This window comes from Sus scrofa, chromosome X (assembly GCF_054392235.1).
Source record: "Sus scrofa isolate SSC_HxYL_T2T_F1_AM1 chromosome X, Sscrofa_HxYL_maternal_Yorkshire_Landrace_v2.0, whole genome shotgun sequence".
NCBI classification, from domain to species: Eukaryota; Metazoa; Chordata; class Mammalia; order Artiodactyla; family Suidae; genus Sus; species Sus scrofa.
Genome location: NC_139401.1, coordinates 134479972 through 134614928, shown reverse-complemented (window position 1 = coordinate 134614928; position 134957 = coordinate 134479972). Strand labels below are relative to the sequence as shown.

Here is a 134957-nt window from a genome sequence, read left to right as displayed (position 1 = left end):
AAAGACAAAAACAAAACAAAACAAAACAAAAAACCCTTGGTCCTAATAAGGCCACATTCACAGCTTCCAGGAGGTGGGCCTATCGGGCGCCACCATTCACCCCACCACAACCACGGTGTGTCACCCCAGTTCTGAGAACATCAGCTTGTGGGGGGTTCTGGCTGGTCCCAGCCAGGCGGGAGGCCAGGGCCTGCACCGTGGCTGTGTTCTGAGCTATGGGGGCTGTCACCTAGCCACTGTCCAGCACGTGGCCGGACGTGAGTTGCCTCCCCAGAGGGGCCTGGTGTGTCTGCAGCTGGGCACGTGCACAGGTTGCTGTCTGCGCGGTCTCTGTGTGTGACCGAGAGACAGGGCCAGCGGAGGGGGCCCGGCGCCCCTGCGGAGGGGGCTGGCCTCAGATGGGAGCAAGGCCAGGCCGCGGGGAGGGCCAGCGGGAAAGGAAGGGACCGAGATGGCCGGGGTCGGGGGAGGAAAGGGCAGAGTGAGGGGCCAGCCCTCTGAACCCTTGAGCATTTTGGAAGAGGGCTCAGCTGTATCTCGAGAAACTTCTCATAGGTGTCCCTCCGTCCTGCCCCCAAACCTTTGCACCACTGGGCGCCCCTTCGCCCTTACAGCCCCCGCCGCTGGCTTCGGGGTGTCTTTGCAAGCCCAGGGTTCTACTCCCCTCCCCCACCAGCCCCCCCATCCTTGAAAATTCTGCAGCCACGTAAATGCCATTCACAGTCAAGCCGAGCAAAGCCGTGGTTACCTTTGTTTTCCCAGGAGTTAATAATTGTCCTTTGGCTTTTACTGTTTGCTCAGCTTCCCATGCACTTAGCACTAATTCAACCCTAGACTCGTCCTGGTGTGTAAATGTTCTCTCAAGACCTTCAAACACACCAGGTATTCAAGTGATTTCATCTTGAAGAAAATCTCTCGTGGCAGAGCCCTCCCTCCGAGTGGCCACGGGCTGTCTGGCTGCCCACGCCCGGGTCCCTGTGCCACGGGCACCCTGGGGCTCCCTTTGCCATCTCCTGGGAAACCCCCAGGGGGCAGCCCTCCGTCCGCGGTCAATTTCCCCCCTCCTCCCCTCGCCTTTTTTTTTTTTTTTTTCTTAAAAAAAACAACCAGCTTGTGTTTATGTACTGCTTGGGTAAAGTTTAAAAAAATACATTTTAAAAGTGGGCGAGCCTGGAGATCATAAGCCCTGGCCTTGAGGTGGCCTGACCCCTGCGCTTCGGCGTGGCCTCGGGCAGACCTCTGCCTCCCTAAGTCTTGCTTCCATGATCTATAGAACAACAGGTTTCGACTGGGGTTATTCATTAATCCTTCATGTATTCATTCAACAGACACTGGTTTAGCAGTGACTCTTAAGAAAACTGTTTATTGCGGAAAATGTTAGCTGGAAGCAAAGGGAGAGAGAATGGTTAATGAGGCCCGTGTTTTTCATTTATATGCTTCCTTTCCTCCTAGATTATTTCTGGAAATGTATTACTTTGAAATAATTCAATTCGCAGGAAGATGCAAAGAAACGCACAGGAGGCTGGCACCCCCTCGTGCCGCAACTTCATGGATCCACGTGGCCCCGGTTTCGCCTCGTCTTTGCAGGTGTTTGCCATCGGCACTGTTTTTTCCCCCTTTTTTGGCTGCCCCACCGCATATGGAGTTCCCAGGCCAGGGATCAGATCCGAGCTGCAGTTGCGACCTAGGTGGCAGCTGCGGCAACACTGGATCCTTAACCCACCTCACCAGGCCAGGGATGGAACTTGCGTTCCAGTGCTTCGGAGACGCTGCAGATTCCATGAACCACAGCGGGAACTCCCCATTGTCACTATCTTTGATATCGGTGGCTCTGACAGACGCAAGGGCATCTCAGTGCGGCGGTGACTGGCATGTTGTTGGCAGCTTCTAATGCGCCTGTTTGCCACCTGTGTGGTCTTTTTGGTAAAATGTCTTTTGTCCATATTCTAAGCGGATCGTTTGCCTTTTTACTGGTGAATGTTGCCTGTCCTTTCATTTATACTGCCCCCTTTCCCCCAGACAATTTCTTAAAAAGTGACCTTTTGACGGTGGTATCATTTTAGTTCGATGCAAAAGTTGCAAAGGCAGAACAGAAGCCCTCACCCAGCTTCTCCTAAGGTTCACACTTGGCCTTCTCAAGGTACCTTTGTCAAAACTAAGACGCATATATTGATACGATACCGCCAAGCCCCAGACCTCATTCAGATGTCACCCCATTTTTCTACTAATGTCCTTTTCTGTTCCAGGACCCACCCAGGGTCCCCCATGGCTTTTAGTCTGGAGCATTTGAAAATAAATGCTAGACATCAGGTCGTTTCACCCCTAAAGACATGCCCGTGGATTTCTAACAGATAAAGGCTTCTGGAAACAACCCTACAAGTCATCATCACACCGAACGCCCACCATTCTCTTCTGTGCCGTCTCTTTGTTGACAAGGCCAAGTCCCTCCTCTTGAAGCGTTCTTCACTGCCTGGATGTGGCTGGCGGTGTCCTTGTGGCGTCTACCGTCTTCCTTTGTGCCCTGAATTTCCTCTAACCTGGTAGTTAGAGCAAGAGGTGTGATCAGATTCAGTTAAATTCTGCTGCTAAGATGACCCCTACGCCGGGAGACACACCTGGTCCAGTCGCCCACTTTCAAAGCCCAGGTGGTAGGTGTCGGCGGGGTCCGCCTGACCCAGCAAGTGTACACTCAACAGCTTTAGTGGCCGCCGAGGGCCTCCACGGAGGGCCATTGTTCGGGATCACGAAGGGTGGTTTTCCGATTCCACGATTCTTCCTGCGTTTTCCGGGTCCCTTCGCAACTTCCGCAATGAGCAGTCATCACACTCTTGCGCTCCAGCCATTGCCCTTCCTTCCGATGCTCAGATGGCCCCATCTCTGGCCTCGGAGGCTCCTGTGAGGTGGCCCCAGGGCCTTCCCGTCCGAAGGACGCGCGATTCAGAGAGACCGGAGGGACGAGGCAGCGGGGGACCCTTCCCTGCAGCGCTTTTCAGCGTGAAGCTATATATCCCCTTAGGTGTGTGCAGGCGAAACACCATGTTTTCAAGACACTGCAAATACTTCTTCGTGCAGGTAGGACACCAACTTTAAAATGCTTACATCCATTCGTTTCTGTTTGGGTTCGATTCTTAGGGATTGCTTTGGTTTTCTTTTTGATTTTTTGAGTCACAGAAAACATTTTCACAGAACAATATCTGCGTGTTTAGAGCCCCTATTCATGCTACCAGAGGCAGCACGATGTACTGTGCCTTGCGTTTGCAGGCATCATTATGTCCTGGAGACTCCCTGGCAGGTACACGGTGAGCTTCCTCGCCCTTTATCCAGCTGCATTGGGCTCCAAGATGCGCACTCAATTAGGCCCAAGTGACAGGCGGTGGCTTCGTTCCCAGGGCTTTGCTGGTCCTGAGAAGTACCTCTCTTGACCGGCCTAAAAGCCTTCCTTATCTCAACCCAGGCAGAGTGCTGCTTTTCTTCTCTGGTTTCCCCCCGCTGCTTGGCTGGAGCTCTAGCTGCCATCCTGGAACAAGGCAGCGAAGGCCACAGTCTGGGGATTCGGGAGCAGGGAGCTGGGCAGATCTGGAGGGACCCTTGACCCCTCATGGGTTTGCGGACTATCAATCCTCGTCCTGAATGTTCTACCTCTGGGCTTAATGGAGGCCTGAGACCAATAAATGAAATAAACATCTCCCTGGGTTAAGCAACTATTATGGGGAGCTTAACGTTTCTCGTCTGTGTAACTGAACCTGATCCTGAGTTTTCAGGGCCTCATGGATTGTGACTCCACACATTGGATTATTGAAATGATCAAATATAAACTTCAAAATATCTAATAACATTGTTCTAAGTGACAATCTATCTAAGTGACAATATTGATAATTACGGCAGAGAACTGGGTCTATGAAAAAGAGCTACTTAAAAATTCTGGAACTAGGAGTTCTCGTGGTGGCTCAGCGGTAACGAACCTGACTAGGAACCATGAGGACGCAGGTTCGATCCCTGGCCTCGATCAGTGGGTCAGGATCTGGCGTTGCCGTGAGCTGTGGTGTGGGTCGCAGACGCGGCTCGGATCCCGTGTTGCTGTGGCTCTGGCGGAGGCCGGTGGCTACAGCTCCGATTGGACCCCTCGCCTGGGAACCTCCATATGCCGGAAGGTGTGGCCCTAAAAAACAAAAATAAATAAATGAACAAATAAAATAAAAATTCTGGAACTAAAAGTGACAGTAACCAAAAATAAGAAACAAATGGATGAGTATAATAGCAGAATGTGTGCAGCTGAAAAAAGGGAGAAAGAGACAGAGAGGATACAGTGAGATCTAAACACATGTGAAACGAGAAGAGGAGAGAAGGAAGGGGTATAAGAAGTCTTAAAAGACATCATGGCTAAGAGGAGCTCCCCTTGTGGTGCAGCGGAAACAAAGCTGACTAGCATCCATGAGGACACAGGTTCGATCCCTGGCCTCAGTCAGTGGCTTAAGGATCTGGCATTGCCACGAGCTGTGGTGTAGGTCGCAGGCGTGGGTCAGATCCTGCGGTACTGTGGCTGTGGCATGGGCTGGCAGCTGTAGCTCCGATTCGACCCCTAGCCTGGGAACCTCCATATGCTGGAGGTGCGGCCCTAAAAAGCAAAAAAATAAAAGAAAAAGAAAAAGAAAGAAAAAGGACATAATGGCTAAGAACTTTCCAAAAATTGGGCGGGGGAGGGGGAGCGGGCCATAAAGCACATAGACTGAGTACTTAGAAACTACCTGCAGGATAAATGAGGAGACATGGGTAAAACATCTACAAACCTAATTACTTAATCGGGAAATGGCTAATTCTATTCGGCATTGTATTTGAGGTCCCGGCCAGACCATTATGCATAATTATTTGAAAAACACTGAAGGAAAGAGAAAAAGGAACGGAAAGATATGCTATGTTCATGGATTGGAACGTGATTTTTTTCCTTTTAATTTTTTTAAAGCATAATTTCAAATTTGTAGGAAGGTTACAAGGATAAGAGAAATAAGTAGAAGGGGAAACATCCTCAACCTGATAAAGGACGAGCAGGAAACCCCACAGCCGACATTATACTTTATGGCGAAAGGCTGGAAACTTTGCCCCAAAGATCAGCAACAACACACACTAACTGCTGGAGGTTCTAGCTGGGGAAATTATGCAGGAAAAAAAGACATACAAGGCATCCAGATTGGAAAGGAAGAAGTTTAAAATACCTCTATTCACAGCTGACATGATCTCGTATCCTAAAGAATCCACTTGCATTTTTCCATACGAATTTTAGGATCAGCTTGTCAATTTCTGCAAAAATGCCAGCTGGAGTTTTGATAAGCGCTGTATTGAATCTGTGGATCCACTTAGAGAGTGTGGCCTCTTTTGTTAAATTTATTCCTAAGTGTCCTCTTTTGTTAAATTTATTCCTAAGTGTTTTCTTCTTCTTCTTCTTTTGTCTTTTGTCTTTTTAGGGCCGCTCCCGCGGCATAGGGAGGTTCCCAGGCTAGGGGTCGAATCGGAGCTACAGCTGCCAGCCTACACCCCAAGCACAGCCACGCCAGATCCGAGCCGCATCTGTGACCTACACCACAGCTCACAGCGGCGCTGGATCCTGAACCCACTGAGTGAGGCCAGGGATCGAACCGGCAACCTCCCGTCTCCTAGTCGGATTGTTTCTGCTGCACCACAATGGGAACTCTGAGTGTTTTATTCTTTTTTGGTGCATTGCTATTATTTCCCACATGCGGGGGGACATTTTGAGGCTATTTAAACATCTTGCTCCTTGTCAAGCTTTCACCCACTAGTTTTATTCATTTTTGCTTGAATCAATCATTACTACGATGGCTGCCAAATGGGGTTTTGCAGTTCCGTCATTCCTTGCACATTTATTCTTTGGCTTTTAGTGCGAGGAGAGCTTCCCTTCTCCCATTTGCTTATCTACGTCAGCATGGCCTCATGGATTCCTGTCTTCTGGAGGAACAAGATGCTCTAAGCTCCTCGACACCTTCCCTGCCCCCCAGTCCTAGAATCAGCCATTTACCCTTGGATCCCTAGTTCTTTTTTTTTTTTTTTTTTTGGTCTTTTTAGGGCCACACTCATGGCATATGGAGGTTCCCAGGCTGGGATCAAATTGGAGCCACAGCCGCTGGCCTACACCACAGCCACAGCAACGCGGGATCCTTAACCCACTGAGCAAGGGCAGGGATCAAACCTGCGTCCTCATGGATGCTAGTCGGGTTCATTAACCACTGTGCCACGATGGAAACTCCCATCCCTCGTTCATTTTGAGGGAATAATTATTGCACTGAAAAACCTGCTTGACAATTACTTCCGCTCACACGCACACACAGGCACACACACACTACATGCATACATGGAGATGTACTTTTATGGATGTGAATGTACACTTGCACGCATTTGCATTTATTATCTATCTATCATCTGTCATTATTTAATGTCTCTCTGTCTCTCTATCAATTCTCTCTTTGTCCACCTCCAGCTCCAGGTTCATTCTGCCTTCTTGTCACTTGCTTACTTGTGACTTCTTTGTATCCATTATCCACCTTACAGTTATATCTTTGCTCAATCCGAGAAAACTCAGGAAATAGTTTAAGAATTGTCCACTCATGTCTCTGGAAGCAAGAAGACTACTCTTTAGAATTCAATATTTGTTTCCAGTTCTTTGTCTTTAGCTTGAGGGCAGAGAGTTCAAGGACCGCATTCAAAGGTTAGTTGGCTTTAGGTTTTTTCTTTCCCTTCCGGTGGCAGGGGCCGGGGAGCGGGGGTTAAGGCTTTGTTTGATGTATGGTTTGGTCCGTTTGTTTTATCATTTTAGGAGATTTCCCCCCATCCGTGTGATTTTATGTATTTTCGGTAATTTGAAGTTTGGATGCTCTCTGTCTTCTAGTTATGCTGAGGGCATGGGTTTTGTGTAGTTTTACTTGTTCTTGCTTTTTTTTTTTCCAATTGATTTTTGTTTGGAAGCTATGTGGAGAGTTCCAGATTTACAGAGCTGCCATTATCTTGGCTACCCAGAGTTCTCAAAAAAAAATCAATGTTTTGAAAGTGCCAATTCTTTCTCATTTGATTTATAGATTGAAAACAGTTATAATCTAAAGGCCTTTTCAAAACTGGAGCTTGACAACGTCATTCTTAAATGCATGTGGATGAGCCAGGGGCCAGGAGGTGGAGGGAGCAGATTCTGAGCCTTATTCTCAACGTGCTGCATTTAAGACAGCACGCTACTAGCCAAAGGAGGGGGCACACAGACCAGTGGGGCAGAAGAGGGAATATGTGCAAACAGATGAGCCATGTGGAGAAATTCAATGCATGGCAAAGCTGACAATGGAGAGAGGAGGTTGTTTGCAGTGTGTCATCCCGGGATGATTGGTTATCCGAGTGGGAAGTGAAGCCTGAGGACACCAGGCGCTGGCAAGCACACCCAGAAACCGCAGCTTGGCCCGGGAATCGGTGCCAGCCTTGGGAAAGCGATTTGTCCCCCTGCATGTGATCACCCTGTTTGTAACAGCACGAAAAGTGGAAGCCACCCAACGGTCCACCGAGCCGCCAGTGGGATGGAGGTTAGTCCCGCGAGAGAACGGAACTCTCGGAGGATGGATCTCCAGATTCCCACGGTCGATGAGAAAGCAGGTTGCAGAATACAAGCCGCACGATTCCATTTATATGCAGTTTGAATCAGGCGAAAGGGAACAATATGTTGTTTGGGAATGCATACAAAGATGGGGAAAGTATAAAGAAAAGCCTGGGAGTGATAAATGAAAAATTCAAGAAAGAGGTCACCTCTGAAGCGGAGGGGGCAGCGGGGGCGGGCTGGACGAGAAGGGACACCCGAGGTCCTTATGGGCAATGTCACTTTTCTTTCGCCTCAGCTGAGCGGTGGTGCGCAGGGGCTGGTGGTACTGGCCTTCCTGCTCCCATATGTTTTGTCAATATTCTCTTGTGTCTTCTCATTATCTAATGGAGACACTTGTCGCGGCTGGAAACCTGGAAGCCACCCTCGGGCCCTGGCGCCTCCCCAGGGAGCAGGGCCTGGTGCTCTGACCCTGTGGTCCTGCTCACAGCTGCTGGAACCCGGGGTAGGGTGGTGAATTGCAGCTCAAGTGCTTCCTGCCTGCGTCTCCCCTGCCCCCATCGTGATCCTGTACCTCGTGCTTGGTGGCCTGCGGCGCAGCAGGGGCCCCCTGAGACCCTGCTCTAGCCCCTGAGTGGCCTCCACGCCTGGGCCCCCAGGGTCACCGGAGCCGCCTCCTGGGCCCCCCACCCCCCACTGCTCCAGGTTACCTCCACCCACCGGATCTGATCGCTACCCCGTCCACAGCCAGTTTGCCTAACGACCAGTTCACCACTTCGCCTAATTACCAGGTCACCTCCAAGCCTGGATTTGGAATTCAAATGAGGGAGTTTATTTTCACCTTTTATTCCAACAGCGGCTCCAGCTTAATCAGTTCTCTAATGATCAATTTGCCTAATTAAAAAAATTAAGTATTTTGAAACCAATTCACTGACGGCCCTTCTGTCTCTGTGGTGTGTTTCCAGCGATCGCTTTGCGCCGGGTTAGGGGTTACTGGCTCTCTTGGGGGCTCTTTTTCTTCGTCGTTCAAAAGTAGACGTGTCTAGCTATAAAAGCTGCCACATCGGAGTGTTTTCTAGAGCTGCACATTTGCCTTTGGACTTGGCGTTGCAGCCCTCTGGCTGGGCTCTGGAGCGGCCGGGCACGTGCCCAAGGTGGCACTCACGGTGGCCCGTTCTGCCCAGTGACGGGGCAAATGGGGCAGTGAGGTACCGCCCTCGGCTGCATGTCACCTTTCACTCTATCCAATCCACGAAGGAAAACAGGATCCAGAGACACGAAGTGATGTACAAAATACCTTCATAAAATACACCTAGTAGTTCGCGTTGTGGCTCAGCAGAAAACGAATCTGACTAGCATCTGTGAGGATGCAGGTTCGATCCCTGGCCTCACTCCGTGGGTGAAGGATCCGGCGTCGCCGTGAGCTGTGGTGTAGGTGGCAGACATGGCTCGGATCCTGGGTTGCTGTGGCTGTGTTGTAGGCTGGCAGCTGTAGGTCTGATTCGACCCCTAGCCTGGGAACCGCCATGTGCCGAGGGTGCGGCCCCGAAAGGACCAAAATAAATAGATACATAAATAAATAAAACAAAGTACACTTATTCTCAGAACAAAACAACTTTATGAAAAGACCTTTATGTCAAGAGGCCAAAAAGTCCTTAAAGAAAAAAAGAGAAAAGCAGCATTCTGGGCTCACGGGCTCCGCTGTCACTGCCCCTTGACCCCGGGCGGGTCACCCCAGCCCCCTCCCCCCGCCCCCAGTACAAAGGGGCAAGAATGGTGTGTCCTTCACACAGGAGTAAGCGGGTTAATCCAGTCACTGTTTACTGTGGACCTGACCTGGAGATCCACTTTAAATGCTATAGAAACACAGACGAAAGCAACCTGCCCTTAGTGGAATGCCTGGTTTTCTTTCTTTTCTAAAATGCTTAAAGTTCTAAAATGTTGGGAGAAAAATCGGGCCCGATAGACAGAGACTCAGCCTCCCCGTGACCAGTTCCTGCCCTTCTCTCAGCCTAGGCCTCTAGATCCTTCTCTTCGTCAGCACCCACCCCACCACATCTTTTGGAGGGCAGGGCCTGTGCCCCTCTTTCTGCCTCCCCGCCTCACAAAGAAGCTGTTAGTGGTTCAATGGGGAGAGGGGTCCCCCTTAGCCCAATGAGGGGAGGCTCAAAGAATGCCACTTTGTGGGGAGCGAGCTCTGGGGAGAGCTGGGATTGGGGATACACACTGGACTTACGGGGGACACCTGCGACCGCCCGCCAGGGTTTCTGGAGGCAGGCGCTTGCTGGGCCAGGTAGGACCCAGGCCGTGTGCTGACAAGGAAAGCCGGCACGCCTACACCCCAGCTCTCCTCTGCCTCGGGAGCAGGAAGCTGGGGGGCCCGAGGGCCCAGGTCAGGAGGGGGCGCCCACCTGGAGAGAAGGCTGAGAGCGAGGCGGGGCTGAGCCCACCCTGGGAAAGGGCTGACCCCTCAGAAGGAGCCACAGGCAGGGAGGGAGCACCCTCCCCCCTCGACCTTGGGCCAGAGGCACAAGACAAGGCTGGCTGGCCCCGGCCCCAGGAGGGGGACTGGCGGGGGAGTCAGAGCACCCTGTCTCCGTTCCGGTCCATTCCAGTCCCGGGGATGGGGATGGGGAGCTTCAAACGGGATGTGAGTCTGGGCTGAATTTTAATTGCCCCGAAGGACCAGCAAAGTTAATGGTTGGGGGTGAGGGGGGTGGGGTGGGGGAAGGGGCCCGAACACACCGTGACTGGCATAAACAAACCCTATTGAGACTTACACCAACCCGGAAAGTTCTGGAATGGCCAGTGGAGCCCCAGGAAGCTACGGAGAGCCTACAGGCCCCCGTGCGATTCCTGTTCCAGGCTCTGGGGGCCCAGTCCCCGGCTTGGCCTTGGGGTGGCCTCCTGACCGCCCCCCGCCCCCCAGATGGAGCCAGCACGTGAGCCACGGCTGGGGCTGGCAGAGGGCAGAGCAGAGAGCAGCAGGCGGCACAGGGGCGAGGGGGCTCCCCAGACGGCAGCCAGGACAGGGGACCCAGAGGCAGGAGGGCAGTGCCTCGGCAGGCCCTCTAATTTCGGAGACCTTTCCCAGACCCGAGGCTATTGGGTCAGGTGCGCCCTGCGTGGCCTCAGAGACCTGAGTACAGAGAACGTCCCTGAGCCGCCACAGCGGCTGCCTACAGATCTGGGGACTAGAGTGGCTCAGATTCTTACTCTCCCGGGGCGGGAGAGGGGGGCAGGTGGCAGCTGCCAGGGGCAGGTAGGCATACAGGGCATCCTTAGGCCCATGGAGAACAGACTGGGGTCCCCAGCTCGGAGCCATGAACAATTTCCTTGGTTCCAAAGAGCAGGGCGCGGAAGAGCGGGACCCCAGAGCCTGCCGTGCTGTGTACAACGCCCGTCGGTCCGCGGAGGGCATGGCCGAGGGCCTCTCCCGGGTTCTTCTGGCCAAAAGAGAAATGCGCCCAGATGCCAGGGCGCCAACCAGCGGCTCCTTCTGCCTAAGCATGTATTGGCTTTAGCATTTTGATTTTTTTCTGCACAGTCTTTTTTCAAGCCCTCTTGACTGGGCTGTCAAGGAGCATAGGACGCCCTGATGGTTACTCTCCGGGCTGGGGGTGTGGGGTGTGGAGGGGCGGGACCCCCCGGGGAGAGGGCTTTTTCCAGCGTCCCGCTCTTTTGGCGGCCACAGCTGCACGCCCAGGCAGCACCAGCATCCCGTTGCGGGAAATGGCTTCCACCGAGCCGGCTGCCTAGTAGCGGAGTGGAAACCATGGCAACAGGAAGCAGGGAAGATCTTCCCGTCACCCCGTAGAAAGGGCAGCCTATTTCTGGGACCTGAGCCCAGTTATTCACTAGTTCTGCATTTTGATGTGAATTTCAATTCCGGAGAGCTGGCTTTGAGGGTGCTGGGCCTGGGGGGGGGGGGCTGGGTAAGCGATCTGCTCCCCCTTCTTTCTCCAACGGAGACTCAACTCTTGGCCTCAAACTGGGCCATTTGTGCTGTCACAAGACTCAATCTGTGGCGCCCGATTGAATCCCTTCCTCTGCATGAACAGAGGGAGGTGGGTGCTTTGGGCGTGACTGGGGTGTAACTGGGACCACTGAGTCCCCTCACTGCATGACCTCTTCCTGTTCTGAGCACCTGCTTCCCTGTTTCCAGCAGAAAGGGACTTTTGAGGCCCGCACCCCCCCCCCGCCCCCCGCTCCCCAGAGGGGGCGGAGGGGGGGGTCTGTGACATGGTTGGGGAAGAGCGTTGAATTTCTTCAGCCCAGGGATGAGCATGCCCCCCAACACGCCTGCACACACACGCCTGCACACGCACACATCCGCGAGCGCGCGCACACACACTCGCACACACGCACACACCCCCCCTTCAGCTGTGTGGCCTTTGGTATAGACAACTCTGCCCCCTAGTGGTAGGATGTCACCAGCACACTGGGCTCAGGAGGACAGACTGCCACCAGGCAACTCACTGGGATTCCTTCCAGTCTTGACTTAGAAGGGGGTCTTTGGAGATGAAGGAGACAGACAGGGACAGGTCCTCTGATGCTGGGTCCAAGGAGAAAAACCACAGGCTGAGGCTGGGGCGAGAGGACGTCTGGAGAGCAGCCCGGGAGGGGATGGCACCTGGCCCCAGGCCAGGCCAGTCTTTCCACCGGCCACCTGCCACCTGCCACCCTCTCCTTGGGTGACCACAGCCCCTCTCTCGGCTGCCTAGGCCAGGGATGGAACCTGAGTCCTCATGGATACTAGTTGGGTTTGTTACTGCTGAGCCACACCAGGAAGTCCCCAAAATAAATTTTAAATAATACAATTGTGGGGTTCCCATCGTGGCCAGCGGAAATGCTTCTGACTAGTATCCATGAGGACGTGGGTTCGATTCTTGGCCTCATTCAGGGGGTTCAGGATCCAGCATTGCTGTGAGCTGTGGTGTAGGTTGCAGATGTGGCTTGGATCCCTAGTTGCTGTGGCTGTGGTGTAGGCCGGCGGCTACAGCTCCCATGCGACCCCTAGCCTGGGAACCTCCCTATGCCGCAGGTGTGGCCCTAAGAAGCCAAAAAAAAAAAAAAAAAATCCACTTGTGATAGGAAGAAGTTTCACTCCCATGGCCTTTGCCCTTTGATGTCGTGTCCACGAATATATTACACTGCATGGCTGAGGGGACTTTGCAGTTGTAATTAATGCTACCAGCTAATGGACTTGAACCTAGGGAGATTAGCCTGAATTGTTGGCTGGGTCCAGTGTCTTCACAGGAGCCCTTAACAAGCAGAGCTTCACCAGCTGAGGCCAGAGGGTGTCGGAAAGATTCAAGGATAAGGAGAAGTTTGAAGATGAAGGGGCCACTCGTCAAAGAAACAGTGAACTCAGCCCTTCAGCCTCAAGGGAATGAACTTGGAAATAGGAGGTTCCAGAGCCTCTGGATAAGAGCCCAGGAATTTTGATAGGGATGCATCGAATTCGTAGATCAATTCAGGGAATATTGTCATTTTAACGCCATGAAATCTTTTGCTATATGAACACAAGTTGTCTTTCTTTTTTTTTTTTTTTTTTGGCTTTGGATTTGTGTTTTGTTTTGTTTTTTTTGTCTTTTTAGGGCTGCACCTGCAGCATATGGAGGTTCCCAGACTAGGGGTGGAATCAGAGCTACAGCTGCCGGCCTACCCCACAGCCACAGCCACAGCCACAGCCACGCCAGATCTGAGCCGCATCTGCGAACTACACCACAGCTCACGGCAACGCCGATCCTTAATCCATTGAGTAAGGCCAGGGATGGAACCTGCGTCCTCATGGACACCAGTCGGGTTCTTAACCAGATGAGCCACAGTGAACGTCTTGCCCTTCTTTTCTTCAATTTATTCCTAGGTATTTTAGTCATTTGTTTCTGTTATAAATAGAACTGTTTTCTTGGTTTCCTTTTGGCTTGTTCACAGGTAGTGTAAATTGAGCTTGTGTTCTACAAGTTTGCTGGACCTGTTTGTAAGTTCTAATAGTTGTGTGTGTGTGTGTGTGTGTGTGTGTGTGTGTGTCTTCTTTAGGATTTTCTCTTTATAAGATTGTGTCGTCTGGGCATAGAGTAGTGTTATTTCTCCCTTTCCAGCCTGCATGCACTTCGTCATTATTTCATTTGCTTGCCTTCAGTCTTGTACTGTAACGCTTTGGAGAGTTGCTCCCGCATCACCAAACAACTGGTTTTCCCAGCTCCTCTGGCATCTAGCAGTTTAGACCATCTCAGGTCTGCCTGCCAAAGAGTCGAGGGCTTGATTTCCTTGCCTAGTGAACAGATACCATCTCTGGCTGGCCTCGCCCATCCTTCTCCCGGAGTCCCGTTCTGGTGTATGGGAGTGGTGCCCAAAGTGGGACACCTGAGGCCACGGGCTCAGGTGCTCTTAGAATGACTCTGCCGAACGGGTGTCCCTGGGTTCTTGGCCTGGTGTGGCCAGGCCCTGCCTCCCCCGCACACTCCTTCCATTGGAACCGGTACCTACATTGAACCCCCCCCCCCCACCCGAAGGTGGCTTCCTGTTTCAGAGGGGCGTGTTCATAGTGGAGCCTCATCCAATCAGATTCTCCCTCTGGACTTAGCCCCTTAGGGACAGAGTTGGTCGAATGACGGTGGGCACGTGAGTAAAATCTGGGCTGTGCTGTCGCCAGGCCGAGGGCAGGGCCGGCAGTGGCTCTGGCCCTGACCTTGACAATCCCAAGCACAGGAAGGGCTCTGCCGGCCGTCATCCCGAGAGGCTCTGATGGCAACACCGAGAGTGCTGGAGCTAGAAGGGTCCAATCCCACTGTGGACAGGAGACCTGGGCGAGGATGACAAAACTGGCGAGGACTTGACTTGTTAACTTCAATGGGGGTCGCTGGGGGTGATGGGAACAGCACCCACGTGCTGGGCGGCCTGGAGAAGCCACCTGACCTTCTGGGATCTGACTTCTTCATCTGCCTTCTTCTCCTCGGTTTTATTCCCCAGCGCCCCAGGGCGAGGATTAGCCCTCCTATGCCTTGTCGGGCGTCTTCCTTCGGGCAGCGGAGCTTGTGGGGGGCCCAGGCAACTGCTGGAAGCCGCAATCGTGTCCTCTGTCTCCCTCAGCAGACGGCAAGCAAGGCTGAACCGCCCCCACACACCCCTTGTGCAAGCTTCCTGGGGCCCCCAAAGGACGGCCCAGTGGGTGCTCACACAGCAGCAATGCCTTCCCTCCCAGCTCTGGAGGCTCCAGGCGTCTTTGCTCAGGGTCTATGGGTTAAGGAGGCCACCCAGGAGTTGAACTCGAGTCAAGATGTCCCCGCCAGCCCCCTGCTCTGGCTGGTGGACCCCAGAACTCTAGAGCAGAGCTCTGCGCCTGCACCCCCAGGCCTGGGTGTTCCCCACGGCCTGCCATCCACTCAGGCTCCGCGCCCCAAGGGCCTGGCACAGCGCAGTGCCCTGTTTCAGAACTGACGTCATTGGCCCCATTGGGGGACTTTGAGGGCACATCCTAGTCCCATGGGTCCCTCTGCACTGCCTAGCTTCTTGCCATCCAAGGTCCCTGGGCGTTTCTGGCTCTTCTTTGAAACCACTGCTCCCGCCGGAGGGTTTTGTCCCTGATAGCACAATGTCCATGGTAATTTGTATTTATTCATGTATTTCCTTTTCTTTTTCCACCACACCTGCAGCATATGGAAGTTCCCAGGCCAGGGATCGAATCCGGCCACCGCTGCAGCAACGCTGGATCCTTAACCCACTGGGCCACAGCAGGAACTCTGGTAATCTTGAACATAACTCTTTTCTTGAGATACAATTCACATGCCATAGCATTCACTTATTTAAGCTGTGCGGTTCAATGGTTTTTAATATATTCACCGGGTTGTGCCACCATCACCACCATCAGCCTCCAAAGAAACCCCAGACCCCGCAGCCGTCGCCCGCACTGCTCCCCAGTCCTGGCCCCCAGCGGGCCACTCTCCGTCTCTGTTCGTGAACATCCCTCGCTGGGCTGGGTTTTCCAACCCTCACGCCAACTCTCAGCCCTTCTAAGGTCCAACTTGGCACGTGAGATGGGTGCTGAGAGCTCAGTCCATTTTTCTCTCTGTGGAGTCCGTCTCTCCTCGAAACTCTTTGAGTCAGAAGGAAAGAGTCCCGGGCTCTAGATTAACCGAGAACCGTCATCCCACCGGTGTCCACGCTTGTGAGCAAACTCCCACCTTCTTCAGGAAAGCCAAGCCCTGACTTGCCAGGTCGATAGCGCTGCGTTCTGCCAGCGGGTATGGCTCTTGCAGGCTGGAGAGGGAGGGGCACGGACCAGAGCTCGGTTTTACAAAGGTGGCTCTGTCTGGGGCTCCAGGGGCGGGGGAGGGGGGCGAGGCTCCTGAAGGAAGACCCTGTCAGCTTCGTCCCAGCACCAGTCCAGGCAGCAGGGAGGAGGAGAGCCAGGCGAGTGGGGGTCCGGAACCCAGGAATCCACATGGGAGGGTGTTGTGGTCACTCTGCGGAAACAGGGTGGACCCCCACCCAAAATTTGGTTTGGATGTGGAGGCTGATGGCTCCTTACTCCTAGACTGAGGCTTTCTGCAGAGAGGAGGGCAGGCTCCCAAGACGGTCGGAAAATGGCTTAAGAGTGTGGAAAGGAGGCTGATGGGGATTTTGTCATCGTTCCCCCCCGCCTTTTTTTGGGGGGGGGTCTTTTTAGGGCTGCGTCTGCGGCATATGGAAGTTCCCAGTCTAGGGGTCAAATCAGAGCTGCAGCCGCAGCAACACGGCTTGGTCCCCTGCTACAAGAGGCTGTCCCCACCCCGTCCCCCTCGTAGTCCATCTGCGCCGCTATAACTAAACGCCCATCGAGGGAGGCCAGGTATTGAACCTGCGTCCTCATGGATACTAGTCGGGTTCGCTACCCCTGAGCCACAACAGGAATTCCACTGGTGGGGTCTTTGTCACGGTTGGGGCTGGGATAAGGGCTCCTATTCGGGGTGTGAGCTCCCCTCTGGTGCCAAAGGATGGACAACCCAGGTTTTCTGATCAGCTTGCCCCAGATATGGGGCAGAAGGCGACTGGAAGGCTGAGGCTTCGAAGCCACCAACAGCCAGACATCAAAGTCCCGAGCCAGAGACCCTTTCTTACCAAGCGGTCAGCTGCAACAAGCGCCGCGGGTGGGAGGCTGCTCAGAGGTGGCATAGGACCTTGGCGTGTGCTATGGTCTGAATGCCGCGCCGCCACAAACTCATATGGTAAAGTCCTGAGGCCCAAGGAGGTGCTATCGAGACGTGGGGTCTTTGGCCAGTGACCAGGCAGAGCCCTCATGGAACGAGCGCCCCGACAGAAGAGGCTCCAGCGAGATCCCCTCCCCACCCACCGCAAGAGGACCCGGCCGGCCGGCAGCTGGCTGTCTGCGGCCCGGAGGGCGGCCGTGCGGGCACTCTGATCTTGGGCCACCAGCCTGCAGAAGCCCGAGAAAGCAATGTCCCTGGTGTTCAGTCATAGCGGCCCAGGGGACCAAGGGCAGAGCGCGGAATCCAGGGCCACAAGCGGCGTTGTGGATGAGGACTTGAGAGGGGTGGGTGGGCAGAAGGCAGTGGGGGCAGGGAGGGGGCCCAGAGGCAGGCCTGAGCAGCTGCCCTCAATGCCCAGAAGGTGCCATGGAGAGGGGCGAGGGGGAAGAAGGGGTGGCAGTGGAGCGGGAAGTTTCCAAGGACAAGCAGCCAGACCGGACGAGGCTGGGCTTCATTTGGGGAGGAGGCGGCCGGGCGAACACTCTGGAAGGCACCTCTGCCTTTGAAGAGCACCCAGGCTTTCCCGCGCTCCTGCCTCATCCTCTCCTCTGCCTCATCCGCTGGGCTTCCTCCGACGCACTCGCTCACTCCTGAGTGGACTCCACTGTGAGAAGGAGGCCGCGCTTTGCTCAGTGTGGAGGTGCACAGTGAGGGTTAGACGAGGAGGCAGCGGTCTGGCAGACAATCCTCAAATCCTCTTCTGAGAGGATACCCCGCCTTTATGGATCATCGTTGCTGTACCGGCCTGGAGAGGAGTCCCAGGTGAGGTTGGGAGGGAGATGGGAGGGGTGGCAGGTGGCAGGGAAGGGAGGGCCCCCTCAGGGGAGAGAGAGGCCTTGCCTAGAGGTTTGCTGGCTCCGATTGGTGGTGGCTCGTGAATTATTCATTTATCCACCACTGCGCCCAGGCTGTGTGCCAGGAGGGTGCCGGTGCCCTGGCGCTTTCAAAATGAATGTGTTCATTGACTCGTTCCCTCGAGTTGCAGCCACAGGCACCTATTACTTGCCGAGCCCAGACTCCTTACACCACAAAAGGCCCAGGGGAGGAGGAGTCCAGCAGCGCTGTTTAACCAGCAAACACAGCGGGTGAGGAGGGGACAGGCAGGCCGCTGGGCCAAGGGGCCAGGGGAAGGGTGATACCGGATGCGTGTGTGCATGTGTGCACAGGTGTGCACCCCAGGATACCTGAGGGGAGTGTCTGACGTGCGTGTGCATCTGTTTGCGTGTGTGTACATGGGGGCGGGGTGCATTATGCACGGATGTTGGCAGCTGGACGCAGTGGCCCCATCTCCCAAGACCCAGAGTCCATTTGGGTGGGGAGAGGGTGGCACTGCCAGTGCAGCAACAGCGTGGAAGGCATGACAGGCGTCAGCAGCACAGGAGGTTGGGGGCCCTGAGCCCCTTCACACACGAGCACATGCAAGACCCTCGGAGGGAGCTGGGGAGGAGGGTGTGGGGCAGGAATTCCTTCACGGGTCGAGCATGTGCAAAGGCCCCCCCTGGGAGACCATAACCTTTGGGGAGCTACCCAAGGCCTTGGCCCTGAGGGGCCAGTCACCAGGGTGATTCCGCAAGGAGGGTGTTAGGCAGGGCAGGGGCTCCCCCGCCTTGAGTTTTAGGAAGCTCACTCTGGTGGCTGGTGTCACGGGCTATGGTAGTCCCCCCAAACAGGGGTCCCCACTCTAACTCCCGGATCCTTGTGAATGTGCTCTTATTTGCCAGCCTCCTGGATTACTTCGGTGGCCCTAAATGCAATGACAAGTGAGACAGAAAACGAGAGCCGCAGACACGGAGGAGACGGCATGTGAGGATGGGCGCAGCAGAGACGGGAGGGGTGCAGCCGCAAGCCAAGGGACAGATGTCTGGGGCCACCAGAAGCTGGAAGAGGCAGGAAGTATCCTCCTGCAGAGACTTGGTGACACCTTGGTTTCAGAGGTCTGGCCTCTAGAATTGCGGCCAGTTCTACAGTTGTAAGCCACCCAGTTTGCCTGTCATTTGTTACGGAAGCACCAGGAAAGTGACCCAGCTGGTGTGGAGAGAGGACCACGGGGGGAGCTAAGTAAGGCGGGGGCTGGAGAAGGACCTCAAGGTTGGCCGGGTAGGTGGGTGGGCGGGGGGGGGGGAGGCTTTTTCCTCTTAATGTTCCCAGCTCTTTCAAGTCACAGCAACCGTCTGAATGTATCAGAATGACCAGAGTGACTGTCTGTCACTAGCTTGGGAGGCCCTTTGGGTGCTGCACCCCTAATGCCTGGAAGCCACCAACGAAATGCAGGATGGCACTGGGAGTTGGATATTCAACACCATTCATTCGGCAAACGTTACTGAGCTCCCACAGTGCCAGGCTGGAAAAGTGAGTGGCAACCAGATCCCCAAGGGATGCGGGACCCTCACGCAAACAGCCCTAACGGCCTCATTCTGGGCACAGCATTCCCTTCCGGGCTCATCTGTGGGTCTGGGGAACTGGCAAACCTGGATTCGGGTTTTGACACTGACATTGAACCTCAGGCTTTCTTTTTTTTCTTTTCTTTTCTTTTCTTCCTTCCTTCCTTTCTTTCTTTTTTTTTTTTTTTTTTTTTTTTGTCTTTTTAGGGCCGCACCTGCGGCATATGGAAATTCCCAGGCTAGGGTTCTAATCGGAGCTGTAGCCGGCCTACGCCAGAGCCACAGCCACCCCAGATCTGAGATGTGCCTGTGACCTACACCGACAGTTCACAGCAACGCCAGATCCTTAACCCACTGAGCGAGGCCAGGGATCCAACTCGCATCCTCAAGGATACTAGTCGGGTTCCTTACCGCTGAGCCACAATGGGAACTCCCCCACGCCCTCCGTTAGGAGCCACTGACACCTCCGGTAAGCGCCCCCCCTCCGCGGCTTGGCAGACACAGCCAGCTGCTCCCGTCCTAAACCACGCTGGGCCACCAGCCCGGGAGCGACACCTTAGTTGGACCATAGGGACTTGTAGCTCACGCGCCTGGCGGGGCCGGGGTGGGGGGGGGGGTGCTTCCGTACCTCCTAGGCCCTAGGAGCGCACCCCCGCTCCGCCCCCGAGGCGCACTTGCGCCGCTCCGGCAATCACTCAGCCGGGAGACAGACTTACCGCTACTGGGGGCGGAGCGTGCGCTTCCCGGAGGCGGGGCATGAGCTTCCCAGGGGCGGGGCGTCGGCTCCTGGGGCGCGGTGTACGGCTTCCGGGGGCGGGGCAGGCGCTCGCCAGCCTCCAGGCAGCCGCGGTCTCTACGCCTGCGCCTGCGCTTAAGTTTGCGCCTGCGCACTCGGCAGGCCCCGCCTCCGGCGCGCAACTGCGCGCGCTCAGCCGGGGGCGGGGCGGGGCAGCTGCTCCCTCCCGAGGACCCCCGGGAACCGGCCGCCGCCGGTCGGGAACGCTTCTCCTTCCGGTGCGGGGAGGGGGGGGGGTCTCGGCCCGTGGGGCGGGGCCTCATGGAGGCCGTCGGCCTGGGGACCTGCGGAGGAGGGGACGCGGCGCGAGGCGCAGAGGGGCGGCCAGCACCGGAGGCGAGGGTGCACTTCCGAGTGACGCGGTTCATCATGGAGGCAGGTAACCGCGTCTGGGAAGAGGGCGGGCCCCATGCGGACCAGACGTAGAGGCCGGGCCGCAGTGCTGCGCTCTCACCTGGCGGGCCCCAGCCCGCCTTGGGAGCGCCGAGCGGGCGGGGAGGGGCTGGCCTCGCGAGGACTCGCTTCCCGGAAGAGGGGTCCCTCCAGACGCGGAGCTGGCGCTGCTGTGCAGAGGGAAGAACGCGGGCCTGCCCTGCCTTAGCGAACACTGGGAGGCCCGGCTTAGGGGTATCGGCCTCTGCCTTTCCGTCACGCCCTGTGTGTTAGGCTTCGAGCTGCGAGGCCAAGAGGGTCATTGTCATTTCCCGGACGGGCGCGTAGTCCCAAAGAGAGGATGTGGAAAGGGACTGGCTCCAGCTAAAAGGTGGCGGAGTCGGGGCGCCCGCATCTCGGTTGAGTGTACGGTGCCTTCTGCCACACCTGTCTCCCAGCCTCGGGGGCACTGGCACTTGGTCAAATGGAGTCTTTTGGATCATGCCGCTGGCGAGGCTCGTGACAAGCTTTGTTGAGGAGGTCTCATCACACCGAGAACCTAGGGCGAGGGTTTGCCAAGTAAAAAAAAAGAAAAAGACTTGTAGGGGCACGTGCAGCCATACTGCCTAATCTGACATTGAGATTGAGGGGGTCCCATGTAGGAATTAACTGTGAAACTGAAGTTTAAACCTTGAAATGCTCAAAGTTCTTGAGGTGTCTCTTTCCAAGGATTTCTTTCATTTCTTTCTTTCTATTTTTTTTTTTTTTTTGTCTTTTTGCTTTTTCTAGGGTCGCTCCTGCGGCATATGGAGGTTCCCAGGCTAGGGGTTGAATCGGAGCTGTAGCCGCTGCGTACACCAGAGCCACAGCAACGCAGGATCTGAGCCACGCCTGCGACCTACACCACAGCTCGTGGCAACGCCGAATCCTTAACCCACTGAGCAAGGCCAGGGATGGAACCCACAACCTCATGGTTCCTAGTCGGATTCATTAACCACTGCGCCACGACGGGAACTTCTCCAAGGATTTCTTGATAAAATGTATTGTTTACGCCCTTGTCCTCTGTGTGAGGCCAAATGTGGGTCCTCCAAAGATTCCCCCATGCTCGTCCCCAGAACCCGTGACTGTTACCTCATGCGGCAAAAGATTTTGCAGATGGGATTAAGCCATCCTTAAAGAGAGGCAGCAGGAGTAGACAGGCAGAGGAGAAGGCCATGTGAGGAGGGAAGCGTGGTTAGAAGCTGCTGGCTTTGAAGCTGGAGGAGGGGGCCGCCAGCCAAGAAATGCAGGCACCTCTAGAAGCTGGAAAGGGCAGGGAGATGGATTCTCACGTGGAACCTCCAGAAGGAACCAGCCCTGCTGACACCTTGAGCTTAGCCCCCTAAGACTCATTTCAGGCTTCTGACAGCCAGGATTGTGAGAGGAGAAAAATATGTGTTGTTTCAAGCCACTTAGTTTGGGGTAATTTGTTATAGCAGCTCTGGGGAGCTAGTACGCCTTTGAAGGTAGAGGGTGCGGGACATAATTTTACCGACTGTTGGCTGTCCACCTTCCTTCAGTCCGTCGCGTGCCCTTTACTCTTCTCTTGACCCTGGTCGTTGTGAATTCGTTTTGGTTCTGTGACCCGGTGCGGTGATTTCCTTAGGAGCTGCCTGGGGGATGGGCGTTGACCCCTAAATCAAGCCACCACGCTCTGGTTTTGGAGTTCGGTCCCCTTTTCAGTATGTTGCTCTTCTTCCTGTGCTGCCTGCAGGTGCCTTCGGCAGTTACCCTGCTTGCTTTTCTTGCTTTTTCTAGCCTCTGCAAACCAGTGCCGCGTATAATCTTTAGCTATAACGTTGGGACTTGTGTCGTCTGTTTGGTGCTCAAAGGCCTTTTTTCCTCCTGTCACCTCGGCAGGGTTTGGGGTAGGTGAGCCGCAGGACGACGGCGTGCATCTGTTTCCACTTCAGCTGTTCAGGATGGGCAGAAACTGATGTGCCAGGCGCTATAGTTTGAAGCCCGGCTTCTCCTGGGGTGGTCTGCTGACCTGTAGCTTGGGTGTGGCCTGGGGTCTTAGCCGTGGGAGTCGGAGGACCCAGTGGAAGACCGTAGCCGCCGCCAGCTGGGTGCTGAGCTCGGTCGCCTGCCCCCGCCCCGGGGCGAGCGCCGGATGGCAGCGCTCCCCTGCCGGCTTTCTCTCGGTAGGTGTCAAGCTAGGGATGCAGTCCATTCCTGTCGCCACGGCCTGCGCCATTTACCACAAGTTCTTCTGCGAGATCGCCCTGGACGCCTATGACCCCTACTTGGTTGCCATGTCCTCCCTGTACTTGGCCGGCAAAGTGGAGGAGCAGCACCTGCGCACTCGTGACATCATCAACGTTTCCAACAGGTATCGGCTTCCGGGCCGGGCGTGGGGACTGCCCAGCGGCCACCCCGACGGGAGGCCACAGAAAGGTCCCTCTAGGCCTTGCCCTGCAGGTGCCAGGAGTCAAGCTCAGAAGGAGGCACCTGGGTGGCCTGCAGCGAGCCGAGAGCACTCGCCTCGAAAGCCTTGGGTGGGCGGGGCACAGTTGGGTTCTGTGGGCCCCAGAGGTGGGCCTGCCGTGCACGGGAGGGTGTGGGCGTGAGAAGCAGGGTCAGAGTTTTAAGGAGCCCCTCTCGCAGCCCAGGGCGCGAGCAGCCACGTTCCTGTCAGGGAGGCCTGCGGGGGTCCAGCTGGCTGGGCAGGCTGTGCGCAGGCCAGGGGGCCAGGAGAAGGCAGCTGATGGAAAGGTACCGACTGGCGGTGCCTCACAGCCTTTCCAGGTTCTCCAGTCGTTAGGAAAGAAACCGATTTTGTGCTCCTTGTCTTTTAATGAACAGCTAACGGAAAAGCACCCCCCCTGCCCCCCGCTGCCGTCCATATGATAGGTTCACGGTGTCCCGCAAAAAATTAAGAGAAAAACAGGAGAGGGAACCGAAGGAGGGCAGCAGGAGTCCACCTGTAATTGCCGGGGCCCGGCGGGGAGGGCCGGCAGCGGGGAAATTGGGTGGCTCGCTAATGAGACCTGGGCGGCGGGTGGCTTCTGTGGGGAGCTCGGCAAACGAGCGAGGAGCTGGGAGGGTGAGTCACGCAGAGAGTTGTGGTCACTCGAGTGTAAATCCTGTTCCCGTACATCTCAGGGACCCTGCGTAGGTGGACGAAGAAGGTGTAAATAGGAATAGAAAGATCTGGAGCGAAGCAAAGATAGTCCAGAGCTGGAAGGCTACACTTACATACATCAGGCTGTCTTGAAATACCTGCCGTGGGCCCCGGTGTGGAGACCGGGCCTCCTGCCGAGTGATGGGGGGGGGCAGCCCGGGGGCCTCCTTTCCCTTCCCTCTCTTTTTACTGTTTTTGTTTTCGTTGTCTTTTTTTGTTTGTTTGTTTCTTTTTTTTTGTCCTTTTGCCTTTTCTAGGGCTGCACTGGCGGCATATGGCGGTTCCCAGGCTAGGGGTCCAACCAGAGCTGTAGCCGCCGGCCTACGACACAGCAACGCGGAATCTGAGCTGTGTCTGTGACGTACACCACGACTCATGGCAACGCCAGATCCTTCACCCACTGAGCGAGGCCAGGGATCAAACCCGCAACCTCATGGTTTCTAGTTGGATTCGTTAACCACTGTGCCATGACGGGAACTCCCTGTTTTTGTTGTCTTTTTTGGCTGTACCTGTGGCGTATGGAAGTTCCCAGGCCAGGGATCGAATGCAAGCCGCAGCTGCCACTTGCACTATAGCTGTCCAATGATCTGGACCCACTGTGCACAGCTGGGGATCGAACCTGAGCCTCTGGACATCCTGTGACGTAGGGGCTCCTGGAAGGGCCTTCCCTGGCTGCTGTCAGCCCCACCGTATCTCTGCACAGGTACTTTCACCCGGGCAGCGAGCCTCTGGAGCTGGATTCCCGCTTCTGGGAGCTGCGGGATAGCATCGTGCAGTGCGAGCTGCTGGTGCTCCGAGTTCTGCGTTTCCAGGTCTCCTTCCAGCACCCACACAAGGTACACGCTGGGCAAAGGTGGCACCTCTTCGCTCCCTGTCCCTCAGTTCAGGTGCCTCGGGCAGCGCTGGTTCCAGCTTCTGCCTTCTGCCCGCTCGGCTATGGCCACAAGCCGGGACTCGGGCTGCCCTCTGCCGCCCGTGCCCATGTCCCGACCCCCAGGAGTCGTGTGTTCAGCGAGGGGGAAGCAGGGCTGACATCCGGCTCCGCTGTGCTTGGGGGGCCCGCGGGCAGAGCCCCCCCATGCCTTTTCGCTGCTGGGAATGCAAATGACCTCCAGCAACACTGCTTCAAAAGCAGAGGGGAGCCGAGAAGCCCAGCCCCGTCTGGGCTCCCGGGCTCGTTGCTTGTGCTCGTAGCGCTGTAGTTTAATGCTGCACCATTTCACGGGGTGTAGCCTTCACCCAGCCACCAGCACAGTTAAGATACAAAACAGCTCCGTCCTGTTGCCTGCCTGCCTGCCTGCCTTTATTTTTTTTTTGTCTTTTTTTTTTTTGCTTTTTAGGGCCGCATCCGCGGCATATGGAGGTTCCCAGGGTAGGGGTCGAGTCGGAGCTGCAGCTGCCAGCCTACACCACAGCCACGCGTCTTCAAGGCTTCAAGTCGGGTTCGTTTCTGCTACACCATGACGGGAACTCCCCCATTGCCCCTCTTACTGTCTCACCCCGACCCTTCCCAGCCGCCTCCCGTCCCGGAGAGCCCTGGTGCAGCCAGCCATGCCCTCCCATTTCTGTCACGCACAGGCCGGTGTAGCAGGGCGCCCTGCCACGGGACTGGGGCAGGTGTGCAGGGCTGGAGGCCCGGGAGGACCTGGTGCTCAGGCAGGGGACCTGTCACTCGCTGGCCCCTAGCCTTGGGCTGGGCGCATGGGTGCCGTGCTCAGCTCTGCAGATATGGCCGCTGTTTCAGGCACTTCGCTTTGAGCTGGGCCATGGGGCTGAGTCAAGGGTTTCTGACGTGGCTGGAGCAGGGCTACGTCGAAGGAGAAGACTGTGCTGGGGGTGGCCGTCGGGAGTGGCCCAGGCGGGTTCTAGGAACCGGGCCTTGAGGATGAGAGTGGGTGGGCCCGTGGGTGGTGCGGTGCGGGTGGAGGTAGTTTCTGAGCCGGCAGGAGGGTGGGCGAGGGCTGGGAGGCCCGGGGGCAGGCTGAGTGGCACGGGGGCTCTGCATCCCCTCTGTGGTCTGTCCACGTCGTGACGGCTTAGGGGAGAGCGGCCGGCTGGTTCAGGGGCCACGGAGTCTCACGGGCGGGGTGGCTCACGGATGTGTCTTTGCAGTACCTGCTCCACTACCTGCTGTCGCTCAAGAACTGGCTGAACCGTCACAGCTGGCAGCGGACCCCCGTCTCCGTCACTGCCTGGGCTCTGCTGCGGGACAGCTACCACGGCGGCCTGTGCCTGCGCTTCCGGGCTCAGCACATCGCCGCAGCAGTGCTGTACCTGGCCCTGCAGGCCTACGGGGTCGAGGTGCCTGCCGAGGCCGAGGCCGAGAAGCCGTGGTGGCAGGTGAGGTGACTGCGTTGGCGCCGTCCCCCTTGTCTTTGCCTGAGGCCTTTGAGAAGTCCCCGTTCTGGGCGTGCCCATTTTTTTGGTAGTAATTAGCCCCAGAGAAAGATCTGAGCCAGTCGGCCGTCCCGAAGCTTGCAAGTGCCCTGTCGGAGCAGCGTGAGGCAGACCCCCGCCTCAGACGCCGGGGCTGCAGGTGGCCGCCCCGGGCCCTGCAGGGTGGGCGGTGAGCAGCATCGCCGGCCTGGGCCTGACCGCTGGCTGCCCGCGGCGGCCTCCCCGCAGCCAGGACAAGCGCGCGTCCGGACGTGGCCAAGGGTTCGGGCTGGGGTCCCTCAGTGCCGAGAACTGCTGCGAGAACCGAGCACTTGTATTGAACTGCGTGGGGGCTTGTCGCGGCGCGGAGGCTGGGTGGGTACACGGGTGGAGGGGCCGCCGCGTCCGGGGAGCAGGCACGCGTCCGGCCAAAGGCTGCGGCCCTGGCCGGCTTTCCCTGGGCGGCCCCACGCCTCTCAGAACGGGACGTGGTGCTCATTCCGGTTTTCCAGTCCCGTCCTGGGACCTGCTGTTCTTCTTTTCCTGATGCCTCATTGTCTGCCCTTGTCGGAGAATGAATGAGCTGCTCGAGGGATGGGAGGCTCCCTCTTGTGGTCCCCCACCCCCACCCCCAGCCCACAGGGGCCAGAAATCTGTCCCGATTCCTGAACAGAGGGCGCCCCCAGGTGCCTAGCTGGGCCCCGCTCTTGGCGCCCACCCCCCGCCCCCAGTCTGCACTTCCTGGTCCTTCCTGGCCCGTCTGACACCGCCTCCAACGCCCGGCAGCTGGCAGCCCCTGCCCGGTGCCTGGGCCTGGCGGCTAGTAGGAGTACAGGTGCATCCGTACTCCAGATGCAGCCGTAGCCCCGGCCTCGGGCTGGATGCATCTTTTTGGCAGCGTGGGGGTCAGAGGGCAACTGGACGGAAAGCATCGCTCCGTGCTGGGCTTCTCGGGACTTGCAGATCAGGTGGCCCGCTCTGTTGAATCAGGTGGTGGCAGAGAGGCTCTCTGAGGACGTCCTGGGCTGCCTGTGTCCTCTGTGTCCTCCTTTCTGGGGCCACCGTAGCACCTTGGCTTCCCGCCGTCGCCCTTAGGTCCTGAACACTGGGCAGCAGCTCCGCCGCGGGCCTCTCTTCTGGCCAGTGATTGTTGAGCCGGGACAGGTGGCCCCTTGCTCTTCAGTCTTTCTGGAGAGCTCTGCCCCGTGCACAGGAGCCATCCAGGCATCCTTTGGGTGCACAACAGCCCCTTGCTCAGTGTTGAGCAGCAGCCGTGGGCGGCCGCCTGCCCGGCCCCAGGGTGCTTCCGTCTGAATCGCGAGTGGCTTCTCTTCCTCGCGTGCTCCCAGCCCCCACTTAGCTGTTGCCACTCATCTGCCATGCGCAGGTGCCAGCATTTTCAGGCTCCTCCCTGGTAGAGCTGGCCCACGTGGTGCTTGTCCGTGGCTCCGCGCGGGTGGACGCCGGGGTTGCTGCCGGCCTTTGGCCCTGGGCTGCTTTGTAACGGTCATTTCTCAGCTCGGGTCTCCAGGAGCACGCAGGTAGTGCCCCGGACGCGCGGGTCCACGGGGCGATGGCTGAGCTCCCAGAGCCAGCGGTCGGGTGGCAGGGGCGGGCTGCCCCCTCAGGGAGCCTGTGGAGGGTTTGAGCTCTCTTGGGGCACCTTGTTTTACGTTTAACTTCCCGTGTCCTCAGAGGTCCCCGAGAGCACCCTCGGCTGGGCGTGCGGTGTTGGGAGAAGCCGGGGTCCTCGGGGTAGTGAGTGTTAGGGTGGGCCCTGGGGACGGAGGGTGGGGCCGGGAAAGATGGGGTCCCTGGCGGGGGACCGTCACTCACCCACGGAAACCGCCACCAGGGAAGCGCCCCTGAGCCGTCTGTCCCAGGACCTTCGTGGGGGTCGGTCCCGGAGGCCTGGGGCGCTCGCGTGGCTGACCTGAGTGACTGGGTCCCCGCACCCCAGAGGTGAAGCTGATCCCTGCGGCCCAAGGCCGCGCCACAAATCCCGCCGTCAGCATAGACCGCCTGGCGGGCCCTGGGCCCCGGGGCAAACCAAGACCCTCTCATGAGGCGGGACGTGCCAGGGGCCCAGAGGTCCCCTCCCAGGACCTGGGCCAGGGCCAGACCTTCCTTGCCAATGTTCAGGATCAGCCCATCTTCATTTGGGCCCCTGGGGACTCAGTTTACAGTCGTCTAAGCTCCCTGACACACTCCCAAGGATGTCTGCTCTGGGCTGGGGAGCAGTCCCTTGTCCCCCAGGGCTGGCCTAGGGTGGGGTCCAGGAGAACTAGCCTGCCCTTTCCATTTCTGGAAATGGACTCGCGCCCCTCCTCGCCCACCCCCAGGGACCGTGGATCTGAGGGCCCAGGGTGGGGGCGGGGAGGGGGCAGGAGCCTGTGTTCTGGGCCCAGCTGTCCCCAACTTCCTATGTAACCTAGGACGAGTCCCCTCTCCGGGAGGAGTTGGATGGTCCCCAAGGCCCCTTCCATCTGGAAGGTTCTCTACTTTGTGACCCGCCTTGGCAGGCTGGAACTGAGCGGGCTTGGTGGTGGTGCCGTGTTGACGCAGAGGGAGTCTAATCGGAATCTCTTTTCCTTCTCCTTTCTAGGTGTTTAGTGAAGACCTTACCAAGCCAGTCATTGATAATATTGTGTCTGATCTCATTCAGATTTATACCATGGACACAGAGATCCCCTAAGGCCTGGCCCAGGCCTGCCCAAAGAAGCCCGGGACGCTCGGCTGCCTGGGGACGGCACCGCCACGGGGCCGCGAAGGCCGGCCCCAGAGGACCCGCGGGGAGGGCTGGTTTGGTGCTGCTGGAGACGGGCTGGTGAAGGCGATGATGCGCGCGCTCTGACTGTCCCCGGCTGGACGGTGACGGGAGCCGCGCCTGCAGCGGGCAGGCTGACACCACAGCCTGTGGGGCAGGGCATCGTGTCCGCTTTTGTCCTTCGAGAGGACGCCGAGTGCCGGCAAGGCGGGATGTCGTTGCAGAGAGATCAGAGGATGGGACTGCACCCCTGGGCAGCTTTTAAAAGCCACATTTCTAGAAAGTATGAATGTGCTACATAGATGGAATTTTATTTTGTGTAATAAAAGATGATTCAAATCAACCAAGGCGCCCTGTGTTGGCTCTGCTGCCCCGGGGGGCTCGGGGTGCCGTCCAGGCTCGGTTTCCCCTAAACTGCTCTCTGCCGTTTCTGGGGCAGACCCTCTATCCCTTCCAGAAGGCAGGAGGGCACAGCGTGTCACGGTGACATGGCCTCCCTCCTCCTCCTCCATGGGACACTTGCAGGGCTTGGTGTCTTTTTTTTTTTTTTGGTCTTTTTGCTTTTTCTAGGGCTGCTCCTGCGGCATATGGAGGTTCCCAGGCTAGGGGTCTAATCAGAGTTGCAGCCGCCGGCCTACACCACAGCCACAGCCATGCCAGATCCCAGCCGCGTCTGTGACCTACGTACACCACAGCTCACGGCAACGCCGGATCCTTAACCCACAGCAAGACCAGGGGTCGAACCCGCAACCTCGTGGTTCCTAGTCGGATTCATTAACCCCTGAGCCACGGCGGAACTCCTTGGTGTCATTTTTTTAAAATGCCAAGACGGTCTAGATGGGGAGCCTAGGGACTCAGAGCCACGCCCCCTGACTCCCACTCAGGAGGCAGGCACATCTTAAGCACATGATGGTGGGGGCTGGGGGACTGTCCCAGGCACTTCACGCTTGGGAGGTTGTCACCAGGGAAGCACAGGCTCTGGACACTGGCCACCATGCTTCCCCGCGCCCATAGGAGTGGGGGCTGGTTGGAGCGCCTGGGGTCCACTGGGTGAGGGGCACAGGGAGGGGTCACACATGGGCGACTGTGTTATTTGTCTTCAGGGTGAAGGGTATGAGTAAATGCAGTTCCCAGGCCAGGGATCAGATCCGAGCCCCAGTTGTGTGACTTTTGCCGCAGTTGCAGCCTTTAACCCACTGTGCTGGGCTGGGGATCGAACCTGCGTCCCAGCGCTGCAGAGACGCCGCTGATCCTGTTGCAGCACAAGTGGGAACTCCACCTGATTGCTACTTTAAATCCCATGTGTGTGCCTGTCGCACTGCCCTGGGGACTTGCTGGCTCTGTGTGCTGGCTTCTGGGCCTGTCACCTCTGTGCTTGTCACTCAGGGGGCATCGACTGCATGTTGTCACAGGACTGTGAACTTCACCATCGGTATGTGTGGTCATTGGAACACAGATGAAGGGAAGGTATGGGGACACAGGTGCTGCTTTGGGGAGCGTGCGATACGCCCAGCCCTGCTTGGTAAGGATCGTTCGGCCATAGAATATGAACGAAAATCTGCTACAGGGGGGTTTTCTTTCGTTTGCTTTGGCTTCTTGGTACCGAGGCTTCCAGCTTTACTTTAGGTTCAGCAAGGTTGTGGGAATTCCTTGGTGTCTCAGGGCTTTAAGGATCCAGCGTTGTCATTTCATTGCTGTGGTGCAGGTTTGATCCCTGGCTCGGGAACTTCCCCATGCCTTTGGCTCGAACAAAAAAAAAAAAAAAAAAAAAAAAAAGGAAAAGTCAATAATGAGAGATTGAGACAGGATTTTCTAGAACTTGAATCTTTCCAGGAGCTTTTTAGTTCTGAGCTGGAAGGAACAAGAATCCTTCCCCAGAGGCTGCAGAGGGCATGCGACCCTGCCCCCGCCTTGAACTTGGACAGACCGGGGAGCGAGGAAGCGTCTGTTGCTTTACGTTCCCCCACCCCATTTGTGGTGGGAGCCCAGGAAACTCACACAGGCCTTAGGCCGGCTGGCTGTGTGGACGGAAGGGTGTTGTACCACTTTCCTTGCCCCAAGCCGTGTGGCTAAGTGCTCATTTGTTCCCATGGGAACCTGGATCCTATCTGATGGTGGAAGTCAGCAGGAAGGAGCCAGGCAGAAGGGAACAGTTTTTGAGGGGCGAGCCCAGGCTCTCTCCAGAAGGTGCGGCTGTTGGGCTCAGCCTGGACTTGGCACGGTGCTTCGCGATGGACTCACGTGTCCGTGAAGCAAGAGCTCCTTGCCGCTGGTCTGCTGTTCTCTGCTTTTTGGCTGTTGCCTTTTTTAGAAGTGTGGACGCTGGTGGCTGGGAGGGAACTTAGAAGCCATGGTTCTTGTTTTTTGGCAGCTTCCCTGGAAAGTGCTTCCTCTGGCACGGCTGAGGAACAGGGTGACGGGCGGAGTGGAGGAATAGAAACAAGAGGAGACAAGATGCATGGACTCTTGGCACCGTTGCCACGGTCGTCCTTTGCAAACCTTGGGCCGGAGCTGCCTTTGGCTCTGCTGGCGGAGCAGAGGGTCTGGGCCATGGAGCACGGCTGTCCCCACGCACAGGTGTTCAAAGGTGCCTAGTGAGCCAAGCAACGGAGGTGGGTATGGCCCATGGAGCAAGGGAGCGAACCATGGCGTCTTTCCATGGCTTTGGTTTCAAGAGGAAATCTGTGACGGGAAGCCTCGGCTGCTGCCAGGGGGCGGCGGACATGGTGCCGGTGCTGTGCCACAGTCCCACCTCCCGGGTCCACCCCAAAGCACTGAACACAGAGGAGCAAAGAGGCGTTTGTACACCGTGTTGGCAGCCACGCAATTCCCAACAGCCGAGAGGCGGAAGCCACCCTAGCGCTCGCCGGTGGGTGAATGGAGAAGCACCGTGTGGTCCGTCCATACAGCGCGGTGTCATTTAGCCAGGACAGCCCAGTTCCCTGCTGGCCTAGTGGTTAGGATCCAGGGGTGCTCTTACTGCTGCAGCCTGGGTTCAGTTCTCACACCAAGCCATCATCAAGCCATCGCATGCCATGGCCAAGACAAGGACTACATCAAAGAAAAGGAATCAAATTTAAAAAGGAAGGACGTTCTGACACCTGCTACAACACGGACGGAGCTCGAGGACGGCATGTTGGGTGACATCAGCCTGTCCCAGACAGATCCTGTGTGATTCCGCTGGGACGAGTCCCTAGAGGAGCCGGATTGCCAGGGACAGAAAGTAGGATGGGGGGCTGGGGGCGGGGGCCGGGGCTGGTGTCGAATGGGGACGGTTTCCGTTGGGGTGGAGGAGCAGGTCTGAGGTTGGGTGCTGGGGGCCGCACGGCGGCGTCGATGTGCTCCACGCCCCCAACTGCGCACCGAGCAACGGTTGAGATGGTCCGTTTGACGTTATGTGTCCTTTACCGCAATGACAAAAGAGGGAGTCTGCCCGTGTGGCAGGGTTCTGGCCTTTGGGTGGTGTCGTACCCCCCCCCGCCCCACCCGCTTCCTCCGAGGCGTCCTGGCCATTCGGGCCAGGCCCTCCCGGGTTGGCCCACGGAACCAACGTGACCCCACCGGACAGGCCAGCCCTCCCCATAGGATGGGCACGGGCGCCGCATCCCAAGGGGACCCCACGTCTCTTTAGTTCCTGACGAGAAATCACCAGACGGGACATGACACACATCACCACCCAGACGCCGGGGTGCAGGAGCCTTTCGTTTTTTTTTTTTTTTTTTTTTTTTAATACACAGAAATTTTGGTCTATTCTTTAAATTAGGAAATTCAACTACAGACTTTAAATTAGCATATGCATCTGTGGTCTTCCTCATTAAGATACTCTTGTTCATCTTTATAACAGGCAGATAAAAATGTAAAACAGATTTAATAACTGAACACAGTTGACCAAGCCATTCCGTAGAAGAGAGTGCTTTAGAGAGAGGGGGGCTTCCTGAGGAGCCAGGACCCCCCCCCCACCGGCCTGAAGACGGCACACAAACGACCACAGCCCGTGGAAAGGCAACCTAGGGACTAGACAGCCGCCGTGTACAGGAGCGACTTGGTACAGCAGCAGTGAGGCTTTGTAATATATGTCGACCCCTTGTTCTACCAATGTGTCTACAACAGAAGATGGAAAGAAGCCCGTGAGCGCAGCGTTATGCGGCTTATCTTCTTCGATTCCAACATCTCCGATCTGAGGTCTTGCTTAAGACCTCACAGACCCTCGACGAATTGAGTTGCCCTGTTTGTTGTTGTTTAAACAAGGACATTAGGGAACAATTTACAAATGGGTAACATTCTCGACGTGCCCTTTGGAAAAAAGGGATGGCTTTAAGTTATCTGTAGCTGGCATTTGAAGTGGGATTTGCTGTTCTAACTGAAAGGCCTTTGCCCGAGGTTGGACGACTCCTGCTCAGGGGCGACACATGGCGTGATTGCTAACAGTGGGGACCGAGTGTTCGCTCTGGATGCCGCCTGGACTCGTGGAGGCTCCGGTGGAGGGGAGGCAAGCCCGCCACCCGTGGCTGCAGGTCGGGGACGGGAGGGGCGAACCAGCCTGGCCACCAGTGCAGCTGCTGCGCAGCTGCTGAGCATGCGCCTCAGCACCTGTGCTTTCCCTCGGCTCCCAGCTGTTCCCCAGCAGCTCAGCCCTGGACCCCAGCACCCCAGCGACAGGCGACAGGCATGGTGGACCCCAACCTCCTCCTTGCAAAACGTGGGACAGGAGTATTCAGAAGGCAAAAGGACTTCTGCTTTTTCTGCATTTCCCTCCCTGGCTACCATGCATTCGAGGACGGCTGAGGCTTGGCACGCTGGATGCCCACTCTGTAAGGAGAGGCTCCCGAAGGAGGCATCTGGGGAGCCCAGGCCCAGCTCTCCCCACCTGCAGACCAGGTGCTCAGCTCACGTGGCAGAGCTGACCTCCTCAGCCTTCCGCCCCTGCCGCTAGAGCAACGGAGACGAGGTACCGTCGCTCCCAGGGGCTTTGCTTTCTGCATCTGCTTCCCCAAGGTCTCTGTCGGTGGCGGCAGACACAAATCCATGGCCACCAAGGAAGCCCACTGGCCAGAACATAAGACTTGGAATTAGAGCCGGAACCAAAGGAAACTGAAAGCAAAACTCCGCCTTCCACCTGCTGGAGGGGATCATTCTCATCAAGACTTTGGTATTTTCCTTTTAAATAAAAATTCCATCAAGGGTTGTTTTTTTTTTTCCTCTATAGGCAGAGGTCTCAACGTGCAAATGTTCCAATGTTCCGACTGTAACTGCTCCAGCCTCGCACGTCCCTCCCCCGCGTTCCCCTCCACCAGAAACTCTGCTAGGAGGATGGAGGGGAGTGGGGGAGAGGGAGCAGCGGCGGGGGGCGGGGGGTCCCGAGCAACCAGAAGGCTATTCTCTCAGTCTAGTTCCGTGAAAAAATCAACAAAACACCCTGCCACAATAAATAATGAAATTTCAAAATGAAAACACCCGATAGGAGGAATGGAAATATCATGCCGAGAAGTAGTTCCTTATTCTTGAGATATGCATCTGGTCCTATACGCACGGCCACGTCTCTGGGTGCACACATGTGGCTGCGCACGCGCGCACACAGACCGACTGCAGGTGTTCTGCGGGGGGGACGGGGGGGGGCGGTGCAGTCCCGCTCGCCGGCGGGCTCTTGGGTGCTGCTGAGAGGTGCTGGCCTTTTGTCTCTTCGTGTGAATCCCTTGATCCCGCTGCTCTGCAGCAGGTGCCACGAAACCCCCACTAAACTGAAAGCAGCCCCCAGCCCCACTGCGCAGCCCCACGGTGAACATCTGGCGGGATTACAGTGTCCATTAGAAAAGGCTTCGATAGAAAAAGGGGGGAACGCAACTCTGGTCTCTCCCTCCTCCTCCTCCTCCTGCTGCTGGCTAAGAAGCCTCCAATGCAGTGGCTTCCTGCAAGTGCCCACGAGCCTCTCCAGCCGCCTGGCGGCCCTCCTCGCGGGCCGGCGCGTCCGCCCGGGTGCGCGTGTGTGCGGGGTGCGCGTGCCGAGAGCAGTTCTGCTTAGAGGGACGTCTCCACGCTGTGGAGCGGGCTCCCGGGTCTGGAGGAGAACACCGACGAGGTAGCTGACTTGGTGCCGTGCATGGTCAGGTAGATGCCGCTGTCGATGGCGTTGTTGTTCTGGTTGGGGGAGGGGGGCGGGGGGGCCCGCAGGCGCTCCTCGTTCTCGTCCACGTCCGTGTCGTCGATGAGCGGGATGTTGTGGGTATAGTCGTTGATCAGAAACTCGGGCGTTGCCATGAAGTTATGGATGGAGGTCTTGGATTCCGGTTTCTCCAGGCCTTCGTAGAGGGAGCTACGGAAGGCTTTCACCACCCGGATCTGGAGGGGGAGGGGGGGAGGGGGCGGGGGGCGCGGGGAGGGGGGCGCAGGGGGAGGGAGGAAGAAGGAAGGACACCATTAGCGGCTGGCTGGTGCCCGCGAGTTCCACCCACATCCACGGCAGGGGTCACTGGCATGACAAAATGTTCGTCCCTTGGCACCCAGCGGTTAGGGCCCTCTGCCTGGCGATGGTCAGGGTTTTCAGGCTTGGGTCTCACTCTCGTCCCCTGATGCACATGCAGGACAAACGGGCTGACCTGAGCCACGGACACACTGGGCCCCCGGCTGCTCCCCCTGCCCCCCTCCCGGCACTGGCCTGGATGGCTCCCGGGCTGTCTGCCGCGCACAGGAAGGTGACTAGAAAGGGTGGCTCTCTGCTCCCGGCTTCTCAGGGTCCCCTCCTCTGTCCCCCAGCTTCCGTGGCTGTAGCCAGCGCCCAGACCCATTTGCCCATCAGGGTTCCTGCTGGGAAGACCAGCAGCCCTTCTGCGTCTCTGTCTCGTTTGATCCCTCAGGGGCCGACTGCCCCTCTTTCTGGAAACTTCTCCTGGCTTCCCTGACATTGCCTGTGTCTGGCCCTCCTCCTACTCCACCGGTTTCTCCGTCTCCTCCACTGCTCCTTCCTCTGGCCCAAGGTGCCCAGAGCCCTGGCCTGGCCCTGGCCCTCCCCCTCCCCGCAGGCCACCTCCTGGCTACAGCCAGGGACTGGCTCCTCAGAGCTCCAGGCACCCAGGACAGAAAACGGCGTTTCTTTTGATTCGCCCCCACCAAGCCTGCCCCGCGGGGGTGCACCGATCGGTGCCTCTGTACAGCCCTGCCCGCGGCTGGGTGCATTTGCTGGGGGGGTGGTCATTCCCCTGCGTGGAGCTGCCCGCCAGCCCTTCTCACGCCAGCCTCCTCCTCGTCACTCTCCAAGCCAGACAACCTCTTTTGGTCCCTGGGCTCTGCCGTATCCCCCCCCACTCAGGCTTTCTGCCCCTTGTTCTTGGCCGCCCTGCCGGCGTCTGCAAACCTCACATGGGCACAGCGCCTTGCTCGCTGGCCCTGGCCGCCTCGGCACCCCTGAGCCCAGCGCTGCACCCCCCACGACCCTGAAGGCAGAGTTGATGGGAAGCCCACTCCCAGGCCCCGGACTAGCCCGCTGGCCTTGTGCTGAGGAGGCGGGGTTGGGGGGGGAGCAGAGCCTCCCTCAGTGAGTGAGGGAGTGGACACAGCACGAGTTTTGAAGTCATTTCCAGGTCCAAGGCTCTAGGATTTGGTTTTCTTGGTTCAGGCCCAGGATCCAGCTCTGGCCCTCAACCTGCTTTTGTCAGTCAGTCTCGTGGGGCCCACAGCCACGCCCATGGCTTTGCGCATTGTGCCCGGCTGGCTCGGAGGTCCAGGGGCAGACTCGGGTAGATCCAACAGTCTTGGCCCACAAAGCTAAAAAGAGTTACTCTGGCCCTTCAAAGAAGTTCGCTGTCCCTGCTTGAGACCACGAATCGCATCGTTGACAATGAGTCCCTTTCAACCCTGCACTGTCTGGACCCCAGGATCAGCATTTGCTCAGCCAAGTGCAGGGCTCCTCGGTCAGTTGAAACCAGGGGACCCTCACAGTCAAGTGCAGAAAAGTGAGCCCAAGAGCTGCACACGACTGGAAATTTCTAATGACACATAGCAAACCCAGTTTGGATTTTCTCTGGATCTGGCGAAGCCGCATCTTCCAGATGGCAGGCTAGCTTCTCAGATACAGGGGGAACGCAAAATGAAAATCATCGGAGGTTTTTAATGAAAAGAAACAATTCACTTTTTGTAGCCATGGCAGATGTGGCCTCATTATCTGGGCCTTTTCTGGTGCCAGCATTGGGTGTGGGGAGGGTGGCCGCTGGGACACCGGCTGTGGGGCGCAGTGGTGGCGGAGTATTTACTCCGGCTGCCAGGACCCCTCAAGTCCCAGCAATGCCAGCAAGCTGCACGCTGCTGCCCTTGACCCCGGCGGCCTCTGTGCTAAGTCTGCCGGCCAGGATCCTGTGCCCCGGCTACATCCGTTCCTCTACTGTGGACCTGGGTCACGTGATCGGCCAGGCCCCTGTGCAGAGTCACCCTCTGCTCTCCCTGTGGGCACCTGGCTGACCGCCAGTCTTCGCTCCCCAAAGGTGGCTGGCTCTCCCCTCCCCAGCTTCTGCTGCTCTGGCCTGGAAGTGAGTCCGACTACACCAGGAAGGAGGGCCCTTGGCAACGGCTTGACACCTGGCAAAAGTTTCTGAGACAGGGCTGCCCTGGGGGCCTGGGCTCACACACAGGGGGACCCGACGATGTCCCCATGGCGGAGTTTAGTGCGTCCCGGCCAAAGCCTGGTCACAGCCGCATGGATCCAGCGCCCGGCCCTTACTGCCTCGCCTGGCCTGAGACGGTCCCAGGGGCCAGGGCACGGTGCTCAGGCCACCTCTCCATCGCCAGCACCCCCAAAGGGGTCCCACTGCCCTCCCACTGTCCGTGCCTACAGCCCATGGCACCCCTTGACACCATAAACGTCCCCTGCGCCACCTCCACTTGTGTCTGCAGCCAGGGCCCACGGCTCAGCACCTGCTGCTCCTTCACCCCCCTCCCCGATGGCTAAGGGGCCTCTCAAGTTGAAGGAGATTGAGGAGGTACCCAGACCCCTGACCCCAGGGCCACACCTCAGTGTGGCTTTGTGGTCCCTAGGTCCCAAACCTCCCCGTCCCTGCTGCTGCTGTGGCTGCCAGGGACCCACAGATCCCTGGCCCCTCAGTCCTTCCCCGGCTCCGGCCTGCCTACCTGCAGCCCTTGGGTCTCTGCCCCATCCCTGCTCTCCGGCCACTGCCAGGCCCCGCCCTCCGCCATCTGCAAAGGCCGAGCAGGAGCAGATCTGGCTCGGGCCAGGCCCCCTCAGCTTCTCGTCACTTCCCCCGGCATCTGAGGTGCGACCCTGCTCCCTTGTCTGGGTTACCCTGTCCCTCCAGCTGCTGGTGATGGTGGGACAGAGTTGCTGGTCCTCCGGGGCCCGCCGTCCCGGGACCCCTTGCCGCTGCCCACCCCCTCATGGCCTCGTCTCCCGCTTGCCAGCCTTGATGGCTAGTCTGTTCTCAGGATGGCAGCCTAAGCCGTCTTTTGAAACAAAAGCCAGAATGCGTCGTGCCCTCCACTGGTCCAAACCCCGCGGTAGCTGTGCCTCCATCAAAGGGAAACCCTAAGTCCTGCCAGGGCTGCCTCGGCCCACTCCCTTCCTCTTTCTCCTTTGCTGTCTGCACTCTCAGCTCTGCCTCAGGGCCTTTGCACATGCTGTTCCCTCTGTCAGGAAGCTTCTTTCCCACTGAGCCTCACGCTGCCCCCTCCTTCCATTTACAGCCGCAAGCCACCCAGCTCCCCCAGCTCCCTGCACCTCTTCTGCCTCCCTCTCTCCCTAGCATCACTCACCTTCAGCCGCCCCCCACATCTCACTGTCCTCTCCTGTCGCCTTTCACTGGAACATAAGGACCCTGAGGGCAGGGCACTGTCCGTCTGGCTCACTGACGCCCCCAGCACCCAGCGTGGCATCTCTCGGCCAGCGGTCCGCCCACTCCGCTCTGAACAGCTAGCTCGAGTCTCCCCCAGGGCCGTTACACCGGAGCGCAGCTCACACAGCCGGCCCGGGTCTGCTTCCTTCTCCTCTGAGCCTTGGGACCGGCCCAGCCCCCGCTGTGAGCCGTGGCCTGCCTTCCCCTCGACCGGGAGCTCCACCAGTGGGGGTGGGGCAGGTGGCGCTCCAGACCCACGGGACCACCCCCGGCCCACGGAAAAGGGGCTGGTGCCAGACTCTGCCACGGGGCGAAGAGGTGGGGCGCGAGCGGAGCGGGCACAGGTCGCGGCTGAAAGTGAAGGTGCCTCGCTTTTATCTTGAATTTGAATGGCTTGAGCTGGCAATGGAGGTGGAGGCGGGGAGGAAGAGACGAGAAAAACAAAAGCAAAGGCTCCCGAACAACAGCGACAAGGGCCACGACAGAAACCAGGCTCAGAGAACTCAGAACTCCTCTGTCGGCTCCCGCCCCGTCCCTGCGCTGCTCCCCAAAGCCCCCGCGCGCTTGACGGCCACCTGACCCTGTACGAACCGCCACCTCCGTCCTGCAGGAGGAGGGAACCTGGCAGCTGCCCTGGCGTCTGGGCTTTGGGCTTCGAGCAAATTCTGAACATAGGCATGAGGGTGACTCGTGACCTGAAAGCCACATGAAGAGGCGTGGGGCGATGTGCCCGCACCTGAAGGGGTGGCAAGGGATGGCTCCCTTTCCCCTCCATGCAAACTCCCGAGCTGGGCCCTTCCCTGAGGGATCGAACCCCAAACCAAACTGAAGACACAGCTCCGCGTGTGGGGGCACAGCCGAGAGCGCTAGTGGCTGGTGAGTTTTGTGAAGAGTCCCTCCCACGCCGTGGGCATGCACGCGTGCCCAGGACCAGACAGACCAGACTTGGTGGCCGGTGTCCACCGGACGTCACGCTGAGGCGACCCAGGCCTGGAGGCTCCTGGGCTTTTCTGGGGCTCAGCCTTGCCTCTCATTCTGGCCACGTCCAGTGGCAGGGCCTCGAATAAGTCTCCTGAGCGGCCTGGGCCCTGGCTCCCAGCCCCAGGAGTTGGCCTGGAAGTGCCTACTGGGGAGGCCACCAGAGGGGGTCTTCCGGGGTCTGCCTGGGGCTGCAAGCGGCTGTGTGCTTTAGCAATTGCCTGGAAGGTCCAGAAATGCCAACACACTATCCCCAGAAACCCACGTGGGCAGACTTGGCTCCAAAGCAATGAATTTCCCGAAAAGCAAACTCCAGCCAACAGGGCTCCTTCCTCAGTTACAGGGGTGTGAGGGGCGCGCCTCCCCAGGCGGTGGAAGGGCGTGTCCAAGGAATCCTGGGGCCTCCCCTGGCCGGGCTTTGCCGAGTTGGACAGAAGGCTTCCGTGTTGCAAAAGTCAATGAAAGAATATGCAACTGCTGGGATCTGCTTCCGGCTCGGTTAATCAGAGCCTAACGGCCCCGAGGGAGCCCTTCTGGCCACATCTGACCACACTCGCCACCTGCCCCCGCGACAGTCAACGTCTGAACAGAGTCGCAGCGTTGGTGCAGGAGCGGGGGGCTGGGGTGTGTCTGCGTGTCCCTGCTGGCACCTGGGAGCAGACGCCTGGTGTCCTGGGCTTGCTGCTCGTTGGTAAACCTGAGTGAGCAGAGCCCCCCCGCCCCCGTCCGGCTAGCCCTTGGGGATGCTGACAGCCAGCAGGGGACTGGTGCTGAGCTTCTTGCAGCGTTAGGGTGTGAGAGTGAGCCTGGGGCAGGCATGGCGGTGGCTGCCACACCAACAGGGGATAGGACTTCACCTTCATTTCCAAAAGACTGAAGGTGCTTAGCAAAGAATGCTCTTTCCAAAGTCACTTGGGCGGGTGGCCTCAAGGCCATGCACCGCTGAGGTCCCAGGAAGTGAGCTGGTGGGCCAAGGATGAAATGGCTGGGACGGGGGCAGGGGTTGGGGGGTGGGCGCCCAGGCCAGGCGGGAGAAGAAATGGCTGGGTGAGCAGGGAGGAGGCAGCTGAAGCCATTCTGGAGCCGGGACGTCATCGCGTGCGACCAGGGGTGCGTCGGGACCCCCACATCCAGAGGCAGCAAGGTCCCGAGTGCGCATGCAGCCTGGGAAGCTGGTGGGGGTGGGGGTGGATGCGGGCGTGCGGAGCCCCAGGGGTGACTGCATCTCTAGCCGCCCCCCCCATCACCACTCTGAGGCTTCTCCCTTCCTCAGGCTCTAGGACAATCTCTGGCTACTTCTCGCCCCAGTGTTCCGGGCCGGGCCTGCGTTGGGTGAGCAATGTCACCTATGACTCTGGCGTTCAGGCTCCTTGTCCACACCCCCAACCGGGACTTCCACCTAGAGAGCCTGAGGTTCTCAGTAGAAGTGCTTTTGGGCCTTCCTGAAAGAGCCCTGCACCCTGCCTTCCTTCTGGTAGGTTCCAAGAGAGTGAGGGCCCTTCCCGTGGTTCGTCCGAGGCGGGTGCCGGGCCCGGTGATTTCTCAGGGTCTTCGGAGCACAGCCCAGGGGCTGGCTCGGAATTCCAAACCCATCTGCCGCACGGTCCTCCATCCAGCCTCTTCCTCCAGAGCGGCGTCCTTTCTGAGGTGCTGCGGCTTTTAGGCCACCCCTGGGGCGTCAGGACATCGGGACCCTCCTCAGGCAGAAGGCTCTCGGCTCTCCCAGTGGCACGAGGTGAGGAAGGGACAGCGGCTCTTCTGCTGGCCAGGAGCTGCTTAGGTCCCCAGGCGTGGCTCGCGACCGGACGGAGGGGTGGCTCCTGGTCCACTCTGCTGGGCTCCTGGCAGTGGGAAGAGGGCAGGACACGTAGCCGCAGAAGGAAGGAAGGTGCTAGAATCCGAGGAGGAGAGAAGAGAGAGAGACTGCCCCTGGGGGAAGCCTGAGGCGTCAGAGGGAGCCAAGAGGGGGGCCTCAGCAGGAGGGTGGGGGCGGCCTAGGGGTATGCAGGGGGGAGGGGCTGCCTCGCCCCCAAGTCACAGACAGGCAGATGGACAGACAGACAGAGAGGAAGCACAGAGAGAGCTGGCAAAGGAACACGTGGAGGAGGAGGAGGCCGAGGCTCGCCCGGGAGGCTGAGGGCCATTTCTGTCCTTTGCTGTGGCCGAGCCTCCTGCTGACCTCTCTGGGTGAGGAGTGGTGGCAAGGCCCCTTTGGGACAAGGCTGGAACATTCCAGCTCACCTGTGACAGCTGTCAGCCAATATGTGTGAGCTTTCAAGGGAGCTGGAGCCATGTGCGGACTGTGGTGTGGACAAGGCACGCATGCGCGCGTGTGGGTCTGAGTGTGCGTGTTCGGGTGCGCGCTCTTTCCAAAGGGGACATCAGGTGGCCCCGGCAGGGACCCGTGCAGCCCACAGCCCTTCCTTGAAGGGCAGCGTGGCCCGAAACGACAGCTTAAGCAAGAGAAGGGACGCCTCCCACTGGGGACCTCTCACCAGTTCCTAAAAAAAGAAAAGAAAAAAAAAAAAAGAAAAAGAAAAGGAAAATACGAAAGGAGAAAGGAAAAGAGGAGAACTCAAGCCAAAAGAAAGTCCCAGAGGCTGGCGCGGGAAAAAGCAGCGTTAACGAGCGGTTGTGGGAGTGATGGGTTCACGGAGGTGAGAGTTGCCGGGTCCCACTGGAAGGAAAGGAAAGAGGTCGATTGAACCAGCCTGTCCGGGGCTCTGGGCTCATCCTGGAAGGGTTACTGTTTGGCTTTCGAGAGCTCGACTTGGTTCCACGAAGTGGGAACCCTGGGCGGGGGCGCGGGGCTCACACGGTTCCTTGCATGGCCTTTCGCTGGGGGACCATGGGGTGGTGGGCTCAGCGGTCTAGTGGCTTTGCCTCTTTGTCTTTGTAAAGAGATGTGAGCAGGTGTGCAAGTTTCGACCTCTGGAGAAAACAGTCCCTGGGTTCCCTTCGAAATGTGACTGACATGGCGGGAACCGTTCGCTGGAACGGCCAGAAGGGGCTCAGTTTCTTCCAGCTTCTCTGGGGAAGGAGGACAGAGAGCAGGGACCAGATCAGGCTAAGACCTTCCAATGCCGAGGCCTGCTTGGAAAGAGCGAAGATGCTTTGGGATGCCTCTGAGGCCCGGGGCTCGGGCAAGGGCCTGCGGGGAGGTGGCCTCTGAGCAGGAGCAGCTGGCCACCCGCGAGCACACGTGGGGACACGTGACAGCCCCCTCCTGCAGCCGCGTCAGGTCTACTGCCTGCGGAAACCACCTCCAGGAGAGTTCTGGAAGCTGCCAAGGAAGGATGATGCACAGACAGACACTGGCCTCTCGTTCCAGTCCCCTTTCTGCCGCCCCCGGCATGGTGCCCGAGGCGGCCCCCCGCCCGCGCCCCCCGCCCCCGACCCCAGACAGCACCGGAAGCGGCCCAAGTTCATGAAGAACCATCGGCAAAGGCAGACAAGGTCAAGAAAGGAAAACCAATGACAGAAGGAGCGCTAAAGGCAAACCAAAAAAACCCAACAAAGAGCAGAACAGAAGGTCCAGCAGGGCCATGGATTCGGTACATTTCGAAAGAGGACATGGCTTTGCCGAGGGACCCCGCCGTCTGGGCGGGGGGGGGGGGGAACAGGGCGATAGAGAGGGCACGGCCAAGCCACGCTGAGCGGAGGATGCAAGACTGGAAAAAAGAGAAGGAAGACTCGGGAGGCCTTGTCCTCCCCCAGAGATGCCATTTATGAGAGAAAAGGGGACTCAAGACTCACTCCCAGCGGCACTGGTGGGATTGGCGGCAGAGAGAATTACGTGAGTAGGGCTAGAAAGATTGGTTACGTCATGGAGCTGGCTGAGGACCGAGGACCGCCGGCGCACAGCACCCTGAAATGAACCGCTTCTCTTGAAGGTACTCACTACCTCCATCTGTGGGAGAGAAAACGAGATAAAGTTTGGCTTGCAGTGTGGTCCCGGCGACCACGCGGGGGTGGGGCTGGGCGAGGCCAGGGGCCGGTCTGGGCACATATCGTGACAGCAAAGCCTCAGCGAGGTCGCCGCGCTCCCTGGGAGCTGACGGTGCTGCTGCTGGGGCCGGGGCCGTGACCGTGGCCCGGGCCGGCAGCCGCCGCGCGAGAGGGGGTGTGCGGAGCAATTGCGTGGCGCCCAGGAGGCCGGGCGCGCGGGGGTTAATGTCGGGCACACTGCAAACATTTTAGAAAGAGCCATTTGCACTCACGATATGTTCATTGCAAGCCACTCGTCAGTAAGTACCTGCGTCTGGCAATACTTTGTTATCCTAGGTCAGTACTTCTCAACCCTTCTTTCCGCCCCAACACACCTGAGGGATGTGATATGCTCCCATCAGAAACGAGGCTCCTGGCTCATCCGAGTGACTGGGGGCCACCACGTGGGAAGTCTCAGTGCAAGAACCGACTTTCCCCAAAGCAACTGCTGTGTCTTCAGAACCCTCCCCGCAGGGCCGCGGGCAGGACGGCCGGGAGCGCAGGGAGCCTGGGTCCAAGGACCAGTGGTGGCTGTTGCTTTGTCCCCCACCCTGATTCGGGCTTCCTAGGAGGCGACGGGGACACGGGCTCTTGGGAACCGGAGACGCAGTGTCTTTGGACTTCCCGATCCCTCTGGCTGGCACAGGGGCCTGGGGGCGATCAGATCCAGGCCTTGGGGCCCGAGGTGAATGTCCCCTCATCAGAAGGCCACCCTGCTGTGGCACCCTCTGGGCCACTTCTTAGGGGATACCCTCAGCTGCCGGTTGGGGGGGTGGGTGGGAATGCTTGGTTTAGAAGGTGTATCTGATTTCTAGAAAGCTCCATCATTGGATGATGTGCACAGCCAAACAAGGGTGCATTTCTGGAGCCCAGAGCGCATGGGCTGCCTGCTCTGGGCCCAAGGCCAAGGCCGTAACTCCCAAGCCCCCGAGTGGCTACATGGTAGCCGCCAGGTTCAGTGGTGTGTCTGACACGGGACCAGGCTCTTGCAAGAAGGCAGCGTGAGCGCTCAGACTCCCCCCATCCCAACCCTCGGACGCGCTGCAAGACAGACGTACGGGTGTGTACCCGGCCAGCACATCCCGTTCAAGAGCAGGGGACCCTTGAGCCAGGACTGAGACCCATGAGTGAGGCGGACTGGGTGCCCATGGGGGACGGGCACAGTGCCGAGCGCCCCAACACTTTGAAGCAACATGCCCCGTGCCGTGATGTTGCCGTTTCTTTGGGGCAGGCCTAGGTTGAGATGTTTCTAAGGCTATACGACAAAGGCGACAAGGGCAGGGAAAAACGCCGTTTCCTGCCCCTGATGTGGCCTCTCCTTGTGTCCAGATGGGAGGACGTATCGATCAAAACACCACAAAATTGTCCCTGCAACCCCCCCCTCCACCCTGGAGGCCCACACGCTGGGCCAGGGACAAGGCCCCGTCACTGCTGGAGCTTCTCTGCCATTTCGAACGGAATGTGAGCTAGACCTCGTGGGAAAGCTCCCTGTCTCCTGGTCTGGGAGGACCCGCTCCCAGGGGGTGTGTGAACACACACGATGGTGAAAGTTGCTCTGGCCTCCAAAATCTGGGGAGTAATTTCGTGTTTTGCAAAATTCGGGAATCTAGGGCCGGCTGTCTGGAGAACGTTTGCTTCTCTTGGCTTGGGGTCTACGTAAGCCGAAGGGCTTTATTTCTGTTTTCAAGCAGGTATTTTATAGAATCAAAGAGATGGTTCTAAAAACATGAGCTCAAGGAACCCATTGGCATTCTCGAGAGACGTGGTGGATTCGATGCAACAAGGTCAAGAGCACATGGCAGGAGGAGGAGGACAAGGCTGAGGGACAGGGGAGGGACACTCGGGTGACCTTGGGCAAGTCCCTTCTCTCTGGGCCCCGTTTCCTCGTGTGGAAAGCAGGGACCCGACCGGCCCGCTACGCCAAGACTCACGGAGGGGACCCACTCGAGCCACCAGGCGGCAGTGTCAGGCCCAAGAGCCCACGGATACACGGGTGCCTGGGGCACCACGGACCTTCCCACAGACTGGGGCAGGGCTGCGGTCTCGGCTGCTAGAAAAGCCAACAAGAGCTGGCTGGGGCCAGGACAGGGGTGGCTGGGCCTTCACAGGTGAGACTCCAGTTCTACGGGGTGCTCCGTGTTCCGATGGGCCTGAGACTGCCTCCCTGGCCGCGCTGGCCTAGGGCCTTGGGGCGCCGGGAGGGATGAGTCAGAAGCCCGGGCTCTGGGTGGTCTGCACTCTGCAGCTTTGCAAAGTGCCCTGGGGCCGTCTGCTCCTCACAGACCCCAGCCAGGGGCACAGACCGCTCGCGGCCAACCAGCTCCTGAGTGCGTGTGCCGCGGAGGCGGGAGGGGTGGACTCTGAGAAGGCCCCACAGCGCTGCCGCCGCAGGATGAGGAGGGGCCCTGGGGACATGGCGGGAGCTGGGGATGCTGGCCCCGGACTGCGGCCAGCATGGAGGCGGCCATGCGGGCGAGCAGAACAGGCGGCCGGAAAGGCAGCAGAAGGTACAGGGGGGCAGGCGTGGGGGCGACGCCAAGGAGCAGGCAGGAGGCTGAGAGCTTCAGGCCGGGGAGCTGAGGCTGGAGCCAGGGCAGGGGAGGAGGGGTGCCCAGAGGCGGGGCCCCTGGCACACGTGCAGAAGCAGCTGGCCGCCTGGCACGGACGATTCTCTTGGATGGGCCCGCGGTGATGTGACAGGCTGGTGGCCGGCGCCGGGGAGAGGCGCGGTCTCAGGAAGTTGCCTGAAACCGACCCTGCAGAAGGGCGTGCGGTGGGCTGGGTGCACAGTGGGACCCCGTGGACAAGAAGCAATGGGACTTGGTCCCGGCGGTGGGGCCGGGGGTCTAGAAGGAGCAGGGAGCTATGGGTGTCACGGCCGAAAAGCGTGCCGGGCTCCATGGTGGACCCAGGGAGCCTCCATCCGGGCAGAGGTGCGGCTGGCTGGGCCAGGAGGACGTTAGGGGTGCAGGGGGTGACTGCACGGCGGATGTGCTTTTGGGGGGCAGAGCTGTGCGGGGAGACAGGAAGGGGGTCTGGCTCGGGCAGAAGTGACGGAGCCATGGGTCAGGAGCTGGGGGGCTGGGAGGGGTGGCAAGGCCTGTGGTTTGGGTAGAGCCGAGCCCAGGTCGGCTGCTGTGGGGCATCTGGCCGGGCAGAGGCGGAGGTGGCGCGCGGGGCACGTGATCGCCTTCTGGAGGCTGTGCGGGGAGGGCCCGGTGGCGAGGGATTGGCGGGAAGAGACCCAGGCGCCCGGGACTGTGGGAATTTCAGCAAGCAAGGGCCACAGCGGGGCAGCAGGGCACACCAAGGTCTCAGCGGGAGGTGTGACAGGCAAGCAGGACAGAGAGGGCTCCGCAAGCTGCCAGGCAAGGCGCTGGGTATAGCAGCCTCTGGGCCGGCAGGACGGCCGGCCGGCCCAAGGCGGGAGCCGGGAGGGTGTCTCGCAGAGAGACAGCGGGTGTGGCACATTCTAGCAAGGAGGCCGGCCAGGAAGGGTTGGGGCAGGAAGTGACTCTCGTGAAGCCTTCGGAGGTGCCTGACATTTGGAAATTACAATGAAAGGACCGACACAGTGGCCAGTGTTCGCTTCCGAAGTGAAGTCTTGCCATAACTTCACCATATAAGCCAGTGAATGGGGAGCTCGCTCCCCCGTGACCTCAAGCACTTCCAGCCAATGAAACGAGTCCCAGCAGCCATTCAACAGCGAGTGGCCCATGCCCCCGCCTCCCCGAGACACAGCTCTGGGTCCCAGCACATGCCCCTAGTTAACAGCCGCACCCCCCCAGGGCGGTGTCCGGGAGAGGCCATCTCAGTGCCACACTGTCCTCGAGCACATCGCGCCCATTTTCTGCCCGTCGTGGGCTCGCCACCCTCTCGAGACGGGAAACCAGAGTGGCCGAGCGGCCTGGCGGCTCACCTGCGTCTGGATCCGGTTGAGGCCCCGGAACCAGAGGATCTGGCCTCTGCGGAGTTCCCGCTCAGCGTGGTCGATCTCCTCCTCGCCCTCAGCCAGCTCCTCGTCGGTCATCTCGTCCTTCCCGGGCCCGTGTCCTGCTTCCTTCAGGCACTTGAGCTGGCTGGTGGGGATGGTGGCGATGACCTGGGCCGCCGGAGGCAAGGGACAGCAGGCAAGGGTGGCTGTCAGAGGTGCGGCTGAGAAGGGACCCAGGCTGCGCACCTCCCGCGGACACAGCTCAAGGCTGGCATCTATGCCCAGCGCCCCCCGGCACTGTGCACTACCATGTTCTAAACACGCCTTCCCTGTGGGCAGACCCAGGGGCCCACGGCCGCAGGCCTGGGCCGCCTTTCCCTGGTGCCAAATCCTGCCCTTCTCTTTCCTCTGGAGGCTGCAGTTTGCGTGTTTAAGCCCAGAGAGGAGGCTGAAGGCAGTCCTCGGGGGCTGAGACTGCAGGTCTCTGGGGGCCGAGGACCATTGCCCAGTGAGGGGGCAAGGGTGACGCTGGAGCCCAGGGCCCTGCGCGTGTGCCAGTGGCTCCCATTAATGCCCAGACGAGCAGCCCATGCAACCTCCCTGCATATGAGGTAAGGGACTCGCCTTACCAGACATCTGGCCCTGGCCCAGGTCCTGGGAGGGGACCTCTGGGCCCCTGGCACGTCCCGCCTCATGAGAGGGTCTTGGTTTGCCCCAGGGCCCAGGGCCCGCCAGGCGGTCTATGCTGATGGCGGGATTTGTGGCGCGGCCTTGGGCCGCAGGGGTCAGCTTCACCTCTGGGGCACGGGGACCCAGTCACTCAGGTCAGCCACAAGAGCGCCCCAGGCCTCCGGGACCGACCCCCACGAAGGTCCCGGGACAGATGGCTCAGGGGCGCTTCCCTGGTGGCGGTATTCCATTCGTGTCGTCTCGTGCCGCTGCTGGTGGGGTACCTGGCAGCTCATGCCTGGTCTCTCCTGGACCTGCCCTAGGCAACCGTGATCTTGGACTTGCAGCCTCCAGAGAACAACATCAGACTGGGTGCCTTCTGTGTTATTCTGCTGCAGTGGCCTGAGACACAGGGCCAGTGGATCCTGGGCTCAGCTTCTAGAACTCTGGTGCCCTGAACTGGCTGTGGCGGCAGCCTCGGAGTCGGAGGGGGGACTTGCCATCCAGAAGCTCAAGGCATTTCTTCACTTCCCTTGAGACGTGCGCTTTGCCCCTCGCAGGGCTTGGCCATGTACTGCGCGGTGGCAAAGATGCGAGTGTTTCCGAGCCACCCGATTCGATTCTAAGGCACGCTTTTCACCTCCTACCGTGGAAACGGAAGTGGAGGGTGGTTTTCTCTTGCCGGGGCCTGTGACAACGCAGCCATGGCCTTTGCGTGCTCTCTGCTGATGCTGTCACCTGTGGCCTCACATCTTGGCCCTGGCCTGTCCCTGGCTCGGGCCCCACCGGGTGTTGCCACGTGCTGTCCTAGGGGCCCGGTAGGGGCCCTGGGCTGCCCACCGACCCCCAGGGCTGTCACAAAGCGGACCAACGGGGAGGGTGAGGGGCTGGCGAAGCTGCCCAGCCAGACGCCTACCTGTCCCCACACCAGCTCCCCAACGCCAACAAACAGGCACCAGAGCCACTGCTCCGTCGAAAGGGGGGAGCAGCTGAAGGGCTTTCCGCCGAACTGGACGATGACGATCTGCAGGAGAGGGTGGGCGGGAGGTGGGTCCTGCAGGCCTGCGGCTCTGCTCAGGGCGGCAGAGGGGCCGTCGGTTCACCCAGGGAGACAGGCCCCCTCGGCCAGTGACTGAGAAGCCCCCCAGACCGGCCAATCGCAGGTCATGGGTGCTGTGTGGGACAGGCGTGCGGGCTTGCTTGGCGTTAGGCGCCCCCGGCCCCGGGCGCCCCGGACCGTCCCCTTTCCATTCTTTTCCGCCCCCCAGGGTGCGGCTCAGCTCGGCCTCCAGCTCCTGTAAGCGCGATGACTGAACACGCAGGTGCCCCCCGCAGCCTCTCCCTGGAGGTGTCTTTGCCCGGGGGCGGGCTTTTCAGCTACAGACCAATCAGGCCAAAGCCCGCACCCCAACTCCCTCTGGTCCTGGGCTCTTGCGCCCCAAGCCCCGTCTCCCTACCCCCCGAGCCCTGAAATGCTCCACACTGTCCCGTTGTCAGCCTGCCTCCCGACCAACCCGGCTGCTTCCGCTGGCAGGGCAGGCCCCTCGTCCGAAAGCCACGAGAAACAAACTCTCCCGGCCTGGCAGCCTCGCTACGCCTCGTATTTTCTATTAATACACCTCCCTGCCTCCTTTTGTTTTCTTTTCTTTTTTTTTGCACCTACGGCACATGCAAGTTCCCAGGCCAGGGACTGCATCCACAGCTGCGGCAACGCTGGATCCTTAACCCAGTTCGTTGGGCTGGGGATCAAACTCGGGCCTCTGCATCGACCTGAGCTGCTGCAGTCAGATTCTTAATCCATTGTGCCACAGCGGGAGCTCCAATACCCCCTACTTCGAATGCTCAGCGCCTCCTGGCGAGCTGACTGCCCAGCCTGGCCACAGTGCCGTGGGGGCGGAGGCCGGCTGTCAGCCCCCCGGCCGGAGAGACGCTCCAGAGACCTTCTGGAGGTGTGGCGGCCTCTCGCCCAGGAAGCAAGTGTTAGAAGTGAGAGGGGCCGCCCGCAGGAGTCGTGAGGAGGTCCGTTCCGAGGCGAGCCCGGGGCGAGGCCAGGAGTCGGAAAGACGACGGTGCGGGGCAGGCAGGCACCAGGGGCGCTGCGGAGGCTGGTGCGCGGGAGGCCCCGGGGCAGGGGGCTCCCCCTCCCCCCCCTTTCCCCGGCGGGGAGCCGCCACCCCTCTTACCTGGATGGCGAAGGTGCCCAGCACGATGGTGCAGAAGATGGGGTTGCTGAAGATGCCGTGGAAGACGTTGCGCTCGCCGTGGATCTTGCGCGCGTTGATCTCGTTGAAGAGCTGCATCATGACGAAGGTGTTGAAGATGATGGTGTAGTGCTCGGACGGCGGCGCGTGCAGGGGCGCGTTCCTCCCGCTGTCGATGTCGAAGAAAAGGTCCCCTGCAAGCCAGGGCCGGTGAGGGGCACCCCCCGCACGGCGGCAGCCCTGCCCGCCGCCAGGTGACGTCTGGGGACGGGGACGAGCCCCTCAGCCCACAGGCTACCAAACGCGAGCTCGCGGCCGAGGCCGGGGGCCCGGGGGCGCAGGCGCCTCGAGCTGGGGAGCCGCGAGAGCCCCGAGGACGGCCCCCAGGTGAGCCCCGATGGGCTTCTCCCACGTTGGAAGAGAAAGACCGCACACGAGGACCCCCGGGGGCTGAGGTCTGGGACCCCCACCCCGCGCTGCTCGCACGGAGTCTGCTCCCAGGAGCATGCGCTGAAAGCCAGGCCACCACGTGGTCCAGTGTCACCAGAAATCAGGTGCCCCGGGTGCCGGTCTGTCCCCTCCATCGCCAGCTGGGGCCAGGGTCTGAGGGCCCGGCCGCAGCGCAGGGTGCCCTGGGCCAACCTACCGACAAAGAGCAGGGTGAAGATGATGGTGAGCTGGTAGACGGCGTGGCCCAGGATGTTCTTCATCATGGTGCGTGAGATCAGGGGCTTGTCCCGGCCGTACGGCTTCCGCAGCAGCAGCGACTCGGTGGGTGGCTCCGTAGCCAGGGCCAGGGAGGCGAAGGTGTCCATGATCAAGTTCACCCACAACATCTGCACGGCCTTGAGAGGAGAGTCCTGTGGAGAGGAGGCAGTCACGCCACCGAGCCCCACTCCTGGGACGGGACACAGCCTGGGGTCCGTGTAACGGGAACTTAACTCAAGTGACAAGGCCACAAAGTCAGCCTTCCCGGGTTTTCGCAAAGCTTAGCAGAGGGTTTCTGCTGGGCTTTCGGATTCCCGCTCTTAAAACGCTGTCACTGTCCAGTCTCCTCTCGCCTGGTGGCAGGGGTCTAGGAGGCGGGGTTCGAGGTGGTAACAGGAGGTGGACAGACCCTGTCAGTTGCCCCAGATCCTAAAAGAGCCCACCGGACGGCGGCTGTCCTGCTTCCCCACACCCAAGGGGCAGGACCTTCCTTCTCATTGGCTCTGACGCGTTGGTTTAACACGAGCCCCACAGAAGCCAGACACCAAGGACCACAGTACATGCTGTAGGACTCAATGCTGTGACGCTTCCGGGCCAACAGATCCACAGAGACAGAAAGTGGGCCCCAGGGGCTGGGCCAGGGGAGAGCAGGGCGTGGCTGCTCAGCGGGTACAGGGCTTCTGGAAAAGTTCTACAATGAGATCTCTGACGGTTGCCCACCATGGGCAATGCGCCCCGAAGCACCAGATTGGACACTGAAATGGCTGCCGTGAGAATTGCCTTGTGGCTCAGCGAGTTAAGGGTCTGGCATTGTGCCCTGTCACTGCGGCAGCTTCGGTTGCTGCGGTGCCTCGGGTTCCCTCCCGGGCCCCAGCAAGAACTTGCGTATGTCACGGGTACACCAAAAAAAAAAAAAAAAAAAAAAAAAAAAAAGGTTAAAATGGCTATTTTGGTACAGTTTAGGTTATGTGAATTTTGCCTCGATTAAAAAATACCTTCGAAAGGGAGAGAGAAATTCCGGATGCTCACTGGTGGGGGCGAACTGGGCTCTTGCAAGAGGGGAAGAGGCTCCGGCAAGGGTTAACCTTGGAGTTCCCAGCAGACCCAGGACTTGGCACAAGCATGATCACAGCAGCCAAAGGTGGAAACGACCCAGATGCCCATTGATGGGGGGATGGATAAACAGTACGCGCTCCATCCACACAATGGAACATCGTGCCCTCATCGACAGCGAGAAAGTACCTGCCTCAACACGGCTGGACCTTGAAAACACTGTGCTAAGTGAAAGGAGCCAGACACAGACAAGCACCTCTGACCTGGTTCCGTGTACCTAAAAGGTCCAGAACAGGTAGGTCTGTAGACACAGAAGGCGCGCGGGGGGGGGGGGGGGGTGGCGCCCCGCGGGAGGGGGACGGGGGAGCCCCTGCTGATGAAGATGGGGTTTCCTTTGCTGGTGATGAGAACATTCTGAATTGTATCCTCGCAAACGGTGAATTGCCTGGTATGTGAGTGCCACCTCGACCAAAAAGGTGCTGGGGGCGGGGGTCCCCCGGCCTTGCTCTGCACCCTGGGCTCCCGGCGCACGGGGCCCCGGTGCCCACCTGAGTAATGCAGGCGCCCGTGAAGGCCACGATCACGGCCACCACGTTGACCGTCAGCTGGAACTGCAGGAACTTGGAGATGCTGTCGTAGACGTTGCGGCCCCACATGACGGCCTTGACGATGCTGGTGAAGTTGTCGTCCGTCAGAATGATGTCCGAGGCCTCCTTGGCCACGTCGGTTCCCGCGATGCCCTGGCGGGGGGCACGACGTGTCTGCGGACCCCTTCGCAGCACCCCCTCCAACTCCGCCTTCCCTCCAAACGAGGCCCTCGGTCCTTTCAACGGGTCCTCTACTGGGACGGTTTTGGTTTTGCTGCAGCGCCCGCCAGCGGGGCCTTGTATCCCGCCACGGAGAAGGGACGGAAGACCCGTAGCTGGGAGTCCCAGCCGGGACGCCTTTGGCAGGGGCAGCGTGGCCTCCCACCCTCCATGCGGTGTCTGGACTGAGGGTGGCCCAGGCGGGTGGGAAAGGGGCCTCAGCTCCCCCTGGCGCCAGGGCCGCCCTGCTCAGCGGATTTGACAGACAGAACTGCTTCCGTACAAGCGGCAGGAGAGACGCGCTCAGCTGACAAGCCTCTCAGCCCTCGGGCAGCGCAGCCTGGCCCCGTCGGCTCAGGCGTCAACACACCAAATCCACCGAAACAAATCACACGTGTATTCCCCCCCCACCCCCACCCCCCCACCGCCCCCGACGGGCAGAGCTTGCAGAGGTCCGGGGGGCCAGGATGTGAGAGAGAGAAACTTCCAGCACTCTGCAACGTGCCTCAACGCCAGCTGCCACGTTCTTGCATGAAATGTATGTCCTGGGTCACAAGCACCCCCCTCTCCCACCCTGGTGAGCGAGCCAGGCTGATGGCAAGTGGCTTACCATGGCGAAGCCCACATCCGCCTTCTTGAGGGCTGGCCCGTCGTTGGTGCCGTCGCCAGTCACGGCCACCACCTGCCGCTGCTCGCCACTTGTGCTGTCGATGATTCCTGGAACACGGAGTGGGGTCCTGGGTGACCAGGCGGGGGCCGTGTGTGTGCGCGCACGTGTGTGCGTGTGTGTATGTGTGTACGGGGGAGGCGCCAGCCTCTGGAAACCTGTTGGGACGGCCACCGAGCCCTGTCTGCAGTCCTCCGGTGGACGCCGTCAGAGGAGTGGAGACGTGCGCTCTGGCCGGCCAGCTCTGGGAGGGGGGGGCTTCGTTTTATTCCCATTTTCCCGAGGGGAAAACTGAGGTACAGGAGGGCCAGTGACTTGCTCTGAGACACCGAGTGGCTGGCAGCAATAGGTCTAGGGCTGCGTGCAGGGGAGGGCACTACCTTTCACCAGAGTGTGTTTGTCGGTCGGAGACGAGCGGGCGAGGACCCTCAGCTTGGGCCACACCTTGTCCAGACGCTCCTGCTCTATCTGGGGGGTGGGGGGGGAGAAGCACAAGACACTGCAGAGCCCGGGTGGGCGCACAGGCAGGGCTGAACAGAAGGGGGGTGGGTGGCTGGAGAAAGGTCCAGAAGCGGGACCTGTGGAAGGGCGGAGGGGCCGGGAACTACCTCGCCTTTCTCGTTGCGGATCCGCCGGTTGAACTCCTTGCCTTCCAGGCAGAGGAAGTCCTCTCCGGGCTGGATGATGCCGCACTTGGCCGCGATGGCCCGGGCTGTGTTGATGTTGTCGCCGGTCACCATGCGGACCGTAATGCCAGCACGCTGGCACTTGCGGATAGCTTCGGGGACCTGGAAGAGATGCCACAGGTGGGTGGGGCCATCAGGGTCAGGCACAGACTCTGCTTCCTTCCCTCCATCCGTGGCCTGGAGGAGGCGGGAGAAACGGCACCCCCCCCCCAGTCCCTCAGCTCCCCCCTCCCAGCTGCCTCCTTCACTGTGCCGCGCTGGGGGTCAGCGGCGCCTCAGACCCCGGCTCCGACAGGGGCGCTATGGGGCCCTGCCTGGGTTACTTAGCCAACATCTCCGTTTTCCAAATTTAACATTAGAGTCTAGAAGAGAGAGAAGAAAAAGAGCTCCCTCTGGGGCTGAGTGGAAAATGGGCTGAAGGGAGTTGAGACCAAGCGGGAGGTGGTGGCATTGTCCCAATGAGGAGGTGACTCGTGAGCCCGGAGAGGGCAGTGCAGAGGGGAGCCAGGCAGCTGGTGCCTGACGGGCCAGGAGGGGACAGGAGCAGGAAGAGGAGTGGGCTTGGAGCTTGGGGACCTGGATTAGAAGTTCTGTGAGATGCCCAGGTTAGGCCCTGGCGAAGGGCGCAGGCTGGAGAGGCCCGGCTCCCTGCTCTGTCCGCTGGGCCCAGCCACCACCCCTGTGGGCTCCCAGTGGGCACTGCTGGGCCAATCCGGGAGCCCGGGTGACAGCGTGACCACGAGGACAGAGTGCAAGGGCACGCGGTGTTCCGGGCAGTGGCTGTGATCTCACTAGGGAGAGAGTGCGAGGACGATGGGGACCCTATTTCAGGGCTGTGACAGAGTGACCTTATGATCCCTGCAGCAAGGACTGCCACGTGGCCTGGAAGGCCCAGGCCCAGGCCGCGACACAGCCTGCACCCCCAGGGACGTGCCTCCTGGCTCGCAGTGTCAGGGACATTTTGCACTCTCTGGGGATCGTGGGGTGCTGGAGAATGAGCCGCCGGGAGACACCCGCTTCCAGCCAGCTCCCTCCTGGCTCCGAAGCCTCTGGAAGCCGTCCTTTGCTGCCCCCAAGTGGCCATGATGAGCCTGAGCCCTGGGGGGTCTGGACCCAGCCTTTGCATGGGTCCTGCGTGTGGGTTCCGTCCAGGCTGCCTCCCTCTCTGGTCTGAAAGGCCCTCGGCCTCCCTGCCAGGCAGTAGGAAGCACCCTTCCGTCTGCAGGCGCCCTGTCCCCCATCGCGCCACTGTCCTTCCTCACCTGCCTCCCTGCGGTGCCACTGGGCCCAGCCCTGGTCCCTGCCTGCTCTCCAAGGCCGACAGCACGACAGCACGGCAGGCACCCGGGTGTCTGCAGGAGCCCCTGACCCCTGGCGTAAATACAGGGTCCCTGCGGCCCCAGGGCAGAGAGCCAGCCCCTCGGGCTGTAGCCGCTGCAGGCCTCCAGGCAGCCCGGCAAGTGTACCGGAGCCCCATGGGCCTTCCCACCTGCGTCAGCACCCAGACTGCGCTGGGCCCGCGGGGCTCCCTCATTGGCCACTCCCTGGCTGGCTGGTCTCCGTGGGGCTCTGCCTGGCTTCCCTGGCCTGGCCTTGGCGGTGCCATCTGCTGCCCAGACTCCCACTCAGCCACTCTCAAGCCAGACAGGAGCTGCCCCGTTCCGTGGGCCCTTTGCCCAAGGCCGTTTCTGGAGCTTAAATGAGCAGCCTGTCTCACCCTGTGCCTCTAGCTGCGAGGGCGGCCACCAGGGCTTAGCTTTCATGGTGACCTTCTCGGGCCTTCTATCTGTGTTCCAGTCATCTCAGACGAAAACTTACCCATGTGCAGCCATTCTGGATCGTTCCATGCAGCCCCCTGCCCCCCAGTCTAGCCTCCCTGGTGCTTCTGTAAAGGAACCAATGACTCAAGCTTCAGTTTTGCAACAAATGTTTATGCCAGAAACTAGGGGAGCTGCAGGGCTCCTTGGGCGAGGGCGTCAGGCGAGCAGGCTCCCTGTGCCGCCTGGCTGCCAGCTGCCCCACGCATCACACCCCTTCATCCGGCCAAGGGGCTGAGGCGGGAGGGCCGGGTGTGCTGGTTGTGACAGTTGGGAAATCGCCTTCCCGGGTCTGTGAGACATTCCAACAGCTTCACTCAGCCCCAGTAAGCTGAGTGGAAAGATCTAGAACTGCTACTGCCTACACCTTCAAGGAGTAAGGAGCGAAGAGCCATCCCTCTGGAGCAGAGCATCTGGGGGCTCCGCTCAGAGGGAGCAGCCATCAGGGCTCTAGGACTCGGCTTGCTGTGTGGACACATCCATCCACCCTCTCCCTCGCCGCCTGCTCCGGTCCTGCCTGCTCTGCCGCCCCCTCTTACTGGCCTGGAGGCCAAGCAGGAGGGGTCCTCCAGCGGGCAGGCCACAGCCTCCAGGACAGTGCAAGGGCCAGAGGACAAGGGGCCCCGTGGGGCTAGGAGGGTCTGATCTGGGGCCTGCTGGCCACACCCCAAGGCCCCTGGGGCTCCACCATCGCCTGCCTCGCCCAACCCCAGATGCCTGACTCCGTAGGCAGTGGGTTTGCTCTGCCTATGAAGTCCGGCAGAGGGTGGTGTGAGCGCCGGGAGGCCAGGCCGGCCAGGGTCGGTTCCTTCCCTTCGTTTGGGTCCCAAGGCCGCGCCGCCCCTCCCCTGATCCCGCCAGCGGGCTGCCGAGAGAGGGGCCCCGGCTACCTCGGGCCGCACAGGGTCCTCGATGCCCACGACAGCTATGCAGGTGAGGTCGCCCACGACCTCGTTCTCGTTGTCCCAGTCAGGCTCCTGCATGGCGGCGAAGTCCCGGAAGGCGATGCAGATGGTGCGGAGGCCGTCGCAGGCCATCGGCTCAATGACCTTCTTCACCATGTCGTCCCGGTCTCGGGGCCGAAAGCCGCGCAGTTCCCCGTTGCTGTTTAAGATGTGGGTGCACCTGCGGAGGCGGGACCGGGGCGGCCGGCGCCGTGAGGCGGGGAGCCGGGCCCTGCGGGGCTGTGCCCTCCAGCGGCCGTGGTCTGCTTGCGCGGGGCCCACGGGCCCCCCCCCCCCGCCCCCCGTGCCTGGAGGAGGGCGGGCCCGATGTCTGGTGTCCTCATAAAAAGAGGAGAGGAGGAGGTCCCGTCGTGGCTCAGTGGTTAAGGAATCCGACTAGGAACCATGAGGTTGTGGGGTCGATCCCTGGCCTCGCTCAGTGGGTTAAGGATCTGGCGTTGCCGTGAGCTGTGGTGTGGGTCACAGATGCGGCTTGCATCTGGCATTGCGGTGGCTCTGGCGTAGGCCGGCAGCTGCAGCTCTGATTGGACCCCTAGCCTGGGAACCTCCAGATGCCGAAGGTGTGGCCCTAGAAAAAGGTAAAAAGACAAAAAAAGAAGCAAAGGACCCGCGGGCCCCCAAGCAGACTGTGGAGGCCAGGGGACGGGCCCAGAGGTCCTGCTCAGGACTCTGTCGCCAAGGCCCCAGAAGGCCGGCGATGATCGGGCAAACACCTTCAGGTCAGGTCTTAGACGGTGGCTCTGGAGTGAGTGAGGGGCCAGGTGGGTGGGGGAGGGCCGTGGGGGCTGCTGTGATCGTAGGGAAGAGAGAGGCCGAGGCCAAGGCGAGGTGTGCAGGCTGAGCGGGCCTGGGGGGTGGGGCGCGCGGAGGAGCCACACAGCACGCGATGCACACCCGTTTCAAAGGCACACCGTGATGGCTTTTAGTGTATTCGCAGTTGTGCCACCGTCAGCACGGGCAACTTTAGACCATTTTCATCACCTGTGACAGGAGCTCCGCCCAAGCAACAAAAGAGAAAAGGAGACAAGCAGGACTTAGAGTCGAAAGACAGTTGTACATCCAAGGACAAATCAAGAAAGTAAACCAAAAAAATCTATCGAGAAGCAGCCCACAGAATGGGAGAAAGTCCTTCTACATCAGACGTGTGTTCAGAATCTAATATTCAGAACAGACGGAGAACTCTTACAGAAAAACAACCAAGAACTCCCGTCAGAGGCTGGACCAGATAGTCCTCCAAAGAAGACAAACAAACGGCCAATCAGCTCATGAAACAGTGCCAGTATCCCTAGTCATCAGCGCAGTGCAGATCCAAAGCACCTCGAGAGCCCAGCTGACATCCACTAAGATGGCTATAACAATAACGATAAACAATAATAATAACAGTTAGGTCATAACGCATGGCGGGGAGGGTGAGAAGCTGGCGGGAATGCAGAGCGGGCCAGCCCCTGCGGGAAACACTTTGCTTCTCCTCAAAAAGTGAAACACGGAGTCACTGTATACCACCTGGCAATTCCACTCCCAGGCATAGACCCGAGAGAACTGAAAACACGTGTGCAAGCAAAATCGTGTACACGAATGATCACGGTGGCATGCGTCACAGTAGCCAACAGGTGGAAACAACCCATGCGTCTGACTGGATAACAGAACATGGTCCCTCCGCACAGTGGAATCTAATTCAGCCAGAAAAAGGAATAAGCGAAAAGGGAGCCCTCTCACACGGTTGGTGGGAATGCAACCACTGTGGAAAACAGTACGGAGATGCCTCGGAAGACTAAACACAGAACTCCCATTGGATCCAGCAATCCCACTCCTGGGCATCTATCCAGAGAAAACCCTGACTCGCAAAGACGCGTGCACTCCGGTGTTCACTGCGGCACTCTAGACGATAGCCGAGACATGGCAGCAACCTAAATGCCCACTGACAGAGGAGTGGATGAAGAAGATGTGGTCCATATACACAATGGAATATTACTCAGCCATTAAAAGGAACGAAGTACTGGCATTTGCAGCAACATGGGTGCACCTAGAAATGATCATGCGAAGCGAATTAGTCAGACAGTGAGACACCACCATCCAATGCTTTCACTGACATGTGGAATCTAAAAAAAGGACACAGCGAACTTCTTTGCAGAACAGATGCTGACTCACACACAGGCTTTGACAAACTTGTGGTTTCTAAAGGAGGCAGGGTGGGGGGATGGGCTGGGGGTCTGGGATGGAAATGCTATAAAATCGGGTTGTGAGGATCCGTGTACAACTGTAAATGTAATAAAATTCATTAAAAAAAAGGGGGGGATAAAGCACTGATGCTACAGCTTGGATGAACCTTGAAAACGTTCCGCTCAGTGCAAGAAGCCGGTTGCAAAAGGCCACAGACTGTCTGATTCCATTTCTTTGCAATGTCCAGAACAGGTAAATCCACAGAGACAGCAAGCAGGTTCGTGGCTGCCAGGGTCTGGGAAGTGGGGATGCGAGTGTCTGCTCCATAAGTCCCCCCTGGGCTGATGAACGGGTTCAGGGACCGAACCATGCACTCAATGCCACTCACCCGGGCACTTTAAAGTGATTCAAGTGGCCAGCATTATGCTGCACCTGTTCTACCGCAGCGAGAGCACCGGAAACACCGTGGCCCCGCGTGGGCCCGGGCCCCGCGCCCAGCCCCCGGCTGGGGGCTGCCACTCACTCACTTTTTCAGCAGGATCTCCGAGGCGCCCTTGCTGAAGAGGCGGAAGCCGCCGTCAGGCGTGCGGATGACCGTGCTCATGGACTTGCGCACCGAGTTGAAGGTGTACACCTTGTGAAGCTTGTCCTCGGGGATCTGCTCCCGCACAGGCTGGAAGTCCTGCTTCAGGTCCAGGATGAAGCCCAGCAGAGCGCACTCCGTCTTGTTGCCCACCTGGCGCGGGAGGGCGCCTTCCTTCTCTGGAGGCTGCGAGGTGAGAAGCAGCGTGGCCCCGGGGCCCAAGGCCACCCTCCTGGCTGCACCCAGGCCCCAGCCCAGCCTTGGCCACCACGTTTTTCGGGGGAGGTGGCGCGGGGGCGGGGGGAGTCAAGGAGGGCCTCCCGCGCAGACCAGACGGGGAGCTGTCCCCCCATTCACCTGGCGGGGAAGGGTTTCCAGAACCTGCAGCCCCCGTCCAGCGTCCAGGGACGAGGAGGGCGACCTGCATTCCGGCACCGATTGTAGCTCTGGAGCCGAGCGAGCCCCTGGTGACAATCGACGCTGCACCCAGGCCAGGCCCCCTTCCCTCACCCGCCCACCCTGGCCCGCCTCCCGCCCGCTCCCGGCTCACTAGTATTTTGGTGGTGTAGGCACTGTTGATGGAGATGGCATGGACCAGGAGGTCGAGGATCTTGGGGGTCAGGGCGCTGGGGGCCGGAATCTCTTTGTAGTGGGTGTCCCCGAGGTAGGACTGGACCACGGTCATCCGGTTGGTGGTGAGCGTGCCCGTCTTGTCCGAGCAGATGGCCGTGGCATTGCCCATGGTCTCGCAGGCGTCCAGGTGGCGGACCAGGTTGTTGTCCTTCATCATTTTCTGGAAAGGGCACAGATGGAGGCTTTCCTCCCGGCACGGAGAGCCGCGGGGCCTGGCTCCGCAGGCACACACCCTCTCCCCCGGCCCCCAGCAGCGCCCCAGAGACCCAGCTCAGATGGCGCTCTCCCTGGGACGCGGCCGGTGCCTCCCTGCCCCTGGGCCGCCGCCCCTGCCCAGAGGCCCCCCCTCGGGTCCCCTGCGGGCCCCGTGGCTCTCCGCGCCCACCCCGATCTCTACCCTGCCCTGCCCGCCACCTCCCTGGGGTCACCCTTCCTCCCCAGCGTTTCCCTGGGGCTGTAGCCCGGGGTCCAGGGCGTCTTAGGATTCCGCGCGTGTGGCTTTTCTCACCTTGACAGAGTACGCTAAGGAGATGGTGACGGCAAGAGGCAGGCCCTCTGGGACAGCCACGACCAGCACCGTGACACCGATGATGAAGAACTTGACGAAGTACTGCACGTAGACGGGCGTGCACTCGGCCAGCCACGCCCGGCCGTCTACCACGAAGGTCTCGATGACAAAGTACACGACCAGGATGATGACAGTGACGGCGGACATCAGCAGCCCTGGCCGGCGGACGGAAGGGTCAGGGCCCCGAAGGCCCGCCCCTGCCCTGGCAGCCTGCCGCCCCCTCGGCCCCCATCACGGCTCTCGCCCCCTCGGCTGCCCGCACCTGCTTTCCCGATCTGCACGGCCAGTTTGGTGAGCTTGCCCTGGAGGACCGACTTCTCCTTCTTGGGCACGTTGGCTTTCTTCTTCTCCCGCTCCTCCATCTCCCCGCCCTCCGCACTCTTCAGGGGCTGCATTTCCATGGCGACCGCCCCATCCTGCTTCTTAGCTGCGCACAGAGGAACCCCACAGCCAAGGTCAGGGCCTGGCGGCTGGGCTGACGGCTACCAGGGGCTTTCGCAGGGAGAGACCTGCCACGCCATCCGAGAGGACACGGGGCTCTGTCTCTCCCTCCTCTCGCATCAAGCCCAGGTGAGCGGTGGCTCCAGCGCTGTCCCGGGCGGGACAGAGATGCTTCTCTCGGGGCCTCGCAGGGGAAGGGAGGACAGACACAAGCACCAGTAACTTGGGCACACAGACAGCGTGGCCGGTCCTATAACGCCCCAAACCTCAATACCTGAAAGCAGAGGCCTGGGGCCCACGGAATGTTCCAGAACCCTGGGTCCAAGCCACCGCCCCGTGCCCGTCAGGGAGGCCCAGGACTCCCGGCACGCTCATCCCCCGCTCCCTGTCTCCCCACGCGCCTTTGCTGTTCTTCCCTGGGTGCCTCTGCACCCCGCTCTGCAACAAGCAGCCCCCGCCACCGCGCCCAGCTCCCCTGCTGGGCCCTAACTTGCTGGTGGTGCTGTGTCCCCGAGCCTGCGCCCGGCCCCCGCTCCGTTGCCTCACACGCCCCACGGCTACACTGCCCCACACGGAGGGACACCCACCCCTCCCCCTCGTCCTTGTCTCCCCACCCATCCCCTCGTCTGGGTTGCCCAAGGCCACTCACCGATGGCCTCTCCTTTCCAGGGTCTCAGGGACACCCAAGTGACTGCCGCTCCGTGTGCGACTGGACTGTCCTCCTGCCTCAAATGCCCTCTCAACTCCAGCGGTTCACTTGTGTGACCCCGCCCGTCCCTGGGTCCATCTCTCGGCACTGTGACCTTCCCGACGGCCAGGACCACACCTTATCCACCTCTGCATTCCCGGCGCCGATGGTGCATGCTGACACCCCTTGGCCCTGGCCATGGAGCGCTGGCGGCCACCAGGCGTTCTGGCCGGGGGTGGGGGTAGGGGGGCAGGCCTCAGGACCCAGCGGAAAGGCAGCTGCACCGGGAAACTCACGGGCCCGACTAGGTCTTGGGCGAGACACCTTCCTGAGCCATCTTTGCACACTTCCGGCGGACTCTGCAGACCGGCCGCCCCGCCCCACTCACCTGGCCTCCAGGTGCTGCTCCTCCGGCAACCGAGGATCACGGGCCCCCCCCAAAGCCGCACCCTCTGCCCCCCGCCCTGAGCACAGGGCGCGCATTACCTTTGGTCTGGCTACTCTCCATGGCCCCATCCTGCTGCTTGCCTACAACGGAAGAGGAACGACAGACACGGGGGCTTGAGAACATCCACGTGGCCCTGGCACACGCACACGCACACAGGACAGCGGGGCACAGATAGTGCAGCCAGCGAGCACAGGGAAGGGGGTGGGTGGGGGAAGAGGGCCTCATCCGCAGCCCACCAGTGAACCCCCAAAGCCAACCCTGGACAGACCCTGGGTCATGGCTGGTTGGCAGTGGGAGGATTCTGGAAGGGCCGCCACCATGGGTAAGGGGCGCTGCCAGGTGTCCGGTCCCAGCTCTGCTGCCTCGGGCAGGGTCCCCCAGTCAGGATATGCATCCCCTCGAGAACTGGCACAAAGGGTTTGCCTAGATGGTTCCTAACCCCTGGTGGCCTAGAGATCAGCCTTCTGCCATCAGCATGGCAGCGGTTGGCTCTGTACAGGCTTTAGAGGACTGAGCCTGGGAATCCGCCAGGCTGAGGGCAGCGGGCTGGGCGCTGGGAACCTAGCAGCTCTGGAGAGAGCGGCCAGGCCACCAGCAGTCCGGGCCCCGGTGGACCTGGTTGGGGGCTCCTCATGAAGGTGCCACCACAGAGCCTGCAGCTGGGTGCTAGGGGTGCTGGCAGTGACTGGCTTCCCAAGGCCAAGGTAAATGGTGCTGGCCGTGCCTCTGGTCTCTGTGGCTAGGAAGGCCCGCAATTTTGGGAGGGCGCAGGAGACCCCAGCTCCTCCTGCCTCCCCTGCCCCAGGGCAGCCGCTGGGGAGCTCTCCCGCAGACCACACACGCTGCCCCGGGGCCAGCGATGACCCGCCACGAAGGGCTCGTGGGCTGGCTTGTCAGCCACCCCGCACCAGCTCGTGTCCCTGGGGGTCCAGGAACACAGACGGGGGACCAGGTGGCTCCGAGGCAGTGGGGTCTGGTCTGGGGGGTCCCAGGGGAGGGAGAGGCCCCCTCCCAGTCACAGTGGGATGTGGGTTGGGCTCCGTGGGAGTGTTCGGAGGCGAAGGAAACTTCAGGGGGCGGGGGGGAAGACACCTGTAGACACATGGTGACAATACAGCACAAGGAGGGGGTGTCGCAGAAGTCCTGGGGCCGCGGGAGCCATCTGCAGGAGGAGGGAGGCTTGAGAGGCGCACTGGGGGAAGAGGAGGGCTGGGCCTGGCCTGAAAAGGGGCAAGAGCCGGCCCGAGGGGAGGGATGACGGGGAGTCGAGGCCAGAAGGAAAGCACCTGGTGTGGGGGACAGGGGGCGTGAGGCGGGATCAGGAAGCAGTGGGGGCGGGGGGTGCTGCGCGGCGCGCGGGCACAGCTGCCTGCCCGGCCTTTCTGTGTCAGTGGTGGCCTCGGGCTTTGGGCGGAGACCTGAGGGAGGGGTCGTGGTGCCCCTCCTGAGCAGCAGAGCAAGTGGGGGAGAGAAGCCAGGGTCAGAGAGGAGGGGCCCAGGACCAAGTCCTGAAGGACGCTGACATTGAAGGGACCTAGCAGATGGGGAGGGCGCCCAGCCAACCAGCCATCAGGGTGTCACAGGAGGGCCCCTAGGGACCCCAGTCCAGCCCAGACGAGGCTCAGGGCCTGCCCACCCACCCCCTTGCATTCTCATGGCGAGGCCCTGGGCCGAGGGCCAACCGGTGCTGATTGGCTGTGAGGGGCGGGCCAGGAGCAGCGAGGACCTCATGCAGGAAAGCCAGGCCCAGGCCGCCAGGAGATGGGGCCTGTGGAAGCTTCTAGGCAACAGCGGCTCATCCATCTCCTCCCTCGGGCCTCCAGGAGCAGGGAGGCCCAGGGCCGGGGACACTAGTGCGTCTTTCCTGGCTTGGACCTGTCCCCATGGGCCCACCCCGCCTCCCCCTGCCCTCTCAGCAGCCCCACGTGTCACTGTCCCCCGGGCCCTGGCTGAGGCTTCCGGCACACGCTCTCCCTGGACGTGTGTGCGTGTGCCTCTGTGCTTCCAGGCACACCTAGAAGACGCCATTCCTCACCTGGTTGGATCGCAGGAGTGGCCGGAGGGGACACCTAGGTCAGAGCAGGTGAGCCATGGAAGGGAACGGGGTCCTGACGGGGATGGGGGCAACTCCAGGGCTTTGAAAGCCCTGTACTGCGGACTGCGGGGTGGGGGGGGGGTTCCTGCTGGCCATGCGCGGGGCTCAGGACAGTGGAAGGAGGAGGTGGCCGCGTAGCATGGGCCAGGCAGGCCAGGGTGGACACCGAAGACACGTGTCCCTCGACCCTGCTTTCCTTTGGCAGGAGGGCTGCTGCCCCCTCCCGGCTTCCTCTGGCCCTGGATGTCCTTTGGGGCACCTGGTCCCTTCTGCTTGCATTTCTCCGGCTGCCATGTTGGCCTGGGGCCCTCAGCGTCTCACCATGGGGGGCTGAACACCCCCAAGGGTGGGCACGCAGCCCCGGCAGCGCTCTTCCCAGCCACAGTAGCTGGTCCCTGTCCCCGCAACTGCATTCCTACCCAGGCAGGGCACCCCCCTCACCTCTGGCACATACCCCCTGCAGCCTTCAGGGGAGAGCCATCGAGGGGAGCTGCCCTCACACAAAACTGGGGGCCCCACGCCCTGAGGGCTGATTCTTCGCAGAGTCAGAGCCAGGGACCGGGCCCGCGAGGGAGCGCCCGCAGTGAGCCTTGCCTTTCTTATCTTTCTTCTCTTCCTCCTCTCCGCCAGCTCCGAGCAAGGTAAAGATGATGCCCGTCTGGGAGTTCACACCAACAGCTGTCACCACCATTCTTCCAGAACCTTCCATGACATGGGTGCCTGGCACAGCAACACGGAGAGACTTGAGAGAGGGATCCGCAGTGGCGCGCGGGAAGCATGCTCGGCACCGATGGGGTTTGTCCTGGGAATCCCAGATGCAGGAACTCAGGTCCCCGGGGCGCACCTGACAGCAGCATGGGGTCTTTGTCCGCCGACTTGCGCACGTGATCCGACTCGCCCGTCAGGGAGCTCTCGTCGATCTTGAGGTCGTTGCCCTGGATAAGCACGCCGTCGGCAGGCAGCAGGTCTCCTAAGGCCGGCCAGGCAGCCAGAACCACAGGGGAGAGCCTGTTGGGTGTGGGGCTTGCTTCCTTCCGTCTCTTCCTGTCTGGAGGGACCCACCCGCTCCTCGCTCTGTCCTCCAGCAGGAATGGAGACCGCAGAAGGGCCCTGCTGTGCTGGAGAAGCCCTCAGCCAGCCGCGGGTGGGGGGGGGGGGGGCGGCCAGCCTGCTGCCCATCGGCTCTGCCTCCTGCGGGAGCTCCCCACCCCCAGACTCCCACAGGGAAGGCCCTCGAGCCCCTGAGCTTCCTTCACGGCCTGGGCGACAATGGGCGCACTCACCGTATTTGACCTGGGCGATGTCCCCTACCACCAGCGCGGCCACGGGGACCTGGAGCAGCTGTCCGTTGCGGATGACGGTGAACTTCTGCTCCTGCTCGATGCGGCTCTGCAGGCCCCGGAACTGCTTCTCCTTGCTCCAGTCGTTGAAGGCCGTGACCAGCACCACGCAGATGACCGACAGCAGGATGGCGGCCCCCTCGATCCAGCCCGCCTCGGCCTCCCCTTCGTCTTCCGCCCCAGCAGACACGTTTCCACACGCTGTGCCGGGCCCGGGACATGCCGTGACCCTCCCTCATCTCAGATCCCTCGCCCCCTCGCCCGCCAGCCCCGCTGTGTGGCTCCCTGGCCCCGCCCCTTCCTGCCAGGTCCTCCCGGCCCCTGCCCCTCACCTTCGCTCTCCTCTCCCGGTGGCGCATAGAACGACAGGCCCAGGGACACGATGGCGGCCACCTCCAGGATGATGAGCGTTACATCCTGCAGGGCCTCCCACACCAGCTGGAGGAACGTCTTGGGCTGCTTGGGCGGGATGAAGTTCTGCCCGTAGATCTGCCGGCGCTTCTCCAAGTCACTGGGGTTGTCAGCCAGGCCTGCACCGCACGGGGACGTGGCGCAGAGGCACAGAGAAGACGATGCAAAAAGCCAGCCCTGCATCCCTCTGCTCCTTCCCTCTAGACGCACCCAGAGCCCTTCCGCAAAGCCTGGGGCATGGGGGCCAGGCTGTGAGGTGGCTGCCTGGACCACGCAGGTGTGTGACTGCGTGACCATCGGCAGCCCCGAGCCGAAGCGCTAGGAACTACAGCCGCCTCTGCATCCCCGTGCAGGCTGCAAGGGAGGGCAGGCTCGGAATCCACACCTACGAAGCTGGGCCCTGACTTCTCATTCTTGGGAAGACCCGCCTCGTACCCAGGCCTGCCCCACGGCCTCTGGGTCTCTGCTGCTGGAGCATGAGTCTCCACAGGCCCAGTACGGAAAGCCTCTACGAGGGACTGGCATCCAGGCTGCTGCCTCCCGAAGCGAGGCACCCACCTGGCCGTCTTCCCCAGAGGCAGGCAGATGGGACGACCCATCCCCTGGTCCCGCCCTCAGCCCTCGGGGGATTCTGCTTCCTTCCAGGCCCATCTCAGGGCCACCCCTGCTCTAGCCTTTCTGGCCTCCGGGCCTCTACGTGCCCGGCCCCACACTGACACCTAGTGGACGGACAGTGGCTTGCAGTTCCCAGCCCTGCGCAGCTGTGACTCCTGCAGCCCCTGGGGGCGGGGGTCAAGGGCGCCTCCGGGGGGCAACTAGAAGGGCCCGGGGAGGCTTGGGGTGAGGCCCCTTCGGGGTGGGAAAACTGACAAGAGGAAAAGCCCACAGACGCACCGCCTTGGCACGATCCCTGAACTAGGCCACGACCGCGCCCATTGTCCTCCCCGCCCAGCAGGTGCCGCAGCTGTTCCTGCCCTTCTCCCGCCTCACGGTGCCCGGGCCGCCACGGCTCAGGTTTCTGGAGGCCGGGGCCTCCCAGTTGGGTGTGTGGGAGAAGCTCAGGAACTCAGCTCCCAAGCCCTGCTCCCTTGACCTACAGGATGTATGAAAAGTAGGGTTATTACTAGGAAAGTTCTTGAACCCTTAGTCTCCCAGACACCCAGGGTCTCCACCAGCCACCCCCTCCCAGGAAAGGGCACTCAGAGTCAGCCGCACACACACGCCCAGATTCTCCCCAAGCGATGCCAGGCCCTCGGGGCCCCTTCCCCGGAGCTCCCGCGCTCCTCCCTCCCAGCCTGGCCCTGGGCCTTGGGTTGACCTTGGTGCCGCTGCCGCCCGGCCGTGCTTCTCTCTCCCCGCCCTAGACCAGCCCCAGGCCTTGGCCTTCCCGTGGGCCCGGGGGTCTGGCTGGCTGGCGCGCCCAAGTGCTCATGGGGGCCATGGAAGGCAGCCGCAGCACCTCACCTCTGGTTCTGGGCACCCACTGGGCCAGCAGGCCCCTGAGGTGGCCCAGGTCCAGGGTGCAGGGGCAGTGGCCGTCCGGTTGGCATGGACACAGATGGGCACCCTGCCCAGAGCAGAGGCCAGATGCCATCGGAATTGGATCAGGACCACATCGTGTGCTCTCGGCTAATCCGCTCCCTCCTTTCCGCGACCGCCAGCGGAGGCCAGACAGGGGAAGGGCTGGGGGACGGCGCCCCCGCTTGGCCTAAGACCTGGGTTCTCTGGCTTCTGGAACCCTCTTGGATGGCTAAAAAGGCGGAGCCCCTTGACATGCTGAGAAGACAGACTCCTCGCCTCCTATAGAGCCTGCACCACCCACCCCAGCCTCATCACCTCCCCCAAAGCAGCCCCAAGGCTGCCCGCCTTGCCAGGGGCTTGGCGTGTGGCCTCGGGCGCAGCTAAGAGCACCCCACCACCAGGTCAGGCCATTGTGTCTGAGCAGGAGCACGAGTGTCCAGATGAGAACTCCGGGGCTTTGAGGGCCCAGGGTTGCAGCGGGGATGCAGACAGGGCTCGGCTGGCTCCCTCGGTTGGGGCCGGGCCACCCACCTGGGCACCTGCCCTTCTCCCTGCCCGCCCTTCCACGGGCACCGGGCGAGCTCCAGAGCCACTGTGGCAGAATCGGGCACGTTCCCAGGGGCCTTGACATTTTAAATATTTAACAAGGCCTGACAGGCAGAGGAAAGAGCTGCCAGCTGAAACCCATCTGCTTCCTTTTATCTGGGAGAGGCCAGAGCCCTTGTCACTAAATGGCCCTCTACCCCAGCCTCCCCCCATCCCCGGCCAGTCCCAAGTCCAGGGGGTGGGGGGGAGGGCGGGTGGGCAAGAAGGGGTTAAGGAGAGGGATCCTCTGGCCTGGAGCCAGGCCATCCGCCCCGATCACACGCCTGCACAGGCCGGGTCCCTTTAGAGCACAAAGCAGCAGAGACCCAGGCGGCCCCTCCGAGCTCCCAACCCAGCTGGGTGGGTGCCCTCTCACCGGGCTCAAGCCCACCTTCTCTGGGGTGCCATTTCCTCTCCCCGCTTCGGGCCAGGCATCACCTGCAGGCGGATGGGGCCAGGGCACAGGGAGACGGCCAGGGCCCTGGGTGGACCAAGATTTGGCGGGCGAGACGGGAGCTGATGAGATCAATCAGTGTTGGCTGGGGACAGGCCTGGCACCGGGCTGGGACAGCCCCAGTAGCCCTGCCAGGGAGGTGGCAGCTGGGCCAGAAAGCACTCCAGCTCATGGCATCTGGGGCCAAGCCTGGCTCCTGGGGGTCGCGGCCCAGCAGCAGACCCAGCGGGCAGGACGGGGGAGGGCTGGGGCAGGGCGGGGCAGAGGTTGGCCTGTCGAGCAGGGGAAAAGGGCCACGGGGCAGAGGTGGGGACCCAAGAACCTTCGAGAGGACACACCGCAGGCTCCCTAGAGGTTCCGTGCCACCTCCACTCGGCAGTCCCCCCCCCCCCCGCCACGGCCCCCAGCCCAACCCCCCCCACAGAGGCCCGAGGCCCACACCCCTTCCTTCTCTTCCTGCCCCCTTAACTGAACAACGGGCTGAGCACATGGGGGACCGGGAACACGTGGTCAGGGGCTGCCCTGCAAGTTCGAGGGACCTTCTGGGTTTTCCGTTGGGGGCCCGGCCGCCCGCCTGCGCGACGCGGTGCCGGCTTCTCCCACTCGCATCTCTGTGCCTCGATTTGTATTTCATCCAAAGAAATGACGCGGGTGGGAACTGCTGATTACGGAGGCATCTCCCACTCGGGGGGAAACCGCCGCCCAGGGAGGACACGGGCACAGTCGTGGTCGCGGTCAAGAGCGCCCTGGGATGGTCTTCAGGGAGGAGGCTGGGGCAGCGCGGGGCTCTGCACCCCCCGCGCATGCACCGCTCTGCGGGAGGACTTACCCTCGGTGGGCGAGGTCTTCAGCCTCCTGCAGAGCCCGCCCACGTCCCCGTAGGCTTCCTGGACTTTCTGCAGCGCCTCAGCCCCTCGGAGCTCCATGAGGGAGCGCAGCTCAGCCAGCGTGCACCCAAAGCCGCCTGCATGGGGGGCTTCCCGCTGCTGCTGGGCTTTGGGGTGGAACTCGATGGAGCTGTTGGCCACGTCACCCATCCTGGCGTTGGGAGAGGAGGGCGGTCTCACAGGTGCAGGCTCAGCTCGGGGCAGGCAGCCACCTGACGTCCCAGCGCCTGGGTGAGGTGCAGCCGAGGTGGCAGCGGGGACGTGGCCAAGCACAGACACCTGGGGAGAAGGAGGTGAGAAGAAGCCCAGGGCACAGTTGAGGTGAAACCAAGGTCCACGCTTCTGGAACATTGTCTACTAATTTGCACTCAATCCGAAAAGTGACTTGCTGAAGGCAAAATTCCCCTCCCAGGCCGGGCCAGGAGCCCTCATGCCCTGCCAGGCCCATCTGCCAGGGCAGCCCACGCCCCCCTCCCCGTCCTGCCCCCTGTGAGCACCCAAGCTGGAGTGCTTGCCACGTATGTGGAAGGAGGCAGCATCTCCAGGTGGGGACCTGCTAGCAGGAGCCAGCCTGGGCTACGGAGGCTCTCACCGCCTCCCCCCTGCCCCCCCCCTCCGCAAGCCCATCTGGGACCCCAGGCTGAGCTGGGGGCCATGTGTTGGGATCAAGCAGTGGCTGATCTTGCCCTGGCGCGGATGGGTTACCTGTGCCCGTGCCCACTCTTGCCTGATTAAGCCTCGCCCTGGGCAGCCGGCATGCTACAAATCCCTGGCCGCGGCCGTCTTCTGGCCTGGCCTCTGCGACTCACGGTCTCAGTCCTGGGGCTGTGCAGGGGGCCAGGGAGCAGGCCAAGCCATGGACGGAGCCGGCACTAGGTCAAGGCTTGGCGCGCACGGTGTCTCTGCTGCCCTGAAGGTACCTGGGGTCCAGGGCAAGGAGGGGAGGGGGAGAGGGAGGGGGCAGAGAGGACATGAAGGGAGGGGGCGAGCGGGAAGGAAGAAAGAGAGGAAGAGAGGAGCGCAGCGAAGAGACAAAGGGAGTGGCAGGGGAGGGGCAGAGGACAAAGCAGAAAGCAGCCACAGGTCACTGGTGACTTCTCCGTCGCCCTGCCCCGCAGCACGGGGCTACCCACTCCACTCCTCACCGTTCTGGCCCGCAGATGACAAAGGAAGGAGCTGGGGTCTGCCCGCGTTAAGAGCAGGGCATCATGAAGTTGTCGCCCTTCTCACTGTCCCTACACGCCGCCGCCACCCCCACCCCCACCCGCCCAAGGAACCGCGGGCACCCTGGCTGCCCCACCCCCAGCCTTCACGGAGCTCTGCTGGCGAGGACCACGAGGCCTGCTGGGCTGCCCCGTCTGGGGCCCCTGGCTTCTCCTGCTGCTCCTTCCTCACCTCGCCTTCCCGGCTTGCGGCTGCGCATGAGTGGCAGCATCCCCCAAGGCCATGCATTAAGCTCCCAGGACTGAGCTAGTCTCAGCGAACGTGGCCTTGGCCTTCACACCAGCAAAGAAGCCTCCTGGCAGCATGGCTCGGTTGAGCCCGATCCCTCACCTTTGGGGAAGCTCCTGGCTCAGAAGGATCCTCTTGGAAGCGGAACTTGGCCACCCATCCAGGTTTCTGATCTAGAACGGCCCACGGAAACACAATAGCCCAGAGCCTGTGGCCTCTGCTCTCGGGAGAGCCCCACCTCGGGGGCCAGCAGACCCGAGGAGCAGGGATGGCCACAGCCCTCAGGGGATGAGAGCCAGGTCTCTGGGCAACAAGGTCCATTTCCTCATGCCACAGGCCCGCGAGACAGAAAGGCACCTCGGAACACGGCTATGCCAAGCGAGCCAGGTTTTAAAAATCTGGGCACCCAAGTGTTAACGCTGCCGGAAGACGTGGGAACAAGATGGCAGACGTGCGAGTGCACCAGCCTCTCCGCTCCCACGCCTCTCCCCGCCTCCTGTCCTTCCTGTTTGCCATCTGACCCATCTTCGCCGAGCATCTACTATGTGCCCGCGTGGGCCATCCAAGCGGGGGACAGAGGGGTGGGCCGGACTGAGTGAGTTCCCGCGCTCTCTGTGTGGCCGGGAGACGAGTACCCAGCAGGTGCTGCTGGCAAAAGCGATAAGAGAAACAGCCGCCGAGCGATGGGGGCGCAGCTCCAGGTGGGGCCAGGGCTGGAGGGGCCAGCCATTCCGGGGGGGAAGAGGGTCCTGACCCCGGGAAGGAGGCAGGTGGTGGCGGGCAGTGGAGGGAAGGGGGCTGCAGGAAACGGAGGCTTGGCCAGGTGAAGTGGCAGAGCCACAGGGACCCCAGGTCTCCTGCTTCTGACCACAGGCCTTGGCCGGCCGTTTCCAGAGCCGCTGGAGGCTGAGATGGCAGCTTTCAACTGTCACCCGCGCTCCTGAGTCCCCTCCAGGTGCCTCCTCCCCGCCCTTCTCGACCCGGAGCTCCGGACCGCTGCCTCGCTATCCCCAGCATGTGTAGTGCCCTGGATGAAACTGGCAGGGCCGGGCTGCCGGGAGGGTAGGGATGGGGTGTGGTTCGTCTGTGCGGGCACCAGCTTCGCCTTCGGCCAGCCTCGGGCCCACTAACAAGCACGGACGCCCCGGTGAACTGGCCTCCTGGGCTCAGGCAGGCAGGGTTGCCAGGAGAGGACCAGCCAAGGGGCGCCGTGAGTTCTAGGAGGGCAGGGGCACCCAGCAAAAACCTGAGTCACCTGTCCCTGAGCAGAATCCCCAGCTCCGACGTGGGCAGCGGCAAGCATGCACCCAGGGCTCTGATGCCCTTGGCGGGCAAGCCATAGGCCTGCGCTCCCAGACCTTGGAAATTCAACCCCGGGGCCCCAGGGACAAGTTGGGTGCCTGCACCGCCTGTACCGGGCTGCCTCCCCAGGCCTTCTTTCTAAAAGGGAAGCCCGCTGAGCGATGCTGTTTCTTTGGGCCTCTTTCATCCTCACGGCCTCTCCATCCACTCAGCTCCTGGGGGTGACCCAGTATCGGCTTATACTTGGGTGGGCTCTTGGGCACCCTTACACACCCACAGAGCCCACGTGGCCAGACAAAGATGCCCGCTCCTGGGAGCAGGGGCGCCTTGCAGGCGGACAGCGCAGCACCCACCTTGCGCCCATAGCCAGGGCTTGCCCGGGGCAGCTCCTTCCTGCCCTTCCTGTTCCCTGCCCTTGTGCCCAAGTGTGGTCTGCCCTCCATGAAGCAGCAGCGGTGGCCCAGACAGAGCCACACCGAGTCCTTGAGTTGCTGCTAAGGGCTGTGCTGTCATGGCAGTGGCCGACTGGGCCCAAGGTGACTCACGGTTAGGCGGGGGACTGGGCAGAGAATCGAGGCCTAGTCCTCTGCTGAGGCACAAAGCTGCCTGCCCTCATCACAGCCCTCGGCTGGCCCTGCTGGCCCTCCACACACCGCTGCCTACCACCTCACGGGGCTCCCTCTGGTCGGTGGCTGGTCACCACCCTGCCCTGGTCATCATGCGGCCGGTTCAGGTGCTGTCTGTCACTCGCTCTGCCTCCGAGCTGCACCGGCATCCAGTCCTCTCTTGTCCCCTCAAACAAAAGGCCACAGCCTTCAAAGGACCTTCTGGCTCCTGTCCTGCGCCAGCCAGCCAGCTATGGCCCATGCCCACCTGCCCTGCATGCCGCCCATGGCCCGGCCCGCCCGGCCACGGCCCAGAGCCTGGCCAGCACATCCTCCTGCCCTCCCCCGATGGCCGCCGATGAATCTAAATGGCTGTTCGAGTGGACCGTTCTCCAGAAAGGCCCTGCCCAAATGGGCTGGTGCCCAGGGCAGAATCTCACAGCCAGTCCCGTGCCCCTCTGGAGCCACTGCAGCCACCTGTGAGTGCGTCCTTCCCGCTCTTGGGGGGGGGGGGGGGCGGGCGGCGGCTCTTCCAGGCGCGAGAGGCCGCGGGAAGTCCGCTGCACGGTCAGCCCTGGGTGGGGACAGGGGCCTGGCTGCTGTGGAGAGCCCAGGAGCCTTGGGAGCGGGGACAGAGGGATGACAAAGCCAGAACGCTGCAACCCCGGCTCTGGGAGCCCTTCAAGTCGAAGGCTGTGCCTTCGTCAGCTCCACGGGCCACTGGGCACAGAAGCCACCAGTAAAATCTAGGTCTATCTGGAGTGACTGCTGGCCGCTGGCGTGATCAAACTCGCCCTTCCTCTTGTTTCCTGGGTTCTCTGCAGGACTGGGCCGCGGGCTTCTTCCGTCTGAATAAGGACAGCAGCCATCACTGAAATGGCCAAGAACAGAAGTGCTGCAGGCCTGACAGAGACTTTCCGGCCTGGGCTGGCTGCCGAGAACGATTTGTAGGCACCGAAAGGCCAGGGAACATACCATTTCTGTACTCTTTCATCTCTCCAACCTTAATTGGCTTAATTGAATTGAAAACCTCTACAGAGGGGGGCTCAGACCTGCTGGCATCTGCTCCATCCTGGCCCACACTGGCCAGCACTGGTGGGGTGGCCAGAGCAGACCTGCTGTGGGCTCCCGGGCCCGCCTCCTCCGCGCTCTGTGACTTTCAACAGGCTGCTACCTCAGGGGGGTGCTGGGCGCTGCGGGAGGTCGCCGAAGTTCAGGCCTGGACATCGTGACGCCTCCTGCCCCCAGGGCCAGTGTGACTCATGTCCACCCAACCAGAAAGCCAGAGTCCTTGTCCCCCTCCGCCCGCCCTCCCCGGCCACCCCTAACCGGCTCTGGGGGCTCTCCCGGCACCTGTGACTTCATCTGCCTGGATTCCCCACGTCGCCTGGTTGAGCCCCGCCCCTCCCCCCCGGGGGGGCCCTGGGCAGCTGGGAGTTCCGGAAGGAGGTGGGGGCACCTCTGTCCCCCAGGTGCCCTCTCCACGGACCCTGCTTCAGAGGCTTCCCACAGACGCCCGAGGAGAGGGGCACACCACCCGGGCAGCTCGGCCCCTTGGCTGCCAGGAGAGAAGCCTGTGGCCCGGTGCCTTTACGGGGGCACAGGATGGAGGACCAGTCCCAGCGCCGCCCCCGAGTCAGAGGTCCTAAGGTATTAGGATTCGCCACCGTTCACACTTGCGGAGACACAGTCCCACGGCAGCCGCCGTCCAACACCAGTTTGCACTCGCTGAGGTTCATGTGGGCATCTGTGCCCACACTGGCGACTGGGCTTTTGCTCCCTGGGGTGGACGCATCCCAGCTGGCAGCACCAGCTAGAAGTCCCTGGGGCCTCGGCCCTCCTGTCAGTGAGCTGGTGACCAGTCCGGGGGGGCTGAAGTCTGGGGGAAACACCCCGAGACTGGAAAGGAGCAGACGCCCACCACGGCCAAGTCCCATCTCAGGCCAGGTCCCGGGGCACGGGGCGCAGCAGCCTGACGTGCCCTCGCAACAGACCCAGCGCCAGGCGGACCCACGGCTGAGCAGCAGGACTCTCTGTGGGGATTCCTTGAAACGGCAGTTCCCTCTCTCCACCTCCAGGCACCCAGAACCCGGGCCGGGCCCCGGGGACCCCAGCAGGAGGAGAGCGGGGCGCCCCCTAGGCCGTGGCCTCCTGCCAGCAGGGTGGGGCTGCAGGGGAGCAGGGAGCGAGTGCCCTGACCTCCCGGCCTGGCTTGATCGGGGCAGCTGAGGGGGCAGCCGAGGACGGTGGCCGGCACCCCCTTCGCCCTTGACCGCCCACGCCGCCCCTCCCCGACCAGGGCCTCTCCCTCTTGTGGGCCCTGCCCCTCCCCTCTGTTTGACGCACCTTGGCGACCACCCGGTAGGGGAAAGGAGGGTTCCAAGGACGAGGCCTGCTTTCAGCCTGGGAGGGAGGGAGGGCACCCGGGGGGAAGGAGCCGAGGCAGAGAGAACAGCCTCATTAATATTTCAGAGGCACCGTCACTGCAGCTCTTGGGCCCTCACAGCTCCGCCACTTGCGCTAGTGGAGGGAGGAGGATGGGATAAAAGAAGGAAATAAAACAGAGAAAACAGATTTAAAGGGACAGCCCAGCCCCCTGCTCCATTCCTCCCCCCCTGCTCCTGGTACAGTCTGTGCGCACGCCAAGCGGCTCTCAGGGAACAGCTCTGGGCAAAAACAATAACGGCAGCAAAGGGTCAGCCACCACCACGGCACCCTGTCCCCAAACTCCCGCACATACCTACACACTGGCACCTTCAGCCGCAAGGGCCTGTCATGCTGTGACCAGGGCACCCGGGCCACCTCAGGGATCCACCGGGGGCTGTCGGCGAGGCCGAAGGGGGCCTCCTACCCTGTGCCCGGCCCAGACTCCGAGGGCTGTCCGAGGCCAGCTGGAAGACAGGTGCACACGCTGCACACTGACGTTCCACTAGTTCGAGTCCATTCAAGGAGGATTCCAGACCCCAGAGAAACCCGAGTCTAGATTCCTGGAGGCGGCAGGGGCCAGGCCTTACCTGATCAGCATCTCTTGCTGATGGATGTCTCAGTGCCTGAGTCTAGTTAGAGCAGTAGAAGGCAGGCTTCTACCCCAGCCAGAAAGGGCAGCCCTGGGACTCTGTAAAGCTCCCCCAGAGGCTCCAGAAAGGACCCAGACTTCTCCAGTTAAAGACGACGGGCCCGAGAGGGAACATAAAATGGGAAACCGCATGGCAGCTCCTCAAAACCGTAAACTTACAGTGACCCCAGGACCCAGCGATGCCACATTTGGGTGTGTGCCCCAAAGGACCGGAAGCAGGGTCTCCAAGAGATCTGCACGCGCGTGTTCACAGCAGCGTTATTCTCAGGGGCCCATGTGCAGAAGCAGCCCGAGCCCCGTCCATGGACGAATGGGTAAAGGGAGCGTGGTCCCTCCGCACGGTGGAACGTCATTTAGATTAAAAAGGAAGGACGTTCTGACACCTGCTACAACACGGACGGAGCTCGAGGACGGCGTGCTGGGTGACATCAGCCTGTCCCAGACAGATCCTGTGTGATTCCGCTGGGACGAGTCCCTAGAGGAGCCGGATTGCCAGGGACAGAAAGTAGGATGGGGGGCTGGGGGCGGGGGCCGGGGCTGGTGTCGAATGGGGACGGTTTCCGTTGGGGTGGAGGAGCAGGTCTGAGGTTGGGTGCTGGGGGCCGCACGGCGGCGTCGATGTGCTCCACGCCCCCAACTGCGCACCGAGCAACGGTTGAGATGGTCCGTTTGACGTTATGTGTCCTTTACCGCAATGAAAACACCAAACAGGCCCTACTGGCCCTTGTGTCCAGAGTAGGCTCCCAGGGTGGCCCGGGACACACAGTGACCGCAGGAGTTCCAGCCCCTTGATGGGCACATCAGCTGACGCTTCTGCCCATGTGGATTTCAACTTTCGGAAGCAGCCCCTTCCTGAAACGGAAACCTAAGCACACCTTTCCGTGGCCCCACCCTTCAGCCTCGGGGGCCTCAGGGGCCTCGGGCACCACCCACATCCAGCCTCAGCTGGGTGCTTGCCCTTCTGGGTGGCAGAGAAGCGGATGCCCTGAGAGGCTGGGCTTGCTGGCAGCCAGTGCCACGGCACTTGCGGGCCCGCTTCAGCGAAGTGCGGCCCTGAGGGCCTTCCCGAGCGCCCCTCTCCCCTGGCTGCTGGGATGCACTTCCTCAGAGGCTGAGCCCACCCTGTCCCCAGAGGGAATCAGAAGGGATGGACCAGAACCCTGGCGAAGGTTCTGTGTGGACAATATGGCTTCAGGAGGAGCTCGTGGCAGAGACTTGCTAGACTTTCCCTGGTTTCTATTCCCTTCTTCCCACGTCGTATTTTAATTTTTAGCGAGGCGTCTCGTCATATTCCAATTCCGGTACAGCTACGGAGGATCACGGGACCGTGTCCTGGCCAATGGGATGTGAGCAAAAGGGACAAGCACACGGGATGTAGCCAACCTCAGGGTCGTGTCCTTAACGGGAAGGATGTGTTCGCCCCCGCCCCCTCCTCCTTCCTGCTGCTGGAAAGCTGATGTGAGGCCGGGAGCAGGAGCAGCTATCCTGCTCCATCAGGCACACAAAACCCACGTGTCGAGGATGGCAACACCACTGAAGGAGCCCGGATCCCTGAGTCTCTGTCTCCTATCACCAGGTGCGACGCCTGCCTTCCCTGCATGACCGAGGCCAGCCCTGGTTCTGGGACAGCCCTGACACTTCCGTGGGCTCCCTGTCACCAACGTCTTTTGATATTGCCCTAGAAGTTCTAGCCAAAGCAGAAGACAGAACCAGGAGACTACTGGACAGGAGAGTACCCTAGCCCTGACCCTGACCCTGACAGATAGCCATCTGGTCACCAGCAACACCGAGTGCCCCTCTCTGTGCCAGGGCAGAATGCCACATTCCCTCTGTGCTCCGAGCCTCCGCGGCGGGAGGAGCGATTATATGTACTTTAGAGCTGAAGCTGCTGAGGCACAGAGAGGTTACAGAGCTCACTCACGGCGAAACAGCCAGCCGGGAGCAGAGGCCAACATGAACTCAGGCGGTCTGGCTTCAGAGACGTCTACCCTGCTCCTCTGCCAGGAGACGGCCCAGAAAAGCCCAGAAAAGCCATGAACACATGGCGAAAGCCAATTCAAAGAGTTGGGCAAAGTGACTAGACAGGAAATCTGTCCCCGTAAAGCTCAGGGCCCGTGGGGGCAGGGGCTGCAGTCAGGCCTGGCTGTGTGAACCCGGGAAATGGGTCCTTGTTCCTCCTGCCGGTGTTGCTATGACGTCCGAAGACAGGGCGCCACCGCACATGCACCGAGGCGGGGTCTCTCTCGGGGGCTGGCTTCCCTGGCTCCCTGGGGGGTTTCTTCACGCTCGGCAGCCCTGTCTGCAGCCCAGCATTCGCAGGCCTCTCAGATCTTTCCCCGTTTTGCCAGCCATCGTCAAGCTGGCCCAGGCCCGAATCCCTACTAGAGAGCACTAGGCACTGCCGGGAGCTGGGGGGCAGCCGGCTCCCCAGGATCCTGCTGGAGGAAGTGCACACTCCCCCATGGGTGCCCCTGGGTCCCTGAGGGGAGCTGGAAGCCTTTCTCTTGCTGGGGCCTTGAAGCATAGTAACGGGGTCACGACTCGACCCGTGGCGGGGGCGGGGGGGGGGGAGTCATTTGTTTCCTGCCAGAGAAGGCGAGAGAGCAGGAGTGCAGGAGCGGAGCGGCCGATGGGCAGGCCGCATAATGACACTAATTATCCAATTCCGGCGAGCTGTGTGAGCAGAGCACTGCAGCAGGGAGCCAGAGCCAGCCGTCCCTGCCCCCGCACTCCGGCGGCCACACTCTGGCCCATGCCCCTCCTGCGTTATCCCCAAGAGCAGGTGGCAGCCAGTGAGGTCCCGGGCCTGCCCCGCAGAGCGTGGCCTGGCCTGCGGTCTCAGGAGTGGCAGGGTCGGGGGGACCCAGAAACGCCACGGTTTGGCCTCTGGAGCAGGCCTCCAGCCCCCAAAGGGCCAGAGAATGCACATCTGGGGGTCCGGAGGCCCCACGACTCTGTCCTGTGGGCCTTCGTAGTCTGAGAACACTGGGCAGAATGAGGGCCCCTCAAAGCCAGTCCTCCCTGAAATCCCCCGGCTCTGTCCATGGTACCGCACTGCCCGCTCCTGCCAGCTGCCAGCGCCCAGGCCGGCTCCAAGCCACTGGAAGCAGCCAAGTCCTAAACAGGTAATTAAGGAAATGATAGACAGCTGGAGGCCACGGGACACTACAGGCCCAGGGTGACCAGATAAGGAGACTGCGGGGGCACACGTGTCCTCCTGGAGACAGGCTCCACGGGGGCCCACTGAGGGTCCTGGTGGGGAAAGGGGCTGGCTTCTGGAAGCAGACTGAAGCCCTTGGGAAGACAGTCTTGGAAGGGCTCTTTGGGTGAAGGTCAGGGGCCAGGGGACTGTCAGGGAAAGACCCCCGCTTCCCCGTGGCCAGCAAAAGCGTGCAGAAGGCTGGGCTCTGAATGCGAGACCGTGGATGTGAGGGCTGACGCGGGCTCCAGCTCGGGGGTCTCCGAGGGCTGGCAAAGTGGTCCTCCTTGTGTGCCTCATCGGAGCCAGCTTGGCTAGAGGTCAGAGCCAGGGCCAGTGACCTGGCTCCGTCCCCCACAGCAGCCAGCTCAATGTGGAGACAGAGGCGACAAGGTCCCCATACGGGGACCCTGGGCACAGGCCACTCTTGATCTGGGACATCCCTCTGGGAGGGGGAGAGGCGAGGGTGCTGAGGGGAGCAGAGAAGACACGGTCAGACTAAAGACGGGAGTCCAGTCTAGCTGGCCCTCTATGACCCAGACACAAAGAACTAGCACCAGGGCGTTCGTGCCACCTTTCCAGGCTGACCGCACAGGGCTGCCTGCTGCCAAATGCATGGATGGAGGAGGAGAGAGTGGCCGGGAGTGCTACCCCAGAGGACGCCTGGGAAGCTGCAGCATCCTTACCAAGCTTGACTGGCAGCGACAGCAGGACCTGAAGGTCACCAGGGCACCAGTCGGCAAGGGCCTGGCCACCATCTGAATCACGCAGAGAGTGCCCTGAAAAGCTATTTCTGATGGAGGACCCCACACCCAAATCCGGAAGCATTTCCAGCAGAGCTCCTGCAGGGCCAGGGGGTGTCGGGAGGAGGGGGGTCGTGCAGAGGTGGGGGGCGCCTCAATGGCCACAAGCTCAGGTCCGAGGCTCCTCCTCAGTGCCCCCCACATCACCGCCCATCCCAGACCCAGGCCGGCCACTCCCCCAGGTGCCCCGCATTCTCGTCGGTGGTGCTCGCGGCCAGATGCCCACTAAGGCCCAGAGCCAGGAAGGGGGTGGTGGACGCAGGGGGACAAGATGGGGGGGCGGGCGGGGCTGGTACCCCCTGCAATGGAAGTGCTGCCTTCTGCTCCGAGGGGGCCGGGCCGCCCTTTCCCGCCCACAGCCACTTGGGCCTGTCTGGGGGCTGCCAGAGCAGGGGTCCCGGGGAGCAGCTCCTTGCCCTCTGGGCCCACGGAGGGATGGCCGGGGACGGGGTCGGGGGGGGGGGGGCACTCTCGCTCTGCTCCGCTCCCCAGCGCAGACGCATCCCAGAGAAAGAGTCCGGCCACTGTCTGTGGCCATGGAGGTGGCGCTGTGGGCCACGCAGCCGGGGCCCCGGGAGGGAGGGGTCAGGCAGCCGGGAGTGCCCAGGAGGGCATGTGCCTGGGCCCCCCTGGCCCCGGCGGGAGGGGCCCCCTCCCACGGCAGGGCCACCACTCACAGGGCAGCTCTCAGCAGCATGGCACCCAGGGGTCTGGGCCGCGGGCACCCCTGCCAGGCTCCGGCCCCACACCCAGATGGGACACTTGGCCTCCAGCTCTTCCAGAAGGAGCGGAGGCCCCGGGGCCGGGAGGGGGCATCAGGGACGGTCCCCCAGGCCTGGCGTGGCAGGTTGCGGCCCGGAGGAACGGAGCAGGGAAGCGGGCCCCTGGCCCCTCCCCACGCTGTGCACGCTGTGCCCGAGGGCGCCGGGGGTCGGGCTGGTCCTTCCACCGAGAGGGACCCTTCTTGCGAGCTCGCGCCCCTGCCTCCATCACAACCTGTGCCAGCGATCCTTCGATCGTGGGGACAGAGGTTGGGCGGGGAGCCCAGCACCGCTCCACGGGCCTCGACGCCAGTGCAGGGTTTGTGTCAGGACGCGGGCGTGCGGGGACGGCGTGCGTGCCCGGCCGGCGCTCCCAGGCCCTTTGGGAAGAGGTGACCGTGGCGTCCACCTTCCCTCGGGGCCAGCCCGAGACGGGACCGCACGCACCAGCCTGAAGACCAAAGCCCGGGGCCCTGCGGTCCTGCGCGGCCGGGATGGAGATGCTGCCAGGGCCGCCCGCATCCCCTGCCTCTGCCTTGGTTGCGAGCTGTGTTTTTCTGCCTCTTCATCGGGAGGGTCTGGGGATCCTGGGCCGTCTGGCCACCCTCAGCTACGGGCCTTTGCTTCTGATCCTGTTCTCCTGCCCACACCCGCCTTCCCTGTGTCTCTGTGAGCAAAACCCACAGCATAGAGAGCCGGACGCCGCCAGGTCGGCGGAGAAGCACCCGCTGCTCCGGACTCTAAAAAGCAACAGATCGCGGCCGAGTGCTTGATCGGGGCCTGGACAGATGGTTTGAAAGGTCAGGGGACAGAGAAGCAAGCGAAAAGAGCAAAGGAGTTTTGTTTTGCTTTAAGGTTACCGACGTGGGCCCTGCAGGTCAGGTACCAAAAGAGGCCGGGTGTGAGGTTACCAGCCTGGGTGTCCACGGAATGGGAGAGACAGCCCAGAAACAGGCCCCAGCACACATCAGCCGGGGAGAAATGATTTAACAAAAGAAACAGGGACGGCGGGTGACCACGGCTGGGGAACCTCCCCTCAAGTGATTTCCCAAGATAAATTTCCTTTGGATGAAACAAGGTTTGGCAAATTCCGGCCTCAGGGCCAGATCTGGCCGCCAAGTGTTTCTGCGAATAAAGTTTTATTGGTACGTGGCCACAGCCCTTCCTTTCTGTCGCCTGCCTGCCTTTTGCAACCAGGCGGAGTTGAGCCGTCAGGACAGAGGAGCTCATGGCTTTTGGCAAAGTGGAAAATCTTTCCTGTCTGCCTCTTTGCAGAAAAAGATTGCCCACCCCTGCGTTAAACCGGGAAGCTTCTTAAAAATGCAACCATACGCTCACACACACGGTGACCCAGAGAGGGACAGAAATCGCACCACAAGTTGTGAGAGACAAAGGGTTTATGTTTTGCCTGAAGAGAGGAAAGGGCAACGAGCAGAGAGGATTGAAAATGATGTGCGACACGCAGGCTGAACTGTCACCTTCCCTCACGTTCCAAGTTTATTCAGCCCGCAAGAGAGACACTCGGCTCTCAATAAATACAGCTGAGGAACAGACAAATCGCTTCCCCCAAAGAGCAACGATTAATGAACATGTGGAAAAACGCTCACCCTCGGGAACAATTCAAAAAATAGAAACCGAAGTAGATATTTTGGACCTAGCTATTTATGCCAGGTCGTTTGATTATAATACCTAACGCTGGCAAGGCTGCAGCGAGCCAGCTCTTCGGACGCCCAGAAAAGCCCTTTGGAGCAGAATTTGGCACAATGAGCTTCTGTCTCTCCTCGGGACTCAACCAGCGTCACCTGCCGAAATGTCCAGCTGAGCCCCACGGAGGAGAGCGGAGCCAATCCCACTGCTGGGATCTCCGCAAAGAGCCGAATAATTAAGCCAATTACGATCTCTTGAGAGAATATTATTCAGCCATTAAAAATTGTAATTACAGCCCTGAGGACCGCCCTGATACATCCTGGGTGCTTGAGAAATAGCTATTGAATGAGCGAGTGATCAAGTGTAGCTCCTTCGTTGCTTGGTTCAAAGTCTTTATTTATGCAATAAGCACTTACTGCTTTTCTAATCTTAAAAAAATTAAACTATATCCATTTTGAAAAACTTCATTTAGAAAGGGATTACATTAATAACGGAAATGCTTGTGTGAAGTAAAAAATAGATTACACAATTGTGCCCATGGTACAATTAGAGTAATGTGAAAATAAATATAGCCCATGCAAAGAAAATGGAGCAGAGATGCGTCCAACGAAGTGGGAAACTGGCTGGCATGTGGGTGATAGGATTGGGGGGGGGTCCTATGTCTTCTACTCATTGTTTCTTGAATTTTCGGTAAAGAGCATGCATGTCGATATTTTTATTTAATTAATTTATTTAATTCGCATTTATTTATGTACTTGGGCCGCACCCACGGCATGTGGGCATCCCTGGGCCAGAGGTTGAACCTGCGCCGCAGCAGCGCCCCAAGCTACTGCAGGGACAAAGCCAGATCCTTAACCTGCTGAGCCACCAAGGGAGGCCCAAGGGCATTGTTTTTAAGTGAAAGAGATAAATGCGATTTAAGAAACAACAACAGGAGTTCCTCTGAGGCACAGTGGATTAAGGACCCAGCATTGTCACTGCCGTGGCTCGGGTTGCTGCTGCGGCTTGGTGTGCATTCGATCCTGGGCCCCGAAACTTCCACAAGCAGAGGGTGTGGCCAAAAAGAAAAAAAACGAAACAACAACCTAAGCTGCACGCCAGGGCCCTGGAATCACCACGCCCACCTCTGTGGAGGCACCTGGGCTGGACTCGCTGCCCCGAGGCGTCCACACTCGCTTGACTCGCTCTCTTGCAAGGAGCCGTGGCGGGGCAGCCAAGGGGGTGACCTCGAGATCCTGGTGAGGACTTGGTCTGCGGCCTTGGCCCTAAAGTGGCGCCGGGGGACAGAACCTTCTGGAATTGTGGAAACGTTCTCTACGTGTGGCTACCGAGCACTTGAAATGTGGTGTGCGTCAGAGGAACGGAATTTTCAACTTTATAATTTTATTTGAATCAAATTGCCACTTGTGGCTAGTGGCTACTGCAGGACCTCCTTTCTGAAAATTTTTATTTATTTATTTATTTTTTTGTCTTTTTGCCATTTCTTGGGCCGCTCCCGCGGCATATGGAGGTTCCCAGGCTAGGGGTCTAATCGGAGCTGTAGCCGCCGGCCTACACCAGAGCCACAGCCACGCGGGATCCGAGCCGCGTCTGTGACCTACACCACAGCCACAGCAACGCCAGATCCTCAACCCACTGAGCGAGGCCAGGGACGGAACCCACACCCTCATGGTTCCTCGTCGGATTCGTTAACCACTGCGCCACGACGGGAACTCCCTGCAGGACCTCTTTAAGCACAGCGCTCCCCAAGGACACTGACCACAGCTTCCCCTGGGCACAATTCTGAGTTGGACCCAAGTTTCTGGAAACCTCTTGTGCTCCAACTCCCCGGCTAGTCCCCGGAGGTGGGACTCTGGAGAAACCTCCAGCCCTTGTCCCCTGTCTGGGCCTCTCCCCCTCACCCTGTGGCTCTGGTGTAGGTTCTGCCACCTGCTGGCCATATGACCTTCGCCTCGTCCCCTTCCCAACCGTGAGCAGCCTGGGACACCCCACCCTCGCTCCTCCTCGGGAGAGCCTCTTCCCCCGGCCCTGGTGATGTGTGGGCTCAGATCCTGCTCTCCAGGCGGCTCTCCCAGGCCCACTTCCAGCACCTCCCACCCAACAGAAGGTGCGCAGGCAGGGGAGGGCTTTCCAGCCGGGCACCACTTGGCCTGGCTTCTGCCAGCTTAGCCGGGGCAGGGAAGGGAGGAACAGCAAGGAGCTGGGGCCCCGGCTAAAGCCTTTTGGGAAGACTGGGGGAGGGGGGGTGCGGCGGGAAGGACACACCTGTGCGCTCCAGGTGCCTGCCTGCTGTGCCCAGCAAAGTCACAGTCAGGGCCTGGCTCCCGGGCCCATCTCAGAGATGGCACTGGTGAGGCTGGAAGGTTGGATTTAAGCATCTGCCGTTGGTACCACAGCCCAGCTCTCTGCCTATCGGCGGAGGGGTCAACAGGAAGGCTTTTACCGAAGGGCAGAGAGTTCCCCACCTTGCTTCGGACTGAAATAAATCCACGGAATGTCGTGTCTCTCAGTGGGTAGACGGGGACACAGGTGGCTCAGCTTCTGAGCTGCAGGGTTTTCCCCAGACTGGAAGTGCCCTTGACACTCAACTCACTCATACAACTGCTGAGTGCAGCACAGACTTCCAGAGACGGAGCCAGGGGCTCCAAGCACGAACCAGACTCAGGAACCGAATGGCCTGCCTGCCAATCCTGGTTTTATTGCCTACGGGCTGTGTGACCTTGGGCGAGTTGCTTAACCTCTCTGTGCCTCAGTTGCCCCCTGTGTAAAGTGGGGACAAGGACAGCCGTGGCTTCATTTAGCTGCTGTCTCCCTGAAGTCTGTGCAGGACTGACAACGGCGTCTGGCACAAGACGAGCGCCATTAGTATCATTGCTGTCATCACCGACATGATTTGACGCGCTGGTCACCTCTGACAGGGACAGCAGCCATCAGTTAAATATACACATCCTCAGTTAAAGACAGGAGGCAGAGTGCAACGGGCAGAGAACCCATGTGTGCTGACACCTCGCTCTGTGAGGTGGGAGGAGCAGGCTGGGCCTGGCTTTGCTAAACTGCAAGAGCCCCAGCTGAAGCCCAGCTCTCTAAGCCCCTGGGGGCGCAGGACTCGCTCCCCTTGTCCACCAAGAAGGCCAAGGGCCCTCTCTAAGAGCCACACTGGGGGACGGGAGAGGGCTGCTGCCGACCCGGCGCCCCTGGGCTGCCTCGACCTGGCGCCCCTGGGCTGCCTCCTCAGGCTGTTCCGGAGATGCTCTGAGCCGGAGAGCGCTTGGCCTGGCCTCTCCCCGTGCTCGCAAGCAATTCAACCTCTGGAGCTCCGGCTCCGAATCCAGAAATGTCAGCAGAGCAGGGACTTAGCCAAGGTCACAAAGCCCATCACGGTCGGAGCTGGCACTAAACCCAGGCGCTTCCCAGGCCCTTCTTTGCCCCTGGGGGCCTGCCGCAGCGTCGACATCCCTGCCGCCTGCCCGCAGCCCCCAGCGCGCTCTGAGCCTCCGGGGCTCACTTCCCCGAAGGACTGGCTTTCCTTCTGGCTCTGCGCAAAGCCCCCTCCCACGCCGCCCCACTGCCATCTGCCTGCGTTATCCCCCTTCTGTGCCAGAGCCGCCTGCCCCTTCGCTCAAACCACCTGGCAGCGCTGGGCAGGAACCAGGTTGGTCTGCTGGAGACTGGCTGTGTCCTTGGCCCTCCCTGTCCTCGAGGCCAGCAGCAGGGACAGCCAATGCCCTCAGGCCACAACTGCCCAGTCCCTTCCAAAAGGCTCACTCTCTGGGGGCTGGCTCCACCCTTGGACCCTCTGCCAAGCCCCAGCTGACGCCCTCAGGGGCCTGGGCAGCGGGCCGCCCTCGGCCCTCCCCTCTGCGGGCCCCAGCAGGCAGGAGCTGCCCACTTCCCACGTGGCCTTGGTGTCCTGAGCTGTGACAGGGGGCAACGAACACAGTGGCGCAGAACCGTGCTGGGACCTGGGCGAGGTGCTCCCCCCACCGGGCCCATGACGGTGTCCCCAGCCATCCGCCCAGCCAGTGAACGCAGTTAACACAGGGCCATGTGCCTTCCCCTCTTGGGGCCTCAGTGATCCCATCTGAAAAATGGGGACAAAAATCCAAGCCCTGCCTCCCTCACCGAGTGATTCTGCAGATTCAGTGAGGTCAAGGTCATGTACCCCACAGAAACCTGTGCCCATGCTGAGCCAGGCCTGCGCTGGGCATCCAAGCACCCAGTGCAAACTCGTAGCCGGCCCCTGCCTTAAGATGCTCCCAGACTAGCGAGGGAGGGGTGACTGCGGTGGGTGGGGAGGGCACAGAGCCAGTGGGAGAATGAGGGGCTGCCTGCCGGCCTAGCGCCCAAGTCCTTGCAGGGAGCCAAGGGACACTGGGATGGTTCGGGCCAGGCTACACTTGACCCTGTGGCTGGCAGAGACCCACTGTAGGTCAGCGGCCCGGTGGCCTCACATTTCGAATACGGAGTGGCCCCCTCCCCTGCCCCCAGCCCGGGAATGTCAAGGGCCTAGCTGAGGGGTGCTGGCCCTGCCCCACCCCTGCAGGGAGGTCTCCACACCCTCTCCCGAGCCCCCAGCAGCCCCTCAGCCGGGGCTCTCCAAAGCTCCCTCCACTCCAGCCCTGCCCCGGGCCGTGCCCCCCTCCCCATCTGGCCAGGCCACTAAGCCCTGAAGGGACAAGAAGGAGACCAGGTCCTAGAGACAGAATCGGACTGTCGTCCAAGGGGGAGACCCAGAGCTCCCTCCTCTGGGCGATGCCACAGCAGCGCGCCACATTCCAGAATCCTGAACCCGTGAGAAAACTGAGGAGCCGGTCTGAGAAGCCATCTGGCCAAGGTCACACAGGTGAGGAAGGGGAGGACAGCTGTGCCCAGAGGGATGGAGGAGGAGTTACCCAAGTGTGGCCGGGGCTGCTTGCCGCTGGCCCTGCTGATGGCCGGCCGCGGGGTCCGTGGGGCGGCTGTGTGGGCATGCGGGGGACAGTGTGGGAACGTGTGAGGGTTCCTCGGACTGTGTGTCCGAGAAGGATGACACAATGCGAGGGCGAGGGGAGGGGGGAGGGGGTGCCAAGAGGCTCCGAGAAGAAGGTGCGTGCGCGCGCACAGCCGTCCCCAGCCCAGGCCCGGCGCCCCGGACTATGCCCGCCCGGGACCCCGCCCGCAGCCCCCGGCGGCCTTTTTCCCCAGACGCAGATGCGCGTGCGCGCAGGATGCGGGGCGCAGGGTGCAGGGTGCGGGGCGCTGCCCGCCCGCCCGGGGCCCCGGGGGTGACGCGCGGCCGCGGCGCCGCAAGGACACGCAGGCCAGACGCGGGGCGCAGGTGCCACGGGCGGGGACCCGTGTCCCCCCCACCTGCCGGCCGCGCCACCTGCCGGGCCGCCCGCCCCGCCCGCGCCCGCGCCCACCCTGGCAGCGCCCGCACGCCCAGGGCACCACTTACCCGGTCATGGGCACGGCCGCCGGCGCGGCCTCGGTTCCGGCGGGTGCTATCGCTGCTCGCTGCGGGGCGGGCGCCCGGCGGGCAACGATCCGCTCCAAGGACGGAAAGGCCCCGGCACAGGACGGCCAGGCCGGCGGCGCGGGCGCGACCCTCCGCGGCAGGCGAGGGCTGCGGCCGGGTGCTCCCCACGCTCCGCACCGGCGGCGGGCGACGCGGCGCGCTCGGCTCCAGCCGCAGCTCTGAGCGCGGAGGGAGGGAGGGAGGAAGGGAGGGAGGGAGGGAGGGAGGAGGGAGGGAGCGGGAGGGGGGAGGAGAAGGGCGGGAGGAGGGAGCGGGCGCGGGGGGCGGCGCGGCGCGGGGGCCGCGGGGCTCCCGAGGCACTGGGCTCCCGAGCTATGCGCCCGGTGCGCGCCCTTCTGTGCCCCGGGACGCGAGGGGGTGCCCGCCCTTCTTGGCCTGACGGTGCCCCCGGAGGGCGCTGGCCGAAGGGGTGTGGGCGCGGCTGGAAACTGGGGGGCCCTGGCACCGGGGAGCTCAGGAAAGGACACTGAGCAGGTGGGCTGCCGCTCCCTCTCCAGCCCACGGCTCCCTGGGTCGGGCTCCCTGACAGTCAGGTGGGGCCCGGAGCTGGGCTGCTGATCTGTAGGTGGGGTCCATGCCCCCTCTGCCCCCCACCCCCACCCCACGGCCTCCCGAGTGGAGCTGAGCGCCAGGAAACTGCCTGTGAACTGTATCTGAACACTTGGTCGGGAGGGTGGCTGGAGCTTGGGATAGATTCTCAAAGTCAATGACCCCAAAGGTTATCAAACAAACACCCTTACGCAGGACACAGTGCAGAGAAGACGCCCGGAAGCACCGTGGCCTGTAGGCGCCTCCAGGGACAGAGGCCCCTGTGTGTGCCCATGGACGCCCAGTGGCCAGGCGGGAGCGGGCTGGCCAGGACCCTGGTCTTAGAGCCCCAAGCCTCCTGGCTCCAGGGACAGACGGAATATGCTTCCCAACCCAGATCAGGCCCTCGCCAGCATCCGTGAGCAGCAAGGAGGAGTGCGAGGGGGTGGGGGCGGCACAGGGAGGGGGTGAGCGTGGAGGAGGGAAGTGACAGGCCTGTGGTGAGCGTCACCACCCCAGGCAGGCAGGTAGAAGAGGCCTGGGTACAGCCACACGTTCTTTCTCGCCTGGGACAACAGGGCGCCGGGGTGGGCGTCCTGTGTGCTCGGCCTGGGCTGGGTGCTACGGACACAGCGGGGGCCCCAAAACGGAGCTGGGGGGCAGAGTGTGAAGTCCAGGTGTCACCGTTGAGGTAGAGGCCCTTGGAGATCGCCGTGGGGGGAGGGCCACAAAAACTGGAGCTGGGAGCTCAGGGCCGGCACTGCAGGGGGGCTCACCAGGTCTGCGACTGTCACACCTCCCCACCGTCCCTCCCGAGCGAAGCGGCTGTTCCATGGACAGCCCTTGAGATCCGGCACCTCTCAGCAGGCAGAGGTCACAGCACACACACACACACACACACACTCACTCACTCACTCACTCACCCACCCACCCATGCTGACACACGCGCTCATGCGTGCTGACACACTCAGAACACACGTGCTTCCTCACGCACACCTACCAGGGCTCAGACACACGCTCACTGCCTCACACGGCTCACTCACCCACACATTCCCGTGCTGTTATTCACACATAGTCACGTACTCACACACTTGCACACATGCAGTTATTCACACACATTTACACCTCTTCACACAGTGATCCACGTGTGTTCACACTCACACCCTTGCTCATACCTCTCTCAAGGCTCACACAGTTGTTCGCACGCTCTCATACAGGTGCGCTCGCAAGCATCTCCACCCCCCCCCTCTCCGCGCCGGCCCTCCAACCCCAGCTGCTTTTCCTGGGTTTTGCTCTTTGAGAGCAAGCTGGCTGTGCCGGCTGATGCCCTGGGGCCAGAATGGGGAAGCGGAAAGCCAAGCCGGCCCCCCAATTTTCCGCACACCTCCACCCAAGCTCTGTGCTGCCCGGCAGCCGCGCCTCACTGCGCTGTTCTCGCCACCCCACACTCGGAGTGGGCTGGGTGACCCGGTGCCAGCCTGCCCCTGGGCACCCACATCAGGGAAGAGGAGCCCCTCCAGAGGCTGCCAGCCTGCCCCACCCCCAGGCCCGCCCCCTCCCCGCCTCCCGCATTGGTACCTGCTCCCAGGGTTCAGAGGTGGCTGCCTAGGTTCGGCTATTACAGGCTATTACATCGCAGGCGCCCTCTCACTGGGGGGGGGGGGGGGGGCGGTAGGTGGGATGCCCCCAAACCCCCGGGGGGAAGAAGCAAGTTGCGGGGAGAAAATTGGAGGAGGAAAACACCTACTGCCGCCCCTCGCCTCCTCCCCGGGCCAGGGGCGCTGCTCCTGCAAGAGGCGGCTCTGCCACGCGCCTTCGTGACGAGGCCCACCAAGGCCAAGGTCATGCGGCCTTCAGGAGGGCTGAAGAGACAGAGCCACAGGTGTCCTGAAAGCCCCCCAGTTTCTAGCAAACGGGTATCCAAGCCATGAATGGGCCAGGAGAGGGGATGGCCCCCTTTGTGTGGTCGGAGTCAGCTGGTCCCTGGCCCTGAGGCTGAGAGGGAGGGCCCAGCCCTGGGAGTGAGGGAGCCTGGGCACCAGGCAAACCATGCCAGCGTCCCCGGGGGCCCTGTGCTCATTGGCCAGCCCTCTTGGCTTCTCCGAATGTACAGGGGTGGGTGGGGAGAGCTTCTCTAGAGAGTTCTTCCGTGTGGAAATGCTTCGGGAGCAGCTCGGGGAGGCCCAGGGCCGGGGGTGTGGAAGGGGAAGGGCCTGGTCTGGTCTGGGCCTCCCTGCTGCCCTGCACCCTCCCCCGTTCCTTCCCTGTTACCCTGCCCGGCTCCCACTGTGTCCTTGCCCTCTCCTGCCTCCTCGGGGCCTCGGGTCTTGGCCACTGTCCTTCACTCGTACACTGTCACTGGCTCCCTGTCAGCTCTGTCCTCTCGGGACCACCTCAAAGACATCCTGGGCCTGCGAAACAAAGCCAAGAACAGTCTGCCTCCAGCCCCCGCCCCGGACTCCGGTTCTCGGGATCTCCGTTTCCTACTGACTCCGCCTTCTCTCACCACCTGCCTCTGGCCCTCTTCAGCCCTCATTCTAAAAACAAAGTCCTCGGCCACCGCCTGTCCCCAGGCCACTCCTCTCCGTCGGTCCCTGCAGCTGTTACCCCCTCCCCTGGCCGGTTGTTCCGCTCCTGCCACTTTTGGTGTGGCTGTCACAGCCTCCTCTGGGGACAGCCATCCTCAGCTCAGCCCTGATGTGGGGGAACCTCAGGCTGGGTCCCAGGGTCCCCTCTTCATCACACTGCCTCCCTGGCCGAGATGACAGCCACTGTCCCCTAGCTTCTGGGGTCACCAGCGGGCCTGGACCTCCCGGGGCCAGCATTCACCTGCACCCTGGAGCTGAAATGCGCCCCCCCCCCGAGAGACATCCCAGCCCCCAGCACAGGACTGGCACTTTGTGTGGAAACAGGGACTTTGCAGGGTCCTGAGATGGCGAGATGATCCTGTATTATCCGGGGCCCCAGATATAGTGATAAGTGTCCCGATAAGAGGGAGCCGGGAGGGCGTGGAGACACAGACACAGACTGGAGGCCGTGGGAGCACCAGGCACAGATCCGAGTGGCGCGGCCACAAGCCAAGGCGCACATGGAGCCACCCCTGCCTGGGAGAGGCGGGACCCTCCCCTAGAGTTTTCGGAGGGAGCATGGCCCTACTGACACCCACGTTTTGGACCTGTGGCCTCCAGGAATGTGAGAGACCCAATCTCTGCTTGAAGCCGCCTGCTCGTGGCCCCAGAGAAGGGGGCCCAGGCTCCACAGCGCCCTGCCCGCCGCACACCTCCCCTCTGGCCTCCCGGGTGCTCAGCCTCAGTGGACTCCACCCCCAGGCTTTGGAAACCAGGGTTGCCTCTCTCGTGCTCAGGAACAGCGGGTTCAGCCCAAGCATTCCGTCTCCTGCCCCGGCGGCCCCTTGGCCCCAGGCGCTGCAGCCCTTCAGCTCCGGGGCTGCGTCGGCTGTCTGGGGCCACAGTGGCTCTGTGCCACCCCTAGCGTTGGTGCCCTGCCCCGCGTGTCCAGAGCGGGGCCGTCTTTGCCTCTTCCTGCACGCCCTACCCTCCCCAGCCTGGAGCCCGGAGCCCACGGGAGCAGGGCCAGCGATGGCTGAACACTGCCCCCCCCCCCCCCCCCCAGTTCTCAGAGCAGCCCCTTCAAGGAGGTGTCGTCCCTCTAGGTGCCCTGCCCTCGTCCCCAGCCGGGGCCTGTGGACACCTGGCTGGCTGCCCCCTCTGACAAGCCCTGACTCGTTTAAACCTAAGCAGTGGATTCAGCTTAGGCTCCAGCTGGGCCCTGCCACGTCCAGAGGCACCTGACCTGCAGTAAGTCCTCAGAAATGTCCCCCACCCCAGCCCCGCGTCACTCAGAGTCAGCTCCTGGGTGGCCTCTCCTTTCCCGGAACAGCCCTCCCCTCCCGGAGCCGCTGCCCTGACTTTCATTGCCCTGTGTGTGCGAGTGTGAGGGTGTGTGTGTGTGCACGCGCGCGTGTGACTGCCCCAGCCGGCCCTCTGCCTCTGAGCCACCCCCCCACGCCTACTTCAGGCCACCCCCCTCCCCTGCCCCTCCCCTCCGTTCCCCCAGAGTACAGTCGGCACCCAAGCGCCTGCTCCTATGCAAGTCAAGATCAGCCCCTCCCGCTGCCACCTTTCCTGCCGCCTTCCCGGGGTGGCAGAGGCTTCTTTCTAAGTGCGCCCCTTGCGCTGCTCCGACGGCCACGGCGGCTCACGGTGGAGCCTCCCAGCCCTCTGCAGCTTCGCCCCCTGGGGCTTGCCGGCCGCAGCTCTCTCCCCTGAGCTCCACGTGGGCCTCGTGCAAATGTAGGAGGGCTGCTCGCCTGTCGGGATGTTGCTACAGGCCGTTTGCTTTTGCCCGACAGCTCTGGGTCCTGAGACCTCCCTTCCAATCTTGACCCACGAGCCCTCGCAGGGTGTGGCCCCGTTCACCTCCCTGGTGCCAGCAGGGGCCCCTGGGTGCCTCACAGCCACACTCCAGTCCGGAGAGAGGGTGGGTCCTGCCTGCAGGGCGCTGTCCCCTCTTGTGTGGGGTGACCCACGGGGCTCCTGGGCTGCCTTCCCTGGAGCCTAGCCTCAGGGGGTCTCCTCTGTACCACCGGCATTATTACACCGGTCCTACCCGCTTGTCATGGCACCAGGGGCCCCGACTGAGCTGGACCTGCCCACCAGGAAACAGCCTGAGGGCGCCGCGTTTCTGTCTCGCCAGGCCCTTGTGCCGGCCGCCCCTCCTCCCGCCAGCGAGGGGACTCGACCGAGGCCCTGACTCCTGGCTCCCCGCCAGTGCCCTTGCCCTGAGCCTGCCCAGCTCAGCAGAGATTGCCGGGCCGTGGAGCACATGGCCCAGAATAGTGCTATGATGCCGATGGGTGACATTCTATCGCTGGGCCACAACGCCGAGTGGCGCCTCCCATCCCCAAAAGGAGAAACCCGGGGACGCCGGATGCGCCGGGGCCAGGCCAGGCAGAAGGGCACGGTGCTCTGTGCATGGAGCCAGCACAGCGCCTCTGGCTCCTTCTCTCCTGGGCTGGCACTCCCGCAGCCTCGTCTGCTCCATTTTCATTGGTGACCCACGGCTGCCCAGGGAAGGCCTGGCTCCCGCCACCCGAGCAGAGGCCCCTCGTGTGGGACGGGGGGAGAGCAGCCAGGATGTAGTCTGCCGCCTGCGCAGCCCGCTGGGCTCGCCATCGGAGGGGCATTGCTCTGGGGACTGTCCCCCGCCATGCTGCCCTTTATGGGAGAGACCTGGGTCGCCAGTGTGCAGGCTTCATGGGCTGTGCCCTGGATCCCGTCTTGGGAGCCAGCGCCCACACGCTGCTCCCGGGGCTTGGCTCTGCTGGCTCACAGGGTGACCTCTTGGGTGGACGCTGAGCTGGGAGCCAGGCCGAGCCAGCACAGGTGGGCACACACAGCACTCCGCCTGTGCCCGTGAGGCCTGGCCAGCCTGAGAGTGCGCCCCCTGGTGCCGACGTGGGGGTGGCACAGAGCTCTGCCCACAGCCCAAATCCCACCAAGTTCTGAACCCCCAAGCCCGGTCCAGACAGCCAAGCAGGGCCTCCCAGGACGCCCCTGCTCCCCTCTCAGTGGAAGGGGTCGGGCCTGGCGCTCTGCCGCTGGCAGGTGCTCGGCAAATGCTCTGCTCTGAGTATAGCCTGGGCCCTAGAAGTGCCTAGAAGGGAGGAGAAGGGGTCCCCCTGGGACCTTCTGCTGGCCGCCTGGGGCCTTCTTGTCCAGCCCCGAGCCTGGAAGGCAGGGGAAGCGGCCAACAGGCAGCCCGAGGCTGGGCCTGGGCACGGAGAGGCGGAGCCTGGGAGCCGGCCTCAGCGGCCCCAGCGGCCCCTCGTGGCTCCCTCTTCTTCTGGGTCCCCAGGCCACGCCAAGAGGTAGCACACACACGTATTGCACAGTGTTTCTTTAATTGAAAGACAGCGATCGACCTCAGAAGCAGCCCCTCCTCAAGCTGGGCGCGATCGCTGGCAACCCCCACCACACCAAGGACTGGAAGGCAAGGGGACGGGAGTCCTAGCCATCGTGGGGCAAGGGGGACATGACAAGTGGGCTGGGGACTCCAGTGGCATGCTGGTCCCTCCCAGGAGACAGACTCTCAGGGTCTGGCTGAGTCCAGGGCTCCCCTCTTGAAGATGGAGCTTGCAGGGGGCGCATTACCTCCACCTACCGGCCTCTTCGAGCATCTTCCAGGCCTGGGTGGGGCCGGCTGGGAGGGGGGCCGTGGGGACCACGGCCCAGCCCACCCAGCGAGACAAGGACCAGACCCAGCCCGAGGATGTGAAAGACGAGAAGGAGGATGAGAGCGGACAGACAGGGAGACAGAGACAGAGGGAGAGGACTGGGCCGGGGGCCTGTAGAGCAGGGAGGCTCAGATGGATGGGCCATGAACTGGCTGCAGGCTGGCGGGGGACACAGGAGGACAGGGTAGCAGGAGGGTTGGACGCTGGAAGGGCACGAGGAGGGAGGTGTGGCAGGCAGGCGGGGTGTGTTCAGCCGGACAATGTTCCTTGGACTGGAGCCTCAGACAATTTGGCTTTGGGGTGAATGGGAAGAAAGCTTGGTGGGGGTGCCTCTGCATGGCTATGATGGGGGACAGGGGGCACGTGATGGGGGCTGGGGACCAAGGGTGGGGCTTGGTGGGCTGCGGCTGGGCACCCGGCGCTCCCCTGCTCTACCCCCCCCCATCAGGACATCCGCTGTGCTCCCCAGAGACCCGGCCCAGGCCACCTCGGCGGCGGCGGCTGCCTCTACTTTTTGTAGTTGCCAAACTGAATGGCCAGACGGTCCGTGACGCAGCGGAAGGTGGCCGGCTGCACCTCCCAGTAGGGCACGGGGTTGTTGAAGAGGCTGATGCCGTTGTAATAGGCCCGCTTGACCCCGAAGCCCACCGGGCAGAAGTCATTGACGCCCACCTTGGTGATGTTGTTGGTGTGCAGGTAGACCACCTGGGGGCAGAGGGGTGGCGCTCAGGCTCCGCCCCTCCCCCGCCCTCCCTCCGGCTGTGTCCCCACCACCAGCCCCTCCTGGGCCACGTTTCTTTGTGTTGCATCCACGCGGCCCTTTGAGGGCCTGGAGGTGATTCTCCCACGGTTTGCAAGAGCAAACCGAGGCTCGGGTATGGTTGTCGGGCGGCTCTTGGCATGGATGGGGGACGGAGGGCTGGGATAAGGGGCTCAGGCGGGGTGGCTGTGAGGTGAGGAGTCTGTGGGGCATGGGGGGTGGGGTGGGGCTGTCCATGCGGGAAAGAGGGCACCTTGGCCTCACCAGGCCTCAGTGGCATTGGCTCTCTAGCACACCCCCCCACCCGCCAAGTCCCTGAAAGCCTTCTCCATGGGAGAGGCTGGGGGACAGGAGGCCAGGGAGTAAGGACAGCAGGGCAGCGCTCCTCGGACGCGGAGCGGACACGGCCGCTAGGGGGCGCGCTCGGCCTGGCAAGGGGGCGCTGCCTTGGCAGGTGGGCTGTCCCCACGCAGGGACAGGGAGAAGGGCGGGCCTCCTGGCACACGGGAATGGGTCTGAGGAGAAGACTGAGGCCCAGAGCAGGGCCAAGTAAGGCCAAGTTCGCCTGCGTGACTGACAGCTCGGGTAGGGAAAGGGGCCCCTGGGAGGACCCCAGGCAAGGCCCGGTACCCCCACCTCGGCGCACTGCCTGCGCTGGACTGTCCCTGTCTGGCCACGGATCCGTGTGCCCCCTCCCCCCTTTCTCACCCAGACGGGTGGCTGACTTGCCAGTCACCCGAGAGAACCCTCTCTGCCCGCGCCCCGTCCTCCTCTTCTTCCCAGGGAGCCCCCCCTCTCCCTGTCGTCTTCCTCAGCACGGATCCTCGGCCCCAAGGAAGGGCTGTCCTGGCCTCGAGGTCCCGCTGTGCTCCGCCCAGACCGGGCCTGTGCGGGGCCCCAGCAAGGAGGGGCCCGGGCTGAAGACCTGCCCTGGGGACACAGGCTCTCCCGGCCCCCAGCCTTAGAGAGCCCGGCGCCAGGGCCTGCCCACCCGGTGGCTCTCACCTGGAGGAGCTTGAGGTCGGGGAGGCCAGCAGGCACCCTGGACAGCTTGTTGTTGTCCAAGTGCAGCTCCCGCAGGGTGGGCAGAAAACTCAGGCTCCCGTTCTCGATCATGCGGATCTGGTTGTGGCCTAGGCCCAGTCTGTGAAGGGGGGGATGGGATATACTGAAAGGCCAGAGGAGAACCGGCCGGTGGGGCTGGGCCCACAGGCCGCGTGGGGCTGGGGTGCCGTGGCACCCACTCGGGCCCCTAGCCCACCTGTACAGCTTGGAATAGCGGAGCAGATCCTCCAGCTCGATAGCCTGGATCTTGTTGTGGTCCAGATGGAGTTCGTTCAGAGTCTCGGGGAGGTCTGCCAGGAAAAGAGGATGCTCTCAGCTGAAGGCAGGAGGGGAGGCCGCGTGTGTGCGCCGGTGCCGTGTGTCTGCGCGCACGCGCGCGCACGCAAGTGGGTGCGTGCACACTCCCAAGCTTGCTGGAGCAGGGAGCCCAGCTTGGGTCCAGGTGGGGAGAGGCGCTGCCAAAGCCCTCCCTGAGTAGGCTGCGAGGCACCAGATGGCTCCAGGCCCCCCACCGCTGCCCATCTGTGCTTTCCTACCTTTGGGGATGCCAGTGAGCTTGGCCTCAGAGATGCGCAGGTAGTTGAGCTTCAGGCCATCGAAGGCTCCAGGTTCAAAGCCGCTGTTCTCCAGGGGGTTCCCACCCATCTCTAGGAGAGAGGCCCCCTCAGCCCTGGAGCTGGGCTGGGCATCCGCCCGCATGTCCCCGGGGCCGGTCATCTTCCTGGCTCGGGCTGGCCCCGCCCCGGGCTGCTCGACTGTCCTGGCCCTTTCCCTTCCCTTCCCTTGCCCCGCAGGCCCCTGGTTTCTGGTCGCCGTGCCTTGGCAGCTCTGGGGCATGCCTCTAGACGAGTCTCCAGAAGGGTCCCCGAGGCCCCCGGCTTTGCCCCTGGCTGCCCTGGATGGCCCAGCCCCCGGCGGCTCCGGCTGGAGGAGCCCCGCTGCCCGACCCGTTCCTGCCGGCCGCCGGGTCGAGGCCCGCGGCGGGCCGGGCCTCGCTCGCTCACCGATGCAGTTCATGTTGCGCAGCCCGCTGAAGACGCCCTTGGGCACCTTGCGGATGCGGTTGTCATGGATGCGGAGCTCCGCCAGGGAGCTGGGCAGGTTGGGGGGGATCTCCACCAGGTGGTTCTTGGAGATGTAGAGCTTCTGCAGTTTCCTCAGGGGGCTGAAGGCCTTCGCGTGGATCTTGGAAATCTTGTTGTTCACCAGGACGAGGGCCTGAGGCAGCGAGGGGGCCGGAGTGACGGCGCCCGCGCTCCCCCCGCCCCGCCCGCCCGCCCGCCCGCCCGCGCCTCTCCCTCTCTCCCCCCCTCCGTGCCACCCAGCTCCATGGTGGCGCTTCACGGATGTGTGGGCCCCAGCTGGGCCTCGAGGCGATCCGGGTGTGCTCGCGGGCAGAGGGCCACGCGGGGAGCCAGCGCTCAGGCCCCACCCCGCCCGCTCTCCCCGTTGGCGCCTTGGCTGCAATGCCCTCTTTCTTCCTGTGCTGCTGGCAGGAACCCACGAGACGAAATGTTTTCAGTCCCAGAGGGAGTGGGGCTGGGGGACCCTGTCCTCCACTTCTGGCTGCTGACGCCCGCACATGTGCCCCTGACCCTCCTGCACATCCCATGCATGGGTCCACACCCAGGCGGACCCAGCCCCTGGCTGCGGGCCTGCCAGCTCCTCGCAGCCCCTCCGGAGGGGCCGGGATGGGCTTACGTAGAGGTGCTGGAGGCCTTTGAAGTCGTCCTTTCGGAGCTCGGAGATGTCGTTATTCTGCAGGTCCAGCAGGGTGGTGTCGGGCGAGATCTCCTTGGGCACGGCCTTCAGACCTGGGGGCCAGCACCGCCGTCACCCGCGGGAGCCGCGGCCGCGGCCACGGCGCCGGAGTGCCACGGGGCGCGCTGGCACGGACCGCCCGGCGCAGACAGACGGCCGCCCTCCCACACCGCCATCAGGATGCCCGCCCGCCCACTCCCTTCCACGTCCGTCCCACCGGACTGACCCAGGTCAGAGCACTGGACGACCCGCAGGTGGCAGTGGCAGCCGAAAGGGCACATGGCACTGAAGGTGGGCGGGAGGGCGTCCAGGTCCGGGATGCCCGAGGTCGAGTCGGCACCCGAAGCCTCCTCGTCATTCAGCATGGGCAGCCCGTCGTCCAGGGTGAAGTCCCAGAAGGCTTTTTGCTCAAACGGCAGGGCCTGGCTCAGGGCCAGCAGGGACGCCAGGAGCCACAGGGGCCACATGGTGGGTGTGCCTGGGAGGCGGGGCGAGGAGGGCCGTCAGGAGGGCTCGGCCAGCCCCCGTGCCCGTGCTCTGGGCCTCCCCGGTGGCGCTCCCAGGCCTGGGGGCTGGGGTGCCGTGTGGCTCGGCCTCGTGTCCCTCATCCCTCACCCAGGGCAGCCAGACCCTGGTCGGGGAGGGAGGCCTGGGCCGCAGGAGACACCGGGCGGGGGCGCCGCTAGCTTCCTTCTCCTCCCCGCCTTCCCCAGGCAGGACTTGGCCCCCGTGGGCAACACTGTGCCTTCCCTGTTAGAGTCTGCACCCCTCCAACACACACAAACACACACACACACACACACACACACACACACACATGCACACACACCCCTGAGTCAGCCGGCAGCCTGCCCGGGGGTCAGAGAGGCCAGCGTGGGAGGTGGAGAGGGAAAGCCAACCATTTTCCCCCCACGGGCTTTGAAGAATTCAGATGTAAAGATGGCGTGGTGGCCCTGGCCAGTGCCACAGCTCAGGGCAACAGGGGCCACACTCGGGAATGTGCTAGGCCACCACGAGTCGCTTCCTTTCCTGCCCAAACCCCCTCGCAGCACACCCACGTTTTTCTAAGGAAGGCGTGAGGCCCAGGCGCCCCGCTGAGGAGAGGGGCGTGCTCCCAGGCCACGGGTGGAATGACAGGGCTGGAGGGGCGCCCCTCCCCCTGCCCCCCAGGGCCTTGGCTTCCTCCCCTGGCCCAGCCCGAAGAGCCCCGGGCTCCCGCGTCGGCTCCCGCCCTTCCTTCTGCCCATGGCTCAGCCCCCTGGAGAGGCCACCGGAGGGGAGCAGGCTGCTGCCAGGGTGGCGGGCAGGGGCAGGCTTGTCTGGAGGCCCCCCCGGCTGGGAAGCGGGGAGGGGGCAGTCCTGCCCGAGCCTGCCCCCGGGCTCACGTCAGCCTGCCTCCTTCCTGTTCCAGCAGAGGTCGCCCACCGTCCAGTGGCGGCTCCTCGGCCAAAAGATGCTGTCAGGAAAAGGCTGGAGCCCCGGCCTCTCCCACTGTCCCCACCTGCTCGGATTTACTGGGAAGGCCTATGGAGGTTCCCAGGCTGGGGGTCGAATCGGAGCTGTAGCCTCGGGCCTACGCCAGAGCCACAGCAACATGGGCTCCGAGCCACGTCTGTGACCTACACCGCAGCTCACGGCGGCGTCAGATCCTTCACCCACTGAGGAAGGCCAGGGATGGAACCCACAACCTCATGGTTCCTAGTCAGATTCGTTAACCACTGAGCCACAACAGCACCTCCCCCAGCCTCACTTTTCCATGTGTTAAATAGAAATGGGTGCCTGCCGCATGGGTCTCCTAGGCGCAGGCTGTCTGGGGTTGCCCTGGGTGCAGGTCCCCGTCTTGGCCCGGGGAGGGGCGGTTTAGGGCTTCAGCGGGCCTGGCTGCAGTGGTGGAAGGAGGTCCTGGCTGGGCATGGAGGGCTCTGCACCTCGGGCTCAAGCGGGTCCCCATCCTGGGGCCCCCTCTCGCCCTCCTCAGGCACCACCTACACCCCACTCCTACCCCGCCGCCAGCTGGTCACGTGCGAGGCTGGGGCTGGGGGCCCAGCAGCCCCCCAGTGCCCCTCGCAGGCCCAGCAGCCCTCCTGAGTGTGGAACGCACCGTGACAGGCTCAGAAAAGCTGCCTGCCTGCCCCAGGTCGCACAGCAAAGTGAGGGACCCTCTCGCTGAGGCAGCACCCTGCTGCCCTGGCTCCTTCGAGTCTCAGGAGCCCATGGTCACAGTCCAGGTCCCGCCAGTGCCAGGCTGGTCCAGTAGGGCCCAGGGGAGCCCCCAGGGAGCCATGGTGCAGAGCAGGGAGAAGGCTCCGGGCTTGCCTACCTGGCTGCGGGTCCCTCCTTCTTCCCACGAGCGTGCAAAGCCCAGGGCGCAGCCGGGTGGACCTAGGCCTCCCAGGCTCGCTGCTGCTGCCGCTGCGCAGGGCCTTGCCCAGGTGCTGCTGGACGCCCAGGGCTGGGAGGAGGAGGAGGCGCAATGGAAAGAACAGGAAGGGCAGGATGGAGGCAGGAGGCTGAGATGGAGCAGGAGAGGGAGGAGACTGCTTCCCCCTGGCCGGGCACCCCTGCCAAAGCCGCTACCTCACAGGGGATGACTCAGGCTGGAAGGCCCTGCGGGAGCCTTGGGAGGCGCTGGGATCCACTGTCCACCTGGCCAGGTGGGGGGGGAGGGGGCGCTCAGACAGGCCTCCTGCCGCCTGGTGGGACTGGCCCGGGGCTGGGGGCCTCCACGGGGGACCGCGGCCTATGTCTGGCACCTCCACCATGAGAGGCTGGACGGGCGCTGGGAAGGCCAACCAGGGCAGGACAGCCACTGGGGCCCCAAGTGGGCTCCTGGGTCCTTCCCCGAGGGGACGGGTCACCTCTGGAGGAGGAGAGCCGGCTCAAGGCTGCTGTGCCTGGTTGCCTGAGGTCGCTGTATCTGGGGCCCCATGAAGAGGCTGAGGGAGGAGCCCGGGGAAGGGGCCGGCTGAGTAAGGCTCTTTCTGATGGGGAGGGGGGCTGAGGGCTTGGAGGCCCTGCACCAGGGCCCCGTGACAGAGCAGAGGACAAGGTTTGGCTGGTTCTCCCCAGCTCCTGGCTGGGCCCAGGCAGTGGGCAGGCTGGCGGGCTTTCCGGCACAGCCCGCATTTCCCTTCAGAGAACGGGCGAGAGACTCAGTGGTCGGAACTGTGCAGAGGAGAGGGGCCGGCCCGACGCCGAGTGCAGGGAGATGAGGGCGGGGCGGGGGGCCCGCACCCGCGCCAAGAGTGCCTCCATTTCGCCGAAGAGAAAACCGGGTCTGGAAGGAGGAACCAACTTTCCCCAAGTCAGACGGCAGAGGGGCGATGGGGGTCTCGGGCTGGCTGCGTGTGCAGATAGCCCGGGGAGGAAGCCTACGTCGGTGGAGGCTGGGGTGGGGCTGCGGCCCCCAGACAGATGCTGTGAGGCCCCGGGCAAGCCCCCCCGCCCCCACTCCGCCCCGGGCTTCGGTTTCCCTTCATCAGCCTTCCCGGGCATGGCCCCAAGGACTTGAAGGAGCCTCGAGCCCCATCAAAGTGTTCCCTGAGCTCAGTGGAGCCCGCCCCTCAGAGGACAGGGAAGAAGTGATGGCTGCGCGGCCACAGGCCGGGCGCCCACAGGCGGGAGCGAGGGAAGAGGCCGGGCTGCCCGGAGCCTGTGCCGGCCGCCCAATAGGGCCCTCCTTGTCTGGCCCTCTGAAAGCCAGCGCAGTCCTCCGAGCGGGATTGCTCCAGGTCATGGCCAAACAAGACACACTGGCAGCCCCTGAGAACATGGAGGGGCCGTGCCAGGCATTCAGGGCAGGCCAAGGGCGGCGGGAGCGGGACTTGAGGTCTGGCAGGCCCCGGAGCTCATCTGCAGATGTGTGGCCCGCAGCTGCCAAGTCACAGACGCCAGAGGCTGGGCGCTGTCCTGCAGCCTCAGCCCCGGTGTCTGGCCCCACTGAGCAGCCCGACCTGAACCTGGGCGCGCGTGCCACCTTCCACCCAGCCCTGGCGGTCCCTGGGACTGCAGGGCACCCCTGCTCCCTCCTCTCTGTCCACCAGAGGACAGGTTCTACCAGCAGGACTCAGCTGGCCCCCGGCTGCTCCCCACTGCCCTCCCAGGCCCAGCCCACCGGCCCCCCACAACTCTAGCCTGCACTCGGTGTCAGCCAGAGAGAGGGGACGAGAGCCATCCATCCATGGGTCTCTGGAAGCTTATGTGCATGAGTGCGTGCATGTGTGCGTGCGTGCGTGCGTGCGTGCGTGCGTGTGTGTGTGTGTGTGTGGCTGTGTGAGGGGCTGATGGCTGGAGTGGGGAGAGGGTGGGCCCTGTGTCCTGCACCCACCCCCCCGCGCCGACAGCCATCGCCTCAGCCTGCGCTCCAGGTACATGGCAGACGGCTCCTTCCTGCTGGGGCCCTGGTGCTGCTTGGGTGACTGGGCAGAGCTGGGTCCTGGACGCCTCCGGGGGCAGACTCAGCCTGGCTGTGGGCATCAGAGGCTGCAGGGGGCCCGCAGGGAGCCCGATCCTCGGTGGCTGGCCAGGCCCGGCGTCTCTCCCCACAGCATTGCGGATGGCCGTCCACCTTCGCCCACCCAGCTGGGAAACCTCTGGAAAGCAGGAGGGTCCAGCTGCCGGCCTTCTGCCACGCCAGGGGTCAGGCAGCAGATGATCAAGGTCAGCCGGGAGTCCTGGGCGTCCTGGTCCTGCGGCACCTGAGCTGTGTGCCCCTCCTCCTCCTCCCACTCACTGAAGAAACACGACGACCGGAAGGAGGGGCCATTTCTACTTGACGGATGGGAAAACTGAGGCTCAGAGGAGTCTGCGCGAAACTTGGTCAAGGATACGCAGTGAGGGGAGTTCCCATGGTGGCTCAGCAGTAAAGAACCTGACCAGTATCCATGAGGACGCGGGTTCGATCCCTGGCCTCTCTCAGTGGGTTAAGGATCCTGCATTGCTGTGGCTGTGGTGTAGGCCGGCAGCTGCATCTCCGATTCGACTCCTGGCCTGGGAACTTGCATATGCTGCGGGAGTGGCCCTAAAAAAAGAAGGGGAAAAAAAAAAAAAAAAGGCCACGCAGCGAGGGAATGGTAGGGCTGGACTCTGCACCTGCCGTGTGTTTGGCCCCGCCCTGTGCCACTGCAGACTCTGCTGCAGACCCCAAAGTCACAAGATCCCCAGCTCCCTGGGTTGCAGAGGGGGCGGGACCAGCCCCCAGGTCCCTGGAAATTCCTTGAGCGCTCCCCCCAGTGGCTGGGAGGTGACACTGGTGGAAAGAAGGGCCCTGCTATGGGGGTCCTGCACCCCCTTGCTTGCATCATGAATCCTCCGGAAACCTGGCATCTCTCTCGCTGCCCCCATCAATAGCTCCTCTCAGCCCCCAGGGCAGGGGCCAGATGCGGCTCCTCGGCCCCAGCACACCTATCAGCCAGCCCTGCTGCCTCCACCTCCAGCTGCAGAGAAGTGGCCTGGAAAAGCCATCATCCCAGCCTGGCCCGGGAGGCTCCCCAACATTTTAGATCCCAGCAGGCGCCAGACCCCACAGGGAGACGTTCTCAGCCTGGCTCCCAGCACCTGGGCCTTGTCTGCCTTGCTCCCTCGCTGAGCCAGGCCAAGGCAAGGGGCTTGGCCCTGCTCCCGGGGCAGGAGAGCGGCTGGGACTCGGGGAGGGGGGCCCTGGAGCCCCTGACCCTCCTGGGCCCCAGGTTTCTTTCCTGCAGCCCCTTCCAGGTACCTGGCCCCTCTCTCAATGCCCTTTGCCTTTCTCCCTCAAGTCCTACTTCTGGTCCCCAAACCCCTAATCCCACGGCCACTCAGGCCTCTCACTGCCATGTCCCACTTGGCCATCTGACTCCCCCAGAGGCAGCTGTGTGGGAGACGCAGGGGTGGCTTCTGAGTTAAGAGTCTGAGCCACTCCCAGCCGCGACTGCCCCTTGTCCTGCCTCGGATCGTGGGCCGGGAGAGCTGGGTGCGTGGAGGCAGGATAGAGCCCCGGGTCCCCTAAACCTGAGAGATGTGTCACTATAGACAGGGGGCAGGCACGAGTCATCTGAGTCCCTGGCACCTTCCCTAGGCTTGGGAATGTCAGTGATGCTGGGCCGCCAAGGGGCACGAGCTGGTGCTGCTCTGCAGGCCACAGTGGGGGTCGGGCAGCATGCGGAAGAGCTGAGGCTGGTGGGCTCTGGGTAAGAAGGCAGCTGCCACAGCCCCCGCGGGAAGGGCCCACCCCCCAGCAGACAGGGCGGGGCTTCAGGGCTCCCAGGAGCCCGGAGTCGCAGATGGGAGGTGGGCTTTCACCGCGGGACCTCCCATCTGGAAGGTGGGGAGATGATTTCTGGAAGGCTGGAGAAAGGTCTGGCTATGGGCTACCAGTTAGCCTCAGTGGGCCTGCAGCCTGGGGCCAGGGTGGCCCCTTCCCACGCCCCCCAAGCAGTCCCCCCCGCCCATCCCCCACTGGTTTCCTCAAAAATGGGATTCATAGAAAAGGGTTTGTGGGTGATCAGGGTGTGGGCCCCAGTATCCAGGCCGAGAGGCCAGAAGGGACGGAAAGGGCGCTGACTGCCCCGGGCTCCAGCTGCCGGGAGGGGGCAGAGCCAGCAGGCCCGCGCGCTCCCCGCCATGCTCACGGCAGTGCCCCAGCAGAGCCGCCCTCACCCTCCAGCCCCTCGATTTGAGCGAAGCCCTGGGGCGGGAGTGTCCCCTCCCACCAGCAGACCCAACAGGCGTGGGGAGGGGGCCAGCTCAGGGCAGGGACCAAGCTGTCCCACCCTGGGGACCCTGATGAGGAGGTGCGTGTGGGAAGATCTTTCTAACAATCCAGGGTGTTGGCAGAAGAGCAAGGAAGGGGAGGGCCCCAGACACGCCACCAAGTGGACAAACGGCCCAGTGGCCTAGCACATGCGGCTGCGGAGGCCCCGGAGCTGGGGCTGGGGCCCTGCCTGGGGGCGGGCCAGACAGCGCTGGGCCCTGCTGGGAGTCTGGGCTCGTGGCTGCTGCCGCGGGCGGCTCACATGCTCTGACGATGGCCCTGGGGACTGGCCACTCTCTCAGGCTGCAGGGCTGTGCTGCAGGGGGTGGAGGAGGGCCGGCAGTGGGCGGGCCTGGGAAACAAGCTCATTCCATATCCTCTGGGACTTGATGCCGGGCTGGAAGGGACACTTTGTGGTCTCGAGTGACTCCAGATTATTGCCAAAGAAAGGACATCCCCTCTCCTCCCCATTCACGCTCTGCTGAGGTGCCAGGGCCACTGGTGGGATTGGGTAGGAATTCGGGCCAAAGCTCGTATGTCACAAGACGGTTAGAGGCCCAGCACCCCACCTTTCTGAGCCCCTAAAATAGGCCAGCATAAAACTGCCACCAGACCCATCGGCCAAGGGGCCGGGCCTTAGACCCCCCATCTACGCAGGCGTCTCTGCTCCAGGGCAGGGCACGAAAGCCGTAGGATGGTTAATGCCCCTGTGACCTGGGTCCTTGGGTTTAGAAGGTGGGCCAGCCAGGGTGGCAGGGCAGCCACTCAGCTGCTGGCTGGCTTTCTACCAGAGCCCTGTGCTCAAAGGCTCACCCACATTGGGCCACGACAGCCGGACATGGGCAAGTTCCGTACGAAGGTGCCTTTGCCCAACCACCGGCCCTCCCTGCGTGCGGAGGGCACAGGTGGCTGCGTGTCGCCAGGAGGCGCTCACGTGCGTCCACGCGAGGCGCACGCCTCCTCCACCTCGTGAGCCCCCACCCCTGGCTGCGGATCCCTGGGAACCTTCCTTCCTGGCCCGGAGGGGGCCTGAGCACCTCCAGTTTGTCGCATCGATCCCGATGGGTGGCCGGCCAGGGCCAGGTGAGGGCACACAGTTGGAGCCCCCGAGGATGGGACTGGCCACCACATCAGCGACCTGAGCATCCCTGACAAAGCTTGTTCAACTGCCCGCTGCCCCCACCCATTGCCCTGCCCCAGAGCAGCCTGGGCCTTCTGCTCCACTCAGCGGGACCAGCTCAGAAAGCTCTCACCGCCCAGTGCCCAGGCCGCAGCCCCGCCCATGGGGCAGCAGCGAGGGTGGTGCCCCATCTCCCAGCCTGCCAGGGCCCTGGGTGGCACACCCAGGGAGCTGCATTCTCCCTTGCTTCTCTCCTGGGTCCCTTGCAGGTCCCATGGCATGTGGCTTTCCTCGTCAACACCCGAGTGTCATGGAGGGCTCCTTGGGTGCCAGGGGGTCAACAGCTAGGTTTGTGAGTCAGGAGCCCTGGGTCCTGGCCCCGTTTTGCCCTGACTGCCTGTGCGACGGTGGGCTGTTCCCCGCCCCTGTCTGGGCCTCAGTTGCCCTCTCTGTACAATGGACGGGGTGGGACCAGCAGGGCCACGCCTCCCCTCCCAAAGGGCTCTGGGGGAGAACCTTGCTGCTGGGAGTCTCGAACCTCACCCCTCCCTGAAGCTGCCCATCCTGGGAGGATGGTGTCCTCTTGTTTACCCCTGGGGCCCCTGGAGTTTCCTTCGGCACCCTGTTCCTTTGGAGCCCCGATCCAAGGGGATTCCGGGGACAGAGGGAACTGAGCCACCCAGAGCCCCCACACCTTGACGAGGTGGAGGCAGGGTGCCATAGGGACTGCTCCCCAGCGGAGCTCGGGCGGGTGCCCGGGGTCCTCCTAACCAGGGCCAGGTGCGAAGCGCAGAGCGAGGCCAGCGGGACTGGCAGTCAAGGAGGAGGGCCATGGGCAGAGCCAGGGTGCCAGCCACCCAGCCTGGGCGGCGGGGGTGGGGTGGTCAGCCAGGAGAAGAGCGCTGGGGGGGAGACGGGGAGGGCGGACGACACGCAGCCGAGCTGAGCTGGGTCGGGGGAGAGGGAGGGGTGGAGAAAGTTCCCGGAGGAGGGAAGGGAGAAGAGGCAGAAATGGGACAAGGACCAAGGGGGCCGCAGGGTGGCGATGAAGGGGCGCGGACCGGGAGCCTGCAGAGTGCGTGGGAATCGGCCAGCAGCTAGGGGCGGAGAGGGTGGGAAGGGGGCAGCGGGAACGGGGGCAGTGGGGCACGGGGTAGGGACGAGGAGGGAGAGCGTGGGGGAAGCGGGGTCGAGGCCATCTCGAGGACAGTGAGGGGCAGCAGATCCAGGGATGAGACCGCGAGGGCTGCAGCTCAGGGCCAGGGCAGGAGCAGCGGGGCCAGTGCGGGGCTTGCGCGGGGGCCCTACCTGGGGAGGGAAGCGGCCGGGCGCAGGCTGGCTGGTTGGCAGGCTCGGGGATCAGGCAGTCCGGGTGTCCGTCGTCCGTCAGGCCGTCGGAGAGCAGCTGCTCACTCCCGGGCAGTTCGTGGAGAGAGGGAGACAGAGGCGGCGGGAGGGAGGCTAAAGGCTGGGCGGGCGGGCGGGCCGACTGGGAGGGGACGGCGGGGAGGGGGCGGAGAGGGAGGAAAGGAGGGAGGGGGCTGGTAGGGTGGAGAGGGAGGGAGGGAGGGAGGGGGCAGGCTTCCCGGCCCCCCTGGCAGCTTCAAAGGGAGCAATTTTCCTGTAGACGGCGGCGGTGGCGGGGTTAGCGACTCCCCTTCCCCGTGCGCCCCCCAGGACCCTCCCCCCTCCCCGCCCTGGGGCGTCTGGAGAAAGGACACACACTGTAACTCACACGAGGACCCTTAGCGTTTCTGGGCCGGCGCGGCCTCAGAGATTCAAAGTTTCCATTGTCCGGATGGGGACACTGAGGCCCAGAGAGGGGCGGGAGCTGGCTCGCTGGCGCTTGGCGGGCAGAGGGGGAGGTGGCCTCTGACTGCTAGTCCCGTGAGTGGCCCCCGGAATTCTATCCTGAGCCTTCCCGGAGTCTGAGCCTGAAAAGGAGGTGGTTCTTTGGAACTGGGGAGGCAGCTGTTGTGGATTTCTGGAAGGGCTTGATCTAGGCTCCTGGGCACTCTGGACGCCCCACCTCCTGCCCCCACTCCGGCCTTTTTGCCCTAAAAAAGAAGAACACATCATGTCTGTGTGATCTCAGGATGCGACTCAGCTGGGGGCTGGCAGGAGGCAGCACAGATTCTGGGGTCGTCCCGAGCTGGCCTGCCCACGCCAAGCTGAGTGGGAAAGCTGAATCAGAGAGGAGGAGCGAGCGAGTCAGCCTTCTGGCTCATCGGGCAGCGCAGGTCCCCTGGGACACAGTAACCGCGCTGTGGGTGGGCACTTCCTCGGGGCTGAGCCCTGTGCTGGCCACTCAGAGGGGCGAACTGGGTCAGCCCACCAAGCTTCGGCCATGACGCCCGCGCCATCGCTGGAAGCTTGGCCACTTCCTGAGGGCCCAGAGGAGCCCGGCTCCACCTGCGCCGGAGCCCAGGGCCACGGAACAGCCCCTCCCCTGTCCTGTGGGGCACCCAGCCTGGGTCAGAGGGAGACTCCTTTGGGATCATCTTTGGGGGACAAAGGCGGGGGGTTTAGACGGGCGAGGGGCTGAGGCAGGGAGAGCCCCCGGGATCAGCAAAGAGGAAGAAAGGAAGGCAGGCCACACAGGACAGGACAGAACTCCCGAGATTAAAGGCGAAATGCATGGAGGGCAGGCCCGGGACAGGCGCCCTGGAGGAGACCAGGCATGCGGCCTGAGGGGCCCACTCACCCGGCCCGGCTGCTTTTAGTCTTTTCCGTGCTCAGCTTAGGGCTGGCATGCAGGCAGGGTCTAGAAGGTTCTGCCCGGGGGTAGGGGGGAGTCTGGGCCCAGACCCCTTTCCTGTGCATCCGTCAGACCTGGGGCACAGTAGCGGCCTGACCAAACCGCGGTGCCTGCCTGCAAGAAGCATCCAGGCCGGGCCCCCCAAAAAAGGGAGAGGCGGGAAAAGCAGGCTCCAGGTTGGGAGCTCCGGGTTTTTGTTTGGTTTTTTACTCTTTATTGGTGACATATTCCAGCCTGTCACCTGCCTGGCAGTAGAAAGACTAATAAGCCCGTGTGGCCTCCCCTCCAGTGCCCCGGGCACAACTGGGTACGAGAAAGAGGATACCAAGTATGGATAAACCTTGTGCTCCACCAAAGGCCAGTTGAAAAAGGCCACCCAGGGAGCTCCCATCGTGGCTCAGCGGAAGTGAATCTGACTAGCATCCATGAGGATGTGGGTTCCATCCCTGGCCTCTCTCAGTGAATGAGGGATTGGGCGTTGCCGTGAGCTGTGGCGTAGGTCGCAGACACAGTTCGGATCCTGTGTTGCTGCGGCTGTGGTGTAGGCCAGCAGCTGCAGCTCCGATTGGACCCCTAGCCTGGGACCCTCCACATGCCGTGGCTGTGGCCCTAAAAAGACCAAAAAAAAAAAAGAGAGAGAGAGAGAGAAAGAGAAAGAAAAAAAAAGGTGTTTCCTTAGGCCGGGGGAAGGGGTATGAGTTTTCTCTTTGAAGCGATGACACATTCTAAATTAATGATGCTGCTGCTGCATCCTCTGTGAAGAGACTAAATAAAAACTGTCAAACTGTACACGTCAAATAGGTGAATTGTGTGGTATGTAACTTATACCTTCATAAACTGTTTAAAACATTTTTTAATGAAAATAATGGTCACAAGGCCCGCCTGTTGCCCAGGGAGCCTTTACCGAGTTGCCTATGGAGTAAGGCCCCACCTGCCCTCGTGGCCCCAGCCCGCCCTCCCAGCGCCCTGCTCGGCTCGGGGGCCAGCGCCCTAGAGGTCCCAGCGGGCGTGGAAAGAGCCCGGGGAGACCCGCTCTGGGGGCTCTGAGCTCCGTGGGGAGGGGACCAGGCAGTCAGATTTCTGGTTTCCCCAGGGCCACGCATAGTGGCAGAGACTCAAGGAAGATGAGGGCTGTTATGGGTGGAAGGAGGCGCGCAGGGCCTGGAGGAGAGAGCCCCGGTGATTAGGCGGGAAGGCCGAGAGGTGGGCCAGGCACGCGCCTGGAGGGAGCTTTGGGGTGGCAGTGCTCTTCCCTGCTGTTGGGGGTGCATCTGGGGCAATATTTCCATAAATACGGTTCTTGTGCCTGGAAGGCTCTAGTGTCTGTGGTTTGCAGTCTGCAATAAGCCAGAACAGCACGGCCCAAGGCCCACTGAGTCACTCGGCTTGGCCCTCTAATTTGGGGGCCACTCCCAGACCAGCCAGGCAGCACCTCGGTCCTGCCTGCACCCCCCCCCAGGCCTCAGCTCCCTCTGCAGTGCAGGAGCAGCTTGGACCCTGGCTCAAGAAGCAGCCAAACTGCGCTGAAGTCGGCACGTCCCTGCCGGCCAGCGTCCTGCCCTCTGGCCTCTGCGGACTAGGAGGAGGCAGCTGGAGCCGGGAGGGCAGGCACGGGGCGCAAGGCAGGAAGGAAGAGCAGGCATTTCCTGAGGCCCCTGGGCCCCCGAGGAGCCCAGTGCACAGCTGTCTTAGCTCCACAAACGAGTGGCAGACAGAGCTGGCCCAGTGATTGGAGGTGGGAGAGGCAGAAGCCGGCCTCCAGCAGTGCGCACCCATGGGTGACTAGCACACTCTCCCAGCAGGCTCTGTACTTCTGGGACACCACTGGTCAGACTCCCCAGAGCCCCAGCCTGGACAGTTCCCCCAAGGGACTGCAGAGCGCTGGGTGATCTTGCAGGCACTGGCCTGCCCCTCAGCTCCGAAACCCCAGCAAGTCCCTCGGCAGAAGACCCTTCTCTTGCCTCTTGACCTGAGAAGGAGTCTGGAAGCCGGCCCTGGCTTTCCGGGAAAGTGTCCTGCCCGGGGGCCCACCGCTGCCCATGTCCTCAGCCCACACCGCTGGCCCCCTGCTCAGGGCAGCCAGCCCTTAGCTAGCTCCAGTCGGGTCACTGCCGCCCCCGCAACTCCCCAATGTCCAGTCCCTGGGGCCCCGAGCCAAGGGCAGGTGCTCCAAGGTAGCAGGGCAGGGATGGGAGGCAGGAAGGAGCAGGGACGAGCAGCCAGGATGCTTGGGAAGAGGAGGGCAGAAGAAGGAACGAGGGAAGGGAGCGGAGAGGTGGGGGAGGCAGGGTTGGGGAGCGGCCGTGGGGGCCACCGGGCAGGGTGTCCTGCTGGGTCCTGTAGGCCTGTGTGTGCAGAGGGGCCTGGAGTCAGCTGTGGCCCGTCCCCGCCACAGCTGGCCTGCAGCTGTTGGTGCCATGGCTTCAAAGCTAGAGCGGGAGCCCCAGGAGAGAAGCAGGGCACTGGAGGGCAGGCCTCAAGCCTCTGATCCCCTTTGGGCGCGAAACTCTACCTTTGGCGCAGGTCCCTCAGAGTAGGGCCTGGGAGCCTGGGAGGCGGCCCAACGGGCGGGGCTTCCAGAGACTCAGAGGGAGCCCGGGCAGAGGTGGCAGCAGCCGCGAGAGCTCCCCTCAAGCCCCAGCTCCAGCCTACCCAGCTGCTGGTCCCATAGGCCTCTGGGGCCTGGAAAGAGCAGCCGGCCCGGCCTGCAGGGCCCCTCTGCCGGCCCTTCCGGGGCCTTCCTGGCCTCCCTGCCCTGCTGTCTGGCTGGTCCCCTGCTCGTTCCCTGCTGCCTCCATCCCCCTGTCTGTCCTTCTGGGCTCCCCGCCTCGAGTGCTCCCACAGGGCTCTTGCATAGCCGGCCCAGAGAGGGGCATCGCTCACAGGCGCCCCCTTACGCCAGGATGATTTCCAAGGCAGGGACGCATCACGCACACAGCAAGGGCACTTCTTGAGCACGTGACCTGGCCTAGAACTCAGCCGAGATCTTGGAGAGGGCCCTCAAGGCCCCCAGGCGCTGCAGCCCCGGAACCCAAGCTGACCCCCCCCCCCCAATTTACAGCCCACTGGCACCTTTGTCCACCCCCCAGTCAGCAGCTTCAGAGGCTGAGCAGGCGCAGGGCAAGGGCCAGGCCCGCAGTCACTAGGGTGCAGCCCCGCCCACCTCGCTGGTCCCTGAGGCCAGAGTCCTGACATCCTGGAGCCCCGAGAGGAGGCAGGTGTCCCGTGTTTTCCGGGGACCCTCTGGATGCAGGGGGCGATTCCGGTAGAGGATCATATGCCACCAGGCTTGGGAGGGAGTCGAGCGGCCGGGGAGTGGACCAAGCCTTTGCTCTTTGGAAGTTTCCCAGTGCTGATGGCCGGGTCGGGCTGATGAAGCTGGCACTCTCCATGCCAGAGCTTTTTTTTGCCCTTCCCCCAGGACATAATGACACAGCGGCTCCCTGCCTCGGGGCCGCCAGGGCTGTAATTTCAGGGCTCGAAGGGGGCTCCGGGAGGCGAGGCCTGCGTCTAGCTATCTTTAGACAGGCACGGGCTGGGTGTGGCCAGACGAGGGGAGGTGGACAGGGGACTGTGCCACAGGGAGGCGTTCGTGGGCCGCTTGCAGAGCCACCGAGATACGGGGAGGCCATGAAGCACCCTGGGGCCCCGTGGTCTTCCCCTGGGGAAGGCCGGCCCTGGGAGGCAGGGCCCGGATCTGCCTACCCGCTGCAGGCCCGGGAGCCTCGGGTGGGGTCAGCAGGGGAGGGCAGCCAGCGTCTCCCAAACGGGCCCTGCCGACCCGCCGTGGTGGCACGGCTCCTCCTCGGGGCTGTTGCTCCTGGGGCCATGACGTGGGGTGTGAGGCAGGAGGAAGGCTGGGCACTGGCTGTGCGGAAGGCTAGGTAGTGAGCCTGCCGGCGGAGGGGGTGGTGGTAGGGGCGGCGGGCCCTCGGGTCGGGGCGCTGGGGACCAAGAGGGCCAGGTCGGCTGGAGAAGCATTTGGAGGCCGAGGGGCAGGACTCTGGGATTGTGGCTGAGAGGGGGCCCTGGTCCCCACTCTCTGCTCCTTGAACTCGTTTGCCTATGTCGCCGGGTCCTGGTCTTCTTCCCCCCAGTTCTACCCCCATCCCGTGAGGACCCGTGTCTCAATTCAGGGACCTGGGGTGTTGTCATCACCATCTCAGCCATCACCGTGCAGCGCTCTCGGATGCCCGGTGCTTCGTGGTTACGGACCGGGCCACACCCAGGGCTGCAGCTTGCGTTGGAGGCGGTCGCCCCCGGCAAGGAGGCACGAATGAGCAGAGGACACACGGTGGGGCCGTGGGTGGGCTCGGTCCTGCCGCCAGGTGTTGGCTGTACTGCACTTGCTCCTTGGGCTGAACGGGCAGGCATGCCCTGCTGCCACGGCCACCGGCCGGCTAGGACCAAAGGCCCTGGCCTCCAGCTGCCGCATCCTTGGGCCTGAGCTCCTGGCCCTCTTGGGGAGTCACCTGGGCCGGAGAGAGTGGTCCCAGGCACCTCCTTTCCTCGGCAGTCCTGCCCAACAGGGACGGGGAGATACAAAGGCCCGGTCCTCTTGTCCCAGCTCCGGACCAGCTGGGCTCCAGAGCACCCGTGGGCCCTGGCGGGGCCTGTGTCAGTGGTCACAGGCCAGCTTCCACCTGGGCCCACGCCTGCTCCTGTCCTCTGTCCCCCAGGTGGTGGCCTCAAGAGCCTCCTGGTAAACTTCCCGCAGGCTCCTCCTCGCCTCTGAGTCGGCCTCTAGCTTCCAGGGAGTTTAGGGCAGACACCCACTAGGGGCTCAGCAGGTCCCAGGAAGACCGCCACTGCCCACTTTGGGTTCGGCCCCCCTGACAGGGGCCACGAGGGCTGAGCACCCCCTGTCTCTCTGAAGTGGACTTAACCCGGGCAACCAACCCCCTGCGGGTGCCTGCCTCCTCGGTCCCCTGTCCCCCCTGCCACCGCTCCCCACAGCCAGGTGGCCCTCGTGTGTGGCCCTTCTCCTTCCAGGCTCTCCGGCTTCCGGCACACGGTTGAGAGGTAAGGTAAGGGCGGCCTGGGGGGCAGGGGTGCCCAGCCTGAACTTCCTGTGCTCCCCCAGGGCCCGACCTCTGGGGCTGCGCCGCGGGAAGGGGCTGGGGTTGGGGGCTGGGGCCAGGCGGCCAGGTTGGGGAGGAGGGTTCCTGAGAGCTGGGAAGCAGCGGGCCTTCCCCAAGGGGGCCAGTGCCTCCGGGGCTGCTGACCCCTGACCCAGTCCAAACAGGAAGGGCCGTATCTGTGGGCCCGGGCCCGGGAGGAGAAGGAATGCGGGGATGAGTCCAAAGCAAACACTCCGCCAGCTTCCCAGGCCTCTCCCTGCCCCCGCCAGAGTCTGGCCTTTTCTCTGCTGAGGACTCAGGGGCGGGGGGCAGGGGGCTGGCCATGGAAGGGGACCCGCGCAAGACTCACGGTTCCCAGGCCCAGACCCCAGCCCGAGGTGCCAGCCGGGCCAGGTTCTCTGCAGCGGGCACCAGTGGTCCTTCCGCCTCCCTGCAGCCCCGTCCAGCAGCATGGAAGGCCGGAGCCCGTCCCCGCATCCTCGATGCCTGGCGCTTGGCTGTCTCTCTGCCTCCACACTGCTGGTTGTGTGCCTCCCCGCCGCCTCCCTCCAGGGCCCTTGGGGGCCTCCAAAGATCCTACGTCACCACCCGGCATGGTTGATGGGTCCTGTCTTTGTGCTTGGCAGGGCAGAGCCCTCACGCTGAACCAGGCAGACTCGGGTCTGCCTTGGCCACCAGGCTGACAGTCAGCAACTCCAGGGGCTTGTGGCGGAGCTGCAGGCCACTTCGACCCTGGGCAGGGCAGCTGGGGGGTAGGGAGGCTCTGGGAGAAGGCTCCCGTCCCTGACTTTCTTAACCCCCCTGCTGAGGAAGCAGAGTGTCCAGGATGTGGGCTTTGGGGCCGCCACACACAGCCGAGGGCCAGCATGCACGGCTTAGGTCCAGGATGGTGGGGGGGAGGCTGGTGGAAGCGAGTGGGCTTGAAGGAGATGCATTTATTACGGTCGAGTCCAAACCAGTGCCTCGCCGGGCTGGGTCGGTTGCTCAGTGAGGGGGCCTCAGCAGTCAACGGGACGTGGGCGCATCTGAAGCAGCAGGGTCTTCTAGACCTTTCTCCCGGTGGTGCAAAGATCAAGTGGGGCGGGGCCCGCCCCCCCACCAGTCCCACAAGAGCAGGGGGCAGGGAAGGCGGGCGGGCTAGGCGCCCTCCCCCTCCCCCTCCCCCTGCTGCGGCCGGAGGACCACGCTGTGGTAGGCCCGGATGCAGGAGAAGGCGGTGGGTGGGATGCGGCGCCGGTCGATGAGGTTGTTCTCTAGGCGCGTGGAGATGAGGTTGGAGTCCTGGGCCACGCGTGTGTCACAGATGGAATTCAGGGGCACGTGTCTGTGGAGTGGGGGAGGGGTCAGGTGGAGCAGAGGAGCGAAGACCCCAGAAAGGGAGGCAGGAGTCAGTGAGGGGGCGGCTGGTTGTGTGCCTCCCCACTCGGGGTTCAGCCCGCGTTGCCCCTGCCCCGATTCAGCCGTCTGCAGCCCGCCCCCTTGGCCGCCCAGGCCTGTCAGGCACTGGGCACGGCCTGCTGGCAGGGCAGCCAAGATAGGCAGAAGGGGCGGTGGAGGACGGCCCCTGGTGCCACCCTCAGCCTCTGAGGCCCGTGGTGACCAGCCCTCAGGCTGGCAGTGGGGCGCAGGAGGGGAGAAGCGGGGACAGCGGCATGTGCGCTGGCGGGAGGCCCTACCTAATCTTGTTATGGCTCAGGCGCAGCACCTGCAGCGCCCTGAGGCCCAGGAGGCCTCGAGGGACAGCCTGCAGCTGGTTGTGGTCCAGCAGCAACTCAGCCAGGGAGGCCTGTAGGCCCAGGAAGGACGCTCCGTGGATGCCGTCGGCGCGCAGGCTGTTGTGGGACAGGTGCAGGAACTCCAGGCCCGGCTTCATGTGCGCGAACACGTAGCCGGGGATGCGCTCGATGCGGTTGTGGTGCAGGGTCAGGCGGCGGAGGCCCCGGGGCAGGAAGGAGGGCACGTGCACCAGCCGGTTGTAGGAGAGGTCGAGCGCCTCCAGCTTCCTGCCGGCCGGGCACACGGGCGCAGGGTGAGCTTGTGACGCCGGCAGGAGCCACAGCAACAGCTGCAGCCCCAAACTGGGGTCCCTGGTCCTTGCCCAAGAGGAGAGCGGGGGTTTGGCTCCAAAGGGCAGCTGCCACCCGGGCCCCCAACAGCTGGTGAGGGCCAGGCCCCGTCCACGGAGGCCAGGAGGAGGGCATCTGGGGCGCCGACTGCAGGGTGGCAAGGTGCCCACCCCTTTCCCTCCCTCCTAAACCCACACCTGCCAAAGGAAGCCGAAGCCCAGTGGCCTGTGGTCCGGGCAGGGAAAGAACTGCCACCTCCGCCTCACGACCCTCTCCTCTCCTTCCGCCCGAGCTGCTGCAGTGACAGTGCCAGATCCTTAACCCGCCGCACCACCAGGGAACTCCTGCAGCCCTCTCCTCTTGTCCCTACACTCTCTTGTCCCCAGGCTGAAGACGAGCAGAAGACAGACGGGGAGGGAGAGAAAACTAAGGCTCCTGGGGGGCAAGGCCGGGGGACCCCAAGAGATTGGGGAGGCGGGCATTGAGCCCAGGTGGCTCCATGGTAGGAGACCAAGAGCAGAAGGGGTGATGCTTGGAGAACAGGCCAGAGCAGGGAAAGCGGCTTCTCTCTGTGACATCCCCCAGCTTTTGTGGGCGGGATCAGTCCTTTGGCCTTGGGGTCGGCGCCGTCCTCGGCCCACGGTGGTGGGGGCTCCGGTGCCTCCCAAGCCTGCCGAGCCCGCAGCCCCTTCCCCGTCTACCAGCCAGAGGAACGCGGGGCGGCGCCGGCCGGGCTTGACTGGCCGCCAGCCCCCGGCCCAGGCCCCGTGGCGGGAGTGGAACAAGGCTGGCGGCCCCTCCCTGGGCTGCTGTCTGCTTTCCTTTGCCCCCTTGGCAAGAGGGGGAGAGGAAAAAGGAATAATTAAACCCAAACGTCCTGGTAACTTTTTCCTGGAACATGAGGATGCGGGGCGGGAGGCTCCGGTCCTGGGATTGGCAGGTCAGACGTCCACCCCTGCCTCCCCCGCCCACCCTGCCCGGCCTTGGTGGTGGTCTTCTGACCCCATAGATAGGACCTCCCGGGCCGTCATGCCAGCCAGCACCCGCCCCAGCCGTCCACACCAGATCACGGGGACGCCTCCTGGACCCTTCCTGCAGTGGGCTGACCAGTGGCCCCCACAAATAGGTCTTCCCGGGACCTGTGAATGTGACCTTATTTGGCAAAAAAGTCTTTGTCGATGTAAGTGAAGGATCTTGAGATGAAATCATCCTGGTGGAGGGTGGGCGGTAAATGCAGTGACAGTGTCCTTATAAGGGACGGAAGAGGAGAGACACAGACACAGAGGAGAAGCCAACCGAAGACGGAGGCAGAGATGGGAGGGAGGAGGCCACAAGCCAAGCAGCACCTGGAGCCACCAGAGCTGGAAGAGGCAGGAAGGACCCTTGCCTGGAGCCTTGGTTTTGGTTTTTGGTTTTTGTCTTTTTGCCTTTTTCTAAGGCCGCACCCGTGGCATATGGAGGTTCCCAGGCTGGGGGTCCAATCGGAGCTGCAGCTGCCGGCCTGCACCACAGCAACAGCCACGCGGGATCCGAGCCGCGTCTGCGACCTACACCCCAGCTCATGGCAACGCCGGATCCTCAACCCACTGAGCGAGGCCAGGGACGGAACCCACAACCTCATGGTTCCTAGTTGGATTCATTAACCACTGAGCCACGACGGGAACTCCGGAGCCTCGGTTTTGGACCTCTGGCCTCGTAACGCTTTGTGGTTCTTTGTTATGGCCGCCCCAGGAAACTCACTTGCCTCTTCCTGTGGCTGCTGTCTCTTCCGCGCCCCTCCTGCCCCTGTTGCTTCCTTGCTAAACCCAGCCCAGGGTGAGCTCTCAGCACCCAGGCTGCCCTCCAGGAATGGGCAGGGGCGGGAGGGACAGAGGGACATCTGGGAGGCGCCCCGGGCAGGGAGCCAGGTGACCGAGGTGACCCACCAGAGACCAGGCCCTGACTCTCTGGACTGCACGTGCCCACGGGGTGGAGCTCGGGCAGTGCCAGGGTGGCAGGCGACACTCACGGGAGATCGATCCAGGCACGGGGCGCCAGCCGGTCTTCCTGGAGCAGGTTGTTGCTGAGCACCAGCACGCTGAGGCTGCGGCTGCGGTTCAGGGTGCCCTCTGTCACCTCCTCAATGACGTTGGTGCCCAAGTGCAGCTCCTGGGGCCAGGGCGCGGGGTGAGGGGCCCACTCACCGCTCGCTGGCCCCCTGGCCAGGTTCCTGCTCTTTCTGGCCCGGCTCCCCACCCCCCTCCACCGGGTCCCACTGTCCCTGCTCCTCTCAGGGCCATGGCCAGCTGTGCAAAGGATCCCAGTGATACTGGCAAAACACGCCGACTCCTCAGAGCCCCACGAGACACAGGCTCAGAGAGCACTGCCAACACAGGGCCTCACTCGGCCCAGAGAAGGCATGCATCTTGCTCAGGGACACCCAGAGGGTCCAGGACAGTCCTTGAGGCTCAATGTTCAGCCTCTGGAAGGTTAGGACAGGTGGAGGTCTTTGGGGCTGAGACCTTGTGGGTTTAGTGTCCCCCATAGGCAGCTCTACCCACTGGCCTGGCCAGGGGCAGTAGATGCTCCCGGCTTTTGACCACAACTTTGCCTCTTATGGCCTTGGGGCTCCCAGATCACCTGCAGGGAGGCTGGCAGGCCGGACGGGATGGTCCGCAGCCGGTTCCGGTCCAGCCTCAGGTAGAGCAGGCTGCGTAGGGGCTGGAAGGCCAGCGGGGAGATATTCCCATCATGCAGCTGGTTCCCTTCCACCTCCAGCGTCAGCAGCTGTCCGAGCCCTGCAGGTGGTGACAGAAGGGCATGTGAGCTGCCCGTGGTAGCTCCACAGGCCCCCTGGCCCTAGAAGCCAGAGCCACTTTCCCAGGCTGGCGCTCCCTTCTCTGCCATCCAGCCAAGCTGCCCTGGGCAGACCCCCCCTCGCCCACACCTTTCCCCGGTCTCCAGGGCTGCTCAGCCCCTCTGGCCCCTGCCCCCCGCCAGGCCCGCCCACACCCCGGAAGCTGCTGCGCTGAAGGCCCTGCAGAAGGTTGTCGTTGAGTTTGAGCTCCTGCAGGGAGGCGGGCAGGGCAGGCACTGTGGACAGCGAGTTCCCATCCAGGTTCAGCCGCTTCAGCCGGGTCAGATTCTGGAAGGCGGGGGTGGGGGGAGAAGAGGGGATTGGGGTGCTGCTGGCAGGGACGAGGCCTTCTGGGCAGGGCTTTGGGCTCATCCTTCCCAGAGACACCCCTATTTGGTGGCATCGTGGCCTCATAGTTTCCGTTTAGACCAGGCCTGTCTGGGGGTTCCTGGAACCCCCTTTTTTTCCTCAGCTGTAGACCACGTCACCCCCAATCATAGAAACCCGCCGTGCTGGGTGTCTGCACGGCGTGCGCTCCAGGCCAGGCGGGAAGAGGAGCAGGGGCTCCCCGGGCCATCTCAGACCTGCCGCCGGCCCCCTGGGAGAGCAGGAGGAGGGGCTGCCTCGCACCTTGAAGGCCTGGGGGTGCAGGCCACGGGCGTCCAGCTTGTTTTTGCTCAAGTCCAGCCACTCCAGGTTGGGCAGTCCCAGGAACGTGTCAGCGGGGATCTTGGCAATTTCATTCTCTGCGCACACATGGGGCAGCCATTCTCCGGGGCCCTCGGTCCCTTCCCCCGCCACCCTGTAATGGGCCCTCGGTCCCCTCCTCCACATGGGCCTCTTCTCCCTGCCGCAGAGCCCCAGGCCTTCCCCTGTCATGGTGGGTGGTAGCCACAGTGGCCGAGGACCCACTAGAGAGGAGCCGGGGCACGTGGCCTTCTCACCCCTGCCATGGGAGTGGGTGTGAGAAAGGGGGGCCCCCCACCTGCCAGGTAGAGCGTGGTCAGGCCAGGGTCGTACAGGGCAGGGACGCGCTTCATCCTGACGTTGCCACAGGCGATGGTCGCCTGGGCCAGGAGGCAGGAGGCCGGCAGCGAGGGCATGGCCCGCTCTGCTGGGCTCAGGTCTGCCAGCCCACGGCCATGCCCTCGCCTGCTTCCAGGCCTTTTCCGCACATGACCTGTGGTTTCCGAGGTGCTACTGCCACCTCGGCCTCGGCTGCGGTCCTTCTTTTGACGGCCAGGTTGGTGGGAGGCCCCTGGAGGACGAGAGCCGCGACCTCAGCCTCGTTGGCCGGCTAGGCTGGAACAACAGGCCACGGGCCCCTTCCCTTGGCACCAGGGCAAAGGCCTCAACTGGGGCCTGAGGCTGAGGAAGGGGACCTGCCCTGGGAGGGTTGCCCTCTGTCCCCACAGGTGTTCAGCTTGGGCACACTGAGAGCAAGGTGGGGTCTCAGACTCGCAGCAGGTCCCATCGGCCCCTGGAGAACCCATCGGGGGCCGCCTGTCTCAGCCGCTCCTCACCTTTGGGGAGCCTCCCAGGCTTCAGGCCCCCTTTCCTGGCTTCCTGGCCTCCTTCCTGCCTGCCCTGGCCCTCCTCAGCCGCCACCGGCCCCTCTTGAGCTCGGTGGGGGGGCTTGGCAGACTGGCGCCTCGCTGGCCCAGCCCCAGTTGCCGTCGTGTTGTGGCCCCGCTCCTGCTGCCAGGCCTCTGCTGGTGTCGCCTTCCTCCGGGCCAGCCCCGATCTTGCCGGGGCCTTCCAGTGGGGGGCTGGGGGCTGGGTGGGGACTCCGTGGGCTCCCTCAGGCCTGTCCTGGCCGCCGTTCCCAGGGACTGGTTGAACTCGACCTGCAGAAGGAGCCGATGCGGGCTGGGGTGGCTGGGATCCCTGCACCGCTGGGGCAGCACTTCCCTCCCGAGTGGGGTTCAGCCGCGGCAGGCCCGCCTCCCTCCTTTGCTCGTTGCCCAGGCCTCACTTCTCCTTTTTCCTTCTTTCCTCAGGAGCTCTCAGCCTTCTGTCACCGACCCCCGAGGCCACCAAGTGTCGGAGGTTCCCTGGTCCCCGCCCTGCTTTCTCCTGGCCCCAGCCGGAGTGGGGGGCCGAGAGCAGGGGAGGGAGAGCAGAGAGAGCTCCATGTCATGAGCGGGCCGGGCCGCCCCGCCTGCCTCTCAGAGCTTCTGGGGCCCCTCCAGTCCCCTGGGGACAAGGCACAGATAGGTCTCTGGCTCGAGCTTCACCGGCCCTGGGGCCAAGAGCTGGGCCTGCTCCTGTGTCTCCCAGTGCCCTGTGGGTTCTTTCTGGCCAGGGAGGGGTGGGGACAGCCTCTGAGGAGGTGAAGGCGTCGCCACCACGTGGCACAGTTGCTTGTGGAGGTGGAAGCCCAGTGCCTGCTGGGGGTGGGGGGCGAGGCGAACCCAGGGGCCACTTGGAGGGGCTGTCAGCCACGGCAAAGGAGGGGCTGTAGCCCCCGGTCCTGCCCTCCGCCGCATGGTGGCCCCTCCCTAACTGGCACTGACCGTGGGGCTCCCTGCAGGTCCTGCTGTCTGAGCCCCCCCCCAACCCCTCGGCCGTTCCCATCCCACCTGGGGCTGGGGCGGGGCCACCGCGTGTGGTGCGAGGCCAAGGACACACTGCAGCCGGTCTGCTGGAGCCCCTCGTGCCACCCACTTCCGGCCTCCCACGCTTCTCCCAGTCGCCCCAGTAGGCCCTGGGCCGGCCAGCTCAGCTCCCCAACCAGCAAAGCCAGATCCATTCTTCCAGCTCCAGCAGCCCCTCCCAGGGGGCGTCTCCCCTCCCCTGCCCCCACCCTGAGCTCTCAGGGGTCCTTCCCAGCCCTGACCTATGCCCCCAAGAGACGTGCCAGGTAGGCAGCCATCCCTCTGCCTCAGCCTCTTCCTGCTGGGGCCGCCTACTCACCGTCGGGAGGCCCCGGCGGGCTGGGCGGCGGCAGCGGCAGGGGCAGGGTGGGCAGGCCTGTGGGCGTCGGCCGGTCCCCGGGCCCTCTCAGGCTCCAGCCCTTGGCCGGGGCGCCTCCAGCACAGCACCCCACCCAGAGAGCTAGGATGGGGAGCAGCGCCCTCTTCATGGCTACTCCGCACAGGCTGCCTAGGCTGGCGGAGGGGATGAAGAGCCGGGAGAGGTGGCAGCAGCGGCTGCGGCAGGAGGGGACACCAGCGGGGCGGCAAGCGACCGTCCTGCTCCCTGAGCTGCAGCGCCGGGAGCCTCCCCCGCCCGCCCCGGCCCTCCCCCAGGAAGGCTCCCCCCAACCGACACCGCCCCAGGCCTGGATCCCAACTACCCCCAAAGTCGCCTGCTCCCACCTGAGGAGAAAGAGAGATTGATTTTTTCTTGGCTCTTTCTCTGTGAGGCCTGCCTTCATTCTCCACTGGCCCCCATGAATGAGGCTTCTGTCTCTACACACAGTGGACCTGTGAGGCCCACCGCAGAGCAGGCCGCCCGCCCCAGGCTGCCAGGGCCCACCTCGGCGGCTGGGAAAGGAGACGGGCCGGGCCTCGCAAGTGGCAGGGCTCAGGGCCTCCTGGGTCCTCGGGAGAGGGGGCAGGTGCCTGGCCGCTTGGACGATGGTGTCTCTGGCCCCCTCTGGAACCTGCCAAGCCTGTGGGGGCTGTGGCAGCTGCCTTCTGGTCCAGAAGCCACGGGCCTCAGCTCTTCCGCATGCTGCCCGGCCCCCACTGAGGCCTGCAGAGCAGGTGGGGCCAGGGCTTGCAGTTTGGCCCCCGCTCCTCCTCCCAGCTCCCTGCCTACAGCTCGGGGGCTCCCTTTCCTCCAGGCCTCCACTTCCTCGTGTGGAACGTGGCGAGGGGCCACACATCCTGCCCGCCACCCCCCAGGTCCCCACCCCCACATGGCAGTGCGTGTGAACCAGCGCCTGCCTGGTTCTTTAGGGACTCTTGGCCTGGAGTGGCCTGGCAGGGGCTGGGTGTCTGAGCGCAGGCCCACGGCCGCCCTCGGAGGCCCCAGCCCCGGGCCCGGCTGTGGGAGCCGAGGGCGGGCGGGGGCTGGCAGAGGGACCGGGTCTCACCACACCAGCTCTTCGGGGCCAGGCTTGAGGAAGCTTTTCCTACAGCTCTGTCCAGCACTGACTTAGGTTTGGAAGCGATCTTAAAAAATGAGTTAACTGTGGGCAAAGGCTTGGGGGGAGAAGGGAGGGGGGAGCAGGCCCGGAGAAGGCGCTTCCCATAGCCATCTGGGGTTCAGGGTCGCTGTCCGGGGCCACAGAAGAGTGGGTGAGAGCTGGGGCGGGGGTGGGGCAGGGCACCCAGTCCCCTGCAAGTGGGTCCTCGGCGTTTGCCCACCTGGGCCTGGGGAGCAGCCTGGGCCCCAAGTGCCAGACGTACTGTGCCTGGGGTGTGGCAGGGACACGGGAGTCACTGCTCTCTTGGAGCCCCCACGCCAGCCAACAGTCCCACAGGAGCCACACAGTGTCTGCCAGCACCCCCCTCCCCGTCCTGTCCTGGGGTTTTGGTTTAAGGCCTGAATTTGGGACCGTGCCACACACACACACCCGAGACGGGGGCTGTCTGGGGACTGAGTGTGAGCAAGCGCCTCGCGAGCCAAGGATGAAGCCACCGTCTGCCGGTGTGCCCCCGTGGGTGACACGGGGTGCCCTGCGCTAATGTGCTGGGACAGCTAGGGGAGGGGGAACACTCAGGCACAGGAGGCGGGGTCTGCCCTGGGATCCTGGACCACCGAGCAACCCCCCTCCCCGCCCCAGTGCAGAGAAGGAACCCAGAGAGGGTAGGGCTGGGCTGCCCAGGTCGAACGCCAGAGGCCGGGTGTCCTGCCTCCTGGTCCCGGCATCTCTCGAGGAGGGGGTAGGACCTCGCCTGAGGTGGGAGCCCCGACTCTGACCCTCCCCCTGCCTGGGGATGGATTCTGGAATCCTGGCCCCCAACCCATTTCCCCTGTTCGCGCCGCTCCCCAGGCGCTGACTAAACATCCTGCCATCTGGTTCCCATTAGCTGGCTGGGGGTGGGGGGAGGCCGGCTCCCAGGTTTCTCTGGCACAGTGGCCCGGAGGAGGGAGGGACCCCGCTCCTACCCACCTAGGCAGGGAGGGGTGAGGCCTGGAGGGCTCCCAGTCCCCCGGGTGGGTCGGGTGGAGTCCTGGCCTCACTGCCCTTCCCCCACTGGGGGCCCAGCGCCACCTGGCCGCCTACTCTGTCCCGTCTCAGGGCACCCGGCCGGCCCCTGCGGGGACCCTGAAAGGACCCCCACAGGGCAGAGCCAGCTTGCAGAGGCTCAGCAGGACCGGAGGTGCCCTCTTGCACCCGCCCCTCCTGCGCACAGAGCTTACTCGTGGACTCGAGCTGAGGCGGGCAGGCCCCCGGCCAACACTAACCCTGAGCCTGTGTCTGGAGCACAGGGTGGGAGGGGTGTCAGGATTTTCCAGGAACCAGAGATGTAGCCTGGGGGTTGCTGGGAGAGCTTTGGGCTCCCAGCTCTGCCCTGGACAGCCCGGCCATGTGATGTCAGGAGCAAGCCTTCCTTGCTCAGGTCCTTGGTCTCCCCATCTCAATGCTGTGGATACAGGCTCCTTAGAAAGTTCTAGAATCTGAGAGTTGGAAGGGACCTAGAGATGCTGCATTGGATGATCATGGTTGCTTCTAGCTGCACAATCCCGGGGTTCTGAGGGCAAGGAAGGAACTCCTGCCCCTTCTCCTCCTGTCCTTCCCTTCCGCGTGGCCCACGGTCCACACATGCTTGTCCCCAAGAACTCACCGCCCTGCACCAGTTAGGACTCACACCGGCAGCCCAGAGGATGCCAAAGCAATGGCCTTCATCCCTCAGGGCTCCTTAGAATCGCACAGCAGAGAGCTCTCCTTCTGTCAAGGGAGGATTGGAGAACGGGTTCTTTGCTCACGCTCACGGAACATTCCTGAGCCCCTGCTGTGGGCGAGGCACTGCGCCCAGCACTGCGTGCGTGCAGTACAATGAAGTGCATGGCCAGCTCCCCTGTGCTCGTAGAGCTGGCTCTCTAGTGGGGTGCACGAGGACCCCATCAGGAGGAAAGGGACTGGTCACGGTGATTGGAGCTAGAAACTTTTTTTTCTTTTTGGGCTTGGGGTGCCCAGGCCAGGGATCAGATCTGAGCTGCCAGGGATTCGACCTAAGCCGAAGCTGCGGCAATGCCAGATCCCTAACCCACTGTGCTAGGCTGGAGGTTGAACCTGCGTCCCAGCACTCCCAGGACACTGCCAAACCCATTGTGCCACAGCAGGAACTCCAGCAACAAACACTTTTTTTTGGGGGGGTCTTTTTGCCATTTCTTGGGCTGCTCCTGCAGCATATGGAGGTTCCCAGGCTAGGGGTCGAAGTGGAGCTGTAGCCACCAGCCTGCACCTCAGCCACAGCAACGTGGGATCTGAGCCACCTCTGCAATCTGCACCACAGCTCACGGCAACGCCCGATCCTTAACCCATTGAGCAAGGCCAGGGATCAAACCCGCAACCTCATGGTTCCTAGTTGGATTCGTTAACCACTGAGCCACGACGGGAACTCCCACTATTTTTTTTTTTTTTTTGTCTTTTTAGGGTTGCACCTGTGACTTATGGAGATTCCCAGGTTAGGGGTTGAGTTGGAGCTGTAGCCACCGGCCGACGCCACAGCCACAGCAACGCAACATCCAAGCCACATCTGTGACCTACATACACCACAGCTCACAGCAACGCCTAATCCTTAACCCACTGAGCGAGGCCAGAGATCGAACCCATGTCCTCATGGATACTAGTCAGGTTCGTTAACCCCTGAGCCACGACAGGAACCCAGAAACACTTTTGACAGGAAATCAGATGAGCACTGTGAGAAGGAGACGTTAGGGTGGAGACAGTGGAAACGAGGCAGCCACACGAAAGGAGCTCTGGGGAAGAGCCCCCCAAAGGGAGACAGTAAAGGCCCTGAGGGTTGGGCTCAGTTTGAGAACCAACAAGGAGACCCGTTTGGTGGAGCAGACTGAGGGAGGGTTGAGGCTGGGGAAGGGCGGAAGGGCCAGCTCGATCGGACATGGAAGGGTGGCTGGTGGACTTTGCCTTTGACCTTGAAGGAGGCAAGGAGCCACTGTGAGCAGTCACGTGGGATGTGACTTATAACAGGCTCCCTCAGGGTGTAGGGTGGAGCACAGACTTGGGGGCACAAGGGCACAAGGCGGTGATGGGGGCTGGTCCAGGCTGGCGGTCAAATGTGGGGGAAGTGGGTGGAGTCAGAATGTCGTGGGCAGGGTGAGCCTGGGACATGTCGTGGGCAGGGTGAGCCTGGGACAGAGGCTGGAGGGTCCAGCTCCCGACCTGCCAGGTGTTGGGGACGAGACAGCAAAGGGCAACATCTATAAGGCAGGTCTGTGTGTGAACCCTCCCGTCATCCGCCCCCTGACAAGTGCCTTGAGCTCCTACTATGTACCAGGCCTTCTGCCGGGGCCAGGACAGGACAGTGGCTCTGCAGCCAAAGACACACCCCTGGGGTGACTCTGAGAGCAAGGAAACCGGCCCACTCTTGCGCCTTCCCAGTAACAACAACGTGTCTCAGTAACATCAAAACCTGCGCGTGCGGGCACATGTGCACATGGACATGGGTCTACCCATGGGGCAGGGGGGCATGTGGAAGGGTCCCTTCCGCACATATTTGGGCATCTATGCTACATAAATAAAGGTATGGTGGCCTTTTCCCTCTTCAAACTGGGAGAAGAAAAACCCAGACTTTCCATGCCCTCTTCCTGTTGCCAGCAGTTTCTTCCCTAGAGAAAACCCATCTTGTTTTAATGCCATTAAAACCTCAGAGGATCTGGTCCCAATTAAACAACTTTTCTTGCAGATGCTTTTGTGAGAACTAAATACATCGGGCTATCCAGACTCGCGTGTCGTGCTTCCTTGCTTGAGACCTGGTGTTCCTGAGCGAGCAAGCAAGCTGGGGGGCGGGGGGGAGACTAAGGCGAAGACAGAGAAAACAGGAAGGAAAGGGGACACAGAACCCCAAATGGAGGAGGGGGCGGTGGGTAGTAAAGGGGAGAGGAGCTGATGCCTTCAGCTGCTGGGTTGTGGGTGTCCCTGGGGAGGGTGAAAGGTGGGCTGAGCGTGGGGCGGAAAGCAGGAAGGGTGGTTTTGCCGCAAGAAGGTCCCAGATGACCCATGTGTCTGGGTGGAGGAAACACGGCCATGGTGGGGATGGGGACACTTGGGGGGGGTCACTCTCCCATCCTCCTTCTCCGTCTGAAGTTCCATATGGTTTTTGCCAAGAACGTGGGACCTGCTTGACTTGCGGAAGCCACCCCTGCCCCTCCAGGTGGGCATCGGGGGGCTTCAGAAAGGGGACAGAGGCTGGGCAGAAACGGGCTCACGTTGGGCTGGAGGCGAAGGAGCGGAAAGGCGAGGCCGGGCGCCCCCTCCCCCGCCCGGCCCTCCCGAGTGGGCACGTCCATGTTCCAGTTCTGGCGCCCGCGTCTCCAGCTCCAGACGCATGTGACTCAGCCCTGCCGGCCCTGCCAAGCCGTCTAGACCCGAGTGTCTCCCCGTGGAGGGGGCCGTCCCGCCCCGCAGTTTCCTTCGCCGCCGCCGGGCCCCCGCGCACGTGCAGCCGTGCGCGCCCCCGCCTCCCGCGCCGCGTGCACGCGCGCCCACCCTGCTCTGCGCCCGGGCGCGACCGCCGCAGACCCGGAGCGGGAGGGCGCGAGCTGGGGCGGGGGCGCGCTCAGCCCCAAAGCCCTCAGAGGCCCGGCCCACGCCCATCGGAGCCCCCCGCCCCCCGCCCCGTGCGCTCCCACCCCAGGCGCCGCGCCACTGGGGCCAAGAGCGCACTCGCTGGCCCAGAGCCTGGCTCTGTCCACACCCCCGCAAACGCCTCGGGCCTCCCGAGCACCGCTGGTCTTGGAGGCGTGGCCCCGAAGCCCCTCGCAGCCCTTAGGAGTGGGCTGGGATCCGATCCCGATCCCAGGCCAGGGAAACAGGCTCGTGCAGGAGCTTGTGGCCTGCGGGTGGGTGGTGTCCCCTCGGCTCCGACGGCCCCTTCGCAGCAGGAGGTGGGGATGAGGGCCCTAAAGCGGAGGTCTCGGGTTTGACACGGTTCAAGGGTCCTATGGGCGGGGAGCCACCTGCCTCTCAAGGGCTGGCTCTCCAGCTACTCCTGCCTTGGGCTGCCATGGTCGCTGCCCCCGCGTAGGGATCCGAAGGGACAGGAAGAGGAGGCCAAGGTCCCAGGGCAGCTTCTCCATCCTCTTGTGCCTGTACACTCTCAGTGTGCACACAGGCCTGGAATCAGAGCATTCCAGAACTGGCAGTCCTCAGGCAGCTCCTGCATTGCCAGTCTCATGCATCCAGAGCTAGGACCAGAGATCACTAGACTCCCCCAAGCCTACCCTCGAGGCAGGCCCACATCTGTCAGGCCCGTAGTGGCGGCCCTGGGGTCCTCCAGACTTAGGCCACCCCAGTAGCTTGTTTGCCTAGGCCAGTCTCTAGGGCCTTGGGGTGGGTGAATGACAGCCATCCAAAGGAAAGTCAGTGTCATTCTTGTTCCTGGAACCCTTTGGGGTCCCTGCAGTCTTGAGGCTCTTCCTCAGCTCATTTGCAAGGACCCCCGCTTTCATATTCTCCACCCCTCCTTCCACCTGCGCGAAGATGGTTTGTTTTCGAGGGGGCTTCTGGCTGGCACGGATGGTGTGGGCTGGCTGCAAGCCCTGGGCACCTGGGTGGATGGGTGACCAACAGCCCAGCCTGGCAGCTGGGTCTGGAACAGATGAGAGAGGTCTGGGAAGGAGGGGCCAGGGAGCGGGGAAGGAGAGCGAGGAGACAGCCCTCTCCCTCACCTCTCCTGGACAGTCTTGAACTCAGACCGTCCTCAGCCTGATCTCATCCCCCTGTCTCATTTCTCCCCCAGATCCAATGCCAGGCACTGCCCCTTACTTCTCCCATAGAGGAGCTGCTTATCCCATAACTAACTGAATTCTTCCCTCACACACACACACACACACACCCACACACACCCTCACCCTCTTCATACTCTGCTTGCCTTTTCCTCAGGAGCCTGCAGAGGATGGGCAAGGGGTGCTCTGATCTCCTTTTCTCACCTGGAAATTGCAGGGGTGGAGGGACCTTCCATCCCTTAAAATCTCCCCTCTTTGGGAACCAGGCCCTCAACCCCTGCCAGACGCAGCAGAAGCCAACTTGCCTTCTTTCCCTTGCTGGAGAGGTAAACCCTTGAACTTCACCTTCCTTTGATTGGCATTTGGGGGAGTCCTGGTTAAGGTTCCCCTGGCACCCTGGGGTCTGCTGCTAAAGGCACGTGGGGCTGGGATGCTCTCGGGGCCCTTCCTTGTGCCCATGGCCCTGCACAGCTCCGGCCGGCAGCCCGCTGCTCCAGGGCACAGGGGCCATGGGGTGAAGCCCCCTGGCTGGTGATACATTTTGGTGCCTGAGGCCCAAGTGAGGCGCGCCACTGTAGCCAGCCCATCGTTGACACGATGGGGCCTGCCCCTGTCAACTGGTCTCATCTTCCAACCTGTTTTCCAAGCACTGGCACATGGCCGGGTCTCCCCCATGATCAAGAGGTTGGCTCTGGCTAAGTGCAGGGCTCTGGTCCGCCCAGGGCCCCCCCAGTCACATCCCCTTCTGGGTGGACCGGTCCTGCGGCCCCATTTCGGTCCCTGAGCAGCTCGGGCCTCCCTCCTTCCTGGACACGGGGGGCTGGGGGCAAGAATGCCCCCTAGAAAGCTGTCCCCTTACTCCTCACAGGAGCAAGACCCCCATTCCTCCCTGCCTCCCCCAGCTTGCACACACCTGAAGACGGGGAGCTCCCTCCCTTTCCAGGCAGCCAGCTCGTGTTTAGACAGGGCCCTCTGAGAGGAGTGCTTCCTTGTATTGAGTTTGACTCCACCTTTCCAGAAGTTTCTACCACCGGGCAGCCCTTTCTTCCCTCCTCCCTGAGCGGCCCAGCAGTCTCTGCTCCCATCCTCGCCTCTAGTCTTTCCAGTGGAGGCTGCTGGGGGGCACCATGATTCTGAGGCGGGGTGGGCAGGGAGGCTGGCGGCGTCTTCCGCTGCCATCGCCATGAGCTGAGGGCCGGTCAGTGGGTTCTTCATGCAGGGGATCAACCCTGGGACCCCCTGAGATGGTCTTCGCTGCTCAAGGTGCTGGCATTCCCCGCACATCCCACCCTGTGCCATAGACAGAGCTGCTGAGTCGGGGAAGGGCTGTTTAGAGTACTGGCTCCATGGAGCTGGGTGGAGAAGGGGAATTTTCTTCCAGAATACACACAGGGGCTGGTTTCTTCCCGATCCTCAGGAGCAGAGGATATGGGGAGGGTGGGGGAGGCCACCACACTGCCATGGTTTCTCCCGCCAAATTCCCCAGTCCTAGGAAAGATCCACAGAAAAAGCCACAAGAATTTGAACGTCTGAGTTGGGGCTGTGATTGAAACGAAATTTTTTAAAAAGAAAGAAAAAACAAAAACAGAAAAAGAGAAAAAAAGACTTAAAAAAACAACCCAAAGCCCCCCTACAACCTTCAGCTGCCAGAAGGGCCCAAGGCAGCAGCCACGTCATCAGACGTGGGACGGGACCTCAAGGTGCTTTGCATGTCTCTAGGTCCCTGGACTCCTGCAGTGGGCTGTCCCTTCAGCTCCAGTTCTGAGGCTTGGTGTCCTCAGAGGAGCTTGGAATTCCAAACCATTCAGTAGGGAATCCGGCCGCGCCCCGCAAGGCCAGGCCGGGGTCCCTTCCTGTTAGCCCAGGCTCCTGCCCCTGCCCTCCCAGAACAGGGCCGACTGCCTTCTGCCAGGTCCCCAGGTCTCCTTCTCTCTAGACCTGCCCCCGGTCCCATCCTCCAAGAGATGACAGGGTGGGGCACCGAGCAGGGATAGACCCTGGAGGGGATTGAGGGCTGACAGCCCCACTCCCCTGGGCACCAGCCACCCTCCAGCTCCTTCCCAGCTCATCCGATCCCCAAGTCCCCGGGATGGGGGCATTCACTGAGCGGGGGGCTTTTGGAGGGGCGGGGGAGGACAAGGACAGGTTGACAAACTCCGTTTCCAACTCACTGAGTCTGGGGGGGGCCTGAGAGGTGCCAAGACATTTGTAAGTGGACAGGGCAGGAAGGAGGCACCGAACCTTCGGGAAGGCGGAAGACAGAGTCGGGGAGGAGGAGGTGGAAGGAGCAGGGCCCAGCATCATAATAGCGAACATTTCCAGAGCGCTTTTTCCATGCCAGGTATTGTCCTAGGTATTTCATAGGAATTATTACCTCATTCTATCCTCATAGCAACCCAATGAGGTAAACGCTCTCATTAGCCCCATTAGGTGAGGGCAAGGAGGCACAGAGAGGTTAGGTAACCTGCCCGAAGTCGCACAGCTGGGGAGCTGGGGCCGGGTTCGAACCCACGAAACCTCCGTCAACTCCAGCTGGGAATGTGGGAAACCGGAGACAGAGCACCGCTTTGGAAGATGGGACGTTCAAGCTCCAGTTCCGTCCGGTCCAAGGCTTTCCTTCATCCTCCCGCGGAGAAACCGACCTGTGCAGGAGCGCCCTCTCCTGGAGGACGCTCTCCCCGCCGTGTTCTCGGCCCTCTCCGCCGGCCGGGGGCGCCGCGAGCGGGCGACCGAGCGCCCGCCCCGGCTCCGCCCTCTTTCTCGAGGTCGGTCTTCTGGGCGGGGCCGAGGCGTGCGCCGAGGCGCGGCCCAATGGGAAGGCGCGGTGGGGGTGACGGAGGCTCGGGGCACCGCCCCCTCCCGGGCGCCGGCGGTGGGCGGGAGGAGTGCGGGGCCTGCGCTTGATTGGCGGTCGGGCCGGCCAGTCAGCCCCGGGCGCGGGCGGGGCGCGGCTCCGAGCGCGAAACATGGCGGGACGAGTCGCCGTTGGCGGCGGTGGCGGCAGCGAGGATGAGGGCGACGACGCCGTGTTCAAGGCGGCCGTGGAGGTCTTCGGGAAGCTGAAGGTGCCGCGGGGCCGAGGAGCCACCCCAGGCCGGCGTGGGCCGGGTGGCAGGGCGGGCGGGGTGTGGTGCGGAAGTCGGCGGCGCCCGGCGCGGCCCGTACCGGGTCGTTCGGTCCGGCGCCTCGAGCGTCCTGCCCCCGAACTTCTGCGGCACAGACCCTGCAAGACTCGGCCGGGGCGCGCGGAGCGAGCAGAGGCGGGGAGGGCACAAGCCGGGGCCTCAGGGAGCTCGCGCGGTCGGGGTGACCGCGGCGGCGGGGGGGGGAGCGTCCGTGCCCCCAGTCGAGTCAGCGTCAGATGCCCGTGAGGGTACTGGTGAGGAAACCCTTCTCTTGAGGCCAGGCAGCTGTCCCCGGTCGTGCTCCCCGCGCCCCCGCCCCCATCGGGTCCCCGCGCTCCCCTCGCCCCCCCCCCACCCCACGATCGGCTCCGTCGGCCCCGTCCCTCTCCTTTCCCTGTGGTCCCGCAGCCGGGAGCCGCCATCAGAGTCTAGCTAAGGCTCCCAGTTGCTCCTCCGTCCACGTCCAACTTCTGCTTGAGCCCCAAGAGGGGCAGCTTCGATTGATGGGAATTGAACCCCGGGGCGCGATGGCAAGCGCGGCGGGGGTGCCGGCACGCCTGGCGGGGGGTGGGGGGGTGGGCGGCGAGCCTGGAGGTGGGTGCTTGGCCGCAGTGAAGGCGTGTGCACACGAGGGCGGTGAGAGCATGATTGTAGATGTGAGTTTCAGCCCTTCGCTGATGGTGGGCTTTCTAAAGCTTGCTGGCTTTCCCTTTCCCTGCTTAGGACCTCAACTGCCCCTTCCTCGAGGGTCTTTATATCGCAGAACCAAAGACTATTCAGGAACTGCTGTGTAGCCCGTCCAAGTACCGCTTGGAAATCCTGGAGTGGATCTGTATCCGGTAATGTCCTTGGTTCTTCCTCACCCCTGGGGTTCGCGGCCACCTGGGGAAGATGGGCTTTTGTTCTCTTCCTGAGGAGCTGTCCTCCATCCAGGGTCACTGTGAGAGCTGCTGCTTAGGTAAGAAGTGCCAGCCGTGAAGGCGGGCTCAAATCTAGGGAGAAATTGCCCTGGGCAGTGCTTCATTGTGTCTGTTTGCCACCTTGCCGAAGCTGAGCTTGGCCTCCTGGAGTTTTTCGTGCCATGACTACTAGTTTCTGAGCTGGCAGGGACTGGGCGTGGGAAATGATGGACTTCAGCCCTTTCATATTCAGACCGGGAAGCTGAGGGTCGGTCTGGAGTCGCGAACTGTCTCGGCTCTTGCCACCAGAGAGTGACAAACAGGGCCAAAACCCTGTTTTCCAGTCCTTTGGGTCAAGGTGCACCTTGGGGTGTGTGCCTGGCACCGTGCAAGGGAAACGAAGTCTGCCCAGATGGCAAGGGGAAAAATCCCGAAAGTCCTGCGAAATGTCTCTTCTTCGAGAGCAGCAGCCCCTAGCTGAGCATTCAAGGCTGTGGTGGGGAAGGCTGAGGTGAGCCTCTGTGGGGCACTGGCTGCTGTGCTCTTGGCCATGACCCCCCAGGGCTGTCCCTGGAGTGGTCCTGGCCGGTCTGTCTGTAGTCTCCCAGGAGGCCAGGCCTCTGCCCCTCTTCAGCCTGGCCTGTCTGCCCTTGCAGCTGAGGAAGGTGCCTAGATGGGAGCCTGGCTGGAGCGGGGAGGATCCAGCTCGCACTCAGCTGGTGCGTGCCTGCCAGGCCCCAGGGAGTCAGCAAGCCTGCCCCGGAGGACGGAGGAGGGGCTTTCATGTTCCAGCCTGTGCCTTTCCAGCAGCCTCTCCTCCTGCCATCCAGGCCCTTCCCCAGGCCCCACCCCAGGCTTTGGCTCCGCAGTGCTCTCATAACCTTCTGTTCTCACTGACTCTTCTCTCTCCTGGAATGGCCCCTAAGGTCTCTGCATGTCACACATACTCCTATACAGCCTTTAAAGACCCAGCTCACATGTCCAGTCTTCATTTAAAAAGTCTCCATGAGTTCCTGTCGTGGCTCAGAGGTTAACGAATCTGACTAAGAACCATGAGGTTGCGGGTTCGATCCCTGCCCTTGCTCAGTGGGTTAAGGATCCGGCGTTGCCGTGAGCTGTGGTGTAGGTCGCAGACGTGGCTCGGATCCTGCGTTGCTGTGGCTCTGGCATAGGCCGGTGGCTGCAGCTCTGATTCGACCCCTAGCCTGGGAACCCCCATATGCCGCGGGAGCAGCTCTAGAAATGGCAAAAAGACAAAAAAAAAAAAAAAAGTCTTCAATTCCCAGGGCAAAACATGTCTCTCCTTCCCTTGGATGCCCATAGCCTCTTGAGCGCACCCCTATCAGAGCCCTCAGCCCGCTGGTTCTGTCTTGGCCCGCTATCCTGTCGGACTCTCCAGTGCACTGGGAGCTGCTGGAGGGCGGGCCCCAGGTGGGCGCCCCCCCCCCGCCCCCCCGTCAGCCCCAGGTTGCAGTGTGGTGTTGCGCATACTCGAGACACGCTCCAGGCTGTGGGCTGACAAGCAGGTGCACCCGGGTACCATTCCAGGTGCCTCAGACGGCTGGGTGTCCTCAGGGAGCTGGGGTTTAGTGTCCACAAAAGGCTCAGGCACAATCCCAGTGCTGGGCATCCTCCTGCAGTCTGAGGAGTGGACCTTGGCAGGGAGGAGGTGGTCTTTGATCTGAGAGGGAACGGGGGGCACTCGTTTCCACAGGAGTGGGGAGTCAGGGTGTGGGAGGGAGAGCTGGGCAGCACTGGTCTGAATGGCAGCTCAGGGCAGCTCATGGAGCTCATGGTGAGCCTGGCAAGCCGTGTGAAGCCCTTTGAACTTTATGCTCTGGGCGGGATGAGCATGGGACCAGGGGAGTGATGTATTGAAATTGGCATTTTGGGCAGGGTGAATTGGGCGGATGGACTTGGAGGGGAGAGGCTGGAGGCA

The 134957-nt window shown here is 62.4% G+C and overlaps 5 protein-coding genes across 61 annotated transcripts in view; 2 read left to right on the top strand and 3 right to left on the bottom strand.

Moving 5' to 3' along the window:
• Positions 1 to 20141: 20141 nt before the first annotated feature.
• CCNQ (cyclin Q) lies at positions 20142 to 29028 on the top strand. Of its 3 annotated transcripts, none has more exons than XR_014834781.1 (5): positions 20142 to 20386; positions 22567 to 22750; positions 23800 to 24378; positions 25655 to 25882; positions 28584 to 29028. XR_014834781.1 is itself a non-coding variant. In XM_003360487.5 (5 exons), the coding sequence occupies exons 1-5, from the start codon at positions 20269 to 20271 to the stop codon at positions 28611 to 28613; spliced, it is 693 nt and encodes a 230-aa protein (XP_003360535.3). In that variant the 5' UTR covers positions 20142 to 20268; the 3' UTR covers positions 28614 to 29028. The 3 variants fall into 3 exon arrangements, 2 of the variants coding, with proteins under 2 accessions (XP_003360535.3, XP_003360534.3); XM_003360487.5 differs by having other exon boundaries at positions 24246 to 24378; XM_003360486.5 differs by having other exon boundaries at positions 24246 to 24378; positions 28524 to 29028.
• Positions 29029 to 32374: 3346 nt separating this feature from the next.
• Positions 32375 to 88326, bottom strand: ATP2B3 (ATPase plasma membrane Ca2+ transporting 3). 50 transcript variants are annotated; one of them, XR_014834779.1, is made up of 25 exons: positions 88086 to 88326; positions 71358 to 71428; positions 70531 to 70723; positions 69746 to 70082; positions 66278 to 66475; positions 65889 to 66146; positions 65450 to 65575; positions 65200 to 65325; positions 62024 to 62590; positions 61196 to 61360; positions 60874 to 61088; positions 60283 to 60525; positions 59677 to 59918; positions 56915 to 57149; positions 54130 to 54309; positions 53902 to 53989; positions 53465 to 53571; positions 52597 to 52788; positions 50934 to 51147; positions 50270 to 50481; positions 49003 to 49110; positions 47403 to 47585; positions 43752 to 43818; positions 43253 to 43406; positions 32375 to 35021 (listed from the first exon to the last, which is right to left on the bottom strand). XR_014834779.1 is itself a non-coding variant. In XM_085006848.1 (24 exons), exons 10-24 carry the CDS (start codon positions 61332 to 61334, stop codon positions 34996 to 34998), a joined length of 2538 nt encoding a protein of 845 aa, XP_084862974.1. In that variant the 5' UTR covers positions 61335 to 61360; positions 62024 to 62590; positions 65200 to 65325; positions 65450 to 65575; positions 65889 to 66146; positions 66278 to 66475; positions 69746 to 70082; positions 70509 to 70723; positions 71358 to 71428; positions 88086 to 88326; the 3' UTR covers positions 32375 to 34995. The 50 variants fall into 50 exon arrangements, 43 of the variants coding, with proteins under 43 accessions (XP_084862974.1, XP_084862968.1, XP_084862957.1 ...); XR_014834771.1 differs by having other exon boundaries at positions 62549 to 62590; XR_014834772.1 differs by having other exon boundaries at positions 43320 to 43406; positions 62549 to 62590.
• A 6272-nt stretch (positions 88327 to 94598) lies between these two features.
• BGN (biglycan) lies at positions 94599 to 107856 on the bottom strand. Of its 2 annotated transcripts, none has more exon segments than NM_001444891.1 (8): positions 94599 to 95655; positions 96716 to 96854; positions 96972 to 97065; positions 97312 to 97422; positions 97780 to 97993; positions 98477 to 98589; positions 98763 to 99014; positions 107695 to 107856. In NM_001444891.1, coding segments are annotated over 7 exon segments (1110 nt in total). In that variant the 5' UTR covers positions 99004 to 99014; positions 107695 to 107856; the 3' UTR covers positions 94599 to 95457.
• Positions 107857 to 115140: 7284 nt separating this feature from the next.
• On the bottom strand, positions 115141 to 122354 carry ECMX (extracellular matrix protein X-linked). Of its 2 annotated transcripts, none has more exons than XM_085008933.1 (9): positions 122044 to 122354; positions 120651 to 120974; positions 120113 to 120385; positions 119758 to 119873; positions 119283 to 119415; positions 118911 to 119068; positions 118300 to 118439; positions 115902 to 116228; positions 115141 to 115549 (listed from the first exon to the last, which is right to left on the bottom strand). In XM_085008933.1, the coding sequence occupies exons 1-9, from the start codon at positions 122210 to 122212 to the stop codon at positions 115363 to 115365; spliced, it is 1827 nt and encodes a 608-aa protein (XP_084865059.1). In that variant the 5' UTR covers positions 122213 to 122354; the 3' UTR covers positions 115141 to 115362. The 2 variants fall into 2 exon arrangements, with proteins under 2 accessions (XP_084865059.1, XP_084865060.1); XM_085008934.1 differs by lacking the exon at positions 122044 to 122354 and adding an exon at positions 121103 to 121229.
• Positions 122355 to 131920: 9566 nt separating this feature from the next.
• HAUS7 (HAUS augmin like complex subunit 7) overlaps positions 131921 to 134957 on the top strand; it is a 20217-nt gene continuing 17180 nt past the window's right edge. For 3 of the 4 annotated variants that reach the window (XR_014835913.1, XM_021079955.2, XM_021079954.2), the window contains exons 1-2: positions 131921 to 132059; positions 132843 to 132958. Coding sequence is in view for 2 of the 4 variants with exons in the window: in XM_021079955.2 (XP_020935614.1) it covers positions 131961 to 132059; positions 132843 to 132958 (215 nt within the window). In the remaining 2 variants the exon portion in view is untranslated. The remainder of the gene's footprint in view (positions 132060 to 132842; positions 132959 to 134957) is intronic. The other variant, XM_085008930.1, reaches the window with a different exon arrangement.

Excerpts from the sequence above, each read along its gene's own strand:
- CCNQ (XM_003360486.5), top strand. The coding sequence starts at position 20,269 with ATGGAGGCCGTCGGCCTGGGGACCTGCGGAGGAGGGGACGCGGCGCGA. Across the intron at positions 22,751-24,245 it reads ATCATCAACGTTTCCAACAG|GTACTTTCACCCGGGCAGCG; the intron begins GTATCGGCTTCC and ends ATCTCTGCACAG. Across the intron at positions 25,883-28,523 it reads CCGAGAAGCCGTGGTGGCAG|GTGTTTAGTGAAGACCTTAC; the intron begins GTGAGGTGACTG and ends TCTCCTTTCTAG.
- ECMX (XM_085008933.1), bottom strand. The coding sequence starts at position 122,212 with ATGAAGAGGGCGCTGCTCCCCATCCTAGCTCTCTGGGTGGGGTGCTGT. Across the intron at positions 119,874-120,112 it reads GACCACGCTCTACCTGGCAG|AGAATGAAATTGCCAAGATC; the intron begins GTGGGGGGCCCC and ends ATGTGTGCGCAG. Across the intron at positions 118,440-118,910 it reads GCCTGCCAGCCTCCCTGCAG|GAGCTGCACTTGGGCACCAA; the intron begins GTGATCTGGGAG and ends CCCTGGCCCCAG.
- BGN (XM_085006352.1), bottom strand. The coding sequence starts at position 99,003 with ATGTGGCCCCTGTGGCTCCTGGCGTCCCTGCTGGCCCTGAGCCAGGCC. Across the intron at positions 96,855-96,971 it reads CGCTATTCCAAGCTGTACAG|ACTGGGCCTAGGCCACAACC; the intron begins GTGGGCTAGGGG and ends CCCCCTTCACAG. Across the intron at positions 95,656-96,715 it reads CCGACCTCAAGCTCCTCCAG|GTGGTCTACCTGCACACCAA; the intron begins GTGAGAGCCACC and ends CTCTGCCCCCAG.
- ATP2B3 (XM_085006807.1), bottom strand. The coding sequence starts at position 69,953 with ATGGGTGACGTGGCCAACAGCTCCATCGAGTTCCACCCCAAAGCCCAG. Across the intron at positions 51,148-52,596 it reads CGGGCGCCTGCATTACTCAG|GACTCTCCTCTCAAGGCCGT; the intron begins GTGGGCACCGGG and ends TCCTCTCCACAG. Across the intron at positions 43,407-47,402 it reads TCAACCGGATCCAGACGCAG|ATGGAGGTAGTGAGTACCTT; the intron begins GTGAGCCGCCAG and ends TCTCTCCCACAG.